This window comes from Centroberyx gerrardi, chromosome 10, assembly GCF_048128805.1.
Source record: "Centroberyx gerrardi isolate f3 chromosome 10, fCenGer3.hap1.cur.20231027, whole genome shotgun sequence".
Lineage (NCBI taxonomy): Eukaryota > Metazoa > Chordata > Actinopteri > Beryciformes > Berycidae > Centroberyx > Centroberyx gerrardi.
In genome coordinates, this window is record NC_136006.1 from 16,667,417 (window position 1) to 16,790,178 (window position 122,762).

Sequence of the window (122,762 nt, forward strand, 5' to 3'; positions counted from 1 at the left end):
GCTGAAGCAGTGTATTTGAGAGGATGCTGCATCCGAGCCGGCAAAGGCGGTATGCTCTCGTCGTTGTTGGGCTGGGAAAGCTCTACATCCCATTTCCTCCATCCCATAATCGTGTTTCACATAGTGCAAAGCCAGAAGCCCACACAGACGGTGAACTGAGACAACTGAGCACGGCTAATCACACATAAATATCAAATGCACTCTAACTTTCAAGTGCACTCCGAACACATGTGCACGCGCGCGTGTGCATGAGCATATGTGTGACCTTTTTGATGAGTTAAGCGGTAGCACTATCCATCTGCGTATAGCCCATAGTTGTCAGTATTTGCTATAGGCGTCCGATAGATACATTAGAAGCATAATGTGAAGCTGATGTAGGAAGATACAGTTAGGAGAGGACAGTAAGTGACACAGCTTCAGCATGGGCAGATCTAACTGTAGTAACGAGTCAGAGGTTAAAGTCACACATCGGCCAGTGGGCGTCAACTATATGAAATGCATGAAATATTGGCGTGACTGAATTGCAAAGAGCGAGACTATAGAAACTTGCCTTTTAAGTGTATGCGTGTGTGTTTGCGGGCGCGACTCGGTGTATGTGGGGAGAAAGAGAGAAAATGATGTATGTAAAATGTATTGTTTGATGGTATGATAGAAATAATAAATTCAAATTTTAAGTTTATTTCAACTTTAATCAACATTTAGCCTACATTAGCACTACTTTAACTCGGTTAATGAAATTATGAAATTATTATAATGTTTATTAAGTGTTTACATACATATATATTCTATTACTAGTCCTACTACTACTACTACTACTAATAATAATAATAATGATGATGATGAGAATAATAATACTGCGATATTTTCGTTAGTTATCCGTTTGTAAATAGTCTCTAGCCTATCAGCGTGACCTCATAGCACAGATTATTGGGTTACACCTAAGCATTATCTTATCATGACCATGTATGATATTTTATCCATAAAGTATTTTATTCAGATTATCTCTGTTGCCATTTCTCTACATCTCTCCCTCTACAGCAGTCTCCCATTGAACCGTGTCTCATACAGCCTTCCTCCGTACACGCTCCAGTGTTTGGTGGTGGGAAAAATCTTTGAGCGTGCGGTTCAGGCTCTTAGCTGTCTGCGGCGGTGCCAGACAAAATTTCCATTTTAAAATCAGGTTTTATTTCATTCACAACCGTCTCCCCCCGTGTGTACGCAATATAATGCTACAGCACGCATGTAAAAACAAATTAAAATGCAAGCAATATTTTTTGTCTCGCGTTTGGTTCACACACGAAGTAATGCCAGCGTTAGCCACCACAATACACGGCAATTTGATAGCTCAACAGTTGTACAAAAAAAGATCTGAAGCCCTTTGTATGGAAGCGGTCAGCACTAACTGGGTGAGGGATATATAATTGGCAACATTATAACCAATGGCAATGTACTCCTAGTATACGTTTATACATGTTTCTAGCAAGCCTGTCTTTCATACTTTGTTGAGAAAGTCATGCTACTGTCCCGGTTTCATTCACAGTAACGCAGTTTACTTTGTCTTACTAACTTCAGTCTGTTCTGACTGTTTGTAGTCACAGTACGTTAGCTAAACCCAATAAAGTCTAACAAATCGACATCAGTTTCTTATACAGTATGTTCCGCAACACTGCAGCTTCTCTGTTCTCTAGCTGTGGGGGATCCAGACTGCTGTAAACGCCAGTGTGTTTTGGGCTACAGGACAACTACGTGGCACTAGCACCTCTTCTTAAAAGGCACGAGCACTAAACCGTTGGTGTTTGCTTCACGCTAGGTTTATGCTACGCTGCGGTTGACTGTAGATGATGAGGACCGTTGTTCTGCTGTCACTGTTGCTGTTGAACGTCCACCACGTCCTCTCCGCACCCAAAGGCGTCTCTGCCAGTCTAAAGGCCAAGTGGACCATGACGCCTTTCCTCCTAGAGACAAGGTACCCTATACTCTCACTGCTGCCTCTGCCTGTGTGTAACAGTACAAGCGTTAATTGGCACCCACACCAAATTGCCACAACTGCATCATTCTGATTGTTTCAACCAGATGGATCTTGTGTCTTGTTAGTCCTCAGTCTCTCACGTTGTAGAGGCTGAGAACAAATGGAGGTCCAGAAAAGATGGACATCCAGTTGTGCTGTCACTATCATTTGCCATTTACTGTGTGGCTGGAAATAACAGTAATTTGTGTCATGATGATATGTTTTTCTGTTGGAAATATGGTATCTTTTTGTAATCCTCACCTATGTGCCTGTAAGCTGTGTGATACTCAAACACCTATCCCAGAGAAGTGCCTGCATGCAGGTTCAGATTAGGAATATGCTGTCCTGTGCAGCTAATAGGCAGTTTAAAAAGTCCTCTGGTGCCCATTATCTATCCATGCCCAGTAACTGCATGAAGTTCTACTTTATCGGTTACAAGCAGCCGGACATACCCTGTATGGATTGCCAAGTTTTTGTTTTCTATTTTTTTGTCCTGACCAATTAATAATGTTTTAATGTGTTGCATTAAAACATTATTCACACATATCATCTAACACCAAGAAGTGCATAAGCTAAGGTCCACAGCTGAAATTATGAAACCCAGGTAGTAGAAAATTGGACAAAATTATTATCAGAATAAATCAATGCTGTCAGTAGCTTTAAAGGTTAGGCAGTCCACTGAGTCAGAATAGAGTTACTAATACAGTGATTACTGACTAGTACATATAATATTGTGATTTGATTTTTACAGCGTCCTTATCTTCCATCTTTTATTCACCTTTTTTTATTTTAATTTATCCTGTGCAGTGAATTTATTGGAGAGGACGGGAATGAGAAGTTCTGGCAGTTTGTTGACACTGTGAAAGAGCTGACTGTATACAAGAGTGGAGGTATGTTGGTTTGTAAATAAGACATTTATTTAAATTATGGAGGTGTAATTGCTGTGCAATAGTAGATTTTAAATCAGTTTACACAACGAAAAGTGTGTTTCACTTCTACAATGCCTAAATATTACAAAATGTGGATGTATCTCACAGAGTCTGTGCGCTCCTACTACAACTTGATCCTCAAGAAGGCGGGACAGTTCCTCACAGATCTTCAGGTCAATCTCCTCAGATTTGCTCTGTCCTTGCGGTCCTACTCACCAGCTGTCTTTGCATCCCAGCAGGTATGTATGAAGTTCCCCATTATGACCCCTTCACACACAACCAGGGAATATTACGGTACGCAGATCTAGGTCCATCCCTTGTCGGAAGCCATTGACACTCTGCCTTGTACACAGGAATGAACCTATTGTCACTTTATAACGTCATTAAAAGCAGATGCGTTTACATCCTGTGTTCAATATGGTGGACGACATGATGCTCCAGACACAGAGCGACACAGCGTTTGACCCGGCTCTCCACCCTGATCTTGATCCAGGGTGTTTTGCAGGGTCAACTTACCTGGGTGGATCCTTCCACACTGACAGTCGACAGGCATATTTCGCAGGTTACTTGTCCAGTGTGAAAGGAGTATTGAGAAGAAATCAATGAGAAATCTAACAGTAGGTTCATGTTAAAGAGTTAAAGGATTTATGCCGCCCTTCGTAAGTTTACCATATGCCATTTTGTGGATGCTTTTATCCGAATTTCCTCACATTGTCAGTCTTGGCAGCCCTAGTGGGAACAAAAGCACCTGATCCTGGCGGTGTTAGTGCCATGGTCCAGCCACTGTGCTACAGAACATTCTTTTCCCTCCTGCTCTTAACAGATAGCCAGCGATGAACCACCGCCTGAGGCTTGCCCTGCCTTTGTCTCTGTCCATGGTCAACATAGCTGCAGCACCAAGGACATCAAAAAACTCCTGAAGGCAGCTGCAGGCAGGTAACCCAAAATGGCACTGCCATCTCATCTGAGGATAAACTGATTCAGTAGAGCAAAACCAGTTGAAAGTATACAAACTAATTCTGTTGCTGGTACCATTAATTGATTGACTATATTGACAACCCTTATTGACTGCCTTTTGCCCGCAGTGGACATAGAAATGTTGTTGATACAAATAGGTTTGTTTTTCACATTCCTTTTAACAGCCTTTCCAAATGTTTGCAGGCCAAAACCGTATTTATACAAGAATGATCACAGATACCCGGGGCTGAATAAAACAGATGTGCCAGTTGTGATCCTCTATGCTGAGATTGGAACCAAAAAGTTCACCTCCTTTCACAAGGTGCTGTCAGAGAAGGCTGCTGAGGGCACGCTTGTATATGTGCTGCGTCATTTTGTGGCGGTGAGTAGCGATGCTTTTGTGAAGTGATATTCCACTGACAAAATGCTCTCTTGTGTAGGATATGGTTTGTCTACCTCTCAATAAATTGGGTATCTCCTACTGTTCATATCTTTTGTTTTTCACACAGAAGCGCCCTGTTCAGATTTAAGTACTACTGCTTTCATATTGGAGCGTAGCAATTGACACATTTTTGTCAGGGCTTTTCCTTTCCTCCTCCCTCCCTTTAATCTTACGGTGTCTCAGATCATCAGGGGTTGGAAAACAAGGTATCTTAATAAAGCTTGTGTGCACATTTGGATTTGCTGGTATAAATTATTGATACAGGTTAAAGTTGACAGAATTAAGTGAAAAATCTGTGCATTTTGTGATTTTGGTGACATGGTATCAACTGAGCTTTACTTGGATAATGGAAGTGTTGCAGTGATGCCATTATTCCTCTTAGTGCAATACTGGCAAAAGCAGAGGTTGTCAGAATGGTGGACCAAATGGATTGCATTAGCGACCAGCGTTCAAGAGAAGAAAAAAGATTCCTGTGGAAAAGTCAGCATCTGATTGAGTAACAGATGCCTTGACTCAGTTTGCAGAAGTAACAGGCTCTTTTCAGAGATGTGCCATGAAGAAAAGCAGAGCGTAGGTGTGAAAGGCTTCTGATTGTGTCTATGAAACGCCGAGGCAGTGCTTTGAATCTGGGGGACATTAGTGTCAAGGTTGAATGTCAGCAAATTTGCTGCCACGTGTTGCTATCCACATGCCTTTTCTCCCACTGGCATAATGTTTTGGAAGTTCTTAACTTTCCTAGGCCACATTGCCTCTTCATTTGAATTTTAATTTAATTAGTTTCCAGGATGTGATGGATAGTATTCTCTAATTAATATGTTGCTGTGAAATTAGTTTTGATGAAATGATATCGTACAAGCTGCCTGCTGCACATAGTAGCCCAAATGATCTGTGATCTGCTTCATGCTTTCAGTTGTGTGAATTCTCATGCAAGAATATTCACTAAATATGAAAAATCCTTTCTGGTAGACGGGCAACTTGCGCATGACAGTGGGGAGTGAAAATAATGAACATGAGGTAGAAAGCATCTCCCTTGGGATGGATATACAATGCAAAGTTGATGGTTGTTATCACACTTCATTTGACAATGATGTACTATAAATGCAGAACACATCCTACACAGGTTACCTTTAAAATCACTCTTGTGCTTTTTACTGCTATAGGATCCAAAGCCTCAAAAGATGCTTTTATCTGGATACGGTGTTGAGTTGGCTATAAAAAGCACAGAGTACAAAGCTGTGGATGACACCAAAGTAAAAGGTCAGTCGGTGGCTAATTATATATTCTGTACTTTATCTCTGCTGTGTCTAAGACAATAAAAATAAAACACTACCCTTTATTCTGTAGATTCAAAGATGGCTGCCAACACTGAGGATGATGATAATGACGAAGTGCAAGGATTCCTTTTTGGAACATTAAAGTAAGTCGCTAAACTGTAACAGGTTTATCCCCATAAAGATTTTTTGTTTTAAACTCTAGCATTTATTGTTGCTGCAGCTGGAGACACTGTGCTCCGGTTGTGCTTTGTGTGACTGGGATAAACGGATATGTCGATTGTCATTGCCATCATGTAGTTATACTGTATCTTCCTCTTTTCCTTCTTCCTCTCTTGAGGAAATCTCACCCTGAACTCCAGGAGCAGCTTGGGGAGCTCCGCAAGCATCTGTTGGAGAGCACCAATGACATGGCCCCTCTGAAAGTGTGGGAACTGCAAGGTATTGATCTCCAGTTTAACAATGTGTTACCTACTGGGTAGAATTAGTTTTGTAAATAACAAAACATGTAAATCAATACAATAATTTGCTGTTTGAATGTACTTTAGTATCAGTGAATGAAATGAATGTTGTTCATATTTGAGCTTAGTACAACAGTTATACCATGTGTAGCTGAAGATGCTTTGCTGTTGTATTGGTCCAGCTGCTGCCAGCCATATATTAACTACTTTTAGTGTGAAATCGAGTGTAAATGAATAGTTTTAAGGTTTCTACTAACAATTAATCATTTTAATACAGCTGGTAATGTTATCGTCTCAAAGTCAAGTTCATGTAATCTCCTTTGATTTCCTCGTATAGATTTCTTTTCGTCTAGACACTTTGTGCATTTGTAGATCTATAAATGTTAATGATTTCATTACCTTCTCCACAGATCTCAGTTTCCAAGCAGCTGCTAGAATCATGTCTGTGCCAAAGCACGATGCTCTGAAGCTCATGCGAGATCTTAGTCAGAACTTTCCCAGCAAAGCCAGGTAAGAAAGCTGTATCATGAAGAGAAGAAAAATTCATCTCATTTCAAGTTTCTGGCTGAGTGGCTAAAAACATTTGGCCCCAAAAGCTTCAGCGAGGCAAGCCAAAACTCATTAAACACTCAGACACAAAGGAAGTATGAAACTCAAAAAATAATATTGCATTGTTCTTTCTTATATGTAAGTCCAGGCATATCCGCTCTTATCCAAGTGCACCTGAAATGCACTATTTACAAACCCATTTGTTTGAGCAGAGGCATTGTTTTTCTGCAGACACCTATTAGTGCCACAATAAATACATATTTCAGTGCATAGATTTAATCAACTCTTTTGATGTTTGCTTGTTTTTGGCCCAGACATCGTATAACAACAACCAAAAGTGCTGAGTAAGAGTTGGAGTGAGTGTTTACAGGGAGCCGACTGCACACGTACCATCTTGAGGGCCCACAGATTTTTGGAGATTAAAACCGGGGTTTTACTGCTGGCCGGGGATGTGGAAAAAGCTGATGGTGACTGTACATGTTTTACTGTTCCCACAGATCACTGACAAGAGTGGCCGTAAAACAGGAAATGAGAAAAGAAATTGAGGAGAACCAAAAGGTGTGATATCATAAGCAGCATCCTATAAGATAGTGCAAGAAGTGGTCCACTTTGTTTGATAGCATCCCTCGCTATTGCACAAGTGTTATTTTAGAGAACGAGTTTCTAATCTGTATCTGAAATAAATACTATAACCATAATCACATAAGCCATGACATTTTATTCTTACCTTTCTGCTTTAGTCTCTGTACATATCTTCTATACTTTCTGCTGTAGTCTCTGTACATATCTTTTCTACCTTCTGCTGTAGTCTCTGTACATATCTTTTCTACCTTCTGCTGTAGTCTCTGTACATATCTTATTGTAAGATCAGATCAGATTTTTGGCATTGGACTAACAACCCCAAGCTTTTTCTTTCAGCGACTCAGCGAGACCATAGGAGTTCACCCAGGAGATGAAGGGCTCTTCATCAACGGGCTGCACATTGATCTGGACATTCACAACCCTTTCAGGTAGGAGCCCAGCAGGAGGGAGCGGCGGTCTGCCTGCTCGCTCCCTGGGAAGCCTCGGACCTGCCCGTGGCTCAATGATCCTGCTGCAACATGATCAGAGTTCTCTGCAGCACATAGCCACTGCCCCTGCTAGCGTGGATGAAAACTAACCTGGGATTTTGATTTGACAGCATTTTGGACATCATCAGAGGAGAGGCCAGGGTCTTGGAGGGTCTTCATAACCTCGGCATAAAAGGAGAACATCAGGGCAAGCTGCTGAGGCTACCCGTGAACCTTGTGGAAGACAGCTATGCCTTAGATATCAGACATCCAGCCATAATGGTGAGAGACTCTGCCAAGTCCTGTCCAGTAGAGCAGATGCATTATTCTCCTGGCCCAGATCAGCATTGCAGGTGTTTTGTTTTGAGTACTCGCACCGGGGTGTAGATTAGTGGATCAGTCATCAGGCTATTGCAACAGTCCCGAGTCTGCCAGAAACCTCAATTATAAACTGGGAAGTTAGCCAAGGAAAGCTATCAAATTAAAAACTTGCAAACTTTCATTTTGGCCATTTTAATATTCAAGATACTCTGAAAAAATGCCAAACAAATGAAGATGATATATTAAGTCTGGAATGATGTACACATTCAACCAAGAGTGCGGTCTGTCATTTCAACCTGTGTCTCCCCTTTGAGAGACTGTGTGTATGTGTTTTTATGTGTGTGTGTGATAGAGCGAGAGAGAGAGAGAGAGAGAGAGAGAGAGAGTGAGCAAGAATAAAAGAGAGAATGATTAGTGTGCCAGAGATACAGACTTTTATATTGTAGGGAGGTTTCAGAGCTACTGAAAGAAAGAGCACTGTTAGTGCCAGTTTGGCCAGCAGTGGATAATTTAGCTACTGTTGCTCTGGCCCACTATCTTTCAAAGCTGAATCTCATAGCTTTCTCTGATGTCCAAGAGCAGGACTGTAACATTTGTCCATCATACCCAGGTTATTTCTGTCCACCACACTGTAACTGCACTGTATGTGCAATAACATTGGCTATGTTTACGTGCATGGAATCACCCGGCTGTTGGGTTAAGATGTTTACATTATTTATTTATTTATTTTGCACACATTAAAACAGAATGCATGAAAAAAATGTAATAGAAAAGAAATATAATTGTGCAGGTGAGGTGAGAAATGCACTCAGGGTTTATAGAGACCTCACCTATATAGCAATAAGATTATACAGTTTACCAAGGAAAAAAACAAACAAGCATGCACCTTTGATACCTTGCAATTGAATATCCCTGTTTTCATGAATAAACCAATTAACAGCATGGAAGTATAAAAAGTTGTAGCTGCCAGCTATCCCTGCCCTCTTTACTGAGTAATAGTAGGCTACTAATAATACGTGGGAAAGAAACGATAATCCAAATAATAATTCTTGACGCTCCTGACAAATAATCTGATGTTACTGGCAATTATGCTTTTCACTGCAATGAATCGTGTATATCAAGAACGCCAGGCTATAATTGCTGCTAGAAATGCACTCACTCCCTGATGACACCATGGAACACCCAACAATTAAGGATGAAAGTTTGAAGTTAGGACTGGTGGGATCGGTTGGTTATGCTAGAGGTTACAGATTTTCCGGGTTATTCTAACCAAGTTATGACATTTACTTGTGTTGACCCAAAATCAAGTTATTTGAGTCACTGGGTTAAGAATGGACGTCTCTGCATGTAAACGAAGCCACTGAATGAAGCAAGATTGATTACCTGTTAGAAGTTGGATGCAAAGATGAAAGTTGCCAGTATGGAAAGTATGGAAACCCTTAGTGACTTGTCTAATGTCTTAACTATGGAGTATTGTCAAAATACAGGGAACATCAACATACAGTCCCACCAGGTTTCTTCATTTACGTTTTTGTACAAGTGTGGGGGCAGAATGTCAGGCTTGTGTCAACGGTATTGGTGTTGATGTGTTATTTGGTTACGCTGTACATTCTTGTGAGGTCAGTCATCTTCATAAAAATGTACAGAATATGCTGATTCTCAGTGAAAGTACCCTTAAATCTTCCTAAAATGTTAATTCTACCGCAAAGTAGGGTAGCTGGGTGGCATAGTGATTAGGGGTTGAAGGCCCTGTGCCAGCAAGCATCCATCCGACTGAAGTGTCCTTGAGCAAGATACTGAATCCCTCCCTATTTTTAGGGCCGCTGTTCTGTGGCCGACCCTGTGCTCCGACCTCGCCGAGGTGGGCAAGCGAAAAGAGCATTTCCCTATGAGGATCAATGGAGTATCACATTTTTCTCAAGCTTTCTTCTCGTCTTCTTGTATTTTCCAGTGGATGAATGACATTGAGAGTGACCTGATGTACCGCAGCTGGCCAACAGGTGTACAGGAGCTCCTCAGAGCCACGTTTCCCGGAGTCATCCGGCAGATCCGACGCAATTTCTTCAACTTGGTGAGTCCAGAAGTGGCGAGGAGAAGTGGTGGTGAAGGGAATGGACACAGTTGCACAATGAGAGAAATTATTGTGTTTGGGGTAAAGGGGGAAGGATGCATTTTTTTCATTCCATCCTGTTGAATCTACACTAAAACATTATGATAATGATGGTTAGAGTTGGTCTGTTTATTCAGTTGTAGTTCCATTGTTACTTTGACTTGTGTTACTGAACTTTACTGAACTCTTTGCTACCAGACTTGGGTTAAATAGTTTTTGTCAGATTTGTGGGATATGCTGCATCAGGACATTTCGGAAAGTACCAGGTAGTCAGGCACTCAGTCAGTTCACTCACAGAAAAGCATGCTAAATTAACTTTTGAATACTTTACATTTCCAGTCACTGTCTTAACTGTCTCACTGCACTCACTGTGTTATATCTGGTAAACTCCACCTCATCTGGAACTTATGTAGGATAAGTATTTGCAGTATGCTGTATGACCCAGGTTTGTTGACCACCTCTTTGTCGTTAGGTGCTGTTCCTAGATCCAGAACAGGAAGACAGTAGTGAACTGGTGAAACTTGCAGAGCTTTTCTACAAGCACAAGATTCCTCTGAGGTCGGTACTGTTAGCTCAAACAGCTACACACCTGTATATATGGCACACCCTCGACACTTATAATCTTTACCAGATAGTGATTCTCATTTCACCTGCAAATTGAATACTTGTGTTTTCCCACCTTCTGTAGAATTGGATTTGTGTTTGTTGTCAACACTGAAGATGAGATTGATGGCTTCTCTGATGCCGGAGTTGGATTTTACCGACTGTTGAATTACATTGCAGACGAGTACGATTTATCTCAGGCTCTCATGTCTATGGTCTCAGTAAGTATCACGCATGTAAATCATATTTTTTTAGCAAGCACTTCTCGCAGAACAATTTAAGCATAATCCTTGCCATCTCATATCTCTTAGAGCTTCAGAAGTCATTTGTTTTATTGTGCCTCGTGTTGACCCACGGTCTGAGACATTATTGGACTAGACGAGCGAGGATTTTGCCTCAGGCACCGGCTCTTTTAAACAGGGGTGGAGGCTATCGACAGTGGCAGGGATCTAAAAGAGAGTCATGGTCAAATCTGATGTACCTTTTCACCCTCTTGCAGATGTACAACAAAGTAGACATCGGGGAGTCATTGTCTGTCGATACAGTCTCTGCTTACCTGAAGAGGAAATTCCCTAAAGCCAATGCTGAAAGGATTCTAGGAGTAGATTCTGAGTATGATGACAAAAGAAAGGTAAGGAAATAAAGTAATTTTCTCTGTTTCCTTTAGGTTTGTTGGAAATAGGAAGATTTACAATGCACAAGAAGTAGCAGCCAGTGACCCAATCTGCGTTTTGTTTGCTCCAGGCCGGTGCCCAGTTCTACAAGAAGACCGGCTTGGGTGCCCTTCCTCTGGCTCTGTTCAACGGAGTCCCTCTCAGCCCCGAGGAGATGGAGCCTGAAGAGCTGGAGACCGTCATCCTGCAGCGCATCATGGACACCACCAGTGTCTTCCAGAGAGCTGTCTTTATGGTATGACATGTCAGTATAGAAACCAACGTGCTCTTCATATTCAACCCATTAAACGGTTTTCTGGATGAATAAAAGAAAACAAAACATAGCTGAAGTACTGCATCACTGACCATTCATCCAGGCCTATAGTGTGCAGTATTTCTACATACTAGCAGATTATAGTTTAGATTAATGTTCTTGGTTGAAAAGAATTAAAGAAACATAGCTACAGTATCCATGGCTATGCAGCTACAGTGTATACATATATATGATTAGACTACATTAGATGATTAGATGAAACTTAAATGATCACTGTGGGGAAATTGGGTTATTACAGCAGCAGAGTATAGGATATAGATGAGAATAGAGCAAATACTGAGTATTGAAGATAATGCACCAAATAATTTAAACAAATGCATGTTAAAATATAAGTATAAATGCAGGATCGTCTTTGCCAGATTTACTGTTTTGGGTTTTGATAGGGGCAGGTTTGGTTACTAGCAATCAATAATTAATAATCGTGAAATTATTAATATTCATAAAATTATTGACGGAGTCAATATTAACGGGGCACCACCCTGGAATCAGGGACCAATATCCGAACCTTCAATATAGTCTCAAAATGCCTGTTCACCCCCGAATGACAGTGTTTAAGTACCACTGTACATTTATGAGTGAACAGTGAAGGGTGAATTCGTACACAGGCCCTCACAACCAGCCGTTATTACAACACATATGCACAAGGAATCACAGACAACTTCTCTTTAAAAGTATAATGGAGTTTATTTAACTTTAGCAATATCAATCAATAATCAATAACACTGCAGTTAATCAACAACTATTATACAACTATAACTATAGGTCTAACTAGCAAGCATAAAGGCACAAACAGCATATGGCACGTATGGATGCGTGCGTATGTGTGTGTGTGTGTGTGTGTGTGTGTATGTGTGTGAGAGAGGGAGAGAGAGAGAAGGCAAGATGGTGGACGTGACCACGTGAGTGGAACGTCTCGCGAGAGTTCAAGATGGCGGCTGTGACCGCGTAGTTTGAACAAAGGGGGTTTGGAACCAAGATGGAGTTGGAGTTAGGCAGCTAAACCAACACCATCTAATTCTTAGGTAGCAATGAATGTGTAATGAGATGTGGGTGTGTGTATGTTAGTAAGAGAGAGAGAGGGAGAATAAGGGGGGAAGCACTCAGGGTAAACCTAGAGATTCTACTCGCCGTCTAGAGACACAACAATAGCCTTTTACCACACAGGAACTCAGGGTACGACTTGGAAATAGTATGCCGGGTTACTGGTCTTTGAACTGGTAAAATGCAGTATATTGGCTCTATACGGTGGCTACTAACATGGATGCAAGCTCAGCGGCATGCAATTGAACACAAATCAGCTTTACATTAACACAATCAAATTAAGCAGCAAGCATAATGATTGAGGTATCTTCATACAGCATAATGGACTCGGCGGTCCGATGCGCTTCCCAATACGCACAATTACAGCTTCTGATCAGTCAAGCTTATTTAACACACCTATTCTAGTCTCTGCCCAGAACCAAAGCCTCTTACTTGGGAATCACTCTCGAGTGATTGGTGTGTGTTTGAGTCCGTCTTATCGATCCGATGGGGTTTTCCCAGGCAGGTCTGCGGGACCGTTATCTCTCCGTGCACGGAACAATGGCCAGCTGGCTTTCCTCGTAGGCAGCGAAAGATGTCAGCCAGGAGTTGACCTGATTGAAGAAACGTATCCTTACGTTGTCTTCTTGGAGGGAAGGAGTGTCCTTAGCTGTATTCTCTTCCAGTCCACTTCTGCAGGTCTGCTACACGGCAGTGCGTGTAAGGAGTTAGAATGTCGGCTGCACAGACGACTAGTCTAATCCTTCTGGATCCAACAGTGTTACAGCTAACACTAAACAGTCTGGTCTCGTCCCGCGAGTTGAAGACTGCGCCTCGGGTAAACAAAAGAACAGTTCGAACGTTTCAGGTACCACCTTGTTAGTCGACGGGGTCGCAAGAAGGGGCGAGGAGGAAAGGTATCTCTGGAATTTATACTCTTGGTGACGTCATGGGGACATCCCGGGGCTCGTCCGAGTCTCGTCCAATGAGAGGCCAGAGGTTGGGTTTCAGCCAGTTCGCACCTAGGTGTGAACTTCAGGGCCTGTTGGAATTTTTGGCGCTGCTTTCCTTTGTTTAAGGTCCCAGCCCAGCGGGTGGGCAAGAGTTCAGGTTTTTGATTCCCTTGCTAGGCCGGTGTTTTAGGCTTTTAATCTTACATGTAGGCCTTTCCTTTGTTTGACCACATGGCTTGGCCCAACAACTGGTTAGCAGATATTTGCAGTTTACAGATACAGGGGGTACAAAATGTACATTTGTGGCTTTGCACATTATTAGATCTGCAGAGCTGTTTGCATTAGCTGTTGACACTATCAGGTATAGAACATACTGTATGTACAGAAAATCTGGTATGTACATGGACGCTCACAGTGAGGTCACTCTTGTCTCATGCCTAGGGTCAGCTGACTGAGGGGACAGATGTGGTAGACTATCTAATGGAGCAAGCCAATGTGGTTCCCAGGATGAACCCTCTCATTCTCAACACCGACCGAAAATACCTGGACTTCACTTCCTCTCCAGGTGACTCATGCTTCATGCTTCTCGTCTTAAACCTTCCGATACACTGATTCACTGCCTTGATGCGTGTCCTTTCTAACTTATCTGTTTCTTTTTACTTTGCAGTTGTAGATGATTGGGAGGACACAACTATGTTTTCGTACCTGGACTCCAGGGACAAGACTGCTGTGATGGCTAAGAGAATGAAATACTTCACAAAAAATGGTGAGAAGTCGCTTATCATTTCACACCTTGCTTTCCCGGTTGAGGCTGTTTCAGATCGATTGCCGCCCTCCTAGTGTCAGTACCGCAGTGACTGTGGTTGAATGTGCTTCAACAAGAGTGTAAATAACTTGTTCCAGAATTTGTACCTCAGCTTAAGTAGGACAGCCACAGTGTATTTGCTTGTCGAACATCTGTAAAGTGAGCAGTATCAAAACACAAATGAATCCTACGCTGCTTTATTGAAGTGGATCTATGAAAGTGTGAAATTGCCCTTTGGTGAGGCAGACAGACTGTGCCTCCAGCAAGATAATTGCTGGGTTTGCTGATTGGCTTTAGGCCAACAGTCTAAACGGTCGTCAGAGCCAGCGTTTCACTGCCCAGACCGAGAGTGTAGCTGTCTTAGTGAGGCAGAGGAGGCTGACTGCCTTCCTCCCAGCCTTATTGACTAGCTGACTGACTCACTGCCTGCCTTACTGACTGACTGACTGACTCGGGGAATAAAGCCATGACAGGTGGCACAATTCTCCACTAATATACTGAGCTTTCCGCCAGGATAGCTCTCACTCTCTCTCTCTCTCTCTCTCTCTCTCTCTCTCTCTCTCTCTGTCTCTCTCTTTGTCTCTCTCTTGTCTCTTGCTCTCTCCATCTCTCGCTCTCTCCATCTCTCTCTCTCTCCTCTCTCCTCTCATACACATAAGCACACACTGAAACTATTTCATTTTCCTTCTCACTGCCATCTCACTGACAGTGTATGGCCAGGGTGCAAACGTTTTTAAAGGATTAGCAACTCTCTCTAAAAGCAACCTAAGCATTAAGGTTGAGATTGAGGGAGCAAATTGTTTAAAATACCTTTGCCTTCTACTAGTGCTCTCATTAGTTAGCAAGGCTGGGAATTCATATGAGTAGGAATCGGCAAGACTGCAAGGCAGCAGCCTTGTCCTCACACTCATTAGATATTTTATAGTGTATTTTAACACAATGTATTTTGACATGATATCTCAACTGACATGCTATGTGATATGTATTTGTGTGTAATTGTTGTTTTACTTTAGATGAGGACGGGATGAGTAGTGTGACCATGTGGATAGTTGGAGATTTTGAGAAGGCCTCAGGAAGAAAACTGTTACTCAGTGCTCTGAAACATGCGGTGAGTCTCTGCCACTTTCTGTCCACTCCACTTCTCGTTATCCTAATGAACTGCATTATCAATCACACCTCACATTCTATAAGGGAATGGTTTGCAAGGCAGACTACATATTCACACATATGCATTTATAAGTATTGTTGTTTATTATGCATTAGATACAAGTATTGATCTTGATTTAATCAGATTAATCTAGAATCTGTGGCCTGACACTCAACACCAATGCAAATTAAGCCTTTTATGTAGTCTAGGCGTTGTGTACCGCTGGACTTTAATTATAGGCTGCCAAGGTGAGTCTAAGAAGGAATAAAAATGTTGAATTCATCGGGGACATATTTCACCTTGGCCTGTCTTTCCCACTCATGCTGCAGTTGTTGTTCCCAGAGAAACAGCCACATAAATAAAGGAGAGTTATATATATTGAATCTATACCTCACATACCTGCAGATTAGACCAAAAGGGTTGAGAGTGTTTTGTTACTGATTTTCTCACTTTACTTTATTTGTTTATTTGACAGGGACAGCGCACAGTATAACATACTGCACCAAAGTATAGCTAGAGGCTAATTTGCATTTGTAGTCCCTGGGCAGGAGCCATCAGCACATTAAAATACAATACAGGACAGTTATGGGTAAATTCATCTTCTCTCAGAATATATCTTCTGCTGTCTGTTCTTACAAGGATCGTCTGAACAGATGTCTCTACAAAAAAATATTCAGTGTTGACATGCTATAGATGAATTAGGTGTAATACAGCAAGCAAGCATTCTCTATTTGTCAGGAAGAAAAGATTCCTCACTGCTAGAATAGATGGAATAGGAGAAACCTTGACTGTTACATTAGGGCAATTAACAGTCTCTCCTCCCAACTCTCTTTCTCATCGACACCTGCAGTCTGTGGAAATATATGTGTGTTTTTTGTGTGAATTATATCAGTGCTGTGTGTGTGTGTATGTATTTGTGTTTGTGCGCGCACACGGGGTGTGCATTTGCAGAAGGCTAGCCCTGGAGTCCGTGTGGGGGTGATAGATAACCCCAGCGGTAAGTCCAGCGAGGATAACACTGTGCACTACAGGGCCATCTGGGCCGCCCTCCTCACCCAGAAGAATAAGGCTGCAGCAGACTTTGTCCAAAAACTCCTGAAAGAGGAGAGCATGCAGCTCCTCCAACAAGGCACCAAGATGAAGAACCTATTGCTGCAGGTAAGGGATGGAAAAAAGTTTTTTAATTCCATACATTAATCTGATTCCAAAGTTTATATTTGCCTTTGTTTTATATTTCAGACATATGGTAGCCTTTAGGTTCTGTCATGTATTTTTTTAACATGCTATAAACCACTTGCAAAGACTTGTCTGCTACTGCTCTCCTGATGTAAGTGCACAGCCAGGGAAAATGGTGATTGATGAGCACATCTTCTCATTCCTCTCTTGAACATCACCTAACAGAATACATTTAGAGCACGCCTGATGCTCCACAGCCTGTGGATGCCAAGGCAAGCAGCCTACTCACTGTCAGTTCCACTTGATCTGTCAGAGGGGCCAGCGCAAGGCGGGCTCCACGTGCTGAATCTTTAAATAAAAAGTGTTGGTGGATACCTGGTCCCCGGGGAAGACCTGATGAATAGCCAAGCTCCCGCTCACTGTTCATGGTTGTGTGATTCACTTGTGTCCAGCCAAGCCTGACCATCACTCTCCTGCTCTCAGCAGTCTACAGCCCCTGGTATCCTCATCTGCACACGCTTGATTCTCCAAGCTGTAGTGTGGTATCCACCCACACAACAGTGTGCATAAGAAAAAAAAATCCCAGGCACTGATCAGCAAATCAGCTGACAGGAGAGCCCCATCTCTCCCCTCATTAGTAACAGGAAATAGACAATGATCCACCAGGCATAGGTCATATAATGCAGGTTGCATCTGGGACTAACCATGACAAACTGGCCTTCAATTATTCCACTCTTAAACAGTGGGGAGAGATTGGGCTGGAAATAGCAATGGAAAGATAGGTAGGAGGTGGCTGTGTGAGTTGGGACCCAGAGTCAAGGGATATGAGTTTATTATTGGCTGCCAGACAGACTTGCTGACTGAGTTGTGCTGACATTATTGGTATTTCACCTGTTCTCCTGAGGAGAGAAATGTTGGAGAAACTAATAACCTGACTCCACAAACCCTCCACACTCCCACGCCTGATTTGTTATAGACAAAAATGGCCAATGTTTAATTAAGGGTTTGTTAGATTAATTACAAATTGATTAATCTCATTTTCACACATGTGCATTTCTGACAGCTTGGTCCTTTAGCTGAAATATTTATGTTTGAAAACTGCAGTGATTGCTCTGATGCAGGGCTTCAATGATTTTATGAATAACTGAGTAATATTTCTCCTCACATACATCATACTTTATGTCAATGCGTCACTCAGATTTTGTTTTGGACAGGCTGGAATGGGAGAAACGTCCTTGAGCTAGTCTATTGGATCATATATCACACAGTCTTCAGACATGTGTGAGCAGACAATACAATCAATATATCCAGCATCCTAAACAAACATTTGTTATTCTGCCATAGGGCATGGACGAAGATGCCTTTGAAAAGAAGTACAACACGCTGGAGGTGGATTTCATCCGCAGTCAGCAGCTGTTCTGTCGAGATGTCCTGAAACTGAGTCCTGGACAGAGGACAGTGGTCAGCAACGGCAGGGTGAGTGGACTCCAGCTCTCCTGCTCTAACAGCTCCAACAGAGCTGACTTAGTAGCTGAGCTACTGCAACATAATGATCTGTGGATTACCGCATAAATAACAGAACTGGGAGTAGAGCACATTATGGTGTCAGAGAGGTAAAGCATTGGTTAAATGCTGTTGGCATTGTTTGCTACAGTGGTGTAACTCAATAGGTTCCTCTAAGCTGCTGCACTTAGGAGTATTTTCCTTCTAGTGTTTTCAGAGCGCTCCCTCAGAACTGTCAAGTCAGCATGACGTCTGTGTCTCAAAGGTCACAGGTGGCACAGATTACACTCCGTTTGTGTGTGTGGGTGTGTGTGCGTGTGCATGTATGTGTGTTTGTGTGTGTGTATGTGTGCATTAATGTGTTAACCTTTCTTTAGGCATGCTCTGGGCGTGTGTGCGCGCGCGCGCGCGTGTGTGTGTGTGTGTGTGTGTGTGTGTGTGTGTGTGCACGTGCATCAGTGTGCTAACCTTTCTTTATGCATGCCCTGGGCGTGTGTGTGTCTATGCAATGAGTGTGTGTGCGTGCCTGTTATTGTGCAGAGCTGATGACTGATGTCTCAGCAGCAGTGATGCTGACAGCCACGGATGAAGAGGCCAGCCCCTGAGATGGCAGTAACAATTAATATCATTTTACATTCCCCTGCTGCAGTGGCAGGCAGGGCTCTACTCCCAAAATAGAAAGGGGGAAAGAAAAGGCAGCATCACTGAAAACTGTGACTCTAAGTGGATGAAGCGCTGTGCTACATTCACATTAGGTTTAACACCTCCTTCACAAGTAGTAAATAATACATGTTGGGAAAAGAATCAGAAACCTCTTGTTCTGACTATATTATCTTCTCCATGTTAGATCCTCGGGCCGTTTGAGGAGCAGGAAGAATTCACTGTGGAGGATTTCCATTTGTTGGAGAAGATTACACTGAGCACCTCAGCGGAGAAAGTCAAAGCCAAAGTTAAACAGATGGGGATAAAAGCAAAGCAGTATGTTTTATTTTTCTTCTGCCATGTTGTTTGAAACAGATTGTCTGTCTCTTCATCCTTCCTTTTTACCGTCTGTGATGGACATGTGAGCGTTTCATCATTAGATGATAGTAGCGATAGATGTTATCATGTGAAATACCCCTTACCTTTTAACTCCAAAGCACTTCTCATATAAGCTAGAGTCTGATGGGATCTGATCCTCTTTCTCTCTCTCTATCCTTCTCTTGCTTCAAAAAATCTTCAATATAAATGCTATATCAAAACTAAGTGCTCTGTAGTGCACCAGATTGAAAGTAGCCTTCTCACTGATTTATAAGACCACCTCCTGAAACAGCTTGAGATCACATTGTGTGGGCTCTGTTTGACAGCCCTCCTAACAAGTATCATTAACATGTGATGGACTGACCTTGCTACACCCCTTTGCCCCCAGAGCCAGTGACTTAGTCATGAAGGTTGATGCCCTCCTCACTGCAGCCCCCAAAGGAGAGGCCAGGAGGGATGTCCACTTTATCAGAGACAGCCACAGGTGGGCAATGGCGTTTCACTGTTTACTATCCTATCCGCCCTGCAGTCTCACTGGGAAGTTTTCATTCTCCTTTTGTTGTAATGGATCTGAAAATTGCTACGTCCATCATTTGAAGCAGTGCAGAGAGCGAATCTTTTGATTTGCAGTTCTGCTGAATAAGGGCTGTGTAACCCTGTGTTGCTGAAACCGCTTTGCTTGGTGTGCTGTTCTCCTCCTCAGCGTGCTCCATCTCTCCCCACGTGAAAACGAGGTGTTCTATGATGTGGTGGCCATAGTTGACCCCCTCACTAGGGAGGCGCAGAAGATGTCATCTCTCCTGATTGTAAGCCATGTTGTTTTCACCTCTGTTCTCCATTGATTCCTCACTCCGGCAAGGACACTCTAAAATCGCTTTCACTGAAAGGAAGGATACAGAAACACAAAGCTTGGGAATGTGCAAAAGTTCAGATAGACGTTTTTTTTTTTTTTCATGTCCAGGTATCGATGTGATGACCTAATGTCTCCCGTTCATACTCACTTTTGTGCACTTTGTTTATTCTGAAAGGTACCTACCTCACCTCGCTAGCGTTTATAGATTAGTTCGTAAAATCAATCTGAACAAGAAAGGAAGAAAAATTGCTTTACTTTGATGTGTAGGGAAGGGTTATGCAGTCTTTGTGGGCTAAAATGAGGCATGTTATATGTACTGTATATTGATTGTCTGACCAGATAGGGTTATTTAGAAAAATTTTCCTCTCTTGGAAGATGATGTTTCACTGACAGAATCGCACTGGGTCCCTGAACAATTGCAGCAGCTTGCTGGAGGCTAACTGTGCAGATGCAACTCTTATTTGACTGAGGTGAATACCAAAAGATGACTCACCTTGCTTTCACAGACAGCCAGTCAGACAGCCATCTTTAGCAGCCATTTTTTTGCGGTGTATATTTTCCAGTAGTGTACTGCATTATGCAATAGAGATCATAACGGCACTATATCAACATCACGACTGGTTGTTGTGGCTTTTGAAGGCAGCTCCAAGTGTGCCCATTACCACCACTATTGGCTCATTATTTCTTTATTGACCACTACCGTATGACAGTGATGTTATGTATGAACGAATGTGTTTTGTCTATGGAGAACCTACTAAATGTCAGTACAGTACGTGACGAGAAATGGGCAGTGAAACTCGGGGCTGCCTTCAGTTGTACAGATCAGTGAAAGGCTCATGTATATCTTGTACTATACAGGCCTCTCTGCTGGGCTGGCTCTGTTTTGCTCTTAACACTAACTGGGTTTCTCCTTCTGCACCTTCTGCAGGTGCTCAGTCAAGTGGTCAATCTGAAACTGCAGGTGTTTATGAACTGCAGGGCCAAGCTGTCCGAGATGCCCCTCAAGAGGTAAGCTCCAGCTCCAACAGTAATTAAACTTCCTGTTCAGCTTGTATGTGTGTCCTCTGACCGCCGCAGACTTAGCATCCCTCCCTCCCTTTTTCCCTCTGTAAGATTATACCGCACAGATGCAATCTGCTTAATAACACCACCTTATTGCTTTGGGCCTCCCCTTGCATCTGTGGGCAAATTGCTTACAGCTTGCACTGTTGAGGTTCAAGCCATACAGTAAAAAAACAAAAAAAAACAAATGAAAGGTTGAAATTGTTCATTAACATTCAGAAGGACCACTGGGTGAATTTTAGTCATTATGTAATTTGGGAGTGTTGGAGTTTCTTCACCTCTGTATTCCAAAAAAGATGCATCATGTAATTAATTATGTCCCACCGTGGATAGAGTCATCTTTACTGGTAGTATCCTTAAATGGTTCAACAGTATTTTTTCCAATGAAGGCTGAATGGCAGACATTTTCCAGGCAGTTCACCTTCACTTTAAAGGGCCATTAAGTAATCTATGAACTTCATTGACCTCTATCAGTGATCAGTAGGAATTGCAACATCATCAATAGAACTTATCTCCTCCTACAAGTCTCTGGCACCACCCCCAGTCCCGTCACCCTTCCTGTCCCGTTGAGTGACGGTGGCCTGTGATTGACACAAACAATAAAGACTCAGTAAGCAAGGTGATTAGAGCAGAGATCCAACAAAACATTTAGTAATATATCACAATGCAAAATACTGTAATATTAATACTGCCTCATCGCTTGTTTTTTAGCTTGAGATGGCTTATTACCCTTCTTAGCTGAAATGTCTTGCACTGCCAGTTGCTCACTTGTAGCTCCATCCTCCATTGGTGAGCAGTTGAAAATTCGAGTAGGTGGGAGGTGGAGATTGAAAGTGTTTTGAAATGGCTGGGGAGTTTTTGTTCCACAACAGAGTACAGCCAGAAAGTGAGTTTTGAAAGCCAGAAATCTCAGCACCTGGCCAAATAATTGTTGAGTCATTGGTATTGATCACCAACCCTGGTATTGATCAACAACGCTATCAAACCCCTGCAGATATATTATGGTCATTTTGTGCTATGGGGCATTAAAAATACTTATTGCCCCTGCAAACTGCAGGAAGTCAATGTACCATATTGCAAGTAGAAAAATGGGACCATGGAGGTTTGTCTGCATTTTTTGGATCTCGTCCTAAAGATCCTAATCATGAGGGGATGAGTTGGAGGGCCATCTAATTTCAAACAGCAGATGAGTTGTGTAAACACAAGCTCACTCCTCCCCAGCTTCATCTCCCCTGTAGAGCCACAGGCTTAGCAATCCTACAGCTCACATCTGGAGATACTGCTGTCAGTGGGCACACATGAATCCTGCTTTCTGTCAGTGGGATCATTTCATTCATTGGTATACTTCCCATTAGTGGGGATGGTGGTGAGACAGCAAGAGGGAGACCAGTGGGCTGCTCATCTTCTATTTCTTACTTTTCCTTCTGTGGAGAATTGGTCACCCCACAAATTGGGACCAATCCAATAAAGAGAGAGTGTTTCCTCTAGTGACTGGGTTATGCCTCAGTAATTTAATCCTTTTCCCCCCTCCCCAACTTCACATGCAGTGGTAGCAGCTCCCTTCTCACCCTGGAGTCAACAGCCCCTCTCTAACTGCTCTGTTCTGCTCTGCAGGAAGACAGGCTGCTGTGGCTGAAATTAACGTTTGAAAAATCTTCCCGTTTAAAAATGTGATGATGTACCTCTGAGGATAGAAAGATGGCATTCCAAGTAAAAAGAAATGGTTATTGGTAATGTTGATCGTCTGGCATGTTATCTCCACTCATTATGACTCCTCAGTGTCAGAGGGCATACGGAAGAAAAAGCAATTAGCATAAAGATTAGCCCGGAGCTAGCCTCTGCGACAGCTCTGAGTAATAATGGAGAAAGGGGAACATTTCTGGTGCACAGACTACTGCAGAAATTTCTGTTATTGGCTGAGCAGAAACACTGGCAGTAATGGTATTAGATTCCTCACTTTGAAGAGATTGTATATCCCCAGCTGTCACAACAGAACTCATCTCTCCTGTCCTAGAAAGGAGACTATTGCACAACGTGTCATCATTTTAGCGCTTGGCGATGAGGAGAGTGCTTTTGTTGGATGGAATTGCTGTCTCAGTAGGGTGGCATAAAAATTTCCAGCATTTGAGGGCTATCTATCCTTAAGCTTCTACAAAGTATATTCTATAGTACCGCCTTAATCCATATTGTAAAATATTGTTTCATTTTGCAGTTAATGGACCAGTGCATTATCTCTCTGTGTCTCTTTGCAGCTTCTACCGCTTTGTCTTGGAGTCTGATGTGAATTTCTTGGCCAACAATACGGTGTCTGCGGGACCAGTGGCCCGCTTCACGGAGCTTCCCGAGTCTCCCCTCCTCACCCTGAACATGATCACCCCAGAGAGCTGGATGGTGGAGGCCGTGCGCAGCCCCCATGACTTGGATAACATCCACCTGCAGGCGGTACTGAATACTACTCTTCAGTAACTAGCCAGCATTCTTGTTATCCTGTCCCCTTAGGGTAGGGCAGAGGCGCTCTTTAATAGTCTTCCCCCATTGGTTTGTGTCCTGTGTAACCTGTGGTTTCACTCCAGGTGAGCGGAGTGGTGACAGCAGAGTATGAGCTGGAGCACCTGTTGCTGGAGGGCCACTGCTTTGACCTGTCAACCGGCCAGCCCCCCCGAGGGCTGCAGTTTACCCTCGGCATGAGTCGGGACCCCCTCATCCATGACACTATCGTCATGGCTAACCTGGTCAGCAGCCCTCTGTACTCCATACTAGAATTACCAAGACTGTTTTTGTTAGATTGATGACATGCACACTGTAGTAGTTAATTGTGGCAGTGCATTAATTTGCTGAATAGAGGCTGTTTGGTGCTAGGATTGAATGTGAGGATTGTGTTCCTAAGCGTTCAGTCTCATTTTGTTTTAACCACAACAGGGATACTTCCAGTTGAAAGCCAATCCTGGTGCCTGGATCCTGAAGTTACGTAAAGGGAGGTCAGAGGATATCTATCAGATTCTTGCGTGAGTATTCCCCAGTGCCTACAGATGATTTTTTAAAATGTAGATTTTAGGACTCTTGTGTTTTCCTGTTAATTGACTCATGGTTTTCCCGTCATATCTCTGAAAGATACGAGACCCAAAAAGTTAGGTAATGATGCTAATTAGGCGGCTCCATCAGTAGCTCAGCATCAGGGTTGTTTCAGCTACCTCTCCATTTCATACTGGTAGGTATGAAACCCATCACTATGGTAACACGGAGAGCTGCTGACACTGTAGCAGCTCAAGGTTTTGATGAGTGCAGGGAGTTGTGCTCTGCACAGACCAGGAGAGAGACAGAGGTAGGAGGAAAGAGGTGCTATTACAGAGAAGACAGAGTGGAGGGATGATTCAGCTGGTCACCTGCCATGCCATCCGCCCCAAACCGGGGGATATCAGCAGCACAATATCTGTTTTAGCTGTTAGGCTGGCGTAGGTGTCAAAGGCTGCATATACTAGACAGGGTGCGTTGGCGTCCTCTAATTTCCTCGGACGAATGGAAACATTATTTTCTTTATAGTTTGTGTTATGCATTTCCTATGAAATGCAAATTTTCATGCCTGTTCTGTTTTTTGCCTGTTCGCTTTGATTAAAATACACTTTATTGCACTTATTTAATCTGAATCAAATCAGGATACTTATCTATAGAAAGCCCTCATAACTTATGTCTTATATTGCACAACAGAGAACCTTAATTCCCTCACTATCAAGTGGCGATAATGGCTCGAATCGCAATCATGTTTGTGAGTCTGTGAGGACAGCTGCAGTACAATATAGTGGATGTCCCTCCAATCACAGATATTGCCCTCTCTGGCCATCCTCACGTAAGATTTAGGACACATACAGCCCTGGGTTCCTCTGAAATCATATCAGACAACCAAGATTTATTCCCCAATCCTCCAGGTGAAGCTAAGAGGTGATGTCATTTTTCACCTTGGCAGTGTCATTATTCTTGCGGTTAGCGGCACTCTGCTCCGGTTAGGTGGCCGATCAGAGCCGAGTGGGAGTGTCTGTGCTCTCCAGTCCCGTAGCCCGCGTCCCCCTCCTGCACCCCGGGCTGCCACTGCGCCTTGCCCTGACAGCGATGAATGAGATGGCCGGCTCTCCTCTCCTCAGAGCGGCGATACAAATTGATCTCTGGCGCTTTCTAACCACAGCCCTAAAGGCTGAGGCGCACGGGCGACAGCAGCGGGGGCAAAACACAAGCAGCACTGCGCAAGGGGGAAAAGTGCACTTTGTGCCCAATGAGGAGGGGCATTTATCATAGTGATAAGGTTAATTTTCTGCCTTTAGTAAGCACTGAGGTCACGATGGCTTGCCGCGTATGATGGCCTATTGCTCATCTCTGGCTCAAGTTTACTCTATGGTGTTTCACCATCAGACCCCGGGTATCCTGCCTGCCAACACACATTCTCCACTGAGCAGATCAGGCCTAAAACAATTACAGTGAAAGGCCAGTGTGATGCAATCGATACTGTACGGACTCTCTCATTAAATGTACCAGTAGATACAGCATGGCTGGGAAGTAGTGATGGATAAAATGATGGGAAGGTGATTCTCAATGATGATGGAGGGTAATGAATATGGTCAGAGTGTGACCCTGGCAGCTGTCCCAGAATCCACTTTTGAGTGCGTCTTTCTGCCAGTGGTCTTTCCGCTAGCTGCTGTTTTCTTCTTCATGAGAGCAGCCTGTATCTTTTCTTCTTTACACACTGTCGCCATGACTAAAGGGCATGGGAACGAACTTTAATCAGTGTCACAAAAATAGTTATTCACTTATATGGTGGAGGAAAGTGTTCTGTTAGAATGCAAATTAAAGTCAGCTTGATTTGTTGAGTAGTCAAGAAAATGCTTATATCAAGGAGGATTGTGGGAAGTACAATAAAAATTAACATGCATATTGGTTTTTCTGCAATCACTGGACCTTTTACAAGCAGCAAAAGTGCATCCATTTGTTAGTTTTGACTTCTACACATTTTGTAGATCTCATTTAGATACAAATAGTGTCACACCCTGCTCTAAGGAGTAACTAGAAAAATGTATTTGGTTGTAATTCCATATCAGAAAAGTATTAATAAGGTTTCTTCAACGGATTATTCAGGTTATTTTCAACCTGGGTCTTATTTTCCTAGCTTTTGCCACCACAACAATTGATTGTGTTAAAAATTTCATCGATTGATTGAACACAATCAATCATCATGATGGCAAAAACTAGAAAAATAAGGCTGCGGTTCAAAATAACTGTTATTATCCATTAAGAACTTTTTTTTAATTCTCTGCACAGACATAGCTCTGAATAAGATATGATTAGTATATAAGTTCAAATTATTACATTGAGTAGAAAACACTAGAAACATGTAGCGTACTCAATATAGCCAAAGGAGTCGAAAGCTGAACAGCTTTAATTAACATAGCTCAGGTTTAGGGGTTAAATTGAATTGTGTTCAATGTTTTTTAAGGCAATGAGTTTGTGTGTCACCTGTCAGGCTTAACAGTCTCAAAATGTGGCTTAGCCTGTGTTAGACTAACTAGCTGCAGAGTCAGTGTCCATATTCCATTACAATGGATGTTCCCCCTCAGTGAGAGAAATTGCTTTCTCAAACTTCATCCACTTTTTCAGGCATGATGGGACGGATTCACCTTCAGACGCCGGTGACATCATAGTTGTGCTTAACAGTTTTCACAGTAAGATCATCAAAGTCAGAGTGAGTATTTGTTGTTTTTTTTAGATTAGATACTTCGTAGCACAAGACATTGTTCACCTTAAAATGCCATACACCTTTCTTATGATGTGCTCAGGTCACAAATTGGGGATGTTACAAGGGTCTTTCACAGTTTGCTTGTCCAGTGTAAAATCAGTTAGCAAATCACTGTTTAATTATGTCTCTTTTCTCATTATAGGTGCAGAAAAAAGCAGAAAAAATCAATGAAGATCTTTTAAGTGAAGCAACTGAAAGTAAAGGCCTATGGGACTCCATAGCAAGGTGTGTAGTTTATCCTTGCATACAGCTGAAAGTTGGTTAGTTTTACTAGTTCTGAAGCCCTCACTCAGTTGATTGGCAGTATCTACTGTGAGCGCATTGATTGGTGGGTGTGCTGATCTGCCTTCTATTGTCAATTATATGTTGCGGTTTCAGGAGAGTTCATTCTTCCCCTGGATCCAGACTGCAATATTACGCTGTAAGAGCTAGTCTTGCAAAAAATATGTGCTTCTGTAGGTATGTGTGTATGTGTGTGTGCATTTGTGTGTGTTTCCCCCAGCATATCCTAACTGTGTGATCTGTCTCCTCACTTAATGCTTGCTGTGTGAAGTGTTTGGAGCACTTTTGAAAAAAGGTAGGCAGTGTTGCTGCAAGCCATTTAACACCTAAAACTTCTTTATCATATTCATTAGCATGCAGTGTTTATTGGTTGCTTTCAACTGCTGTTCTAATATTATCACTTTTATGATGAATCACATTTGCCCTGATTTGATTATTTTATCACTGTAACATGGTATTTGAATACTGTAGAACCATGTGAAATATGTGTATGACATTGATATTTTCCCCTTTTTTTTCTTTTTTTAAGTTTTTTTTTTCACAGATCACAGGCAGAACAGTTAAGAATAAATAACACTAATAACACTTCATATATAGAACTCCACATCTAACCCTCACACATAAACCCTATATACGTATCCATGCATAAGGACATGGAATACACATACAGTACATATACATACTTATATACATACATGCATACACACAAAATTAACTCCCAAAATGTACACCTACTCTTAAAAAAGATAGGCTTGAAAGTAAAGATGTGTTTATATCTATTCATTTGTGAAATCAGAATGCTTTAAAGGATTCAGTGTAAAGAGCAGTACTGAAGGCATTTATTGATTTAACACCTCTGAGGAATTAGCTAGATAGTTGGGTAGACCCATGCATCAGTAAGCCTGAGTTCATCTAAGTGACACACTTGTTGCTAATTCTCTCATCTGTCTGGGGAGCTTTATCTCTATGGACATGAGCTAAAAAAAAATGTTGCTTTCTTGCTTTCCTTCTTTCTTTCTTTCTTTCTTTCTTTTTTTCTTTATCTCAAGTCTTGCAATCATTGCAATCATTTTCCATCACACCAGTTTATTCTGACAAAATCTCAGCAAATGTTTCACTATAGAGCTACTTGTGTCTTACTTGCCTGGGTATGCGTCTCTTCAATACAGTCCTATAGGACACTGAAAAAAATCACCCAAACACATATTGATGCTCACTCTGTAATGAGATGCATTTCCATGACCTGACAAGTTTCACAATTGTTTTGCACTACTGTACACTGCGGTGCATGTAGACAGGCAGCAGCAGCCAAAATTTGTATCTCCTGAAAAAAAAAAGTTTCCTCTGGTGGTCTGTTCTCCGTCTTATTCTTGGTGTGTGTTGTTGTTTTGCCACTGCACAAGGAAATTACTGTGGGCTGAAATGCACCTATTAAATGACAAGTAGACTAATGTGTAGCCTGACAGCTTCCTTGTAGAATCACTGGATGCCTGTGGTTTGAGATAATAAGATCACAAACATTTGTGATCTCCTTTCATTATGAGGCAACTAGGTAGGCTACTTTCATTCTTTGTAATCCTGTGAAATCTTTTGGTGCTAAAGCAATGGTGAAGGTATTATCAAAACTGACTTTAGATAGTTTCCATTTATATCTTTTAAGCGAAATGTATCATTACAGACTGAGCAAATGTTGAAAAAGACACGCTTTGGGTGCTTTTGGGTTTGATTTTTGGTGTGTCCATTGGCAGGCAAGTAGCTCTATAGTGAAGCAAAAATAGGGTCCAGGTTGAAAATGGCTGGATTTATGCTTTAAATATTTATATTTCTATCTATCTATCTGTCTATCTATATCTGTCTGTCTATCTGTTTGCCTCTCTGCACATACACAAAAACATGCATGAATGGATGCTTCAGTAGAAAGAAAGATAAACTTGCAAAGATCCATATAGGCTTAAGACTCCAGGCAAATGTCTTGATGTGTTTCTATTTGGATGATCTCCATACAGCAGAAAGAGGATGAGGCTGCTGAAGCTACAGAGTGCGAGGAAAGCCATAAGTAGAGTTCGGTCCAGCTCCGGCGTTAGTGCTGGCTGCTGCTCAGGCTTCAGCCAGAGCTCTGCGGATCCTTCCAGAGGTCCGGATTATCTGGTGCGAGTCAGCCAAACGGGCTCTCACCTGACTAGCTAAAGCTGCTTATCTGGGGGTCCCGCTGTAGCGCTGGAGGGCCTTCATAATGGCTGGCTTAGCCACGACAGGCAATAGGCATCCCCTAGACCACAGCGGTGCGGTGACACCCCAAAAGCCGGCTCACTCAACCAGAAAGAGCGGTACATTGGTTTGAGGAGGAGATACGGTGGAGTGCAGGGAGAGAGCTGCACTGCAGGTGTGGAGAAGGATAGGGAACAATTGACAAGAAAGGTACAAACTCATGCAGCCTCTTGGCCTGGGACAGAACATTGAGTTTGTGTAAAGTCAAGTGTGGCGAGACAGAGAAAAGTCAGACTATTGTGTGTGTGTGTGTGTGTGTGTGTGTGTGTGTGTGTGTGTTGGAGTTGGTGATAGAGGACATGGAGAGGCAAACAGCGTGCTCCCTCCCCACCCCCTCTCTCACTCAGTAGTCTTTTCCTGGAGCCTCTGGCCCAGGCTGTGGTCGTGATTGAGTGTGGAAGAGACACTCTCCCCTCATCAGCAGTCTGTTAAAGACAAGGACACACAGTTTGACTGCAGACAACCCTGCCCTCCAGCACAAGTCCTGATTTCTGTCCACCAAATGTGCCTTGCATCATGATCCATTGTGCTTTAACAGCGGTTAGGGTATGTTTGTGTGCTCAAAAGTTTAGAAAGTGTCCTTTGGATTTTTCCATTATCTGAGCTTAAATCAGTCTGGTGTCTCAGTGTGAATCCATTTTATTGGAGGGATAGGACAAAGAGATTGTTAACTTGCATTTTGAAATTTTGAATCAAATAGTAAAATGGAGTGGAAAACTGAATGGGAAAGGTAATGGACTGACTAGGATCTGGATGTGTCTTTTCTGTCTGTACTGTATAGCATTGGCAATTCATATCCTTTGTCATAATGCTTAAACTCACCAGTGCATCTGTGTTAGCTGTTTAATGACTAGATACAAATTTATGCTTTTAGATTCTTTAGCTTGTATTATCAGCTCTCCATTATGCTATGCAAGCATTAGGACCTGTTTAGATTTTGCAGCTGCCTTCTCTGTGTCTGTGCTCTAATGAGTTGATTACTTCAGCTCTCTGGAGAAGAGCCAGCAGGAGAACAGCACTTTCTGCTGTAAAATACTCAATCTTAGTCCGCCAGAGCATTGTCACCCTCTTTGTAGTTCTTTCATTAAAAAAGCACCTCATTTTCCTGAAATATAATGCATGGTTTGTTTGTTTGAAAATGTATTTCTGTCGGCTGTTAAAGTGTTACAGTGTTTTTGCTCCTGGCTCTACAAAAAGCATGGTGGCTATTGGCTTCGTTGTGATCTGCTTTTCGCTATATATGAAAAGTAAGCATCAATCAGAAGACAACAGGCTTATGTATAATGTGACCCTTTATAGCATCACAGGTGGTGGCTCCAGGTCAGATGATGGAGAGAAGAAGAAAGAGGATGTTCTGAACATCTTTTCTGTGGCTTCAGGCCATCTATACGAGCGCTTTCTGAGGTGGGTCACTTTCAGTTCACACACACACACAGTCGCACACACTCACTTTCCAGGCCCCACACACAACTTTCCTTTTTAGCCCTGTTCCTTTGAGACTCACCCCTCACTCTTTCTATCTCTGTCTCTCTGTTCCAGAATAATGATGCTGTCCGTCCTTCGGCATACCAAAACCCCTGTCAAGTTCTGGTTCCTCAAGAATTACCTCTCCCCCTCCTTCAAGGTACCTGCCTCGCTTCGCGACTCCACGCAAACTTTCTGCCTCCCTGCCTGGTCACAAAAACTTTATCCCAGTTCCACAGTGACCCCTGGGAGGCCTACATTTATTTGTACTGAGCAAAGAAAGGATCTGTGGGTTGCCTCATTCTTTGTGATGGTCTGTGTTTTATCTCCCTGTTTTCCTATAGGGATGAATCTATATGCAACGATTTCTGTGACTCGTCTTAAATTGCAAAAATAGCCAAAATGGCCCGGGGTGTTTCTTGGATGTATAGTTCTTGGGTCAAACCAAAACTGTAAAAAAGAGACTTGCTGCTGCATTGGATATTTTACCTCTGGTGTGTTGTTTTTGGTGTGGTTAGGAGACCATCCCTCACATGGCAGAGTCCTACGGCTTCCAATATGAACTAGTGCAGTACAAGTGGCCCCGCTGGCTGCACCAGCAGACTGAGAAGCAGCGCATCATCTGGGGCTACAAGATCCTCTTCCTGGATGTCCTCTTCCCCTTGGCTGTGGACAAGATCATCTTTGTAGACGCTGACCAGGTAATTGTCCAGCTGTAGCTGTAGGGCAGTGATCTGTGTGCGAGTGTGGGGCTGAAAAGACACTTTTATATCAGTCCCAGCAACAGAGTGAAGATTGGATGATTTATCCTCGCCATCTCAGGTGAGGACTGAAGAGTGCTGAAGTGTTGACAGTCCTCTCCGTCGTACTTCATCGTATCCTTCCTCCTCCTTCGCAGATAGTGCGGGCTGATCTAAAGGAGCTGAGGGATTTGAACCTGGAGGGCGCCCCTTACGGCTACACCCCGTTTTGCGATAGCCGCAGAGAGATGGATGGCTACCGCTTCTGGAGGAGCGGCTACTGGGCCTCTCATCTGGGACACAGGAAGTACCACATCAGGTACACACCTATACTTAAATGTGAAATGACTTAACAGCAGCACAAACTATTCTGTCTGCCCAATAAGGACTTCTGACATTTTACCTATACAAGCACAAACAGCTATTGTACATGCAGGACTATTTTTTTAGGTTACAAATGTACAATAACAGTATAATCCTCTTCCTTCTACCTTTCACTGTTATTGTAGTTATTTTTGTGGAAAATGAAGGTTACCCCTTTTTTTCTCTCAAAGATAGTTGGCAGAATAAATCCATATATTTCAAAATATTAACATTCAAAACATTTTGCTTCTGACAGCCAGTGATTCCTTTTAGGCTATTCACACTGTTTATTCAGCCGGAGGCATTCATGACTTATTCTCTGTACTTCACATAGCAGAATAAAAGAGCTGTGAATAAAGAAAAGTCAAAGAGAGACTACACTGCTTAGGTGGTAGATACCCACTGAAAAAAGCTTTTCATACATTGCACACAATCATGAAAATAGATCTTTCCCTGTTGCCTGTAAGTCATTACCTGTTTTTGGCTTGGATTCAGAGAATTATCTGGAGGAATTATTCATTACTCTATGTGGGACCTGCTGTTTTAAGCCCCACATACTGTACGACAGAGGAAGAAGAAAAATATGAAAATACTTATTGTATTTTTATCTCCCTCTATTTTTATATGTGATATTGTCTATAACCATGGTGCAAATTAAATTGGGAAAGGACTAAGTGTGAAACAAAAAGTGCAGGGCTCCTTGCTGGGCGTGTGGCACTGAGTTCTGGCTCTTTGGATGGGGCTTAATCAGCTGGCAGCTAGTAGCTCTGCTGAGCAGAGGAAGCTGCCCAGCTAGCAGAGCTTTCCACTGCAGCAGCGGCTGAGCGGGAGGGAAAAAAGGGCCGTCAGGAAGCTACAATGATTTTATTGGAAGCCAGTGTGCTGCCTAGCTCCACGGGGCAGGACAGAAGCAGCAAGGGTGAGAGATGATCCGCACCATCGAGCTCAGGGAAAACATAAGGCAGCGAATATCCTCTGGCATGACTCACACCTAATAAGTGATGTAAAGTTTCTATACTGCACCTTTGGGTGTATTAATATGTGAAAGCGCCCGGGGCATTTTTATCTTTGTTAAGTCACTCTAGCAAGAGCGTTCCTGTGGATTTTCCTCTTCAGGAAGTGGTTTCAGCATTTTTTCACACTTGCTTTCTCTCCTTGTTCCCCCCTTCTCTCTCTCTATCACTTCTTCCATTCTCCAACCAGTGCTTTATATGTAGTCGATTTAAAGAAGTTCCGTAAGATTGCAGCTGGGGACAGGTTACGTGGCCAGTACCAAGCCTTGAGCCAAGACCCCAACAGTCTGTCTAACCTGGACCAGGTAACTCAAAGATAATTTCATGGTCTGATGCAGTTATTTCTTCTAGCACCTACTATAGTTGCCTAATGTGTCAAGATTAGAATGTGCCCTTAAATTAACACACTTTTTGTTCTGTGATCTTTGTAGGACCTTCCTAACAACATGATCCACCAGGTGGCCATCAAGTCTCTGCCCCAGGAATGGCTGTGGTGTGAGACGTGGTGCGACGACTCCTCCAAAGTCACAGCCAAGACCATAGACCTGGTGAGCCCCACACAACCTAGATCTGACTCTGAGGCACCAGATGCTAATGAGCAGCCGGAGGAGGCTAAATGGCATACCAGGAAAAAGCTACATAATACTCTTAGCTAAATTGCACATGTAACAAATGTATTCTTCTGTTCTTTCGCTCACGCAGTCAAAGCCAGAAGAAGCCCATTTATATTCTCACCGTGAATCCCTCTTTCGCTCAGGTTGAAATTTCAGGCTGATAAGGGGAATCATTTTTGTAGATGACCACCTCTAGTGCAGCTTTGATGGTTACAGTAGTGAAGTGCAGCAGCTACAGCACTAAAACCAAAGCATTATTCCCAGCCACTGATGTCCATGAGTCACTCAGCATTTAGGAGAGAACTGGGGAGCAATCCTGCAGTCTCTTAAACTAATTCAGAGAATTATTGGACAGGCTCCACTGGACTGAAATAAGAACAATTTCCTCATAGTGGTATGGGACACCGCTCGGCAATTCAGACACATGAGACACAGACTAATGTCCTTTTAACAGAAGAGGAAATCAAATCAGGTTTAAATCTCTGCCACACACAGTGCTGGGAGTGACGATGCGGCTTGCTGGGAGGAAGTCACATTGGTGGCATGAGTGATGTGTTTTGTCTGCTTATCTGCTACAGTGCAATAACCCAAAGACCAAGGAGCCCAAGCTAACAGCAGCGGCAAGGATTGTGCCTGAGTGGGTCGAGTATGACAGCGAGATCAAACAGTTACTGACACACATCCAGGAGCAGGAAGACGCAGCACCACAAAGACACACTCCTGCGCCCTCACAACAAAAACAAGGTTAACAAAAAAATATATATATACTATTTTCTGCGTCTATGTCTGCCCATTTTTATAGGACAGAGAAGTCAAACTAGCTGTCACTATAATGTCTTATATTGTATAACAGACCTTTTTCTTGGACAAAATTTGTGTCATGCACTGTCCCTGACCACCGCATTAATTTTCTAACAATTCTCCTCCTCTGCTGCACTCTAGACAACCAGCGTGATGAACTTTAACGTCTGCCAGCACCATGCTGAAGAGGAAAGAGGCAGCCTTTTGCACCCAGTCCTCCTGTGAAGCTTGAAGATATACATTTCCAACAAAACCTAGCCATGGAGTGTTACGTCTGTAACCTGGGAAAGATGAACAGAAATATTTTTCAAAGATGTCATACCTTTTTCTACGGTCAATACAATATGTGTCTTACAAAATCAACAGGTGATGTAACTGTTAACCGCCAACTGTTAACTCGTGGTATGCTGTCAACACTACAGTCAGACCTTGGAGTATGAAGTAAACACAGGGAGACTTCAGGATGATACTGGTTATAAGTATTAGATGTGTGTTTGAAGACAAATGGCATAGATTGCACTGATACTGTATGCAAAGAATCGACTTCATAAGGCACATCCCTAAGAATCTAATCATGCAGTTTTAACCTTGATTATAGTGGTTTGCATGGTTATTTTTTTTAAATCTAAAACTCACTTTCACAAAGCTTATGCATTATGTATTCTTAATTGTCATCGTTAATGACTCTAAATCTATGGCCACGCCTTTGACTGAAATGCCCACACCAAAGTTAGTGATGGATTTTGGGTTATTTACCTACAGTAACTGTGATGTTTATTTCACTACCTGCTGCAAAGTTGTTATATAGAAACAGTAGCTAGCACCAAACATGATGTACAGACAGACGTCCACAGTACAGCCTGGAAAAGTGCTGCACTAACCATCTGTATCTCTCCTTGCCAAGTCATGTGATGCTATATTAGATATAATGGTATGTAGGCCGATCAGGCTAACCTTTATTATCGCCAAGTCATGGATCAAACGATCCTCATTTGCACACTAAAGGTCATGGTTATAGGTAAAATATAGGATTTTAAGTTATTACAGTATGTTTACAACGTCTGTATATACAGCGTGTATGTCAGTATGTGTCCAATTTTTAGACTGAATTTTTCAATACCTTAAATTACAGAATAAAACAATATTTTTGTCTCAGGAACAGAATAGGTGTCGCTGCTCGACTGAAACCAACAGTACTTTTGTCTCTGTCTTAACAGTCTCTCACTCCGGTGTGTCAAATGGAAATGTTTACATTGCTGTAATTGTCATTTCAGGTGTGAAAAATTAAATCTATCTTTGTTACAAAACCCAGTCATTACAAAAGTGGTTTCTGGAATTTTTTTGTCCCTAGTGCGGTCAGTGGATGTGCGATTTATGGTGTGAAAGGCACAAGTCTCAAATAGAAGGAATTTCTTAGACTCATTTGTTCCACACCATGAGCAAGGTAAAACCTGCTTAGTATTTTTCTCTTGTTATGGCAGACATTTTACTCGCTTACCATTACTAAGCACATTTAGGTTTACATCAACATGTTATCAAAGCTTCTACATTGGACCAGTTGTCTGACATGTATGCAGTGTGGGAAACATCACACTCATATGGAGCTTACCACTTCACACTGAAACAAATACTGTCAAATTATCTACACTGCACACTCCGGACAAATGCTGACAGCTAGACAATTCAGAAGAAACTCACTGTTTTGAGTTTTGGTTTGGGAGAGAGAAATAAAGAGGGAAGGACTCTCTCAATCCTGGGTTTCAGTCTTCTTTTGTAGCTTTAATTAACTCCTGAAGTTAACTTTGGAAAAAATAATTTGTAGCTTCAGTCCAGTTCAGTAACTCCTGGTGCAGATGAACTAGTTCAAAAGTTCAAATACATAGTGGAACTACTCTCTAACCTTACATGTACAGTGATACTCCAAAAGGGAAGGCGAACTCCTCAGTTCAAATTAATAAGCATAAATAGATCTTTATTTACAGTTCAGAAAAACTCCATTCATATAAAAATAGTACTGTACCTATGTACACATTAATCTTAAGAATGGATGTGAATTTCAGAGTGTCCAATACACCGATAGGGTGTAAGTGTCACTTTGGAATTAACCCTTTACTCTTGATTGGAATCTCTACAGATAAGAGCTGCTTCAGACATGGCAGACAGTTGTTAGCATAGCAACAGACTTTCCCCAAATGGAATCCAAAGTTGTATCATTCAACAACAATGACACATCTTTAATATGATCTGGATTAAGGTCACCATTTCCTCCAACACATTTTCGTGAGTCTCTATTGGTATGAACCGGCATTCTTTGGACCAGTGTTTTCCCTTTAAATAGGGAGGAAAATACAAAAATCAGCTCCAGCTGTGCTGGATGCGAGCTTCCTCAGTTGAAGTTGAATTTAAAGTTGAAGGGTCCGGAGCCAAAGGGGTTGAAACCCTGGAAGCCTTGGAAGCCTCCCTGGAAGTTATGATGATGGTGGCCTCCCTGCTGGCTCTCTGGGTCCATGGGGTCTTCACCGTGGTCAAACTTTGTTCTCATCTCTAGAAACACACAGGCCCACACATCAATATTGAACAACTGCACATACAGTATTAGAATTAGAAATATACAATTATAATAACGTGACTAGCAGTAACACTAGCAGAGTTTAAGCACAAAAAAAGAAACCCCACAGATAAACCTGCTAATTATGTAGCAGCCTAACAGAGTCCAACAATGCTGTCAAGGTAAAATATGTGTGAATGGGAGATACAGAAAATATGCAAGTTGATACTGATAAGTCATTCAGACATTAACTTGATATTGCCTAATTAGGGGAGTAATTGTAATGATGTGCCCTAATACTACAAAAAAGAAAACAAAACAAAACCAATGATCCCTAATCTATCTGAACTGTGTGATCAGTGCTCTGGTGTGGAAATCCAAGACCGCTAAAATCTAATCAACTGATCCGTAGCCCAAGGGCTAGCTGTCCACCAAATTTCATCCATATCTGTTTGTTACCTCCGCCAAGGAGGTTATGTTTTCGGTGCCGTTTGTTTGTTTGTTTGTCTGTTTGTCTGTTAGCAGGATTACGGAAAAACTACTGGCCCGATTTTCATGAAACTTCGTGGAAGGGTGTAGCATGGGCCAAGGAAGAACCCATTACATTTTGGAGCGGATCCGGATCCGACTCACAAACAAGCATTAATAGCATGAACCTTGGCGGAAGTCTGCGCTCTCCGAGTGCCCTTCTAGTTACTTTTTGAGATATCTTGCCAACAAAACAACCTCCATCCAACTTTGTTTGCAAAAGTAAAAAATACCTTCTGGCAAGCAGTGGAGAGGAAATATCATGAAATATGTTAGCAGAAACCAACACAAAGAACATTATTAGAGTTCTACTGTATTTCTCCAATGGGTACGGTAAAGTGTTATGAATGCCTCATATTCTAGAGGAGCCGTTGGTGGGTGTGGCTGCGTAGCTCAAGGGGAAGAGCATCACACTAACACTGCCAGAGTTTTAACTTCTTCTTACCTGGGTCAGTGAGAACCTCTTTGGCCTGAGCGATGTCTATGAACTTCTTCTCAGCCTTTTTCTTATCCTCTGGGTCCTGGAAGTTGTCCGGGTGCCACTGCTGTGCCAGTTTCCTGTAGGCCTTGATAATCTCCTTTTTCTGGGCGGACCTGCGACAGTAAGAGCAGCATCATCAGTGCATCTACTGAGAATCTAGAAACACACAAATAACCTTTTCCTTCTTTTCAACATAAGCTGGACCTGTCAAAACTGGACCAAGTGTCAGGGTTCCCACTGTGGCCCTGATGTAATATTCCATGACTTTTCATTATTGAGTCAGTTATTCCTTCTTGGCTCGATCATGTTGTTTTTCAGCTCAGAACGGTTCAAAAGGGGATAAACAGTCTGGTTTCCACTGCACTTGGGCTTCCTGTGGAGTGGCCACACAATATATAAAAACATCTGAAAACAACGGTCTAAAGTAACGACATTGTAAAATACATTCCTGTAGTGAGTGACCCGCTTGTAAAATGCCCTGATATTCCCTGACTTCCCCAGTGAATTTATCAAAAACCCTGACCTTCCCTGTCTGGACTACACCTCTAAAAATTCCACAGTATTCCTGAAATTCCCACCTCTTCACTCCGAGAATCTTGTAGTAGTCCCTCTTCTGAGACTGTTTGAGGAGCCGCTGAGCTTTCTCCAGGCCTTCTTTGACCTGACGGTCATTCTCACTGTGTTGACCCGCAGTCTCGTAGTCCTTAATAGCTGGAAAAAAACATAAGAATGCAGGATATGATCAATATTGCTCATTCATTCACGGCAACTAATGGGGCAGCAGCATAGTGTGATGATGCCGGGAAAGGCCACTTATTTCGGCAAGCATCCACCCTGCTTAAGTGTCTTAGAGCAAGGCACTGAATCACTTTTTCAAACCTCCACTGCTTTAACAAACATTATGACCCACAAAACCTTGCTTGACTAACTAATGTTCTTTGCAATGACAGCTGGTAATCGCTCACATCCCATAAAAATGACTGCACAATCCTGCAGTGTAGTCATGTAGTAAACCACTTTATTCATTTAGCAAGCCCCATCACCTTCAGTTTGAGGTGCAGCCGCTCCAGGCTGTGTTTGTGTGTGCATGTTTGTGGTGCTTTGAGGCTTGTTTACCCTGTGAGGTGTACTGAGGGGTGTGTGTGTGTGTGTGTGTTTGTGTGTAATGAGCGTGTGTGCCGAGTGTGAGGCCCATGGGTTCTGACAGTTTAAAAGCCTGCGTGAGGGCTGACGCTCCCACCTGCTGGTGTGTTCATTCCTAAGCAGATAAAGTGTGTTAATGGCAATCTACACCTCCTCTGCCCAGCCAACCTCCCCTGTGGCTGCAGAGCTGATGGAGAGCAGTCTTGGTGTGGGGTTTTGTTACTCAGGGGCCGGCTTGCCTGTGATGATGTTTGGTGAAAAACAAAAACAAAAAAAAAAAAAAACAGGCTGGGCACTCAGTTTTTCCTCTTATGTTTTCAAAAATAAAAGCTAAAACCATATCGGCTGAATCTTTTGAACATTTAACAAAACTCCTTTGTGTGTAAAATACTATACTATAGGCCAACACTATAAACAGAATGATAACACCCTGACTGCTCTAACAACTAGACATGGAGGTTTAATCCGACTGCACTTCTTTCTTCAATTTGTAATGGAAGTGTTTTGAGTTGTAATGCACTGAGCAACTGGAAGGGAAATCAAATGCTAAATGACAGGAGCTTGAATGCTAAGGGAGTAAATGTCACAGTCTAGCAGTGCAGAGCCAGAGTTTTAGATGATTAGTGATGAGTAAGATCATCCGTTTTTTCTCTCCTCTTATAAGAACCAGTGTTGTGACATTGTGTTGGCACTCTGTGCTCAGACACACTGATGAGGTGTGGATGGCTTCCGTCACATTTCTAACAGATTTGACAGATAAACATAAGATGTAGGCAGGGGTTTCAACAAAAATATCTACTGGTTGTTTGCACAGAGTGGTGGCAGACAACCAGCTGACGGGCAAGGATGATGTTTGGGAGAGAGAGGAGGGATCTTCGACTAAGTAATGGATTTTATTACTCCTCAAGATTTCACCATCTCCTGTCATTGGACTTTCAGCAATTTGACAATAGATAGGGGAGACTGTTTCAGGTACAAAAAACATCATAGAGATAGTGAAAGCAGGGTGTGTGTGTGTCTGTGTTTTGGCACCGCCACCTAAGAATGGCGTTGGGCTTGATAAATGAGCAACTGTGCATAATTTCAGCCCGCAAGGCAGGGCAGCTGTAGATCTTGCAAGCTGTGCGTATTTCAAAACACACTGCGCTCCACGCCTAGTTGTAATGATACTGGATCACGTAGGGGTTTTAACGGATGTATGATTTTTGTAGGCAAAAGACATAGGAGCCATGTGCAATAACCAAATTAGATATGGAAAACCTATGTTTGCTTAAATTTCATTCACATTCAAACTGAATGGTGATGTACAAAAAGCCTGTGTGAAATGAGACTTGGATTGATTGGATGTGATCATGCCCCTTTCAAATGCCTGCATGCTTCCTACAGAGCAGTTGCTCTGATGGTAAAACAGCGCACTCTACATTCATCTGACTGAACAACAACCAAAGCAGCTGGTTGACTGGATCTCAGTCCAAAGCAGGGATCACACTTAATCTGTAATGCATTTATTTTGCTACAAACTACGTATGTGCAGAGTTCTACGCAAGGATCCCATGGGTCAGGCTCCTACAATGAAACTGATTAGCTGTGATTCTTGATTGTAGTATTAAAACATACATTTTAGTTGCAGTTTCAGTTACTTTATTTCAATTTTCTCATCACAAAACTAAACTGAGAGGTGGTAAAAAACGGAGGAACACGCAACTTGAGAAATCACATGTATAGGTGTTAGTAAATTCATATACTTTAGGAGCAACTTTTGTTCAAAACACAGAAAAAAACATTTGTTTTAATTTACACATACATAACTACAACAAATCCAACACCTGTATCGTAATTCAATGCACCTGCAACAGAAAGATGCAGCTGTAATGCATTTTCTCATTTGAAATGAAGGAACTTCCACTGGAGAGTAATGCATTCAACGGCTTAAGTGTGAGCCTGGCTTGAGATGAGTCCATTAAGTTGAAAAATAAACAATATAATAGATCTGAACTGCCAACAACTGCATCTGCCAGGACTCATCCATGCCACCAGGTGAGCGCTTACCTTCCTCATACTGCTCCTCTAGGACGTAGGCCTCAGCTCTGTCCTTCAGCGCGTTGACGTTCTCCGGCTCTGACTGGAGCACCTCACTGCACACTGAGATAGCTCTGCTCGCCTGCTGGCCCTGGTCATCACACACACACACACACACACACACATTACAGACGCTTGCTTGACCACTCAATACCTTTGAATTAATATTAATAACCAGACCGCTCGACACAAACCCAATGCTTAGAAATATAATGTGATTTTCTAAAGGCACACAGCAGCAGTGAAGAGTCTTACCTGCGACAGCGCGTGGCAGATGCGCTCCTTGGCATGGAGGGAGTAATGGTGAACGTTGGGCTCGGTCTTCATCACCGCCTCGTACTTGCTCACTGCGTCCTCGTACCTAAAAAGAGCAGGAGACAGGTAGGTGTTTTAACGATGCTGACACTGGGAAAACAGTAGGATGCGACATGGATCACTGCACCCACAAACATTATGCCACTCCTTTACCGTCTCCGTTTCAGACTTGTGAAAATGATATAATGTGATGTGTGCCAAATACGATGTGACATCCTTTCAAGTTGAGAGGAGAATTGCATGTCTGTTTGTAAGACCAGCAGGTGAGGATGCCTGTGGGTAAGGGGGCCGTCATTCTAGGTTGCTGCTGATGCAATCCCTGCTGTTCAGGCTATATTACAGGGATACACAATTGCATTGCATGAATACTCACACCCACACACACACACAAACACACCTCTGCTCTTGGATGAGTTCCTCTGCAGACTGGATCTGTTTGTTGAGCTTCTTCACCTGCTTGTAATGACTGTAACACTGCTTGTGATCAGGATCCAGCTTCAGGCACTCGCGCACCTCACTGAGATCAGAGATGAGGAGGATAAAACAGGTAAGGGTGATTAAAAGAGTCACGTCTTTTCTGTGACATTACATGATGTACAATATGTGACATGCTACCCACATATATGTCAGACAGAAAAAAATGCTAGAAAAATGGATGCATCAATATCACTTTTTCACTCTTGCTAGCACTACAGAGTACTACAATTTGAAAATCAGCTGACACAGAGTACAGATTCAATCCATTAGTTTTACTAACAACATAACTTTAGACCATTAATGTCACTAGACAAAAATTATTGAGATGTACTCCATTAGAGAGAGCTAATATCTTCTATGTGTGGGGGAAAAATTAGCAAATTTGCTGTATTTTCTGGGTAAAAGATTTTAGTAATTAGGACATTTTCTCATAGTGACACCCTATTTTAGTCTGGTTCTTGGCACAATGAGCATCCTCTAGTACAGCAGCCTAGTGTGTACCCAAAGTTGGTCTTACTTGAGGGACATCTCATGGTCTCCGAGGTTATAGTAGATGCTACTGAGTTTGTAGAAGGCCTGGGTATTGTCGCTCTTCAGCTTGGAGGTGGCTTTAAGGTCACTGATAGCCTTCCCCATCTCTCCCATCTGAATGAAACACTCTGCTCGCAGCTCACGAGAGGTCACATCCCAAACGCAAGTCTGGAACAGGCGGACATTACATGTCAAATGCAGTGTAATACTAATGGTCCGGTGATTACATTTACAAACTGTTGTGTGGATGTTAGGCCCTCTGAAAGAAAGTTCATAAGGTGCTGATCACTGGCACAAAAATCTCACATGAAAGAAGAAAAAAGCATTGCACACTCTAGCCCTACATGCATAAAAGTTTTTCCTGACAAAATTTCAGCATAAAGCCTTCTTCTTTGTCTTAACATCATCCTTGCAGGAAAACTAGGCAATGCTTACAAGGTGTGTTCCTTACCTCAATGATGGTGTCGAGCTGGGCGGCAGCTGTCATGTAATCCCTGCTGTTGAAGTTGCTGTGTGCCTGAACCACCAGCCGCTGAATTTCATCTGACTTGGTCAGCTGACTCTGGGCTTCCTTCTCTTCTTTGTCGCTGGGGTTGGACTTGAGCTGGAACACAGCGAGGCAAGGCATTACATCGAGTACTTCCAGCGGTGATTAAAGCGGTTTAGCCACAAACTGAATGGAATGGAACTGAAATTCCTCTATCTGATGAAGACGGGGGGGATTAAGGAGGGAAGAGGAAGAGCTAGAGAAAAAAAAAAAGGTTGAAGCCAGGGAAGAGTAAGGAACACAAGGAGACATAGATGGTAGAGCAGAGTGTGCTCAATATGCTTAGGAAATTTTGATTCTGTCCAATTCCAATATAGGCAAGCTCTTATATTTGAAAAGATACTTGTGCCAACTTTGACTTTTAAAAGCATTGCCAATCACAGCAGTACTTACTTACCATTCCCTAAACCCATTACACTATAATCATCCTCATCACAGAGGTCATCATCTTCACGAGAGCAATCTCAGCTAATGGCACATCCTTTACAAATAGACCTGGCTGTCCCGTAAGTGTTTCCTGCTAGCTCAGCCTTAGGAAGAGAGTAATGCATAAATGTGATGCATTACACCATGCCAGTGTTCTGGACTGCTGAAGCAGCAGGTCAGCATGCACCTCAGGCCAGACCCATTGAGATCCTACCAGCAAAATATGATCCACATAAAACTGCACAAGTCCAGATGCCTATTGGCCTCTGCTGGGAATATGGCTCCTTGCAGTCTTGAAGCAGGAGGCATGACAGTTGATTTCAATTATAAAACTTTCTACACCTTGGGCGCTCTCAGAAATTGACTTTTTTTTCTAACCTGTATTAAAAGAAAATCTCACCAATAATACAGCTTAGTGGCCAGACATTTTCCCCCAGCTTAGCCACCTGAAGTTTCACATTACAGTCTACTAAAAAAGGAACACAAGGCTAACTGCTGTGCTTCAATCTAGACATAACTGTGTTAATCAAAAGCTGGTGGGTTCTCTGTGTATTCATTAAAATACAATGAAAAGGCAAAGGGACAAACTATGAGGACAGGCTTAGGGGGCTGAAGCCCTGCCACATGCCCTTGGCACAATGTGATGATATCTGACATTCATATCCTATCACCATGTACAAGAGGAATTACCAAGTCATGATAACCTCACCTGAGAATACAGCAGCTTTAAATGGAATTTAAGAATTAAAGGATCTGCAACAAGGGCATTTATCTCTTCTGGCAGTGTTATGAAACCTCAGTGTAAAATGGTAATTCTAATGGAAAACGTATTAGTGAGTTTCACTCTTGATCCTTAACGAGCACCTGCAAATGATCCCTGAAGACCCAAATGAGAGTTGGCCGCCAATTTAATTATCATCAACCATCTTTGTAATATGGCTTATAAATGCAGGGTTTTCCTTGTTTTTAAGCTCCTAGGTGGCCTGCTGAAATGTTCTACTTGCAATGTTTTTTACTTGCTTGATGCTTGGGTTCGAAGAGCTTTGTTTTTCCCTAAACATGTTGTATGCTCTTCATCCCACCCCACCAATAACAAAACAAGTCCCCCCCATGTTGTCAATATTATCAACTAGGTCTGCCTGAAATCTAGGAAATCCATGGCCTGTTATTATACATTGCGATAAAATAAATAAATGTGCATCGTGCATAGAAAACCACAATTGTCCTTCTTCCAATCAATTAGGTGGTTGATGAATGAAAAGCTTATGATTGTCCAGGTGCAACAGTCTTCTTTTTGAATTTTATTTTGTGCCAAAAACATAAGGATAAACAATAACGCCTAGTTCTCATGCTTCATTGTAGCGTTAAAACATAAAATCTCAGTACTATACCAAGCTACAGATCAACACTGACACCTCCTGGTGAACTTCCTCAATTAAAGAGACACCTCCTACTCAGTCACATTCCCATGGAGTTCAAACTGGATATTACTGTACTTACCACCTTCTTAAAGTCGCTCTCTGCCTCATCCAGCCTGCCCTGCTTCAGAAGGAGGTTTCCTCTCTGAAGCCTTGCCTGTTGAGAGAGGAAGCGAGAATTTGTTGTGTTGAAAGCTGTAAATATAATCTAGACTTTGTCAACACAGCTGACATAACTGACCAGTTTCCCAACATAGTCATGCCTGGACCTGGCAATATCTGGCTTGAGTTGCCAAGAAGTTGTGGTATAAAATGTGCACATATACTGTAGCAACTTCTTCTCACTATTTGTGTAAACCTGTGTTTCTTACACTATGGGTCAGACCCAGAATGTTTCAGGTGGATTTCAACATGACAGAGTACAACGGTTTCAATGAGCCTGGGTGCCAGGGTAAGAGTGGATTTCTCAAATTTGGGCCCAGGACTGAAAAGTTTTAAGATCAGCTGATGTTCACAGTGGGACTCACAGATGTGAAGTCTGGCTTGAGCTCTATGACTCTGCTCAGATCTGGCAGTGCAGACTTCGACTTCCCCATGGCTAGGTAAACTGTAGCTCTCCTGTAGTACGCCATGTAGTTCTTGGGATCGCCATCTGGATATGAACAAACAAAACCATTAAGATGAATACTGTGAGTTATATTTCCTAATCGCCAGAGGTAAATCTTTTTAAACAGTCTGATTATTTCTGTCACTTACCCACAGCAGCATGGAAGTGAGAGAGGGCATCAGCTAGCTGGCCAGCAGCAAGCAGTTTCTTCCCCATCTCCAGGTGACTCTCCACACTCCCATCCCTGCCACATGTCACTCCTGAGAAACATTCACAATACTGACATGTCACTAACATATATAATAAACATAATACTGACATCCTCCAAGGTTTTGAGCATATAGTACAGGCTATTCAGCTACACTATTGTCATTTTAAGTAGTAAACGTTAGTGACTCGCTACAGAAGTGAGGTGAAATCAGGTGACATTTGCATATTCATAAAAGTAACATTTACATCATAACCAGGAAGCCCAAGTACTGCTCTCTGACATGAAGCAATGCAATTTTATCAGCTTCACCGGCTGTGCTTACAGCAAGCAAGAGTTGCAATGTACAAACTAAGTTAACTAGCTAATAAAAACTACCTCTAGCATGGGGAGGCAAACCTCATTAGCTGGCTAGCAGCTAACCGTTAAGTTGATCTGATAACGTCCCACAAACTACTATTTTCAAGCTAGGAAGCCAGCTAGCTAACGTTAATCTTTTCGGTTTCGGTAACTTAGCTAATGTTAGCGATATACTCTACTTTGTGCAGCCTGTATGGCTTGTCTGAACAATGGTCAAAGCTCAAAATAATATTATATAACGCTAGTTTGAGATGGAATAGTCAGTTTCTTACCTTCATATCTCAGGTCAATCAAAACAAGAACAAATGGCATGTAAGTCAAGACTTTGTGCGCTACATGGTTGATGGAAACCATGGTTAGATCAATGTCTGGATCAAACAAGCCCTGCAGTTTCTTGCAACAAACTCTAGCTAATGTAATTTTAACTACGCATTAATTCTTGACAGTCCCATGTGGTGACAGCTATTCAATGTAACTTGGCATCACTTCTCATTTCCCAGTCAGAGCAGAGCAAGTAAGTCAAGTCGACCGGTCGTGGGTGGCAGTGATTGGCTGAATTGTTGGGTAACTCCGCCCACCTCGACTGGTTCAACAGAGAGGAGCCACGGCAGCACAAAGTCAGCGTGTCCTATTGAAGATATTTGTGTGTGTGTGTGTGTGTGTGTGTGTGTGTGTGTATGTGTGTGAGGAGACTATTCAACACGTGTTTTATGATTGTAATATTCTTATTGCTTTCTGGAGGGATTTCAGTGTACATATTTTTTTAAACATCTCAGTGTTTGCTTTGAAAGACATAGGCCAACTTGCTAGTAGGAAGGTGATGATAAAGCTGCTGAGGTAGTTATACATTTTCTTATTATATAAAATTGTTTTAAATCTACATCTAAAGGCCAATTTCTAAACTGAAGTTAAACAACTTACTAAACTCACTAAAAAACAGATACTGTTAGACTACTATAACAAAATATTGCTCAGAACCCCTTAAAACCGTCCTTTTTTTTAATATAGTTTTGCCTTTACTTATTTTTATTTCTAATGATATTTTTAATAGTGGTAGTAGGCTAGCAGTGGTAGTCTTTTTCTTGTATTTGTATGTTCTGTTTTAAATGTTCTCTGTTCTCTGTATCCTCTAAAACAATATTGACAAATTGTTCTTTTGATGCTTTAATTAAAAAAAAAAAAAAAAAGTCAGCTTGTGTCAGAGGGTGCAGTGATTTCCAAATCATCTCATGTAAGGACCCCAATAGATACACATCAGAGCAGTGGTTCCCAAGCTGGACTCCAGGGACCACCAGCGGCCCCTGAGGGAGTTTCAGGGGCTCCTCAGCAAAATGAGGAATAGTTTGATTTCACTAGCCTATTATTTCACTCCCTGGAATCTCGCACAATGGGAGAATGTATAAGGACGACTGACTCATACAGTACAGACAGTTATATAATTCTGTGCCAAGTCATATCTTTCAACATAAATCTCCTCAGATGGTGATCCATGGGACAAAGTCTAATCAAATGACGTTCTGTGGTCTAATGAAAACCTGTTAGAGGGACACGATATTCAAACGTTTGAGATTCCCTGCATTAGACCACATACCCCTATTTGATAAGATCTTGTTCCATGAAACCCCATGACAGTATTTGTGTTGTTAGATATGACTTGGTACTCAATTATTATACTGTTGGTAGGGATGTAACACTGGGTACAGTGAAACCAATGAACAAAATAGTCATCAAATAAAATGACAGTGAAAATAAACTATTCTTTATTTTGTCGGGGACCCCTGGGAACCCCTCAAGGATTCCTGGTCCCCAGTGGAAACCATTCTACTGTACAGTGTAGGCTACTCTTGCTTTGTGGGCTTGCAAAGATGCTGCCACAAAAATACTAATATAGCAGATTCAAGGACAGATGGTGAAGAGAAGACGCTTGGCACAGAACAGTTTTGGTCTCATTACCGTGACTTGACAAATAGATATTACACACAAAAGGAAGGTTATTTTGCAATGGCTCATTGTCATTGTTATCAAGCAATATCAAAATTGTGTTTTATTTCAAATGTTCAAAACACACTTCATACATAATTGGCATAATTACTTGAAAGTTCTAGGCAGAGATTAAAAAAGACTTTACCCAATAGAAGCAGATCTACTGTTCCATCAGTTATTCACAGGTAAAAGAGTGGCTTTTAAAAAGTATTCAAGTACTTAGTTTCTTTTGTCTTTGGAAATCTGTCTCCCAAAAGCGAATAAACAAATCATACATTTTGGTGTTGTCCTTAAATTATTTGATGGATTTTTATCAAATATGGGGATGATCTCTTTTGATTTGTATCAACAGAGCTAGTATCAACTATGAGAGATTCAGCCCAGAAAGCCTGTGTTTTACGGTAAATGAGACATCTCATTGTACATGCACTATATGTCTAAGAATAAAACTTGTTCAGAACTAGGAGTACGGATTTTGAAAAGCACTCTAAAAATAATGCCACCCAAATTTCTGCTGAAGCACAGTAACACAGTAATTAGTTGTTTTCCAGCTTTGGATATAGGTCACACATAAGCATTAGTAGACGTCTTGCTGCTCCTGCTGATCCCAGACACACTGCTGGCTCCGCTGCCGCTGCTGCTCCGGGACTTTCTGCTCTCTGTACTCTCTGTGCGAGCTGAAGACATGTAGGTCTGTTTGGCTGGAACAGCTGCGTAGGCGTCAGGCAGCCGGTAGACAGGGACTCCTTTTCTCTTTGAGCTGTGAGGTTGAATATGAGACATATATTATGTTTTGGGTGTTGTTGCATTCTCTGGGTAAATAATAGAAAACTGGGATAATCCTATAGAACAACAAATCACAGCAGTACCTTGAATGGCACCCTTCCTTCCCTGCAAAGCTGCTGTAAATAAGACCTCCAACAACAAGAAGGGTGGAGCCGCCCCAGCCAATAAACACACCAACACCTATTTCAAACCTGAGAATGAATACAAGAGTAATACATAAGTGCATTGTGTTTGCATCATAGAAATGCATGACACACTTTGATGCATGAAACAGTTTGTTGTACACTTCACTCATGACACTTTTTTTTTGACACAACAAATTTTACGTACTTTTGAGCTCTGAAGTTAGGGTCTTGAAATTCCGCTCTGACTTTGTTTCCATAGTAGGAGAAAGCAATCATAGAACACAGCCCTAAGGCAACAGGCACATGTTTATTTTAAGTATCATCTTAAATAAACACTGCAATGTGATTTTCTTTTTAAATAGCTCATGGTGAAAAGCTTTACCTGAGATAAGGTAGTTCATCCCTCCAGCAAAAGTTACTCTTGCATTAGCAATCTCTGATCCTCCAACCTTAGTGCACTTCATCCCCACTAAGACTAGAATTGATCCAAAGAAACCCAGGATAATAGAGGTGATGATGAGAGCACGGCACATGTGAATGTCCCCTGTTCAAGAGCGACAACAACAAGAAAAAGAAATGCTCAGCGCTTAAAGTTACCCACAAGATGTCAAGAACTACGATTGCTTTTGCCGCATGGTGACATTTTCACTTACAGTTCAGTGCAAGCATTGATGGAATCCCCTTGCAGTCGGACACTCCTGTTGAATCCGATATACAATCCTTCCACAGGTTGGAGAAGTAGTTTGAAGTGGTCAGAACGATGCTGTCCACTTCAGACCAGGTCCAGATCTCTGTGGGCATGGTGGAACAGACCAGGATCCACCCGGACACACAGACGACAAAGCAGCCGATCTCCATGTACATCACCACAGTCCTGTAATTCATGCCTGCCTCGCTGTCGAGCCGCTAGACACAGAGAGAGAAGACAAAGCAGAGCAACGGCACAAGTGCAACCGGTGCTTCCTTCTCAAGCCAAAACTGTGGAAACCTGAGAGGAGAGAGAGAGAGAGAGATGGCTCACAGCTCTGTTCACCCACTGTCCCACCTCAGACACTGCAACACACTCACACTCACACCCACACCCACGCCTACACACACACACACCACACAAACACGTGCACACATAGGGCAGGAGACAGAATCCGGTTTGTGTACATCATCACAACTTTTGCTTTGGACTGTGACTCTGTGCTTTTGTTGTGTGAAGGTCACTCTCAGCACATGTTTGTTATTGGTACGATACCCAAGAACCTACCAGCATGAATTTAGTTTTGTGTACCATTTTCCTCTTGGTCCATTGATGATATATTGGCATAGCTCTTGGCCTCTTATTTCAGATGGTGTGTTAAAACACACCATCTGGTGTGTTGAAGCATTTATTTTCATGGTTATGTTTGAGGTTTGAAATGAGGATTGATGAATGCAAAAACGCTTAAGATAGTTCTGAGTGTTATCATCAAGTAATATACTACATAATATGGAAAGAAACTCATGATGGTCATTGTATGTACAAAGTTATATTTATTAATTATATTAATTCACAGATATTCCAGTGACAGCCTTCAAAAACTATACATGTTCATGATAAATCATAATTACTGTATACAGAAAGGTAGCAAATGAAAAGTAAACAAAATATGTCTGATATATGACCTTCTACTTTACCAAAGCGAAAATGACAAGAGCATGAAAACATCAAATAATTTACAGTTGTACATGAGATGCATTGAAGAGACAGCTAAAGGTATGAAAAAAAAACCCTATTGTCCCCATTTTCCACCACACACTCATCCTATCTATGAGCTATGTCAATCACTGATTTATTAGATTTCTACTACACAAATGCATCTCTTTCTGACATTTTCTCTGGTGTTGTCTGTGAGAGCTTTGAGATCTTGGAGCTGTTGGACCGTCCTGAGCCCATGTAAGACCCGTACTGTTTGGACGGTCTGTAGTATCCGGTGTACAGGGTTCTTCCAGCGGAGCGAGGGTCCATGTACGTTCGTGTTCCATAGGCGTACACCACTCTGCTGCAAGACAAGAAGATAGCCAAAGTTAATAATGCAATATGACCACTGCAGCCACAGGGAAAAGGGTGCAGATGGATGATTTATTACCTTTGAGGCAAGATTACTCTGTAGACTGTCACAGCGTAAAGCACGGCCCCCAAAAGGATGAAAAAACATCCCACCAGTCCCAGAAATATGGGAGTTCCTATGTCATACCTGGAATTAGGACAAAAGTAAGTAAAATTTGATTTATCTGACAAATGTGTACATGATCATAGTTAATGCCTACATAAAGTTGTAATGCCTATGGATATTGCCTTTTTATACTATATAAGGCAAATGTCCTGCTGTATGTACTGAATGAGAAGCTGCTTCCAATTATTTGTTTTTTGTTTCAAATTTGGAAAAATAAACAAAAACTTGAAAATACATATTAAAAGTAAGTAAAATCAACCCAATTTTGTCCTGATGCATTATACGTACAGTAAAGGTGTAGTTTTTGTTCCATATTGTACTGTGGCATCAATAGAGCTTTACAATGCAGTAAATATAGTCAAGTGAAGTGGGGATTTTTTTAGTTTTTCCATAATAGTGATACAGATCGATGACAATAAAAACATGCTGTACCGTAAGACTCCTGGTTGTAAACTGGCAGCAAAGGTTGTCCTGGCGACCCTGTTGATGTATAAGCAGTAGGCAGCAATGTCTGACAAACCTGTGTGAAGAGGTTTCTGTGATACCAAGACACGGTGAGGGCAAAACATTTCTGTGATTTACAGAGACTAGCACCGCATGTGTTCTGTACTCACCTCCAACAAAATGAAACACGGCTCCGACGAGGAGCAGTTTGTCCTTGGTTTTATCCGCTCCGCCAATATAAGTGCACTCCATCCCAACGAAGCAGAATGTTGCACCAAAGAACCCAAGAGTTAACCCGCACATTAGCAGGCCTCGCACTCCCTGGACATACGCTGTGAGAAACAGAAACAAAGTAGAGTTCATATCATGTTAACTAAGCTGATATGTGGTAGCAAATGCCCAAGAAAAGATTCAGTTGAAGAAATTCCACTTCTAGGACAGATTTTCTCTAAATTTGAATGAGATGTGAGAATGACAGTGAACTCTACATGCTATTTGGTGGATACTTTTATACAAAGGCCCTTATAGTACCCATGAGTACACACACTTTAAGCAACTGAACACCTAACCCTAGCCATGCCATGCTCTACTGCTCTCTATCCAGTATCTATATTCATGCAAAGTGTAAGATTAACAGAGGCAGAATTTGCACAACATCATTCCTGAGGTGTATCAGACTTACGGGTGACAGTCCAGAGCACTGGGAAGTCTCTACAGTTGGTTACTGCTGTGGAGTCGGTGAAGCAGTCCTTCCACAGGTTGGACCAGTACCATGCCACCTTGATGATGAAGGAACCTCCTTGTCCTCCTAATTGGGTGATCCTCCAGAAGTCCATGGCCATGGTGCAGAGGATAAACAGCCATCCCAGTGTGGAGATCAGGAAGCCAAACACTTGGATCAGACGTTTCCTCATTTTTTAAATCAGTAGATGAAGACAGAGGAGACCGGCTAATGTGGTTCCTACTGAGCAGGACAGGCGGCACACACTCACACTTGACTTCTGCCCAGTGGCAAGCGGGACGATGACGCCTCTTGTTTCATTTCAGTGGGTGGCAATGGGTCTGTCAGGAGGACAGGAGGACATGTGTGTGTTTGCGCCTTGTGCCATTAGTGTTGATGTGGGCTGTGTGTCACCGTGGAAGATGTTTACTGTAAACTGTGTGAGTGTGGCGCCCACTTAAGATATCCTGCACCACTGCTAGCTGCCTTTTCCTTGAAATGATTGTTTGCACCCATTTTCCATTACGCAGCAACAAACACATTTAATATGTAATTACACCTTCAATTTTTTCATCATTTGTTGTTGTTGTTTTTTTTTCTTTATTTTTACTATTTTTCACACTTTAGAATAATAGTAAAGACATCAAAACTATGAAATAACACAAATAGAATTATGCAGTGACCAAAAAAGTGTTAAATAAATCAAAACTATCTTATATTTTAGATTCTTTAAAGTAGCCATCCTTTGCCTTTATGGAAAAGCAAAGACTTTGGAAAGAAATTCATACATAGGCATCAACTTCACTATTTATATTTGTCTAAAAAAACAAATTTCAAGCATTTAAGCATAAGCCTTTAGATCAAAACATAATACATTCAATCAGGTGTGCCCAAACTTTTGACTGGTAGTGTACACCAACATATCATTGGGCTAAAATCCCGCAAAAGTTGAATGAGGCTGAGTCCCACAGTATTTCACCACAAGAGAATATAATACAAACAATATAATACAAACTGCTGCCCTCTCCCGACCCGCCAGAGGAACACACTGTCCTCTCTTCACCCGCTGGATATTAACAGGAAAATGACGTCATCTTCAGACAAAATAATGGCACATGAAATAGAATCTGCTGCAAGTTAATGCTTGCCATTTTATTTCTATTCACACACTTAACAACTATTTCTAAAAGGCACCAAAGGCTGCTCATCATTCACTATACACACATTTCCCACATTACCTACAGAGAGGTAGACAATGAAATGATACAAGTACAGCGCCTTTTTTGACCTTCGTTGAGTTTGCATATTGCAGAATCATAGTTAATGGTTATGTCATGGAAAACAAGATCATCTGTGTTAGACATCGTTTTAAATACTGTCATTACAGATTAACAGCATCGGCTGGCGGCTTGGAGTTAAAGATACAAACAACAAAGCAAATGTCTTACCAAATATTACACACTTTATTGCCATACACAACTATAAAAAAAATGCCTTTGATTGTTTTTAGATGTTTCACATTAATTGAGCACATTTTTGTTTACCTATAAGACATGTATAATCCTAACATTCAATGTACAGTAATATCTAGGATTGTCAAATACGGAAGATGGTTGACACATTTAGAAAAATACCCCATATAAATAAAAAAAAAATGCCCCCAGTATCCCAAGATCAGACAGTAAACCGCAGGAATAAACATATAAAATGTTTTAAATCTAGTTGCTGGTGAGCACAATCCTGTCACGTTGTTAGATAGAAACCACAAGTTTCATACAGGATATCCTTTGCACATACATGTTTAAGACGTATCAGCGTCTCTAACAGAAAGCGTTTTATGTTCCTTCACACATATGCATTCTTATCAAAGTGTTGCATTCTGGAGGAGCTGCTGTACTCTGGAGGAGGCCTCTGGTTTATAGACTTGGCATGCCCTCTTGGGTGGAAAGAGATATGAGAATGGGAGGCAGCACCTTTGTAGATATAGCCTGCCTGACTATGGCTGTGAGGAGACAGAATATAGATCCATCTTCACAAATCAAAAGCCTACACGAATCAACAAAACTGATACATAATTTTCAATGTTGGCCTATTTAGAATAATTCCTATCTATTGTATAATGTGATAGTTCCACACCACAGAAATATGGCACAACACACACATCGCTCAAATATAGTTGCAGTAGGGAGGTTTGATTTGTGATGTATGACTCATACAAACCTTTTGGTAAAACTATCTGCAATGGAGAAGCAGAGCATGCCGCCTCCCAGAATGCAGAGGATGGAACCTGCCCAGCCGATAAACAGAGCGGCTCCCAGCTCGTACCTGCAGACAACACAACAAGTCAATTAATACCAACATTACTTCATCCGGTGAGTCATGTTGAGACAGTCTGGCTCTACAGGTCAAACACGTTTCTCACTTCTGTGCCACAAACATGGGGTCGAAAAACTCTGTTGTTATCCGGTGTGCATAGAGGGAGCATGCGGAAAGTGAGCAGAGGCCTAAGTGGAAGAAGAAAAAGACCCTCACATTAGATCAGTAGAAAATGCTATTACGCTGATGACTGATGAGCGTTACACTATACGTACCACTAAGAATGAAAGTCACACCAGCGAAGCAGGCAATCCTGGCTTTGTTTTTGTCAGTTCCTCCAATTTTGGTGCATTTCATCCCGACAAGGGAAAATATAGCACCAAAGAAACCCAGACAGACAGCTGCAATCATCAATCCTCTGCAAGCCTGGATGTAACCTGCAAGAACAAAATGCAGAGGTCAACTTATAGGCAGTGAAAAATGTGCTAGGTACCTGCAGTCTGTGATTTTGCATTTCCCGTACTCTCACAATCTTCACATCCTTGTCATTTGCACAGGGTCAATAACTCTGCAGGTGACAAATTTACACTTAAGCACCAAGGACAATTTGTCAGCAGTAACCATAATTGTTTTCAAGTTCTTCATGGTATGGTGGTGACAGTGTTGGCATGAAAAATGTGATTTAAAGGCAAATATTACCTTGGTGGTTAACCCCTGAAACTAGTCAACCATGGTAGAAACAGCCTGCGGCTCCCAGTAAATCTCATTTATAGCCTTCAAGTCCCGAGAACTAAGGCTAAACATTGACATATTTGGAGGTAAATGAATTGTCCCTGGGAGAGCGCTTGCATCAAGCTTTAACATATCTATTAGCCACAGCAAGTCCTGACCAGTAATGAGCTTCAAGTTTAATTCTCTAACAAAAAGTTTAGAGAGGGAAAGGTAAAGATTGTCCAACTCTCATTAGGGACTAGGACACTGAGGATGAACCAATGCTAATCTACACCATATCTATGTGGTAACGCTTCATATAGTGTCGCTGTCAAAATGTTTTTTAGGAAAAGAAAAACAGCCTTGTTTTCAGCTCAACCACCATGCATTTTGAGTTATCAAATGGGGATTTGAAAGGGTTTCATAAGCCCAAGGGTGGTAGAATTTTCTCAACCCACAGAAAAACTAAAAAACATGAAAATCACCAAGAAGAGAGTTAGAGGGTTTTCAGTGATATATATACAGTGATATATATCTATGGTCTACACATAAAAAGTAGCCAGGATGACTTTAGTACGGTTTACAACAAGTCAATTCTGACATTAGTCATGTGCTCTTGAATTGTGACTCATTCTACACAAAAGAAAGACCAAAAAAAATCAACATGGTTGAACAAATGATTAAGCTCAACCTTTTAACAAAGCTATTTTTTTTTTCAAAGTCAACTAGAAAGATTTAGGTGCAGTCAAAGTTAGAAAAACAGTTTCCAGGCATTTTTGAAAACAAGGAAAAAAAACAAACATGCTGACCATCCAATGCCAGCATCGAGGGAAAGTCTTTGCAGTTGGTTACTCCTGTTGAATCAGTGGCACAGGCCTTCCACAAATTGGACCATATGGTGGCTGTGGTGATGACCGTCCCATCAAGTGAAGACACCTTCCAGTAGTCCGTCGGCAAGGTGGAAGATACAAGCACCCAACCCGAAATGGTCAAAATAAAGGCCAAGATCTCTGTAACCATGTTACTCATGTTGCACAGAAGACTCTTCTACACCACTGTGGCTGCTGTCTAAGGTGTTGGGGACCTCAAACGCCTCAATAATGAATGGTTCCCTGGCCAGACAGGCTTGTTGGAAAGGTATCCCAGCTCCACACTGGTAAGTTAAATGGATAGGCTGGGATTGATAGTTAATGTGTTGTGGACTGTTATATTCCGTGGGGAGGGGTTTGGCCCAAAATGGTCTATATCGCTTCCTCCACCCCTTCACCCAATACACGTCACTGTGACTCACTATGACAGGTGACAGGGACTGCAGCGGGCAGGGGGGATCAGAAGTCACGGATGTAGAAAGTGTCATGATGACATCACTTATGAGGTTTTCGAATAAGTGGAAGCAACTGTATGCACATGTGTGTGTCTCTGTGTGTTGCTGTGTGTGTGTGTGTGTGTGTGTATGTGTGTGTGTATGTGCACATGTGATTCATGTTTCTGTGTTTATGTGTGAATCTAGAAAATTCAGATGGGCGGCCACACATACAGAACAAAGACGTTCAAGAGAGGATGCATGTGTTTAGGAGAAGACAACTTCCTCACTGGGACTGTCACCTATGATTAACACACAACAAGAGTGTGTGTGACCTGGAACCTCCTTACAGACCTAAAATAGCCTGATACAGATAACTTATTAACAGCATGTCACTCAAACCTGTCTGATGTCTCAGTAACAAGCAGGGACATGAGGACATTTTCTGCCACATTGTTGAGAAATGTGTTAATAAAGTTAGAGATGGAGAACCATTTTCATTACGTCACAGACCGATATTATCAGAAGGAAGCAAACAAGATAGGAAACACACCCAAGACAGGGAAATCATTAAATCATTATAAATTGAGTTAGAGCCCCATCTTGTGGTTGTACGTAACTATGAACTGTCACAGTAATGCAACCGTTAGATGGAGCTGATAATCTCAAAGCAGTACTCTATTGCACACTTTTTACATAATTGGGTTGAATAAAATACTAACTGTAAACCAATTAACTCATGAAAAAGGGGCATTTCATGGGGAATTTCTAGATAAATATAATGTTCTTGTCACAATGAGTTTGGTATGGTAATCAAAGCAATACCTAATGTCAACAACAACAAAAATGCTTTAGTGAGATCTGTTTTCAAAAAAAAAAAAAAAAAAAAAAGAGCAGGAGGCAAGTCAAGGCAACTACCAATTGTACACAACCAATCAACTGATAAAATATACTGAGTTAACCAATGGGTCAATCATGGGTAAAGACAGTTACACTGGGAATTAGTTACATACAATAACTTCTGCATATCTAATGTTTTTATTAATGAAAATGACAATAATGAAAATATCACTTATACTTTCATTAAAACACATCAAATACAGCTGAAATGCAGATTTTAACAAGGGTTTCACAAAATGTCCTGATTTGCTTTAGCCATGGAGTAACTTCTCCTCTACTTGGCCTAGCCAGGACGTTTTGTGACTCAGACAGACTCAGTTTGATATTTCCTTCAAAGGATTACACATTTGCCACAGCTAACATCTGTACCATCACCTGGAACACAAACAAATATCATCAAATGTTCTGATTTTTTGTCAGTGTGAAGCTATATGTTATGGTTCCACCAAATTTAAAACAATATTGTGAAACCAAATAGTGAGAAGAATCTGTTGTCAAGCTACAGTCATTTTTGATATATATTCATAGGTGAATGATGAAAAGAAGAACAACTCTTGGCGTTACTTCTTGACAAGTGATTATAAACCTTATCTGACGAAAACAAAGAAAGCCATCTAAAAAATATGAAAGGCACCTATTGTCTACTTGTAAAACGATGATTAAATTATTTGCTTTACCAACACGCGTGTGAGGAATGGACTTCCATAAAATAACTTATAAGATTCTACATAGTTTAGAGCCCATGTCTTTTGGAGAGGAACATTAAATATCAACCAGCACTAGTGACAATATGCTCGAGTAGGGAAACTAATTTTGGATACTTTCTATATGATGTTGATGAAATCAACAAATTTAACAGTAAGAGATAATGATAATAATATGAAAGTAGATATAGCTTTAACGGAAGAGTATTTTCCAAAATTAGATATCCACTATTTGAAAAAGTGAGAGTCTTATGAAATCAGAGATTGCACAAAATGAAAACAAATCAGGATATTTTTAAAAGAGGTAGATAGCCCAAGTCCTTCGCTGACAAAACAATAACACATTGACAGACTGTGTACTCTATATTTTAGAGATATTTAATGATGAACCTCAGGTAAAGATTCTTTTCCAAAATAGATCTTCCAATCTTCAAATCTTGGTAGCTAAGTATTTATCATGAAAGTTGTTTACATCACAGTTTCAGTAGGCCTAACACTAGTGTGACAACATACAGAGTTTGTGCGTGCTAAAAATGAGCTTACTTGAATAACTTACCTTCTAGCTTGAGGATAGTATAATGTGGTCTGCAGTGCAGGGCTCCAATGGCATTCCCAGCACAGTTGTTCCACAGACCCTGCAGCACCCATGTTGCTGTGATGACTGAAGAAGCCCTGCTGGTGGCCCTCCACTCGTTGGACACCGTGGCACCGATGGTGGCACCCAGCCCCGCCAGGCCACCGAGGAACGCCAGGATCTGCACGCCTGACATTTGGTGGTTCCAAATATTTTATACTCTTTCAGTCTTTCTTTCTTCAAGAAAATGAAAAGAAATAAAATTGCCCCAGGCCTAGCAAATTACACTGTGGACATGTGTTTCACTGAGATGATTTACATAAGGGACATCTTGCCTTGTTCTGTTTAGTGGCAGGGGATGGACAGAGGTGTCCTGAAGTGAAATAGTAAAGGAAGCCTGAGCTGACAGTTAGTTATTAAATTGGAGCAAGCAGCTTTTGAAAGGGTCCTTTCAGCTTATTTTGTCTTTTGCGCACTCCAGTTTTAGTCTGAAAGTAAGGTCAAGTATCATATTAACATAAAAAATAATAAAGGAGTAATCAGTAATCCTAAAGACAAGAAGCAATGTGACAAAGTCCAGTTACTGGTTCAACTATTTCTGCCACAATATTTAGGAAGTGGGAATGACAAATAGTTGCCAGTTGACCATTAAAATAACTGTGCTATGTATGTTGTTTGTCATATGTTCATTGTTCTCTGGAGTGTAGGTCTATTTTCATCTACAATAAGACAGAAATACATATTTAGACTTAATAAGGCTATTAATGAACAGAGATGGTGACATCAACAGTGTTCTTACTTAACCTTAAAAATCGAACTAATTAAATAAAAAATATGGCAGAACATTTCATGTTTTAGATCATTTGTCAAATGTGCAGATTTAGATCTGCGACTCCACAGTTATAACAACAGTTATAACCTATTCATATGCCATTCATGACACAGTTTGATAAAATTGCTCCATATATTTGAATAGCCTGGAAAGGATCACATAAGCTGAAATAATTGGCATTGTTCGAAATTAGGTAGGCCTAAGTCTACATTTCTATCGCACAAAAACACATGAAATTCATCACATGTAAACACTTGAAGCAGAGGTTCCCAAAACACATCAGGCCACCCCCATTTGCCAACACTGCGTCCCAAATACTCCCATCTGAGGTTTTTGCTGTTGCATTTGATACAGAACAACTGTTTATACTGTGGGTGGTAAAATAACAGTGGGGAGAGCTAAGCACCAGTCACTCCTAAATAATTCTCTCACTGCCCTGTCTTAAAATAAAATGATTATGAAATTAAACTATTCCTCATTCTGCTGGGGGAAACCCTGGGACCCTTTCAAGGACCCCACTTTGGGAATCACTGAGTAAAGCATTGCTTCCTTGAACTTCTGACCCAACTTAGATTTTTTGACTTAATTGTTCCTTGTGGAGGACAGATGGATTCTCCCCTCCCCTGCAATATCCACGGGTCCTTTAGAGGGTTCGAGGGGTCCCCAGCAAATATGAATTCATTCACAATGAGAGAATGCATCAGGATGACTATTTTGTCCATAGATTTCACTGTACCCACTAAGGTTGGTGTCATTCATGAACTGAATTGAGAATGCATGGTAAATTCCAGTTCAGTTCCTGGAGTTGGAATCGGAATTGGAATGTCACCCAGCTGTAAGGAAACAGAATTGGAATTGAATTAGAATTTCCATGAAATTTCACTTGTAAGAAAGGTTGTTTTGACTTGCTAAACATTATAAATCAAACATTATGAATCAAATAAAAGACAGTTAAACAAATCAAATACATTCAATCATAATGTATGTATTACGATTATGTTATGGTGTTATGATGGTCAATACTGATATTCAGTATTGATAATGTATAACACTATGTGTAGTCTCAGATATGTGGTAAGAAAAAAAACATGGAATTTCACTGAACTAAATTTAACTTCCTGAAATACAAATTCAATTTCAATTCTGTTTCCTGTAGTTTTTTTTTTTCTATCCTCAAATTCCAATTCCAATTCGAATTCCAATTTCTCAGTTGAACTGGAATAGATGTTTTCATTCATGGATTGACCCCAATCCTGGTCCCCACTGGTACTTCCCCACCTATAATAAAGACTTTTATGCATTTCCATGCAAAACCACAACCAACAACAATAACCTGCTCAGATGGGACAAAATCAAACGGTCGGGGTCTGTTGCATGTGTTTTTGGGGATCCTTGATATGAAAAAGTTTGGGAAGTGATGGAGACTCGTGTCAGCCAATCCCCAGGCTGGAGGCGGGGCATGCAGCACTCAGCTGACAGCCAAGCCGGCTGAGAGCGCCCTGTGTAGTAATCCTCTTCTGAATGTCGCTAGGTGTGATATTGAAAGACTCTGTAGTTTACAGCAAATGTTCCCTCAGTGTTGCCTCTTCTGAGTCTTTATCGATATCCCTCCGCCACATAGCCTGCAGAGGTCGTTTCCAGGTTGTTTTCAGTGTTAGGGGCATGGAACCTCTGCGGAAACAGGCGAGGGATAATCCGTCGGCTACAGCTAATCTTCTCTCCAAGATTTTCTTCTGGTAAGAAAACCAGCCTGCAGTGACAGCCGTGTTTGACATTAATTGAATGGAAAGTTCTCCTGTGTGACAGTTTGTGGCCATTCAAGACAGGCTACAGTATCCCTGAATGCTGAATGTGATAGCAGGTGTCGAGCATCCATGCATAAACCACACTGTGCTCACATGGAGGAGAGAACAAGGCGCAGCTAAACCCTCTTTGGAAAGACGTTTTAGCATCTAGTCTCATATCTCTGCAAATCAAAACATGCAGAGCACTCACTTACAAAATCTGTCAGTCTTTTTTTTTTTTTTTTTTTTTTTGGCAATTTACAAGTCGCCTATTCAAAACATATGGGATACCTAGCTTGTCATTCGGTAAAATTCTGAAAAATAAACCCTACATTTTCCTTCTGACTTTTTCAGTAAGTTGTGAAGTTTCTATAAGTTATGAATTATCATTTGGTTAATTTTTGCGTTATTAACTGGCAGGAAAAGACAAAGCAGTCCTTTCATCTCATTGAATTGCTTTGCATGAGGTGTTTGAAATCTCATGTGTGTGCAAAAGATAACCATTGGTAGCAGAGTGAACCATTACTAAACCTTCTTCTCCTTTGTATTATAAATGAAGTAGGAGAGTATGAGACACTCTGCCCAAAGAGTTCTAGCTTCAAACAGTGTTACAGGTTCAAATTTCCTTCCTGAAACTACAGAGAAGTGGATGACTACAAGCCTTTAAACCTTGGTAACCCTAAAATCCCCTTTGTAAACCTTTTCCCCCTTACTCTAGAACTAGTAGCAGAAGTGGTGGTGGTGTGATTCTAGAGTAGAGAATTATGAAAGCTTTGATTGTCGTGGCTTATTGAATTTCACCTACTTAAAGGTAAATCAGTTTGATTAGGCCTAAATATTTTCAACTGAACACACTTGTCCTTTGTTTGTAGTTGGCTGAATCCGTTGTTCAGAATCGGCTACAAGAAGAAGTTAGAAGAAGATGACATGTATAAAGTTCTCCCGGAGGATGGATCTGAAAGGCTGGGGGAGGAACTGCAGTGGTAGGAAATGATTGATGTCTTTATTAATTGCCTTAAACATTACTTATGAATGTTTACAGACCATGTAATAGACATTTTGGTGGTGGTATAAAAGAAAGCCCTGAGGTCTGTGACATGCTCCATGGTCGTGGGCCTTCTCTAAATCCACAAAAACACATGTAAACAGGATTAGCAAACTCCCATGACTCGTTGTTTATTTGGGAGAGAGTCAAAAGCTGGTCCACTGTTCTGTGACCAGGAGGAAATCTGCATCGTTCCTCCTGAATCCAAATTTTAACCAAAGGCTGGAGTCTCCTTTCCAGCACCTTGTCTTTCCCAGGAAGGCTGAGCAGTGTAACGCTTTGATAATTGGAATTCTTTGATACACACTCTGCGGTCTTCTTTTTTTGAAGATGGGGACTACCACCCTTGTTTGCCAGTCCAAAGGCACTGTTCCCAAAATCCATGCATCATTGAAGAGACGTGTCATCCACAACACCCCAACAATATCCAGAGCCTTTAGCATTTCAGGACGTACACCCTGGTGCCACCCCTAGCAGCCTCTTCATGATATTGGTTTTGAACAGGGTCCATTCTGATTCAGTGTACCCAGCATCCCCTGGGATACAGGAGACGCTCTTTCAGAGGTGAGAGCTAAAGTCATTCTGGACAGAGTCTTTCACCAGGCATTCCCAGCACACCCTCACTACATGTTTGGGTTAACCAGGTGTGACCAGGAGCCTCCCCCTCCATTTGATCCAACTCACCACCAGATGGTGATCAGTTGATAACTCGGCTCCTCTCTTTACCCGAGGGGCATTCAATGTCAATCCACCTGAAAAAACAGGGTTTTGATACCCACCGTTTCGGATCTTGCTGATGCTGCACCAAAAGTTACACACACACATTTTTTATAAAAATGTTTATATGTTGCATAGATATTAATCAATTAATTTGGGCTATGGTCGGCCATTTCTGATGGTTCCTTTAACCTTCATCTAAGCAATACATTAGAAATATGTGATTGGATTGCCCTAAAATTGAACTTTAAACTTTACATGGTAATTAGTAATGAGGTAGAATTTTTGTAATGGATTATTTTGCTTAAAAATATACAAAAGCAAATTATTTGTTGCTTTCTTGTAACTTTGTTTTCAACTCTACAGTAATGTATTGGTTTCTTGAGAATCACCAATAGTGCATGATTGAGTGTGATATTGCTTACTAATAGAATACTGAATGGGGATAATCATTGCCCTTCTTTTCACTGTGTGCTTTTCAAAGGTATTGGGACCAGGAGGTTCAGAGGGCAGCAAAAGATCTGCGCACACCCAAACTTTCCAAAGTTCTTATTCAGTGCTATTGGAGGTCATACTCCGTCATTGGAATATACACCTTTATGGAGGTACAGTACAGCGCCACAAGAAAACCATTCACCTACTAGGGAGCAATGCTGTATTCAGGATTAAGTTTTGCTTTAATGCAGCACATCCACATATCTGCTTTACATTCCATTTTCCATCAGGAAGCTATCAAAGTCATTCAGCCAATGCTGCTTGGAAAGCTGCTTGAGTACTTTGAGAGCTATGACCGCAACAACAAGGCTGCAGTCTATGAGGCCTACGGCTACGCTGCAGGCATCTCCCTGTCAACCATCGGCCTGGCTGTCCTTCACCATCTCTATTTCTACCACGTCCAAAGAGCAGGCATGAAGATTCGCGTGGCCATGTGCCACATGATCTATCGCAAGGTCAGTCAGTATGAGTCATCTTCTATATATAAATAAACACAAGTTGTTGAGCATGGTGATCTGGGTCTGCCAGGTTAACTTGATTTAACACCTTTGCTCTGCAAAGGCTCTCTGTCTTAACAGCACAGCATTGACAAAAACTACCACAGGACAAATTGTGAACCTGTTATCCAATGATGTCAACAAATTTGATGAGGTGATGATCAGAAAGTAGCAATATACCATATAAATGTATATTTTATATGTGATTTGTTCATTACATGATGCAAGTCGTACCTCAGCAATACACTGCACCTCTTACTATTTTTCTTACAGGTAACCTTATATTTGCACTTCTTGTGGGTTGGTCCTCTACAAGCAGCAGCTGTGACATTATTGTTGTTGTATGTGATTGGCCCATCATGCCTTGCGGGAATGGCTGTCCTTGTCATCCTGATGCCAGTCCAGACTATGTTTGGACACTTGTTCTCCACTCTCAGGTGCATAGTCATACACCAGGTTTATCAAATACGGGTAAAAGCTGTTTCCATTTATGAAATGTTTCTGTCCTGTGTTGCATTGGTGCCATTGTTGTGAATTCTCTCTACCATTTTAGGGCCGGAACAGCAGCATTAACAGATGACAGAATACGCACAATGAATGAAGTCATCTCTGGAATCCGTATTATAAAGATGTACGGGTGGGAGAGGCCCTTCTCTGCACTGGTGGATGACATCAGAAGGTAGACCAAGTTTTGTGTAGATTTCAGCAATTCCTCTTCATATCTACTTAATGTAAACTCTGGTGAGTGTGTATCACCATCATTATATGTGAATTATCATGTTAGAGTAATATTTTAATATTTTAATTCTATTGAATTGAAACTGTATGAACTTAATTATTTTATGATGACAATGGCAAAATAGTACAGTGTTTTCCTGCAAATTCTTAGGTGTGGTAGTGCCAGGCTGTGAAAGATGAGGAAAGCTTTTATGAGGTGCAGAAAAAACACAATAACCACTTAATGTTATCAGTTTGATGAATGTATTTGTGGTGCGCTTCCACAAATGAGTTTGACTACTTACGGGAAACTGCATTTACTGTCAACATGTGATATCATTTTACAGAATGGAGATCTCCAAGATCATGAAGAGCTCTTACCTGCGTGGACTGAACATGGCATTTTTCTTTGTGGCCGGCAAGATCATCATCTTCATCACCCTCTGTGTCTACGTACTGACGGGGAACAGGTTGTCTGCAAGCAGAGTGTTTGTGGCTGTTTCCCTCTATGGTGCAGTCAGACTCACCATCACCCTCTTCTTTCCCTCTGCCATAGAGAAAGTCTCTGAGACTCACATCAGCATCCGCAGGATTAAAGTAAATACACAACAGACAGAAGCCATGTTCTACATCAGTGGTTCTCAACGTGGGGTCTGGGGACCACCAGGGGTCCTTGAGGGGGTTCCAGGGGGTCCCCAGCAAATTGATGAATTGCTAAACTTCAGCATTATTTAATTTACAAGAAGTTAACACAATTAGAGAATGTAGAAGAATGACTGTTTTGATCATAGTTTCACTCTTATCTCTCTACCTACAATACAGATAGTCATGGAATTCTGGACAAAATCATATCTAACAATAAAAACATTCTCAGATTTGGGTTTGAGAGACACACTCTCATCAAATGGCCCAAATGTGGACTAAATTAGGGGTCCTTGATATGAAAAAGGTTGAGAACCACTGTTCTACATGACCAGCTTGTGTTGATTCCACCGATGCTGTCTATGGATATTTAAAGTGTGAATGTGATTATTCTTCTCAGAATTTTCTCCTTCTGGATGAAGTTGCTCCTCAACATCTAGGGCTTCCTGTAGCAGAGAAGAAGGAATGTATGGTGAAGATTCAGGATTTAATATGCTACTGGGATAAGGTGAGGATTATTATATACAGTATATGATTCATTTATTTATCATTTTATCTTAAATGTAGATCCAGACCATTTCAACATAACTGAAGTTTAAGTTTATTTACTATATGGAGGTGTGTCCGGTCATGCGCTGTTTATTTTTCTTACAGGTCCTAGATGCTCCAACTCTACAGAAAGTATCTTTCACGGTGAGGTCAGAGCAGCTGCTGGCAGTCATTGGACCCGTTGGAGCTGGGAAGGTCAGGTCTAATGTTGATGGTACATTAAGTAACTCATGCATGACTATTAGCAATATGTTTTAGACACATTGTATTACCACCATTTATACTGGGGTAGGACATGGATTCCGTGCTGAAGCTAGTGTCATTGCCCTGTACTAATAGCTGCAAGTTAATGAGCTTGTTTGTAGCTAGCAGAGTCTATTGTTCTCCATTCTTTTTGTTTAATGGAAATGCCAGTAAAGAAAGTTTCCCCTGTGTATTTGTGACGTGAAGAAAAATAGCAGCCACATTCAGAATGTCAAGATGTCTCTTGAAGTCTTCATTTTTGTTGTGTGTGTGTGTGTGTGTCAGTCCTCTCTCCTCAGTGCCATCCTAGGAGAGCTGAGCCAGGAAAGGGGTGTGGTCAAGGTCAAAGGAGAGCTGACCTACACCTCTCAGCAGCCCTGGATTTTACCTGGTACGATCCGAAGCAACATCCTTTTTGGCAAAGAGCTCAACCCACAGAAGTATGATAGAGTTCTGAGAGCCTGCGCCCTCAAGAGAGTGAGAATCACATCGAGTCATATGTTCCTAATTATTACATGCCCTGTTGTGTACTGTCTTCAGAGTATGTAGTCCAGCTTTCAGCAAAGTTTTAGGACGTCTAGCTGGTAGTGTACAAGAAGGTAGTGTATAGTGTGTAAATGTGAATGACTCCCTGTGGTAAGTGTTGCAGTGGGCTCCTGTTTAGGACATGGATCTCCTGCCAGACGGCGACTTGGCGGTGATCGGGGACAGAGGGGCCAACCTCAGTGGAGGACAGAAGGCAAGGGTCAGCTTAGCCAGGTGTGCAGAATACATGTACAAGAATGCCATTTCTCTTTGGTGGCAGTGATAGTAATAACCTCAATGTTATGATGTGATTTGTGTCAATTTGTGTTTATTAGAGCAGTGTATCAGGATGCAGATATCTACTTGCTGGATGACCCACTCAGCGCTGTGGATACCGAGGTGGGCAGGCACCTGTTTGAAGAGTAAGTCTAGTTGTGATTTAGTTACTTTCTGTTAACCTCCTCCCCATTATTTTCCATTGAGAAGGTTCAGTGGAAAGCAGCTGTCAGTTAACCAGCTGTTTATTAATATGTTGCTTGCCATTTCTAGGTGCTCATATAATGTCTGCTTTCCTCAGGTGCATTTGTGGACTATTGAAGAAGAAGCCTCGTATCTTGGTTACCCACCAACTACAGTATCTGAAGGCTGCAGATCAAATTGTTGTCTTGAAGGAGGTGAGTATTTGTGTGTGTGTATTTGTGTGTCAGGGTCTCCTGGTGAAGAAAAGGGCTTAGGTGATAATACGCACAGCATTGTATTGCAGCATAAGCTGGTACAAAATGTGTTACTGTTTCTGGTGTAACTACCGCCAGGAACTTTGATTAATACATTGTATAGCTGTTAAAATATTATGGTTTGTATCTTCCACAATACATTGTATAGTGTATAATACTGCGACCTCATCATATAGTACCTGCTACTGCCTTGTAAGGTTGAGCAATATTGAAGAAGTATAATTCCATTCCGTTGCTCAGCTCAGTAACATTTTCATGTTTTTTTTTGGAGTACAGTACCTAAAGGCCATATTACAGAAAGTGTAATTAAAAATGCCCTGTTTCTTTATGTATCCTCTTTCAACGCACACATATGTACACATGACTGTGACTGTTCAAGTACAAGATCTGACATTTACAGCGCACCTGGAGCAGAAAGGGTTGGATCAGATTGAACTGACAATGCAAGTAACAATGCTGGCCATGGTGTTTAACATGGAGAGGACGGGGAGATAAACTTAATGTCAGGGCTTACATACTCGTCTGTGGATGCCCAAACTTGGAACAACACTTGTTGATAAAAACACGCACTCAAGTGGCTATCCTGTGGTATAGTGTGCCATGCCGTGTGGTGGATGAGTTGAGGTACCCCCCCCCCCCCCCCCCCCATATGTGAAGCGCTTTGAGTGCCTTGAAAAGCGCTATATAAATGTAATCAATTATTATTATTACTATTATTATTATTATCCTATGACTCAGAAAACACACTTGAGAATTTTTGTGTGAAGGAGGAGTGGAGTTGAAGAGTGGGAGTTGAAAGGAACAGATTGATAGTCGCAGTTGGCAGTGGTAAGACTTTGGTTGCTGAAATATCTTTATTTGTGTCACTTTGTCTTAGGCGATGGGGATTAACAGCTAAGTGGCCACCTGCAAATTCAGGAATTTCCCTGACTGTGTGTGTGCGCTCGAGTGTGTGTTTGTATAGTTATGTCTCCTCTCTCATTGTCAGGGTCAGATGGTGGCGCGGGGAACCTACAGTGAGCTGCAGGGCTGTGGAGTAGACTTCACCTCCCTGCTGAAGGAGGAGGACGACCAGGAGGAGGAGAGGCAGGGCATGACCCCCGTCCCCGGCCGTCTCTCCCGCTCCCGCCACACCCTCTCCGAAGGCTCCATGCCCTCCCTCTCCTCCTCTCTGTACTCTTTAATGGAGGGAGCAGAGCAGTGTCCGGTGGTAGGTGTATTTGAAACATTCCCACTTAACTAAAATAAACATTCTTGTACTTGTAAAGGTGTTCATCAAGTTTTAAGCTACGTCCTACGTCCATGGCAGTGTCATTGTAGGAAAGGGCTTGTTGTGCGTTTTTCCAGCCACCAGAGGGCAGCAGGTACTCGCCTCTTCCCCTCTGCTTACTACAACCTGATGTGAAGCGTTACTGGATGGCTTGCATTGACTCTAATGTGTGTTTGTAGGCAGTACAGCCCATGGAGGAGGAAAGCCGCTCAGAAGGAACCATCGGCCTGCGTCTGTATGTGAAATACTTCAGAGCAGGAGCTAACTTCCTTGTCCTCTTGATCCTCATCCTACTCAATATCCTAGCTCATGTGAGTTCAATTTCTCCTCCACATTGTTATGCTTTATTGGCTAGCCAAACCTTGTTTTTATTATTTATGTTTTGTTTGACCAGTTTTAGGAAAATCCACAATACAAATTATCTTCAGTGACCTTTTGACAATTAAAATGATTTAATCCGTTTTCTCTGTTTTTGTATAGATTTCATATATTGTGCAGGACTGGTGGCTCGCTTACTGGTGAGATGTTTTTTATACTATGGCATGTTTTCTAAGCTGAACTGTCAGAAATTTTCTCAGAATGGGCTTAATTGATGGTTTTATAGTAGAGGACTGAACCAAACTGATGATGTTTTTGTTGGCATCTGTTGCTTGTTGAAACTGTCCTTGTGCTTCAGGTTAGTATGAAAGTGTTTTGTATAGCGCCTCCATCTTGCAGCTTTCTTTCTTTGATGGCTGTTTATTTGTCCTTGTGGCTTTTGATTCCTTTGTGGCTGACTTGCAGGGCCTCTGAACAGGAGCGCGTCAATGCGACAGAGCACCTCAATGGCAGCTCCCCTCAGCAGCTGGACCTTGACCTGTACCTAGGTGTTTACGCAGGTGAAGCTCACTGAGTGCACATCGCTTTTTGTGTACCGTTGAGGCTCTGAATACGCCAGCCATTCACTGAACACATCCACAGTTCTTTGGCTGTGGCCCAAGGCCTTCAAGGCCCAGTGTCTGTACATGGGCCTCAGCTGTACAGCGAGATAGCGTTGCTTTTCTTGTTTTCTGCTGTTGGATTGCTCTGATTGTCTCCCCGTGACTCCTAACCTCTTCACTCTTCCAGGGTCTGTATTCACAGTGATAGATCAACGCTAAAGAAAAAATTAACCATTGAGGACGAAATTGTAGTGGAATATATGTGTTCTTTTTTTTCTATTATACGTTTAACAATTGTACCTTAAGTGCACAGCTGACCTTCTTGGAACAGACACAGGGAAAGCATTGTCTCCCGCTGATGGATCTGTACCCTGTGTCTTCGTCAGGTTTAACAGCCGCTTCGGTAGTGTTTGGCTTCCTGCGCAGCTTGGTCTTCTTTAACGTCCTGGTGAGCTCAGCCCAGACCCTGCACAACACCATGTTCAACGCCATCCTCCGGACCCCGGTGCGCTTTTTCGATATCAATCCTATCGGTAAGGGGCCCACCTCCACATCCAATTCCTATAAAAAAAATAAATGTATCCTCAGTGTAAATGTGCAACTTAATGACACGATTGATCACGCTATGAGACATTCAGTTCCATGTATCTGTGTTTTGATTCAATGGGACCTGCTGTAGTAGGTATTGTTGTAACATCTCACCACTAGAGAGCAGACTGTTACTTAGGTATGTCATATTTTGCCCCACTTCACACACATCCTTACGCCTGTCCCCAAACTCCACAGTTTGCCATTGCACTCCAAGCAGGTGTAATACAACATAATACAAACAAATACTTTAAATTTAAAAATTTGAAATTTTTATAGCAAATTAGATATTTTTTCTATTCAAATATTGCAGTATTTAATATAAGATGTCTTAGATGGATTTTATATTTAGATGTCTTATTTCAAAAATGTTTTTTTTATTGGTTTGTAAATGTAATTATTAATTCAAATGTGCTACATAATAGAAATGATTTTAATGGCTGTAACTTGAAGCGTACAATTGTAAAAGGGGTGTACTGTTTGTTTGCCACCGCCACAGAGTATATTGGATTGAAAAGCAGGCTGTGTATGAACTGGCATCATTAAAACCGCTGCTGGGAATTAGAGCCTGTGCACCCAAGAGGCCAGTTGAGTCAAAAAGCATGTGAAATGACTTAATATTTAGCTGTAATGTCTTGTAAAAATGCGTGAAGACGGTGTTATCTATTTACCGTGAGCCAGAACAAAAAAAGCAAACAATGATATTGAAAGAATACTGTTTGCACTAGATCTTAGACAATGTTGTGTTTGGAATACAAAGCTGAGTAAATACAGGCATATTTGTCTTGTGCGCTGTATCAGAAATCTTTGATTATTTCATTAGCTTTGTTGCCTGTAGCTGCTGGGTCAATGGAGTGGGCAGATGGACATGATCTTAAAACTGAGCAAACACTGCAAATAAGTCTGGCTTCACTGAGGGAGAGCTGTTAGCTTATCTTCAGGAGTGTTTCACCATACCATTTTAAATAGGCACCAGTTAAACAGAGTACATATTTGAAGAATTTTTAAATCACTTGCAAGATTTTTTTCTTGAGATGAAAAAATACTTACCATGCACCATTTTCTTTCATTTTCACATAATTTTTTTCTATAAATTATTATAGCTTTTTTATTAGGTGAGATGATGTCACTAGCATCTGTCATTCACATCCAAAGTCAACTGTCAAGTGGCCCACTTTGATAACTTTAATTTTTCTAGAGCATTGTTCACCTGTCAGCGGATAATTACTCAGCCTAATCTCTTCATAGTGACATGCATGTATAACACAATCAGCCCGGGTGGGAATTCTCAACATGAAGGAAACTTGTATCTGTATAATGAGTCATAATAAGCTGCTAACACAAGTCTAAATATGATTTGAGGGTGTTCAGTAGCTTGTGGTTTCTACTGACATTAGAAGTGGGTGTAGCGACAAAGCTTTCTTTTGCAAAGCTGTGTTTGGAGCAAACACCACAGGTCTTAATCTTTGGGTTTTGTTTTTACTGCTGCTCTTGTGTTGCGTATTGGCCTACCTGACGGCTTATCTGGGTGTGCCGTCCTTGGTAATCTACACACAGGAGAAGAACAAACACTTTGAATAATGTAATAATCTGTTTAATAGCGCAGTAAAGGAGAGGCTTAACAGACACTGCTATCTGATTGCTGTTGTGCTGCTATCAGTAACCATTGTATGACCAGTCCAGTTATTACAGCTTGGCCTCCAGGCTGGCAAACAACACTGTGTGTCTGACTGGATTTATAGACAACTGTCTAAGAGACTGTGCGTCTTTGCCCTTTGTCCAGTCAACAGTAGATTATGCATGAACATGACCTTTTTTTTAATCTATAATATAGAATGGAAAAGTTCTGTCTTACTTGTATTGTTTTTGATAGGTTCTCACATATAGTTTTTCTTCTCCCACTCTGTGTTTTTCAACTGAATCAGTCACTTGAATGAAACCGAACAGAATAGACCAGGACAAAGACAGCAGTTGTCAACATTGATGATGTCAGTTCTGGTGTTTTTCTCTTGTTCCTACTCCTTTCTTTCTTATTGTTTAGCCTCTGTCTGAGGGATTTTTTTTTTTTCACTGTACAATAACTGCCACTTCCGTGTGTTGCTGCCGTAAGTGTGAGTAATGCATTTGTAATTGTGTGTCTGTGTGTTGTTAAGGATTTGACAACTGTTTACATGTGTAAGTGATAGGTGTGCTGCTGCTGAACAGGCCTTGTGTTTGATAGCTGTTGGCTCCCGTTCTTCCTCAAAGTTAAAGGTTACCATTTCAAGCGTCACTGCACAAAGGTCTTATTTGTTATTCTGTGAATGTGGTTTATAACAATGGAGCACAGCAGTGGCGAATTATGATTGATGGAGAGGTATTGTAGCTCTCCTGTATCAGACACTGAATGCCTTTGCGCCATTTGAATCTAAAACTTTTGTCTGCTATCTTTTGCACTGTGTAAAGGAAGTTGATATGTAAGTTGGTGGTTTTGGTGATTACAAACATTTGCATTTTGGAATAATACCATTGGTGATATGTTTTAAGCCAGCTAGATGATGTTGATAACAACAGTTATTTCATCTTCCATCAGATGAATTTATATATTGTAAATATTATATTGTCATTATGTTCAAGTTGTTAAATTTTAGGAATATGAACAGCCTTATTACGACTGTTCATCCAAAATGTGATCCAGTTAGAGCAGCACAGACAGCACTGGATGTGTTGAGCTGATGTTGATCCCTGTAATTTAGTGTCATTGAGTGGGCTAATCCCCTCAGAGACTGCAGGCCAGGGCTTCAGCTCATCAGCACAGTCAAGGAGTGGAGTCTCAGTCAACACACACACACACACACACGTGCGCATTCACACATACACCTCTAACTTCCCTTTCACATCGGCATAGTGGGCCATCGCGGTGCTAGGTGTCACTCAGTTGCTGTTGATGCAGGGAACATTAGATCGTCTGTAGTCAATAATGTCAGATTCTAATTGTGTCTACAGAGGCAATGTTTTTAATGTCTATATTTCAGCTCTGGGATGCAAGAGTGTTAAGAGCGGAGTGGTGGAAGTACTGCAGAGAGGATGATGATATCGAAGTGTGTAAATTGAATGTGGAGATGGAGCCGTGTGTGTGTGTGCAGTATGGCTGATAGGGCTCCCCCTCGCTCGGCACTTCCACTATTTAATTGCATGAAAGGGAAGGAGAGGAGATTGCAGGAGCCTGGCGGTGTGAGCGGAGAGAATGGATTTAGAATGTATTAGTATTGGCAGCAAGGCGCCGGCGGTGGGAGGCTGCCCCAGGCCCCTGGGCCCTTCATGGAAGTGCAGGTGAGCTGTGCCACCTCCAGCCTTGGCAGCCCCCTCCCCAATATTCCTCCATTATCGCTCTTGCCTCACTGAAAGGCCCCACCAACTGTAGTGGGGCCCACACATGGAGTGGCTCAGAGTCGTCCCCTTATCTTGATGTTTACAGGGAACAGCGATTTGCCACACGCCCTGCTCCAGCCGGACCCCACTGTTCCACTTCTTTAACTGTGATTGGGGGCCCTGCTCACCTAATATCTCCACCTAAGGGGCCACCTTGGTTGGGAGGGCTTGATATTTCCTCAGCCTGAAAAAGTGGTGCAAATCACCCCTGGAGTCTTAAACCATGAGAAATTGTTTGATACTAATGCAGCTGATATCCTGAAACGTCTATACCCCTCTCTACACAATAGGTGATATTGTTGACAACCACCCGTAGTGATTGAAGCCATTGTCCCACGCCGATCTTACCTCATAGGCATTTCCATGCAGTGAATGTCTTTGTGTAACTGCATCACTGTAATGTATCCCCTCTATAGTCTAGCGAAAGATGGAGATGGGTCTTTACTTCATCCCTGCTGAAACTCTGTTAACTGAGCCGCTTGTCAAACAGCTGATAGTTGACTGATGTTCTCTGTTCTAACACCCTCTAACCATGGTATGATGTAACCAGGAGAAACCTATCCTTTTCTTATTGGCATTGTTTGTCAGATACGCATGAATTTGGGTCATCTATGGCTTAGACAGTAAAATTACATAAAATATTATTGGATCTTCCACAAACACAGTTTGACAAGTGCCCCCCCCCCCCCCGTTTCCAGACTAAAGCAGGGAGATTCTAGTGAAAATAACACCAGTATAGTAGCAGCACTACCCCCTTGCATGAACCCTCCCCTCAGGATGTCTGCATGCTAAAGGGGCACTCACACTGTGAATAAGATTAGTCTGCCTCCAAGTGTACAACATGCTTACGCCACTTGACTTTGAATCAGTCCTGATTTGGAGCATTGCTGGGTTGTTGCGGGGAATAATGCTCTGGCTGGGTTTATGCAATGGCTGTTATGGGGAGCCCGGCCTCGTCTGCATGCATGTTTTTAGGCGGGAGCGGCATTTTGGATAAAGCTGTAAGCTGCTTACGGCCGTGGAGAGAGGTGATTACAGGGCCCACCTCCATAGGACTCACTGGGAGCCGGGGAGGCAACTTTTAGGTCAGCGCTGCCCTGACTCCACCACGCCTCCAGAATGCCATAGTGCCACATTCTGCCAACGTACCGCCCAGCCATTCCTTCTCTCTGTCCCTCTCCAAGGCCCACCCTGCTTCCTGGCCTGTTCTGTGGGTCGAGATAAACTCATCTGCATGCTTGGAGTTGGTTTCACTGTATCAGGGGTTGAACCCTAAATGTGTGACAGCTGCTTTGTTTACATAGATAGTACACAGACAGATAGTATTGTTTGCTTAGTGATGCGTCACAGTGACAGATAGTGGGTTGTTTAAGTATGAAACATTATGACCATTGTGGAGGGCCTTTAGACGGGGAAAAAACATTGCAAACTACACATCCACAGCTTGTTAGTGTGTTTTAACCTGAGCCCAGCTCTGGTAGTGGTGATGCTGGCTCTGGTCTCCGCTGGTTTTTGTCTGCCTCTAAGAGTCTGAAGCCTTCCTTGAGGCCTAGAGATAGAGAAAGCCTTTCTGTCTTGCCTGCCTTTAGGTGCTGCGGTGTGGGGATTGGCTATCACTGACCCTGCAGTAAACAGTGTGTGAAAGCAGCTGGAGTGTAATCTTATGTGCTGTGGGATCAGAATAGAGGAGCAAAGTTTCTAAAGGAGCAACAATAAAGGGCTGCTAGAGCACCTGCAGAGCCCCGGCCCAAATAATGAACACCTGAGCAGATTGGAGGCAACTCAATTAACGTCACTGACACTGCCAGTCAGGACAGAAAGGCAGGTACGCAGCTTCTGTTGCTCCTTTGTTCGCAAACAAAAGGTTCCCTCACGTATTCAGCCTAGAGTAGGGCAGTCTTTATGAAATGCAAGACAAATAATGATTCATTGTTTAATCTAGATAGGCCTCTCTGTTTTTCCATCTGATATCGCATTCAACATATATGTTCTGTGCTATTAATATTGAGAAGATTCCTGTAACAGTTACTCAATAGTCTGGTGAGACTATAGAGGGAAATAATAAAAAAAATCTCATATTATCTGCGGCCAGATTAGCTAATGGATTAAACATATCTGTATTTGGCTTAGTTTTGTTCTTCCAAATTCCAGCTAGGGCTATTTTAGGTGAGCTGTATGTATCAGTAGATTTGCATAAGATTTGCATCAGTACAAATTATGAATGAGATATGGCTCAAAGTATTTTTTCCTCTTTTCCCATTCAATTACTTCTTATGTCTGGAAAAATCACACTAAACCATTACATTACACCATTTTTTCCCCACATTTTCTCTATGCGGACAAATCGCACGCTTAATGACTTTAAAACCAATACAAAACATTTTTAAAAAAATCTGCTGCAAAGGATCATTGCTCCATACACATATCTAATCTAATCCAATCTAATCTAATCTGTTCTCTTCTGTTGTGTTGTTCCCCAGGAAGAATCCTCAACAGGTTTTCTAAGGACATTGGTCACCTGGACTCTCTTCTCCCATGGACGTTTGTGGACTTTATCCAGGTGAGTCTCACCTCGGCAGGTTTGGTCGCTGCCGCTGCAGCATGGGGAGGCCATTTCATGCCTGGCTAAGCCTGCTTTGTGGTCCGGGTCCCCTAATCTGGAAACAATTACTGTAGGATTACCCGCCAGCGCGGCCCAGCGCCTGCACAGATTTAATAAAAGTGTCTGCACATAGGCTGAGGGCGTGGCTCCCTCAGTGTGGCACAACAGAGGCGGCATCTCCAGAGAATGTGTACGGAGACTAAGCAAGTGATTGGGAGAGAGAAAGGTACCAAAGAGGAAATAATGGCCACAGGAAGATGGGTCCGATGTAGAGGGAAACAGTGGGGGAGCAGGAAAAGGATGACAAGGATGATCTGTTGAGTGGCAAAGAGAAGAAGTGTGAGCAGCAGGCGGGCGGTGGAGTGGAGAGAGAGGTGCTGGAAGCACGGTGGAGGGGGAAGGGGACAGGTCAGTTGAAACACATCCAGAGGGGGACTTGCCCCTCACAGCGCCATTCACCTAACGCTCTACAGTATTACAGGCCCGGTAGCCAAGGGCCACCCTGACGCAAAGCCAGGTTAGGTTACCAAATGCCACCATGCCACCGCGACAGCCATCTCCCACGAAAGCCCGCGGAGATGAGCCAGCTCATGCACCTAGCGCCACAAAGAAGGGAATGTTCGCTGCACAATTCGAGGTAGAGGAGCAGGCGTGGCTCCTTGGTTAGGGCCAAAGAATAGAACAAAGGCGCGCTGAAAACGAATCCCCCCTCCACAATGCCTGAGTGATGTTTGTGGCAGATACCCATCTCACAGGAGACAAAAGCCATCTTAAATGCTGAAAGCACAAAAGATCATACCCACAAAAGCTTTTTGTCTGCTATAGTTCCCCTCATTTTGATAATAAGGTGAATAATGGCCAGAGTAAAATAATAACGTTGTGGAAGGCCCATAAGTCCAACTGAAAACCAGTGAAAGCAGACTAGGTCATGACAGAAAACAGGCTTGTGTTGCACATTCATACTCACTGTAATATATACATGGCTTATCCAGTCCATCATATTTCAATAATTACCAGTGTTTTTATCATAAAATACAACATCTTTGTTGATATGCAATAATATATAACTATAGTAGCACATGTTGCTGTGTTGCAGTGAAAAAGAACATGCAGGTAACTTGAGCAATTCTTGAACAAACTGTGCCAAAATAAGATTAGACATAATATGTGCACATTGTTTATGCTGTTCTTTTGCTGCAATAGAAAATGGGAGGTGATTGTGAGCAGGGACAAAGGTGGCATCATTTCGACAAAGTACTTTTGTTTGTGCCTCTTTCTGCTCTTGTTTGCAGGTGTCTTTCATGGAGCAGTCTTTAATGCTTTCAGGAAGGAAGATTTTCACTCTTTTTATCAAAGTATTAGCCAGACAGAAAAGCTGCTGATCCTGACCATTGTTGCTCATTCGCGGAGGGACATTTCCCCACAGTCATTGTTTAAATGGTTGTCAGGGGGGAATAAAGTGAAACTTCATAAACAATGCCCTAACTGGTTTATCTCTCTCTATGGGGAGAGGCCGCTTCTGTGTGGGGATTTGCATCAGAGCCAAGCCCTTTATGGTGGAGTAAGCACTTCACAGCTCCTCAGCACTCCCCCCATACCGGCCTAACAAGGGGATTCCCTCTAGCTGGGGGAACCTGGGTACATCCCAAAGCCCTGTTTTTCCACAGGTCTCATTTAGTAGTAATTTAGTATATTGAAAAAGGTGCTCTTTCTCTTCCCTCTTTATGGTTGGGGGGACAAAGACAGAAATGTCAATTAAAAACACCTCAGGCTTTGGGGACGGTCGGCTTTTGTGTGGACTTGACCTTTAAATCCTGGGTTGCCTCTATTTTCACAGAGGGGCCAGAGGAGGAGGGCAAGACAATAAGGGGTGAGCGCTGGGGCCTTTCAGCGCAGGATTTCTTGTGAAGCCTCTTGACCAAGTCACACCACTAACTGTGGGGTCCGTGGCTGCATTCATTGGTCTTCTTAACCGTCCACTCAAATTGAGTTTGTCAGCATGATTATGCTCAGATACCAGCTACAGCTGTACAATGACTAGTATTAACATTTTAGTGATTGTATCAGGGTCTAGTTTGAGTACTGAAATTAATCTGACTGTGACTTTCATTTGAGTGGGACTTACCCTGGTCTCACCAGTGTTAGTGCCTTATAAGCATGCACAAACGTTGGCTCTGTGTCATCATAAATTACAGCAGTAAACCCTACGGTTGTCTGGAGAAGGAGGAGATGGTATGTGTGTGTGTGTGTGCACATGCATGTGTGTGTGTTTAGTAGTTATACTGGAGACAAACCTAGCGCAGAAGCACTGAAGACACACAGAGCAAAGATGGCTATTGTTTAAAAACACTGGCGGGTGGACCGTTGTGAGTCTGTATATTGTGGCACATTGTGTGTCAGGCCTCTTCTGTGGCTTTGTGGGATATGAGAACTGCTGACGTAACCGCGAGTGCTGTAGGATGGGATTTCACCGGCTTTCTCTGGTTCTTTACCAAGCCGGTGACAGAGGGAGGGAAGAATGCACTGGCTCCAGGCATTACACATACCAGGTTAGCCCGAGAAACACAGGAGATGGTACCGGTATGGAAATATATATGCCATAAATCCCCATTGACCATTGTTATATGACAGTGCCATTGTCTTCTTGCACAAGGTGGAAAAACACAAGAGTGACACAGAAAGGTGAGAGGCCGAAAGATGAACTAGCCGACATTTTTTATTTACCTGTTCGCCATGGTTTGCCAAAATATAGTGCAAAATAAACTTCAAAAAAACAAAAATAAAAAAGAATCTAAACTCTGTATATATGTGTGTGTGTGTGTTCATGGTGGGTGTTGACTGTTATCTCTCAGCAGTACCACACATGGTCATTTGATGGCGAGCATCGGCCGGCAAAAGCTTCCAGTGAGTGTATGTGTGGTCTCCCATGATGCTGTGGTCTGGCTCCTCACCTGTTCTGACTCAGCCATACAGGACAGGCTCTCGGGTTTATTGAGCCTGGGAACTCACATAACCTCGCTCTAATCTAGAGACTCACCACATGTCAATATGATGATGAAAATGAATTCTGTGCTTCGTGTGAGTGACTTTTCTATTTGTGAGCTGTTGTTTTTTGTTTTTTTTTATTATGTTGTTTGTGTTGTTTTTGAGAGAAAGGGAGAGGGGAAGGAGGGATGATTTCATGCATGTATATGAGGGCATGCAGAGTGCTAGGCAGTTGCAATTTGCTGGACACAAGTGATTTATAGGAGAGAGAGAGAGAGAGAGAGAGAGAGAGACTGCATTTCAAAGCCTTTCTCTTATTTCCAAAATGGGGGTGGAAATCAGCAGCTTGACTGAGCCCAAATAAGTGACTTCTTTTACCTTTTCACAGCACACAAAGGCCTAATCCTGGGACTACTTGAGCCACCAATGTAGACAGCGACTGAGACCACCACAGTATGTGTCAGACCCTCCTCACCACACACAAAACACATTGACTGCAGCTTTATGAAGTGAAAATGGCCCAGAAAGGGAAAATGTGAAGGAGGTGTCCACAGTCATTTCTCCCAAAGAAAGGCCACAGCATCTGGGCATTTAATGCTAAAATAAAGCCCAAAGGCAGAGCAGAATGGATTGGGTCACTCCTATTGTTCCAAAGCCCAAGTGGAACGGCCCTGTTTTGTTTCAGTACCACTGACCCCTACAACTTATTGTGCCGCTCTGTCAGAGAAAGTGTGGAGTGAAAAAATTCCAGCGATGACAGAGGGCTTCTTTGGAGGAATTTTCTTTTCCCTGCTCTGCCTTCGTTTCCCGTTTTGTTTGCGCTTTTTTCCCAGTGGCAGCCTCTCTCAGAAATATTGCACACTGTCAGTAAATAAAGGGAGGATGAAAAAGCGGTTGTAAAGAAGCGTACTGATTCCTTGTGTCCGGAGGGATGTTTAATTAAAGGGGAAGTGTTTATTTTCCGCTGTGGAACAACAGTTGCTATCTGCGCTGAACACAAATATAGCAATTAACTTCAATTTTCTACATTTATTTGGACATCAAAGGCCTGATAGGATCATTTAGAAAATAAAGCAATTAGGGTCAGCAGAGATCTGAATGGTCTTTGGACACAGCAGTGTGCCCAGTTTGCTTGAATGGCTGAATCGCATGCGTGCAGGAGCTTTCTTTTCTTGCTAAAGAGCAATTAGTGGTAATTCTTTATTTAAACTGTTTGTATACAAAAGCTTTTATCCACTTTTATGTGCAGCGGGCTGTGGCTCAGGGAGTTTTCTGTTCCTGTGTGGTTTCGTATGAGATATGGATGTGGTCTGAGGGGTGGTGCAGGGTGAGGTGTGGGGTGTATGCGGGGGGGGGATAGATCACTACTTATCGGAGTCATCTGTGTGTAGTGTGGGTGTGGGCCACGGTGTTCTCCGATGCTGACATGATAAGCGCCAGACCACGCAAATGGATCACATCAAACAGGGCCTTGGCGACAGTGGGCCCTGGGGAGCAGGAGGAGGCAAGACTCCTATCTAATGGTTCCTGTTCCTGCTCCATCCCCTCAGATGACCCCACTGTCAGATATGCCGGCCTGACCCGGCCCTCCGTGGCCCCGACTGAGATGGGGCCAATTGGGAATAAAATGAACCAACCAACGTACGTCAACGAGCAATGTCGCTATGTCACCAATAAGCAACAGCAGACTGAAAGAAATGCAGTGTATATAATAATACATTTTGTTCAGTTAATATTTGAGCCCCACTAGGGAAGGTTGGATAACATGTAGGAGTAATAGCCTGCGTGCCACCATCTCACTTTGCAGTCTGGTAGCCTTCCATCAAGGCTAAGATTGAAACTTATGTACTGTGAAATTCTTGGGATCAGTTGTGCTCAGTAGCTTCCACTCACTGCTTGATTGTGTGGGCTCCACTGCAGCGATGGTGAGACTAGTAATACCCTCTTATCTGAACTGTAAATGGAATTGAGTGGCTTTTCATCATAAAACTACATTGAAAGTGATCATGCTTAAATGTGCGCTTAAGCGGCTGATAACATCCGTAATTAAGGTGCTAAATTAAATTTTCATCTCTCTGGGCTAGTCTGAGACCATTGAAGGTAACAGTATGATCCTAATCTCCCCCTCTTAGGAGTCATCTCTTAGGTTGTCTCTAATTTCAGGGTGTGAGGTTTCAATTTTATCATCTATCAATCGAATATGAAATATGTAACACAGTATACCTTTCAGTTAAAAAAATGGTCTCACATACACATCTGCCTTATCAGGTGGCCAGTTAAAGAAGTTCAACTAAATTAAGTGATTTCTTTCCTCATTTTTTTCACTCATTCTCATATTTTTTTAATTACACCACCAACATATAGGCTACTATAATAGCATTTGATATTGTAAAGTCAAGCATATCCACTTTAAAATGGGATGCAATGCCATCAGTAATTATGTGATACCTTTGCAGACACCTTTCCAGTTTCTGATCACAGTGCAGGTGCGAGTGTTTTGGTGCTGTCAGACTCCAATCCTGTTCAGGCATCAGATTGCATGTGGCCAGTGGTCTAGATGTGTCAGCTAGCCATTAACACGGGTGATGAGTCACTGTGTTGTTGAGGGCTGTGTGGTTTGAGTGTGATGTATCAGACACCCACAGTGTGGTTCCCAGAGCCCTCTGCCAGTCACTGTGACCATGCCTGTTGGCTGGCTGCTCTGCCAGGGAGGCTTATAGGCCAGAAGTGTTGAAGGGAAAGCCCATGGGAGCCGGGGATACGAGCCGCAGTGGCCAAGTGGTAAATTCTCACCTGCTACTAAGTGAGAATTAGCGCTGTGATCGTTTTCCTTTCACACTGTGAGTCACACAACCTCTGTCCCACAACCTGCTGTTACCTTACTGTATGTCAGTGATGATCTCGCACAAATACAACAGAAAGAGTTTCTCATGTCCGGCCTTAAGAAATAGGCCTCGCTGCCCCGGTGGTAGCCCACACAGGAGCAGTGGCGCTTTTGACTCAGCTGCTCTTTGGTTGATGTTGTCCTCGCGTCTCTCCCTCTGTTTTGTGTCCCAGGTGTTCCTCCAAGTCCTCGGAGTGGTCGCAGTAGCAGCGGCTGCCATCCCCTGGATCCTTATTCCTGTGGTCCCTCTGCTCATTGCCTTCCTGTTCCTGCGATGCTACTTCCTGCAGACCTCCAGGGACATCAAGCGCCTAGAGTCTACCAGTAGGTTTTTTCAGGGACATGTCCATTTGTGGTCGGAGACAAAGGCAGACCACAGGAATGCTAATAGACCATTGAAGGAAGCCATGGTCATTAGCATAAAGGCTAAAGGTGATGGTGGCCCATGGCTTGGCCACACGCAGTTTCCTCAAGTGAAGGGAGTTCATGACATCACATACAATGGGAAAAATGCCAAGTGGGCATGACTAGGCCATTGCAGGCCTTAGTTCATCTATTTTATTCTGGGCTGAGAGCCCAAATGCACATTGGACGGCAGGTTCCATCATCTTAAAGAACAAAACTTCTATTAAAAGGCTCCTAGGAAACATTCAGGTTTTGTCTTTGGTTTTGTAAACCGAACAAATCCAAACAAAAGACCTCTCAATAGCAGTGCTTTCCTTAATTGAAATTAGTTGGCATCAGGGACATATTTAATGTTTGTATGATGCATTATTCATAGGAACTTGGCTACGTATCACCAAATCACTCTTTTCCTGCCAACACCTTATGATGCAAGTAGACAGTAGATGGAATACTGTGGGACCTTTCAAATCTGAGAAATAGAGGTTGAAATAGTGAATATCTGGTTGATTAAAGTATATTGAAATACTGAGGCAGGTCATGATAGAAATATGAAACATGAAAGCAAACATATTCCTAAACCCTCTGTATTGTCCAATTGGTGGTTGAAAAATATAGTCATATAAAATACTGAATGCTTTTTGAAGAACAGCTTGATTCAGATGCAAAGTGCTGTTTGTATGGTCTGTATATTTCTTGTAGCTCGGAGTCCTGTCTTCTCCCACCTTTCCTGCTCTCTCCAAGGCCTGTGGACCATCCGTGCCTTCAAAGTTCAGCAGAGGTTCCAGCAAATGTTTGATGCATACCAAGATCTCCACACAGGTTAGAAGAAATTATATTTCATCTAAAAGGGTCAAAGATTCAGGGTCATGACTTTGACATTCGCATCCAAAGCCATTCACTGAAACGCTACTTTTGTTGCCTTTTATAATAACTGCAATGACTGTGCTGTAGTCACTGCCAATGAAACGTTATTATCTCAGCTGTCCGGTTATGTTGTTTGTCGACAGCGGCCTGGTTCTTATTCCTGACCACTTCTCGCTGGCTTGCTGTGCGCCTTGATGGAATCTGTTCAGTATTTGTCACCATTACTGCCTTTGGCTGCCTTTACCTCAGGGATGGTACTGTATGGGCTCATGACAAAAGATGTACACGTATGCAACACACTATTGACCTCTGACATGACATTTTTGAACCCATGACAATAAACCCATGAATGTGTATAACTATGTTTACCTCTTTCCCGCTATCACAGGCCTGGAGTCGGGTGCTGTGGGTCTTGCTCTATCCTATGCTGTGACACTCATAGGCATGTTCCAGTGGGGCGTCAGGCAGAGCGCGGAGGTGGAGAACATGGTGAGAACAAACACATATATTCAGACTGTCATGGAAGTTAGATATATCAGTTAGTAATGCTTGTGTGTAGGGATGAGACGATATGCTTATCTCACCATACGATTTGATACGTGGTTCACGATTCGATACAACTATTATACGATGTAATAAATAAAAGTTCAATGACAACAAAGTCTGACAGTGCAGAATTATGTTTATTTCTGAGCCACAAATCTTTCTGTGCAATGGCACTGGCTTGCTAGAATGTAAACAACAATTTAAAAATGTCATTGCAAAGTGTAAATAATATAATTTGGATGGAGAGCTTGTGAAATTATGATGGGCAAGCCGTCTCATTTGTGACTACTACAGCAGAATTAAATGGAGCTAATATCGCAATTTATTTTTCTGCCCCATGATATGTATTGTCACATTTTTGTATTGCCTTATATTGAATTTCGATATATTGTCCCATCCCCACTTGTGTGTAGTTATTGGTACTGTGGACACTTAACACACCAGTTTACATGTGGTTGGACATCACCTCCCCCTTTCAAATTTCTTCTTGGAAAATGGTTAATCTCGAAAAGTGATTTAGGATTAGACAGCTTGGTCATGTGATGCCAGAGCTGGGAGATCTGATCAATAATATCAAGTGGGTAAAACATACCAGTGCATATGCATTGTATTCCCAGTTCTGGTTTTCCATGACCTGTTCATCATATTCTCACCCGCTTTCTCCCTCCACCATTAATCTCAATCCTAATCCAATTAAGGTTCATATTAGAAGCAGGGGAATTGTGGAGGGGGACACACTGCTGTATCTGATTCAGTGGACCAAGTTCATAATGGTGTGTCAGATAAGAGAAGTGCTTCAGCCCCCGAGGGAGAACACCTCTTGTCACAACATCACCATGTCATGTATTCCAAAAAGAACCCTTTCCCTGCATATCTGTTGTTTCAGGAGCTTTGTTAAATTTGAACATGAATGATTTGGCCTTTAAAGAAAATGAGATTCACATCATGGCTGCTATTGACCAATGTCATTTCTGTCCCTAAAACATGGATTTTGACTCCTTTAATTTGACTAAACAAGGCCTTGGAGATCACTGCAGAGCCTCTTGATGTGTAATTGGATCCTTAAGTGTGCACCTGGTCCAATGGCAGGTATAAGGTGTTACTCCTTAATTTAGCCCTAACCCTAAACCTACGGTATCTAGTAGAAAGTCACAGCAGTACAGGTACATTAGGTAGAAAGCATTTTGAAATACGTTATTCAGTTGGAAGTACTATTGTAAAGTTTTACATGAGTAGAGACAACAGTACTTTCATAGGGAGTTACTCAAATAAAGGTAAGAGAAAAAAAATGCTGGACTGTTTAGTTATTTTTAAGATGCTGTGCATGTAGCAAAATAACCTCAAGCTAACCCTTCACCCCAAATATTAATTCATGGATTTGTTGTGATGAGATCCTTGCAAATAATCAGATATTAGTTCTGATCCGAACCTGTTAATCGACACTAATGATTATCAGCAATGTTAGCTGCGGGAAATAACTGCAGGAACCAGATGGACTGTGAATGGTTGATGCCGTTGTACTCACATACTCTTATTTTAGTAAACGTTTTAAAAGTTACTGAAGTAAAAGTACAGGCTGTGATCAAAAGAGCAGCATTCATCAAAAAATCTATGCCTTTACAGTATTTGTAACCAATTATTGCCCTCCTCTGCTTGTCAGGCATGTTACACTAAGTTGTTTTTAATTTTTGTAGATGACATCAGTGGAGAGAGTGGTGGAGTACACCGAGCTGGAGAGTGAAGCACCCTGGGAGACGGACAAAAAGCCTCCGCACGATTGGCCAAAGAATGGCTCCATCACCTTTGACCGAGTCAACTTCTCTTACGCTGCCAATGGGCCTTTGGTCCTGAAGAACCTGACTGCTGTCTTCACACCCAGAGAAAAGGTTCTAGTCCTTATTCCCAGCTATGCGTGTTTACTGGTGTGCACAGCCCATGACTTGGGTTGATATGCAGCTTGTGTAGAAGGTGTGATGCTGTTCTTTCTTATGTGGCATTATTTCCAAATCAATTATTAAAGGGACACCATATTGTGCTGCCGAATCTCCAGGACTATACCATTTGTGATTCATGGAATACATATCATGTAATTAAGACTGTTCAAGTGGATCCATTTGTTCCCATTTGCATTTTGAGTTACCTGGCGGTGACAACTGTTTATTCACTATAAGAGAGAGGAGAGGCAGAGGGAGAGGGGAGAGGAAAGAGAGAGGGAGGCAGGCAGAGGGAGATGGTTGAGGATGATTGAAATTGTGTTTAATGCAGGGGGTGTATTTTGCATGGCTACGGTTGGCCAGGGCGGCTGATTTCACAATGGATGGGTTGATAAGTGGAGAGGCCCCGGCTCTGACAGCCCATGGGAGGGATCTCCGCCGCATGCCATGGGGGTGAAAGGCTTTGTGCATCCTGACAGTCCCCCTGAGACCCTTTCACAGGGAAACCTGCACCTACCACTTACAAGACTGTTCTTACTCCATCCCTCACCACAATCACATTCATAATCATACAAAAAACACACCGTCACCCCGCCACAACACCACAGACCTACACTTAGCCCAGAGAGAAATGGCTTGGTAGGAACACATAACCTAACCCCGAGACTTTCAAAACCAAGATGAATGATGCTCCCTGCTCTTGCATTTCAATATAGATAAACAGCGATTGCACAATATGGTTTCCTGATTGAATTTAGACACTCCTCTGTATTCTTTGTCTGAATTGAGAGGGCAAGGCGATATATCCGATCAGCTTTTCCCCTTCTTATCTTTTTACCAGTCCTGATGCAGGCATAGGAAAGTGTAATTGATCCATGCTGAACAATGTTGATAGCTCAAGCAGACACTGCTTCAAATGCATACATTATGATAGTATCTATTTCTGATATGTAAACCTTAGAGGAGTGCTTTTTTTAATGTCACTGGGATCGTTGGCAGTCTTGTTAACAACTGATATGGCGGTATGGATTTTCTCTTGATGAGAGAGAAAGAACGTGTCTTCATTGCCAGGTAAACTAGAGCAAGGCAAAGGCATCATCTCAAGAAAATGAAAGACTTGGTTTCTGTGATGTGATTCCAGTCAAGCTTTTTTGTTGTGTAGTTTTCGTTGAGGAGACCTTGCACAAGATTTGTGAAAGGATGTTATGCAATATCGGCAGTTGTACCAGAGAAGGTAGAGTTAGGGGTCCCAGCTGGACTGGTGACTATGTCGATTTGTCGAAATGCACTATTTTTGTGGTAACCCATTTAGGGGCCGATATACAAAGGTAGCAGGGTGCACATCAGGCAAAATAGGACAAAACACAGTGGAAGGACCTTGGGCATAGTAAATTCAGGAAAGGGGTGGGAGCCTTAGGGTCAATCAGTGACATCAGATTGTAAAAATGAAAAGTAAAAAGTGAAACCAATGAATTAACGTGTATATTGGTGTTTAAAATGTGACTTGATCTTAATAGTTTTGCACATAATGTTTTCCAACGTACAGCATTTGGCATATGCAACAATGTGTGAAATTTTATGAAATTTTCATAAAATATAACACAATGTATGTCTTGAATGGTCAACATGGCGGCAAAAAGTCCAAGACAAAATAATACAGTTGAAATATTAAGTGTCCAGTATGACATCAAGGCAGGTTCACCTGATGGAGCTTTTCTTGTCAAATATTTAAGTCAATAATCTTGATTAATTACACATTCAGGATACTAGAATATCTGCTTGGTTTTGAAAGGCTCCAAATAAATGTTAAACAAATGCTGACACATGGTTTCAAAATTTTGTGGAGATGAATCATTATAGCGGCTTTATAATAGATGCTTGGTTGTCGAATGTTATCTATCAATTTCTATTTCTGTTGCTTACATGCTACAACCAAGGCGGTTCCATCGCAGTTAGCCTTAATAAAACACTCCGTCAGTGACATGGCACTTCAACAGTAAACACCACTATAGTTAAGAGCTGTAAGGGGCAGGTTGATTTTTTGTCTTTTTTTTGTGAATATGTCATAGACCGTGGAATTTGGTAAAACACACATAAAAATAAATCCCATCTCTCCACTATAGGTTGGCATCGTTGGACGAACTGGTGCTGGTAAAAGCTCCCTCATCTCTGCCTTGTTCCGGCTGGCAGAGCCGGAGGGCAGAATAACAATTGATGGTTTTCTGACTTCTGAGATTGGTCTGCACACCCTGCGCCAGAAAATGTCCATCATCCCACAGGTATCCTTTTTGATTTCCAACTTATATACTGTAGTCCCAGCTGTTGTGTCTTAGCATGTGAAACTGTATACGGTAACCAAAGGCTAGAGCCGGATGAAATGAGATAAAAAAAAGCCAGAAAATATGAGATATCACAGATGACTTTCAGTATGATGGTATGCTATACTGTATACTGTGCTGCACTGTTTGTCTTTCCAGAACTGGTTGACTTCTGCTTTGACATCTTCTGTAAGGTTCTGTATTTCTGCCATTCCCCAATCACGCTGCACAGTCACCGTCAGATGAACACTGGTAACAGAAACCTTCACGCTCTGGCCTTCTTTTTTATACGCCTGTCTTTTTAAAAGCTAAAACGAGTGAGGAGAATTACAGTCGTCACTCAGGGGATTTCTGAAAGTGAGACAAACGGATGCCTTGAGACAGTTTAACTTTATTTCCGCTTGTTGAAACTGATACGGCATTAAGAAAATGCCAGCCTGCGGGTGAGTGTCAGCAGAGTGGAGGGAGGGGAGAAGACTCCCACGGCCTGTACTGTGAAGAGAGCAGTTCCCCATCCCTGACAGAGGATTAGCCCTCTACCCCCCAAACATGGGAAAGCTGCTTAGGAGAAGTCTCCCCCATCCTCACAGTTAGAGTCCCCTTGTACACCGTCACTTAGCCCAAGTCTCAAACATTTTGTAGGGTGCAGCCAAGATGCCCAAAAACAGTTTCATTAATGCTTTTCTATGGATTTGATAGGTTTCTGGCATTGCTACCACTTCAGATAAAGTTTTACTCCTATTCCAACCAAGTTTGAGATGGATGTGATGTATGTTTGATGTGATTTTGTTTACTCTTTCTTTCTCTGCTAGGGGGAGAGAGCTGCATGAAGTGGCAGGTTAGAAGTTAGTGCAACTTTAACCGCTCGAGCATCTGTATCACACACTGGATGGTGTTCAGATGATATGAAGTATTACCAATATTACGAAGAGTAGATTTTCTCTCTGCTATGCTCTTTTAAAAACTTGTAGAAAGAGAGAGGTCTCCATTGGATTTACAAATATACATCTGAAAGCCTTTTTTATTCTCTTGCTATATGTCAGAGATAAAGTGATATTCAGTCGGCCTTTCAAATGGAAAATATCTCGATATAAAATGCTTGTTGCCTTACCTTGTGATGTGGAATCTCCAGATTCTGATATGTATTCTATACATTGCCAGTGAGGAGTTTCATTATTTGCCTCCCACAGATTTGATTATGATAAACTTTTATTAGCATGTGGCATTAAAAAAGGATCCATTTCAGATTCTATTGAATTCTCAGGAATGACTTAGTAAAAAATGAATTCTGTGGCAAACAGAGGGCTTAGAATTGTTGGAGCACATAATCGGTCTATGGAAAGCTGTGCTTGAAAGCAGTTTTTCCAACCCAACATTGAATCCTCAATTAAAGTGTGTCACAAAACTAGTTTGAATTGGGACTTCAGCTGGCTTAATGACAAGGCGGTCTTCTGGTGACAGAGGGAAAAGCTCATTGGAAGTAAAGAGGTGGAACATTTTCTAAGGCGTAGGAAACGGGGATGAAGTCCTGGAAGCTTAATTTTTTCTGTCGGAATCGGTTGGAAATTGAACAGTTAGTCCTGAGTTTTAGGACTCAAACGGAAGGTCTGTTGAGACATGATTTTGTGTTTGAGGCGTGTGTTTGTGTACACTGTATGAATGTGTGTGCTTGTACACGTGAGTGCATACTGTAATTTTGCACTGTGTTGCTGTCACAGCACTGGCTCTGCTGCTGATCTGCAAGAAAGCAACGATCAGGGTATGGATAGTGAGTCATTATACACTATATATATACACATTTCTCTAACCTAAACAAAGGACACCCAGCCTTTTACAGTCATTGTATATTTTTACTCTTGCTCCTGGTCTAATCTTGCAGTTGCCAGGTGAACATTTCTTATCTTGATTTGAGGTCAGATTAATATCTTGAATAAGCTTGATTTATCACATCGCCTTGACTGTATTGAGGATACAATGGATCCCTGACAGTTGTGGATGAGGACAGTTGCTTGCTGCCCTGCTTTATCTCTATTGCTCATATAGGCCCATTCACACTCGTTAATGTTTTTTCAAATGGTCATTATGCCCATTTAAGTGTCATAAATTCAGCGTTATGTTCCAGAAGAAAGCCCTGCTGTATTTGCTCATTGATAAAACAATGAGGAAATGATGCTATGAAAACCTTATCTGCAGTTATATTGTACCAAGAGGGGTAAGACTGTCTGTTTACGACCAGCTAGGAGAGTCCCGGTAAGTGTTCAGTAAATCACTTAAACGTCGGAACAGGGTTTATGAATAAATATCTGACCTGACACAAGGAGATGTGGGCTTGCTTCTGTTTATCAGGTTTACCGCAAACAGAGCGGCATGCTGGAACAGTGCCTGTGGACTGGCAGACTGTTCCCACTGCACTGTAATAAAGAGCTTTATTTACTCTCTTAAAGACGGCTGTGTGGCTGAACCTTGATACAGGTGTGTGGCTCACCATAAATACATATCTTGGGAATCTTAGCTGCCTGAGATCTGAGACTGTCCTTTCATGAAGGTAGTCAACTGATGTGATAACCCCTCTTGACAGATGCTTGTGTATTTGACTGAGTAAAGCTGTGACTTTTGGCAGACATTTTAGGATGATTTTTTAATGCTAACCCATATGTGCTTTATATGGTAACAGTGACCGGGTGGCACTTTTTCGTGTTACATTATATATTCTGGTACCAAGTTCCGACAACCTCTGTACAGTTATTCTCAACCAACACCAGAGCACAAGTTCTGGTTTTCCAAGTAAAAAGATCAACTTATTGAAGCATAGTGGGCCGGGGCATTGAATGGGGCTCCTGAGTGTAGCAAGCCCTTTGTGAACATCTTTCCCTCACACATAGCCTAGCGGCGCTCTATAAAGCCTGTCTTAACCCTTTCACACATCTTCCCCCTCGTCATTATCTTAACTGGCCACGGCCTTCTCTTTCTATATCCATCTATCCCCAGGACCCAGTTCTCTTCACGGGCACCATGAGGAAGAATCTGGACCCTTTCAGGCAGCACACAGACGAGGACCTGTGGAATGCACTCCAAGAGGTACTCCAGCGTGGCTCTGAATGATTCCCCCTCGCCGGCCCAGGGGGGGATCCCTCTGTCCCCCTGCACAATGCTGCCATTCAGCCTCCCTGCTCGCCACAAGTCATGGGGGGAAATCCCATTAGGGCCGTGGGGCCCAGCTCAATGTGCGGCTTGTAACTGGGAACCATTGAAAGTGCTGGGGGAGATGTGTTTGGGCAGTCAGGCCAACCGGGATGAAGGCTCCCCCCACAGTGAAGGGCTCCAGCTCCTGGTCCTGCCTCTGAATGGGTTTGGTGGCCTGGATTAAAGCTAGAGGCTGGCCACAAGAGAGCACTGGCCAAGGTCATCAGTGGACCTGGCCTGCATTGTGCCAGGCGGTTAATGGGTGTGTTTGGATGGCTCTTTAAAGACATCCCCACAGGAAGCCTTTATGCAGGAGTAATGAAGGGTTGGGGCTCTGCTCTCCCTCTCTGCAGGTGCAGCTGAAGGCCGTGGTGGAGGAGCTGCCCAATAAGTTGGAGACGGTGCTGGCTGAGTCGGGCTCAAACTTCAGCGTGGGCCAGAGGCAACTGGTGTGTCTGGCCAGGGCCATCCTCCGGAAAAACCGGATCCTTATCATCGACGAGGCCACAGCCAATGTGGACCCAAGGTCAGGGGACACTTGAGTCTACAAGTAAAATGTTTGATGTCCATTCCATATCTAACTTGTTGCCTGTAAATTAGTGTTGCACCAAATGGGATTGTTTGCTAATCACCAATATTTTAACAAGAAGAACATTCAATATTGGTCCAATACCAATGTATTAGTGTACAATTAGTGTACAGACTTATCTTTGAACAACTGAGCAAATAAATAAATACGTTGACCTGATAAGTGAAATGAAATCCTGCACCAATAGACTTAATCCTGCACCGATCAACATCATCTAATAATCAGAGTGAACATCTTGCCAATACCCTTCAGTGGCTGATTGATCAGAGCATCCCTACTATAAACTGCCAATAAGTACAAAAACAAATGCATTTACACTATACGCTTATACAATTATTCTGACTTTTGTAAAACACGACTTTTATTACAATCGGTGTGGAATCAAATCAGATATGACGCACTGCAAAAAAAAAAGTCAAAATAAACTGAATCCATCTTTGTGAAATCAAGGTCTTCTGGTATCCTTTACTACAACTGTTTCTACAGCTGCACATACCTTGCTGAGGATTAGCCATTGTTTTGTGTCGAGTAAAATCCCTGCCCAAGGGTCTATAGGAAGAGAGTTTTGTTTCGGCTGAGGTGTTGTGTTCCCCTGCTTCTTTAGAACTGACGGCCTCATCCAGCAGACTATCCGGGACAAGTTTCAAGAATGTACAGTCCTCACCATCGCTCACAGGCTCAACACTATCATTGACTGTGACAGAATACTGGTAAGTAAGGGCACAGTGGATTTCTATTGTTTTCCAAGCGCTTCAGTCAGAACGTTAATATAAATAAACTTTAAAGGAGAGTCTGTTCTTCTTCAATAATACATTTGTGGGAAAGCAGATAAGAAAGACAGACAGGAGAGGTGAGGAGAGACAGATGCAAACAAACAAAACAAAACGGCTCGCAGTTCCATCTTTGCAGTCTCAACATGGTATGAGGCCTAGCACAGATAATGTAGGAGGAGAAGAGTTGTAATAGCTTTTTATAAGAGATGGAAAAACCCTTTCTATGTTTCCCATCAGCTATGATAAATTTAGCTGCCACATTGTGTATTGAATGCGAGATACACATATGAAGTAGCCAGCACAATGTATTGTATTCAATGTAACTACTGTATAGTCCTGAACATGTAAATACCCAAGGTTCAGAGCTGACAAACACCTCTTCCTTTCATTGTGAAAGGCCTACTACATAACCTTTATGGAGTTTTAATTCACTGGTTTCTATTTTGTGGCAGCTGGGCTGGTTTCTCCCTCACGACATTCCCTCTCGCTCAGCCTGTGCCCCATGCCACTTGATCTTTGGCCTCTCCCTGCTACTGCCTGCAGAGGTGCCAATTAGTGCCATTTGTGGCAGCATTTGTTTGCCGTCTATGAGGACGGGGCATGACCCAGTGACCGCTCGGTCACTGAGAGGGCCGAGGAGAAAAGCCAAATATCACACAGCGGGGACCGTTTCACACCTACCCTTGTGTTAAATGCCCCCAGATTGTTGTGCCGTCCGGGAGAACCGAACTGGGACCCGCCTGAATTGCCTTGTCCAAATCTTAAGCCGTGCTATATTTTGAGGCTGAATGTTTTCTAAGATAGAAACTCCATGGCCGAGTATCCCGCTACCAAACTGTCGATTATGACAGCAGCTGCAGAATTCTTCTTTTCATGCTCACCACTCACCAAAATTGGGCTTAAGTTGTTACAAAGCACTCGTTACCATTGTAAGGGGATCTTTCTTGTTTAAATTTGTCTGTAATATAATTGTAGTCCTTTCTGTACTCCTTGAATTGGCACTATTCTTTGTGTGGTTTACATGGCATGTGATGACAGAGAAATGATGGTAATTTTCTAGAGAGTGTAGAAGGTGTGATTGTTGGCTTTGACTGAGGACCACCCTTGAGCCGCTGAAATGCCTGGGTAAACACATGGATAAATGACTGATCTTCAGTCTGTCAGTGTCAGCGTACTAGACTTTCACACAGCTAACAGGCCATGCTCATCGTCCGCGGACCTGTCGAGCAGAAGTCGGCATGAGTCACATAAAATGGATGGTTCCGAGACGCAGAGAACTACTGTTTCCCCTTTCACCTCTTGCTGTCTGCGTGCATTGCTCAGCAGCGAAACAGCTGAAATGTTAGTTTTCAAGAAGTAAAGTATACAGGTGGTGACGCACACACCCAGCTCTGTGTGTGTGTGATTGCAGGTCCTGGACGCCGGCAGGATCCAGGAGTATGATGAGCCATATGTGCTGCTCCAGAACCAGGATGGACTCTTCTACCAGATGGTCCGACAGACAGGCAGAGCTGAGGCCGCCTCCCTGCTCCACACAGCCAAACAGGTAACCACACCCTCCTTTGTCCCGGGACTGTGCTGTCACTGAACATAGTCCAACCTTGGCACACTAATCCCAGACTCTCCCTTTAACTGCAGACTTCATTGCTCACCTCCAAAATATAAATACAGTTAAGCAACAGAAGATGTGCGTATCCCTGACAATGCAAAGACGCTTGATTACCATTTTAATTTAAAGTGCCTACTTGGAGCATTGCGACACCATAACATTAATTTCAAGAGAGAAATTGCCCCTTTGTAGATTTACATCCCCTGATCTTATCGAAGAAGCTCTCCATATAATCTTTTTTTTCCAAAATGTAATTTTGAGATCATTTTAGAGATGATTCTAGAAAAGCAGCTTTCTTTCCACTATATCTATTTTGAAATATTGGGTTTAACTTCATCGTGATTCGGGATAAACTTTCTATGGGGATTACTGTAATAGAGAATGTCCATATTTTTTCCCTGTGAAATTCATTTGTGATGTATTTCCCCTTCAGACACTGAACAGATAAGAGCCGGCTATTCATTGTTCAATTCCATTTTATGTGCATCTGTCTGGGACTACAGATACCATATTGCAACTTCAAACAGGTCTTTGTGAAATAAGAAAAAGTAGGCATCATTTCATTTTCTCTCTGTCCCTCGCACAAATTTATCAGCAAAACTGTATCTACTCAGCCAGAGAGTGAAATGAGTAAAATACTGATTTCAAAGACTCAGCACACTGTGGTATTATTTGGTATCGTCTTACCCGGCACACTGGCGGATTGGTAGTGACATTGTTCAAGCCCTTACGTTTCCTTTCTTTATTGTAGGATGCTCTCCTAGATCAGATTACTGCAACATCCATAACTGTCTAGCACCACTTATTAAATACTGAGATGGTCCACGGGCTGAGTGTGAAGTTTCTATAGTTGTCAGTCAAGGTTTAAATACATTAAATAATCTGATACCAAACCTCTAGCTCCTTTGTCCATGCTGAATGAGAATCCCAGAGTAGGCAGCATATCTGATGCTGGAGCTAACCTGTTTTCACCTGTTTTCCCCCTTTTTCATGAACTTTGTGCTATTGAAATAGTTGGTTTGTCATAGCCTCTTTGTATGAGGAAAAAACAAGCGTTGTATGGGCGTTTTGAACAAACATTGATATCTTCCGAGCCAATTTGCAAATTGTGTCGCACTGCTCAGGTTAGAAGCCACTGTTAGAGAAAATGAAGTCTGTAGATAATTTTAGTGATTATCTCAGATACATTTTCCCCTGAATTTCACAGTTGTTTCAAGACTAAATAAGCCACTTTTGCATGCTCCAGCGGGTGACAAATCCCTCCACCCAGCTCGGGATCTGTCATAAATCAGACCTTAACAGATCTTAGCTCAGATTGGACTGTGCGTTTGTATTCTGTGACACCGCTTCCCTGATACCCTTCCAGGTTTACATGAACAAAAGCCGAGTGACAGACGTGCAGTGTGCCAAGGACAGCTGTGTCATCTTTGAGACGTCTCTCTGACAGTTTGGAGAGTCGCTGTGACCCTTGTGCTTTGCCATCACTGACCAAATCCCTAACCATCAGAGGTGACCAAATACACTCGGTCCTTTATATTAAAATGTCTTTAGATTCCCAGTAGGCTTACCGTAGTATGTGCTACATTTGATTGGCACAGCCCTTTGGTCTCTAACAGAAAAGAGGCGAGTGTCTGAGGCAGGCTGTGCCTTTATTGGCAGCGTATTACTGTATGGCTGTTTATTGATTACACCCCGCTATGTTTATGTATGTGTGTTCTGGCCTCTTGGGTAGATTCAATCCTGCACTGATGCTCGAAAGAGTTGAGATATTGGATGTGTTTATCCTGGTGCGATAAATTATCGGTGGCTTAAATTATTCAAGTTAAGACAAACATTATTTTGTAGGACTGAGAGTCTGTTTGCGTTATTTGGAATATGCTTGAAGACAAGGAGAACCTGAGAGAAGACACAGATGTTTTCAGTAATTATTGTGCCTTAATCAGAGTATCGATCCTTTGTAATTGCACTGTATTAATTGATTGGTCTCCTTGCACTTGACTATAATGGCTATATTGCTACCTCGATTCTTAGTCAGTAAATGACAGTAACAAAGGTCAAATGTAAAGCATCATGTTCTGGCAATTATATTAAGACCAAAGAGCGTGTGATAGAGTATGTTAATTTAATGTCTGAAGAGCTTTCTTAATTCACAAAAAATCCAGTGTAATATCAACTTTCCTTCCCCATTCTGGTGATTTCAGCAACATTTGCTGCTGTGCTTTTGAAAACCTAGTGCTGTTTATTTTGGCAATGAGAATATGGAATTTACCACTTGCTTCATGGCAGAAGTATCAGTATTTATAGCTTTCAAATTTACAGAGTTCTCTGTATCTTGTATGGTTTTTTAACAGTAGTTGAGTTTTATTGAAGGTGAAATAGTCAGTCTACTATTTCAGTGTTTCAGACTGTCATTATTGTTTTAGCTTTTAATAAGCCATGCAGACCATCAAGACACAATTTGAATGTAATTCGATGAATAAAACAATATTACTGGAATATTTTACTAATGTCTTCATTTTGCTTATACAGCATTGCTCATATTACACTGATTCACTAACCATTTCCTCCTGCTGTTGCTCATATCCAGTCGTTTGAATGTTGTGTTTTGCCTCAGGTCAGCGGTCACCACAGTCTTAACCATGATGCTACAAATTGGTAAGTGGTTAAGGAAAAAATCCCAATGATTACTATGTGGAGTCAAGTGATTTTTAAATTCTGTTTCACGGTTACCATGTGTTTCATTTTTGGTAACTATTTACTCCTCATTATTTTAATGTTTTAGAAGTACAATATGAGGATTAAGTCCTAATTAAAATGTAATGTTCTCATCACCAGCTCAATTAGAAAAAGAGCTGCTTCACTCCCCTTCCAACCGACAACAATCAGAGCCAATGATCCCACATTCAGAGATGGCTGTCAGTAAACACTTAGCTTGGTATAAATGGCAGTATTTAACCACGGCCCAGATTTGGGTCGTGAACTGGGGGCCATCAGTTCCTTTTAAAGCTGAGTGATTTACACAATTCATTAAAGCCAGTGAATCTTCAGCCAGCGTCATATTAAATGGTTACTTACTCTCAAATAGCCCCTTGGGAGTTGAATTGTTGGGTTGCGAATAGATTAAAGTTTACATTGAAAAGAGAAATTGAATTCAGAGGTAATCAATAGCATAATGGGCCAGTGAGAGGAGCCTGCTGCCTGAAATGAAATTACCATATTTTTAATCTTAATTTTCCACTCTGTTTATCTGACAGTGTGGATGTGCAATCCAAACAGATAATGAGAGAGTGGGATATTGACAGTGGGGTCCTCTGGAGTGCTTGTTTCAGTGATTAAACGCTGTGATCTGTGATTACTTTGTGTCGGGTGTCAGGCTGGCGGCCAGGGCCCGGGGAGACGCAGGCACATAGCAGCTGGAGCATCATGGGTCTCCGAGGTGCTAATGCACCTGACACAGCATTGACAGCATTCTAAACCCTATCAGGGACTGCACCACACGGCAGCCGCCACAATAGCAATACTCATGGCACTATCTACATCAGAGTCAGCATATATCCTCTCTGCTCTCCCCTCGATAACAGCCAACACAAGAATGGCGACAACAAAGTTTGCACAATAAGTATTATTAACCTGATACCTTCCTACGCCTCTCATAATAGGGCCATTTTAAGACATATCTGAATAGGTGTGCAAATAGCAACGGCGTCAACATAGTGCTGATGTAGCTTTAATAAATAGATGTCTGAGCAATAGAAAGAGAAACCTGGCTGGCCACACAATGAAGTATAATCCCAAAGAAATAAAATACAAAATAAGAGTCAGCACAATGAGGAAGCAGTGAATGAAATGATGGATGAATTCAAACTATGGCAGTTAGCCCATCCACACTTTAAGAGACAAGTGATACGTCGGTGCTGATTTGAGGATGCGATACATATTCTATTCAGTTAAAGGTGTATTATTGTCAATTGAGAGAAGCATAATGTAACAAGTATCTATAGCAACTGAAAGTGCTGTAAATTGTTAAAGGTTGTTTTGTTATGGGCTAATAAAGAAGTAGTCACACGGCCATTTTGGGTTGAAGAGACAATGTTTTTTTTTTAAACTTTTTGTCGTGCAAGCATTTTCTTTTGTGACGGATACTGCTGTTTGACAAATGGAAACAAATTGCATGGTGCAGGCATCTGAATGGCAGGGAGTTGGGGAGTGTCAAACTCGGTGCTGAAAGACGATGGAGCGAGAGCCTCAGGTTTTTGTGGGCGACTCAGACCTGACTGATCCCAGCATAAAGTACTTGTTGAAGAGAAGGAGAAAAGGAGAACAGGATTTCGACAGGCTGCAGTGAAATTAGGAGAATTGACTATGGCGGCTTTGTTCCTGGCTGGTGACATGGGGTGGGGGAGATGGGGAGACTTGAGCGATTCCCCAGAGACTGTGCGCTCAGCCTTTCTAAAGTGACTGCAAACTGAATATCTGACAAGTTCCCAAGGCCTGACATGACTCTGTGTAGAGCTAAGAAAAACAAACAACAAATAGCACCTTTTAAGATACATGGGGTGACACTGGATGTAGTGTGATAGAAAATGGCTTTTTATCTTGTTAAAAATAGAGTTTTTTTCCCCCCTCAATTCGGAATATGTTGATGCTATATTTTCTAGATTGTTGCAACAACCTAGTTAGACCTAGTTTTTCCTGTGACAGACTTTGTGCAAGTAGAAAAATGAGAACTACCAAATGTTGATTTCCAACTTCCTAGATGATTTAGAACTAGCAATCTGTCTTTGATCCTGTATGTCTCGTCGCAAACAGCAACATTGACTGCAAGTAGTTCCTCCCAGCTTACACACATGTGAGGTTTAATCAGCCATACTGTATCATGCTGCCTCAGCAGTTTAGTGGCCACCCAAACTGACCTTACAGGCTGGACTACTAATACTGCAACAAACAGTAATTATAGGTCCCAGATGTAATTGATGATTATGCATCGCAAAGTCTCCAGGCTATGGTATGTTTTAAACTATGTGGAGTGTGAGTAATATTCCACCCCTAGTACAGAATTATATTTCATCAACAAAGCCCCTTAACTTAGTTTCAACATATTTTTTTGGAGGATAGGTAATGAAAATAATGGCTAATTTATCATATCATACATTTGTTTCATTCAAGTTATAAGCATCTTACCCTCTTATTTAGTGAAAAAAAAAAAAATAATAACATGAAGGCACTCCGGGAAAACAAACGGTCTTAGGGAGGCATGAAGTTTTACCTGTCCCTGCTGCTTTGAACTGGCTAATGTGGCTCTTTGAAAGGCCACCAAATAGGAAACCCCTTTGCATGCTTTAGCCTTAAATCCTGGGCATGCTCTGTCACCTTAGAAAAATGCCGTTTGATTCTTCAACTGCGAGAGAAAGGAGCAAAGTGGAGGGCTAGACAATAGCAGAGGGCTTATCTCATCAGTAAATAAGGCTTATTGCTTAAAGCTATAAAAGGAAATGCTTATTGGTGATGTCATCCCTTTGTGGAAGATTGATGAAGCTTGAGGCAGGGGCCATGGTCTCTCTGTGTGTGTATGTATGTGTGTGTGTGTGTGTGTGTGTGTGTGTGTGTGTGTAGGAATGGTGGGGGACATGTGTGGCAAACTCGAGAGTTTATAACTTTTCCCTGTAGCTTGATATAATTTAAAATGTATGACATATATTTTAACTGCTGCTGCACTAAAATTGCAGTCTTTGGTGGTAAACTAACCCAAATGTACTTCAAAGTTCCATCTGGCCAGGGGGCTTTTATCCTCGGCCATGAGAGTGGTTGATGTTCTGTGCATGTAAACGTGCAGCTTTGGGTAAAGGTGGGGACAGCTTGTGTCCCCCATTATTGTCTGGTTGCATTTACGTGAGTCCAAGGGCCCACTGTGTCTTTTAGGGTTACTTTCTCATCATTTTTCCTAATGTAGAGACCCACAGGGTTGGTGGCAAGCTCACAATGCGGCCGTTGTATGGTTACTGTCAGCTCTCTCAAATAAGGCTTCCTGTTCATTAGACTTCTTTTCACCTCCGCACAATGCGCCGGCTTTGCAGCAATAGTGAGTCGACGCCCATCTCTTCAATGCCATGTGAATAGTTCTAAATAGTGTTTATGCAAGCCATTGTTGCCTATTGTGTGTCCAGTCTTAATGCACAGTGATTTGCCTGCTTTTGTAGCCTGGGATACATTATCTTGCCTATGTGGCTTCAGATGCATGCCTGGCCTTTCAGCCAGTAAACAGTCTAAAAGTTAACTCCCCATGGACAATGCTGGAGATGCCTGATAAAGTGGGACAGAGTATACTAACTAACTGGCCCATTTCATGTTGCTCTACAATTACTCAAATGGCTTCCTCTCCTCCGTATACATGACTGTTTCAAACTTCTTCTTATTCCCTCTTTTCAGAGAGCAACTGTCACTTCTCTGTTTTAACTTTGAGGACATAGAGTAATCTAGTGCAGTTTTTTGCAAAGGAAATAGAGGATTATATGAATGGCAATTCTAATTAAAGGAAAGTTTGGGAAAGAGAGAATTAAACATAACTTCAAAGTTGATTGTAAGTCAACTCCTGTGAATATAACTGTTTTTTTCCCCCACTGAATATACAGTAAGGTTGATGCTGTTGCTTTCAAAGATTAGACTGACACTATCTGTTGAACATCTGGTGAAGAATGTTTATTCAGTGGGTAGATGTATTTAAACCCTGTGTCTTTATTCTTCAAACCGTCAGTGTGAAAATGAAAGGGTAATACAGATAGACAGCCAGGTGGATAATCTGACACACATCACCGTCAAAGAATAAAAACTTTTAAATCTTTAAGATAATGTCAAAATGATATGTCTTGTAATGGAAATTTTATGTCTCATGACTCCCATCAGTTACTTTAATATGAATTTATGTTGTTATACTTTGTTTGTGTCATAACTTCATTGAATAAGTTGATTAGTAAAAAAGATAAGAAGCAAAGCCATACAACTTTTGCTTCTGTGCACATTAATCTTGCTTTGTATTAGTATCCCCCTCTGTTCTTGCCGGTTATGTTTGACACAATAGACTATAGTATATACTTCCTATTCTTGGCTAACATTGGTTAGTAAGCTGCTCAACTGTTCAGTTATCTAAAGGTTGTTGCCAGGGCACTTTGGAGATATTATTTCTTAAGTTGAGTCAATTCTGATTTAAAGATAAGCTTGTGCGTGTTCCTCTAGAAAAAGTTGGCAACAGTGTAAATGTTTTGATAAAGAACAAAAAAACTTTTGAAAAATGAGAGAGCAGGACTGGGCAGCATATCACAGTCTTTATCTGTTTGTAACATTGTTCCAGAGAGCATATACATCACCTCCAGAGTGTAACTGATAGGCCTAACCATTCACTCCTCGGATAGATGCACAAAAGCAGAAGATATCTGCGGCACAGATTACATTATACTCAGTTCAAAAGCATTCACAGTCAAGTATGCAGAACTCGACTGCGCTGAAAAAAAAGATGCTTTTAATGCCGGCCAATGATTACAGGTGAGAGATGTAACTGATAGTCGGTCCATTATTGTTCGGAGATTTGGTGTGTTTGACCCCCTAAAGCATTCTGCTGCCAAGGGAATTTATAACAAGCCTGGGACCCTGAGGAAAGGAATGTTATGATTGCTCTCACTGACACTGATACAACAATGTCACGTTACACAACTATATCGCCGGTTCCTAACTACAGCAGACGGGGGAAGGTGTGCTGGCGGTGTGACGGAGCGGTCTCTCGCTACAGGAACACTTAGCACAGCCTCAGCAGCAGGGACTTCATTAACCTGTCAGAGTGAGGCTGGATGTTGTTTTGTTTTTGATTGCCACAACCTGTCATGCCCATGGTGTTGCTATTTCATTTGACCTCCATTAGCCCACCAGGTGTGTTTCAGATTTTATTTAATGAACTGTAGTCGTATGGTAATTCATTGCCTGCAACAATACTCCTTGAAGCGGACTTTTTTTTTAAACCAAAGTAGTGGTGTTGACTTGCATTGCTCCTGGCTGATATTTTCATTAAGGGCCTTCTTATCAAATAATGAAATAAAGAATCTGCCCAATGCTATTACCTCCCACAAATCAAAAGGTTTCCACTGTAATGTCTTGCCTCCCATGCCAGTTAATTAGCTAGCGTTGCACTACATACTAATGCTACTTTCATGAGAATAATCTGAGACAATGAACCTGTCTCTTTTGTGTCCTTCTGCAAACCCTCTTAATTAATATCAGCAAATACAAACCAAAGTTAATTGAAATTTGAACGTCACATCTTCATAGTTTACAATAATACAATCACTAGTGTTTTGTTACTGTTGTGGAATTACTGTAATAGCTGGTATCATATCTCTATTTAGCATTTCATTGATCATTTTCAGGGATGCAGCAGAAATATAAAAGAAAGAAATGTCTTAACCATGAGTAAACAGAGGAGGCAATGTATGCAACCCCAACATTGATTTAGACCGAGGTATTAATATTCACACTCCTCCAGATAATCATAGCAAGGTTTACATGATTTGTTTTCATTGATTAAGTGACATTTCCCCAGCTCCTCACATCATGGTTATTAATATAGTTTGCATTGATATTATTTCTGCATTAACAACAATTTCACCAAGTGAGAGAGATTACAGGACTGGTGCGAAAGAGTACCATCTCTGTGGCAGATAGCTTTAATCAGAGCCCCTTTTGATACAAAATCTTTACAACTTTAATCAATCTTTATGGACAAGCTTTTCAGCCCGTATGCAAGTTTGAATAGCATAGTTTTAAAGAGGCTGCACCCTGCTGTCAGATATTTGATAAGTTTTGCAAATTGCAAATCATTCCAGGAATATGAATTAGGCTTCGCATCCCGAGTGGTCAGACCGCTCACTTTATTCAGCTGGTTTACATGCATTCTGTGTATTGTCTACTTAGTACCAGCTAATGTAATAGGGCCAACAATTCCCAACTAGCGTGGGATTGTAGTAAGACCCACAACAAAGCACATCCTGGCACACTACTATTCCGGCAGGATTTTTTTGTTATCATACTTCTTTTGTCATATTGGCCCATGAACAGAAATAGCTAAACAAAATAAATAAATAGATAAACAGTGGGTTGTCTTTATAGCCTTTATGCCGTAATATTTCTGAGCCAAGAACATTTCTAAAGTTAACATTATTTATGTTCCGGTAGCGTTGGTCACAGTCTGTCATACATTATTTGCATCTACATGTCCGATTAACAATTATGACATATTCCTAAGATCAGGCTCCTAGCACTCTAACCACCCACCATGGCAATTAACTGTCTACTAAGCTAACAAGCGTAACACACATGCCTGATGCAAGCCAGTAGAATATCAAGCTATGTATCCCCATTTACCCTGTAGTGCCACTGTCAAGACGCTTTCCATGTACAGGCTAACTCGTTTCTAATGCTGTTGAAGTTGCCCCTCTGGACTTCTCTTCTTCCCTGCCACTTCCTAAAGAGGTTTACTCTCACCAGTACAGATACTGGCTTTAACAGAGTATAACTGGCCTTTGAAATCCACAAGAGATAGAGAGAACAATTCTCCATGCGAGGGACTAGTGAGATTTGGCTTGTCAGAGGGAAAGTGGCTTCAGACATGTTCAGTGGAACCACGGCTTTTCTTAGTGTCTTAAGGACTATTAGTTGTGTAGTGAATTTCACAAGGTTATCAGCAGTGATAGCCTCCGCTGTGTAAAGCTGACATGTTCAAGAAATCGCACTGACCTTCACTCCGCTCAGGCCTGTTATCGCTGGCTAGGCAAGAATATGGCAGGAAAAAATAACTTGAAAATGCCTGAATACCTGCAAAGATAGATCCACAGATAGTCCGGCTAAAGCCAAGCAAAGAGATGCTGTACATAAAATTCTCTCATTCTTAATGTGAGCCAGTGTAGAGGACAACTGGATTTAATAGAGGACAAAGAGGCCACTTGTTACAGTTTACACTTTATTTCATCACAGTGGTTTTGTTACCATAGAGCACAGAGAGGATTAAATAATTCAAGTACAAATCCATATTATGGGTTTGTCCAGGTAAGGGTGCTTTACTATCTTTGACATTTCTGGAAATATAGATCCACAGTGAATGTGCCAGGTGAGATGTCATTTGACTGTTGCTATGGGTTAAAGGGTTTTATCCAAAACAGCATCTAAAAGTAGAGGGGTTAGTGGTAAATCCAGACAGTTTTCACAGGACGATTGCCAAAAAAAACTAAACTATCCGTTCTACTCATTTCTAAAAAAGCATTGATCATTGGGGCATAGCCAATATGGAGGTTAATCCATTCTAGTGTCTATACTATGGGATGCTTATGGAAGCACATTTGCTTAGGGCAGTCATGCAAATTATTACTTACTGCCCTGTAAGCTGATAACACAAATTAGATACCCATTAAAGTCGAACAATGTATATAGAATGAGCAAAGATTGCAAGTGATACCTGAAGGGATGCCTAAGTCGTATGGCACTAAAATATGCCTCATGCTTGCAAACTTCAAAAGTGGAGAGATGTTTATCCTTGGGATTGGAAGATGCATAATAGTAATCTCATATGCACAGAGGCAGCTGCCAGGTGGAGGATAGCACACTGCATGTTTATGAATAGAAATCATTACAGGGACTGGGGAGCATACCGGCATGGACCAGTGACACAGAACTTTTTTATCATCTACCCAGTGCACACTACAGCACTTAAAAGTTCGTGTACCTAAACGCTTAGCGCGGCATAGTTTAGCTGTGGTCATTTTGCGCTGTACGCGATCGGTGAGTCGTATTTTTGTTTCAGTCCTGCTGGTCGCTTGTTGAATAGATACAGGTGTTAAGCAGCGTTTGTTAAAGTCCCTCTAACTTTAAGTCCTGACCTGAATGTGGGCTGGAGGGGCGAACAATAAGGCTGTTAATACGATCCTGCCACCTGAGGGGCCTGTGAAATCAGTGCACTGAGAAACATGCCAGCTCTAACAGCAGCGCCACAACTCCACTGGGCCTCTACCTGCACCAGCCTCTGCTCCTATCAGATGAGCCACTTTAATTAACGTGCCAAACTCCTCTCTGAGGGCGGACGCAAATGTTCAGCCGCTTTTAAGAGGTGGAAGCGCCGTTCTGTTTGTGGTGGGTTAGACAGGAAGTGCTTCAGGCCTGTTTGGGAAAACCCTGGCAAATACTACCTTTGACTTGCCTGTTGTTGTCTTTGAGCCCCTTTCCCTTTCTGCTCTGCTGGCTGGGTGATAGTTAGGGATTCATCTTAAAGCCTCCCCTTTGTCTGACAGACCGTGGAGTCAGCAGTTATTCTTCAACTGACGACTTTCAATGCTTGGCGGTGAAAGTGATGAAGCTGAAACACAAAGGCAAATTAAGGGTACAAAAACACTCGCCATTGTCCCATTGTTGAGGGTCACAAATCGTCAAGTAAAAGCAACACAGCGTGGTTGAAATGTATTCGCCTCCATCCCTTTCCCCCTCCCTCCCTACCCCTCTCTTTATATTCATTAGATTCATTATAGGCCACAAAGGATTGCCAACAAAACAGCTTGTGATTTTAGTTGAATTCATCCCCCTCTGAGGCCTGCAGGGAAATTAAAGTAGGTGACTATCACTGGAGGGGGAGCAGGCTTGACACATCTGAAGCTTTCAGTGATGCTAATAGCCAAGCGTATCCAAAATACACAGGAGCTGACCCCAAACAGATTGTGGGGGTTTAAAATCATTAGTTTGCAAATGAAGCAAAAAGTACATTGGTTCTATGGTAGAGTCAGCCCACTCTGAACCTTTGATTAGTGTTTGTCAACTCCCCTTTCTCTTCATACTCCCCCGCCCACTTGCAATCCAGAAATTAATAAAGGAGACATAGCGACACTTTGGAGGGAAACGCTTGCATCTCCAGCACCTGTTAAACAAATGCACTTAAGGCAGGAATCAAATTGCAGGCAGGTTTAAATTGGTGTAAAATCTTCATTTAGATGATGTCCCCAGGGCCTGCTTATTACTTGAGATTTATATAGCATTAGTTCTGCCTCGCAAATGTGGTGCACCATTCCACCTCAGTGAAATATGAAGAGGTTTGATAAAAAGCTACAACAGATTCTCTCATTAAAAAAACCTAAACCTTTTAAAGATTCATTAATTGAACTTGTGGCATGCAGCTCTGACATGCACAGACTTCTGTGCTTGTGCCCTTGAGCGCTGTATGCTATACAGTGTAAGATGTTGCTGTGGCTCATCTGGATAGGTTACTGAGAAGAAGTGCGCTGACAACAAACTACACTATCTGCAGTGCTGAACACATCTCATGTACCGCACATGTTCATTTCGTAGCGGCCGCCGCTTCTCGAGTAAGGTGTACATGAGGAATACTGCGAGGCTCCTTGCACCTGTTGTTTTTTTAGTCCGAATTTGAAGTTGGTTACACCGGAACATTTGCAATAAAATGTCATGTTGCCGGGAGCGGCACAAATCAGGGTGCAGGCTGTAAGGAAAACACCACAAAGGCATTCCAGTTGTAGGAGTCCCCCTATTGAGTGTGTGTGTTTCAGTCACCAATCTGTTTTGTTCGCGATCCTTTTCAATTTGTTTACATTTGGCCCCTGCTGGAGAGGGACAGTCTATTGATTTATTGTCCCCCGCTTCCTGAGAGTGGCGTTAAGAGTGCACAAGGCCCCCCGTCTTCAGGCCCTGCTCTCGCATTGTGTCGCCCGGTTGCCGGCCTCTGTTACAGAGATAGGCCGGGGAAAGGCCCTGCCCAAGCATCACAAGGACCTCACAAGAAAGAAACCCCGAGCCCCGAGCCGCACAAGGCCTGAGAGACAGCAGCGCAGCACAATGTAGCTTCATCTGAATAGCAGACTCCATGGGACCTTTGCCTCCCACAGAATACGATTTCCTTGACTCGGGTTTCATTTATGTGCCTTTTACAATGCGAATGTAATTGTGGCAGATCTGTTTTGTGGATGCTAATTTTATTATAGTAATTATAATAAAATAATATTATATTATTATAATACAATTGTGTCTTTGTGAAATCAAAATTGTTCTTTAAAAATCTTGAGCATAATTAGAAAAAATAAATATCTATATATGTATTTTCTCAGGTGGAGGCAATGTTTTTTAATGTTGTATTTTGCTTCCTCCATCAGGGTGGTTTGTATTCATGTTCAGTGACATCTCCTTTAGCAGATTGATATTTTCTCTGAAAAGCATCTGTCTGAAATTCTAAAGAACAATTTATATGAGTGAAAAGAATCATTTCAGATGAAAGTTAAAATGCTATTGTAAAACGGCCTTTTCACTCCTCTTGCTTGAAGATAAACAATTTCCCATGAATATATGGCTGGGCCCCCTATCTCTCACAAAAATCAGAATGTGTCCCATACTGAGCCTATTGTAGTCTATTAAAAGAAATCCTTCCCTGTGGCAACCATTTTGCAGGTTTCAAGTAGATAAATGCCTTCCAAGAGGGATAAGAATGCATTTCTACAAAACTGCATTAAAGAGTAATGTTTGTCAACTACTCCGATAAAAACTTCACAGTCACAATTCTTTTTAGAGGCGGCAAATGCATTGGCAATGTGCAAAGCTGATTGGTCTGGGGAGGCTGCCTACAGGTTAGCAGGCCTCATTTCCAATCTCTGACAGCAATATGTGTCGCCGTGCGCTTCATCCCGATTGCTCATGTTGAACACAAACCATGGTCACTCTATATATGGAAATCTCTGTCTTCGGGGCGAAAAAAAATTAAAAAGGTGAGATTGGCACTTTAACCTCCATGCCCCCCTGAAAATATGTTTTAGTCTGATACATTATACTATTGCGAATTATTTATCAAGAAGATACAAGCTTGATATTTCAAAAAAATAATGAGATGTTGAGGTGGCAGCTGGAATGTTCTGGTCCAGCGAGCAGCATCTATGAATCGGGGGAAATGAAGTAAATATGGCGGGCTGAGACACACCATGCGTAGAATGTGAAAGAGTGGAGTGCGCTGTTTAGGTGGCACTGGCCAAAAAGTTTAGAATCTAATATTGCTTTGTGGTCTTAGTTCAATCTCTTTCTCAGAATAGTGACAACAAATGGAGTTGTATAATGCTATAACAAATAACTATTATATTAATTCACCTGAAATCAAGGTTTAAACATTGTCACTGTAGCACTATTTCAGCTTCAATTGTGCTGATGAGCGTGATGTGTTAAAATCAGAAGCCGTTAGAAATGAAAATTGAACATCTCAGTTCTCCGACAAGACATGAATATAATATAACTCAATTTGTGTTAATCAGACGACTCAAAACATGACCAGAGTCCAGTATAGAGGCTGCAATCTGTCAGACAAAAACAAAACAAGTGTTGTGCTACCTTCAGCTGAAAGAGCCCACCTGTCGACACGCTGCATTCAGAGAACAAGTCATCCAGTTGTTGAAGTCATACAAAGCAAATGAAGAGAAGAAATCCATTCACACACTCTTTGAATACAGTTGGAGTGTGTCTCTCCACAGATGACTGTTATGTGAAAGAACAAAACAGAGAAAGGCTGTGTATTAATTCAGTTCAGACCCTGTCAGTTATTGCTTTCACTCCACTGTTGCAAATGGTGTTTCTTATTAGTCCTTATAATACCTTGCTAAACACATTGCAATCAAGGTAAACCATGACTTGTTTGATTTATGTAAGGCAGTACGCACCAACATGTTTTTCACAGAAACCTCAACACCTACATAACGTCATTTAAAACTAGGACATGTTCGCAGAGGGAGGATATACTCTAAAATATTTTATGAATACTTGCCTTCTTACTGCTATTTATATAGGCTGTAAATAAGATACACAATTCTGCATTATTCTGTGCTATTGTAGAAATTTAAATGTGATAATGTTTACATTTGTATTTGTTTAGTAGTTCCATCCCAGTAGTTTCATCCCTGTTACAATATAAAACAAGCATTCTACTCATCATGCATCAAAACACTAGGCTACTATAAGCTGTGTTTCAACTTGTTGATTGAAAAAAAGTAAATCAAATGACAAGGAAAGAAATTGGTTTATTTCAGAGCCTTTCCCCTCCCCATTCTAAACTCCTTTCTTTGTTTTGATTTATTTCATCCTCTCAGAACATCCCGTTGCTTTTCAGGGCCCCCTTTGTTCTTGGTGAAGGGGTCTTTTATTTGGGAGAAATCTCCCATCTCAGACCAGCGCTTTGCCTTGATGCAGATCTTCATTAATCTCCGGGGCCGCTGTGGGCTCTATGGCAGCCTGCCGTTTTGATGGGAATTGAATTTGATACCGTATTGTGGCTTGTATGGAAGCTAACAATGGCCCGTGTTCCTTCCTGTGTCTGTGCACAATCAGAGAGACCCAATTAAATAATTTGGTACAATAAAGGGGAACAAAAGGATACCCAGGCTTAAAGTGAGGGCTCCAACATTTGCATTCTACCTATTTCTGTATCATGTTAATTAATTCGCTTTGAAACCACTGGGGAAAGCACAATGGAAAACAGTGCAGCTCATTTCAAAGTATGTCGGAGGATGCTTTATATTCAGGTGACATGCTAAATCAACATTTTACAATAGAATATTCACTTGTTTCTCTGGAGCACCAGAAACAGTTAAAAAGTGAATTTGCTTCATTTGAATACTGCTTCTTTTTTCTAGTGAGTTTTCATTTATTCAAAGTGAGCTTTGTACAGGGAACCAAATGTAAAATACAACAGTTGTTTGATGCCAAACCATTTCCGATAATGTGATGTTGTGTTTAATTGTTAATGTCTCATCTTGAACAATGTGAAAGGTTCCTGTCTGGTGGGGTTAAATAATCACACGTTTCAATAGCATAATTTCACTTGCTGTTTCATTGCTGTCTAAAATGACTCTCATGATAACCTGCCCTTAATTAAAGTGTGAATTGTGTCATATACAACTGCCTTTGTTGATGTTAATATGTCATATCCAATGAAGGGTAAATGAATTGTCCATGAGTGGCCCGTGATAAACGGTGATGGGACCCATATGGAGCTGTCAGTGGACCGCTGGTGGGCTCTCCTGGTCCAGCCGCTGTAATTGAAAGAAATGAGCCATGGAGCTGACACATTAGCAGTCTCCCTAGAGATGGAGTGTGCAACACATACACACACACACATGCACACACACAGACATATGCACGCACACTCAGACACACACACACATCCTCACTTCTCTACACATCATCTGTGTGCCTGGTGTACCAACTTTATCTGACTGAAACTATAACCCAGACAATGTCAGTCAGCCTGGCATTGGACAGCGCCCTACTGTAAGTGAGACAGGGTGTAAGATTGGGTAGGTCTCCGTCTGGGTTAAGGGGATAATGAGAAACTGCCCTGCAGTGAGTTAATCAGCTCATCGCTCTCCCCAGCACTGCCATTTATTTGCTGTTTATTCCCCAGCCCAGGCCCCCAGGGGGACGCCTGTCTGTGAGGCAGCACCTGCAGCTTCCCCGACGCTTGATTTAGTGCTGTAAATGCTGCTTGTGGGCCAGATTACGCTGGACAGTGATCAAACCTTATTTGCACTCTGATTAGACAAACTGCTCCCTGCACTGACCAGGCTGAAGCAATTCTCCTTTAGTAATTTTATACTGCTGCCCTGCGTAAAAATGATTAACATGGCCTGGATGAATGTGGCAGCCGTTCACCACAGCAAAATCCCTGCATAGCACTGGCTCAGAAACAGATATCAGTGCTACTGCTATCAGCCCAGTGTGCTCCATTTTGATTGTTAAGGTCATAACTATTGATAGATACATAATATACCTCCAAATGTTGTGGAAGCAAATTCTGCAATATTTTGGCAAATAATACAGTTTGTCTTCTTCAGTCAGAATTATAGATTTGATATTCATATATTCATATGTCGCTGTCAGGTGAAAACCTTGTATCTCTCAAATTCCAACTTTTGAGGAACTAAGAAAAACAGCCTTGTTTTCAGATTGACCACCATTGCATTTTTCAGTTCATCCAGTGGGTTTTGAAAGGGTTTCAGAATGTTCCATGTAGAGACCATGTAGTCCTTCAATTAAAGTTAAAATATGAAAAATCACCACAATTGGAGTTAGGAGGTTTTCACACGACAACAGCGATATACAGTTTGCCTCATAAAAATGACTCCAGAAAGTGGATTGTCAGCTTGGCTCAGTGATGTTGGCCACACCAAAGTTAGAGAGGGGCAGGCTGTTTGTGTTGGGCCGCCTGTTTGTGTGGCCGGCTGATTCAGCAAAACAGTTGCCCCTTTCACCTCCCAAAAGCTGAGACCAACATCTCTCGGACAGTTTGATTTTATCACTCACTTTGCCAGCCAAACGTCCATTTTAGCCTAAAGCAATCAATACATCTCCTGTGTTCCTTTGAATTATTCCCATTGCACCTTGGGTACATGTTATGTCGCTAAGGCAGGGCTACTCTTTATAGTAGCATGTTTCAATACATTTTTCATTATTATTTCCTCTTCTGATATTGGAATAGGCTAATGAAAATAAAAAACAGTCAAGGATTGATACATACAGCTGCAGAGAGATTGCTATATACAGCATGAATCACATCACTCTTAGACATATACACACTCTCATGCACGTGCATATGCTGACACACACACACACACACACTTAAGAGCAAACAATATATAACCTTCATATGTATTGTGTTTAGAGGAAGGTCCCATGTTGCATTCAGAGCAGAAAGCTCTCCAGCAACGTCATTGTACAGCAGATTTCAGTGCTTCAGAGCTACACAAAGCCTGCTCTTTCCACCAAACGATCAGGCCATCTTAAATATTTACACAATGCACCTGAGACTGAATAGGTATATAGTGCACTGGCAAGGTCTCTTTTCTTTCACCTGCCTCAGTGCAGATGCTAGCGAAGTATTAACGAAGCCGTTTTCTGATCTGCTCCCTTTACCTTGATCCTCTCCCAGAATGCCATTCTGCAGAGTCTCTCCATCATTTCTCTAGCATTTACTGTATTACCATAACCCTGATGCAAGGCCCATTTAGAATTGTGCCTGAAAGACCGGCAAGTGTATTAAGGCAAAGGGGCATTATTGTGAGGAAAATGTATAAACAGTTGAAAAGAATGGAGGGCAACGCTCATAATGGAATCTGAAAGCTTTCATTTTTGTTCTCATTGTCTCTCCTTCCTTCTCTAAACAACCTTCCCTTTTCCAGCTATCAGTGCAAAGTTCTTAGAGAGAAAATGAAGTGCATTCATGCCTCCTGAAAGGGGCTTTTAAGGTTGAGTACAGCTCAGACAAAAGGGAAGGTGGGCTAGCGCTGGCCTGAGAATGACTCGATGTTTATAACCTCGCCATGCAGAATTCAAGAACGCTGAGGAATGGATGAATACAAATGAATGAAACTGGCTATAGAGCACATCCAAACCACAATGCTGGGAGACTTATTGGTATTCATCGACAGTTTTTGTGGTGGTTGCTAAAGTGATGTGATGTATTGCAGGTTTTGTGAAATGTTTTCAGATTATTAAATACAAGCCTTCAAAGATACAAAATATTGCTGTTGAATTTCAGTTAGCAAACTGACACTGGCAAAACTGATGCTGTTTTTCCATATTTGTTTTTTTGGAAGAAATTGTCCTTTAGAATAGTATTATTGTATTTTTATTGATTCAGAGTGCTTATAAGATATGCATCTTGAAGATGAATGTACGTTTACGATAAGATACAAAGAGCATTTTTCTTAGCTGTCAGGCCCCCTCCCATTGCTCCCGGCCCCTTTCTCTCTTCATTTTGCCAACTGGTGCTCAAAGCTTCTCCTCCGCTGACCAAGCATCAGCTTCCCTGCTCTGATAAATGGGCTTCTTTGAATTGATGGCAGGCTGGAGGAAAAAGAGATAATCCTAGATAATGTGGACACAGTTTTCATTTCTTGTCACCCAATTAAACTGCAATTATCCCAAGTGCAGGAGAGGAGAAAAGTGGAAAGAATGGCTGAAGAATGGGAGAGCGAGGCTCCCTGGGACACTCTCTACCAGACACATTAGCCCAGATTTGCTCCATTCTGATAAAAGAGACCCATTCCTTGCACTTGGCAGTGCACAGCAAGTGGCAGACCAGCTGCAACCTGGGGTTTAGAATAGAACGCCTGTACAATGTTTGTGCCATGCCTCAAAGTGGCTGGGAAGAAAAAGATCAAAATGTATACAGGTTGTCTCCCTACTAAAGCAGTGTGGCATTTGTATGGCGCTCTGTGTGTCTTTAGCAGAGCTGAGGACATCAAGGTTTTATCCCTTAACAGTCCCTATAGATTTTTTTTTTGTTTGTTTTATGATGCTAATGTCCAAGACGCATTGTCGGGAGGAACAAAAGTGTGTATTTTGTGAAACCTTTGTCATCACTGCTTGCAAGTGACTGATCAATGTAAGAACCGTGGAGCAGACTACACAGGGGTTCGAAAACCTTCACACAATTCCTTAGCATGCCCAAATCTGCTTTGACCCGGAGCTTGTGTGCACCTACTGTTCCTTAAAAGAATCGACCACTGCTTTAAAAAGAGACGCTTCCTCCGTCAATTGTTTGCCTCCAGATGAATCGAGACTGTGTGAAACCCTGCACTGGCACAAAATCTAAGAAGTAAATTAATGTCTTTTGTAATTACTGTTCCTTGTAGTAATTATCACAAGGGACAATTTATGCATTAGCTTATTGATTTGACTTGACCCTTGGCAGAGCTTAATTTGGACAGAGAAGACACTTTTGGCTTGCGCTGTCAAATGCAAACAGCCCTTGGGGCCCTGTTGAAGCTTTGCTCTCTAGGCGTGTCACAGCCATCTTTAGCCAAGGACATCCCATGGGACGATGATCTGACTCTTAGAGGGTCCTGGCCTTTGCTACAGCCAGCTATTTAGGGTGTAGCTCTGCACGGGTATCAACTTTTGCCAAACATAAAAGCTGTGCTGCTGAAAACCAAGAGGAGCGTTCATAATAGTCCTTCGTTAATCTTGACGCACCCGATTAGCGCTTTGAAGTCTTTGATTTGTAAAAGCCCCTGTTCCTTGCTTTACTACCCCTCCCCTTGCAGGCTCTTTAGATAAACATAGGAAATAAACAGATTATTTAAATCATTAGGCAAACATTATCTTAACACACAAACACACGCTGCCTCCTTTGGAATGCTGATAAGTGTAACCCCTCTGCAGTGGCATCTAATGATGTTGTTGTGTGCGCTGTGTGCACAGTATCAGTGTCACGGCAGTAATGTATTGCTGATTATGGAGAGGGGAGAATACTCTGTCAAAATATGATCAATATTTCCCATAAGTGCCTCAGGTGCTGTGCATGAGTAATGGGCTGATTAAGCAACACGAGAGAGGCTAGTGTGAATGCAAGCTCTCCACTGCTGTGTCCATCAAATAATGAGATCACCTGAGACAGCCACTGTCACTGCCCCCCCCCAAACAGGACGTGCTGACAGGACACTTGCCCTCCCATTGATCACATTGTCATTCAAGCCTATGCTTAGGATAAACGCACACACACACACACACGCACGCACACGCACAAATGAAACACACATTCACACACTCGCACGTGCTTCCGATACAACCTGTGAAATGCGGTGCAAATATCACTAGCCTTTTCCCGTGTTATGTGTCTGCTATGATGAACTCTTACTCCGCTTGTTGGAATGGCCACATGTTTTGTCCCTTAGGCATGTCAGACAACACTGCTATAAAGGGTTTACCTAGAGAGATGTGACATTCAGCTGCAACAATGAGCCATCTGCAGGAACTCTGTTATTTTGCTCTTTTGAAAAGTGGGAGTTTTTTTTTTCTCTCTCAATGACATGGTTATTATCTTGGTCACTTAATCTCCTCAAATAAGATTGATTTCCCCTTTCAAGCAGTGTTAGAGTGCCTCTGTCAGAAGGCATCCAGGCCATGGGAACCATGGAGTTCCAATGCATCCTCACAATTTTCCCATTTGATAGAGGTCACAGTCACTCGGGCTGTTTCTTTGACATACTGATGAGTAGACATACAAAGGCTCTTTCATTGTTACAACTGATAGAGAAGAGCATGGGTACATCCACAATACATGACAGGAGGTGATGTTCAGCTGTGCATGTGTGATATAAGTGCAAACACGCAGTCCAAATTGTCAGATGAATATATACTTAGTCTCGCCGGACATGTGGATAATGATACCCAACTGGCAGGAAATATGTAATTTTTTCAAACCTACAGTAGTTTAAAGACCTCTTTCTGCTCTCTTTGTCTTGCATTCTCTCTCTCTAACGTGATTTTAACTACACTAAGAAATAATTAACAAATACAAGTGTGCAATAAAAATGCATGTAAAAGCCTGTTCTGACACCGGGTATTAACATTTTATTTATTGTAACAAATGTACTTAAAGAAGATACTGTATTTTTAAGATTATGACACTTTCATGAGATATTCTCAGGCTGGCAAAAAAAACATGATTGTTTTCATTACAGACTTAATTCAATGATCTGCTATGTTCTTTCTTTTTCTCCAATTTGGTTGTTCAGTTCTTCACTAATTCCCTTCCGCTGCACTGGTAAATTCATTGGACAATGATTTATGAAGAGAAAACCATAAAAGGTCATCTTTAATAGCTGACTTGTGAATACCATGAATAGTGTTGCCTTTTGATCCATTCCTATTTATCTTTCAATTTTCATTTTTGCGCACGTTTATTAAAAATATCCTGAATTTGAATAGGGCCTTTAAGCTTAAGTGTTTTCACCTCTGTCCATTCGATTCAGACGAACGCAAATCCATAGGTTCAGCTCGTTATTTCCTAGCCATAACATCAGGGAACCTTGTAGTGAAAGTCAAAGGTTGTTAACAAGCAGGAAGCACTATACCGTCAACTTTTACACAGATGTACAAGCTGTCTTTGAACTTCTGTAAAATGTTAAAGATGAACAAGGCACCCACTGGGGTTTTTTTTCTCTGAAGGGCGATGGCACACTATGAAGGCCCAAATAGCAAGTCGCTGCGCTGCCACAGGTTCAAGGAGATTGGATCACTTTTTGTTTGCCGAGCGGCCTCAATTCAGCCTCCACATAAAGAGAGAGAGAGACTAGGAGAGGACTGAGAGAGAGCAGTCTTTGTGGGGCTGAAGGAAAGGGCTGGATAAAAATTGCCTGGGTGCATCAGTTTTCTCTGATCCCAACTGGAACCATAAATGTATCTGAGAGATGAGCTATCTATGGCGGGCTGTGCCACAAGCAGGCCTTTTCTTCCCTCTGTCCCTATGATGAGTTAGCAGGACCTGCAGTGATAAAGCTGATAGAGGAGCTGCTATCAGGTGGCAGTCTGGGTAATTACAACTCTCTATTTGGGGCTTTGCAGTGATGCTGTGCCGATAAGGGGAATATAATGAGGAAAAAGGGCCAGCGATAATGTATCCGCTAAATGGTTGAAAATAGTCTATCATGGGAAAAGTCATCTCAGTGCCTGCAGGGAAACAAGTATCTTTGGATTTAAACCACCGGGCTCAGTGACAGAGAATGTGTGGAAGGTTTAAGCTAAACATTTGCCCTGTGGGTGGTAGCAGGAATCAGAGTTCAAAAATCTGACTTTTGACAAAGGGTAAGGAAGGCCGTTTTTTAATGATCCAGGAAGTCGGTTTGACTGCTACTGTTATTTTGTTTGCCCCTCGAGGTTTGGAGATATTTCACAGTGGGAGATTACATATAATACTTTGACAAGCCGTGGTTTAAAGACGAAGGTCTTATCAACCTTGCGGACTCCACATCCTCCTGTATAGCCATTCTCCTTCCATAATGTGCTTTCAAAGTTTGTTGTATCTGCCAATTCAGGTCCTCGAAGATTGAACTGACAATCACTCCCCTTTCCCCCCTCTCTACCATCATGTACGCATGCATGCACACACACGCATCGCACGCGCGCGCGCACACACACACACACACACACACACACACACACACACACACACACACATACACACACACACACACACACACACACACACACACACACACACACACACACACACTCCTCAGGGCCATTCGCTTGTTCCAGTCCCCAGTCTTTAATACACGCTGCAATGTGTTCTATCTTGTATGGCTGTTTTATTGTGAACCAGAGATTCCCTCACTAGGGATCATGACCACTATCAATAGTATTTTCACTAATGTGATTAAGTTAATACTGTGCTCTATGAGAGGATTATTTCTGAATTCCTCTTGATATGCGTAATATTTAGGTTGTGGTTGAGTAAATATTTTGGTTCTTCACCAAAATAATTCCCACTGAGACAAAGACACGAAAGTCTGCCCTAAGGAGCAATAAAGACTGTATAATTAGAATGATTAAAGAACTGCACAACTAATTTGGCACTTATTGAATATATTTTGAGAACACAACATTCAAAATAGGTCACATATTTAAACCACAACAAAATATTAACTTTATTCACATTAATTATGTATTTATTCAGACATTCTATGTGACTCATTTGAAGTGATGCTGAAGTCGGCATTGTTAATTTACCAATCCGATCATTATGTTGCTTTGCACTTAAGCATATTTTCTACGTATTGTAAAAACTATAAGGAAACCTCATTAGACAAAATGACTTCTAATCTAAATGCAACCATCTTTAAATAGTAATCAATTGGATCCCTCACAACACTAAACTGTTTGTCATTGGCACTTTATCAAAGGCTCACTTAAGATAAGATTCTGTAGCTAATGGCATGTGATAGTGACAAATTGACTTTCAATACTGTCTGGCTCTCCAGATCATGCAGAGAACATTTGTCCCCCGGTATATTTAATATGTTTGCTTTATTGGAGAATGCATTTACAGTTCTGAGATTTTGTTTCCTTATTTTGTTTCCTTAATAAACTTTTTTGTCCTATTTTCTTTCTTATATTTTCTTCCTTTTTTTTATCATAAACAATTGCAATTTATTTCAAGCATCGATTAATAAATCTAGGCCACATGATCAAAACAGTTAACTGAAATGGAATTATCTTTCAAACAATATCAGAAACCAATTTATATTTCTCCCTTCTTAGCTTCAGTATTATAATATCAATCATGCTTATAAATTGTTTTTTATCAGAATTAATGGAATATTATTGTGCAGATGTGTACCGCTTATCTATAAGTCCTTAATCGGAAAATCAGCTGTAAAAAGTGGAGCAGTTGGCATGGGCATATGGATTAATGACAGTCATAAAAGCCCAGATGAAAATGAGATGAGTACCTTGACTGCGAGGTTTTCAGCGCCTCTGTCTACAGGCCCGGCCCTGCTGCAGCTGAGCTGAAAGGGAAGGGGAAGATCCACAAGGGGAGGAAGGCAGTGCTGTGATCAGACAAGCAGAAAGAAGCACATCAGGTACACAATCAGCACCCCTCCCTCTCCCTTTCTTCAAACCTCCCAGATAATGAGCAAACTTTCATGTTGCAGTAAATACTCTCCAGTCTGTGGGGTTTGAAGTGGCTGGCGGAAGATGCTGTTGTTTACCCTGCTCACTTGTGTTTTTTTCTGTCAAAGAAAAGACATCTGATAGCAAGAGGTCAACTTGTGTTCTCTTGAAATCAGTTTCTTTCATGTGAAATATTTGATATTCATCCCCAGTCCCAGTTTTGGAGAATGACAGCAAACACTGTAATTATCTTTGAAAGGAAAGAGGAGCTAAAGTACACAACTTACAATGTTCTTTACAGATGAGGGCTTTTTAGGCGAACTGGGATTATCCAGGGATCCTCATCAACTCTCTCTATGTAATTTGTTGTGCTTTCTCCTAGAGTTAGTGGAGTGTTGAGTAGAATAACCAGTTGGCGCTATCTTAAAGATTCTTGCACCTCCAGGGGCTTCCATTTCAGAGTGATGGCTTTAGCACTTTAGAGTGAACTGTGTGCGATCTCTCTGGGTAGGAAAATGTCCCCATGGGCTTGTTGTGCTGCTGTCTGCCTTCTATTTGCATGATATTTTTCTATTCAGTCTTATCATCAGTGTGCTGTGAGGTGGGAGTGCTGGCTCCGTCTCAGAGGCTGGACCCAGGCTTTATCGGCAGGTAATTCTCCCACTCTCACTAACTCATCTTGAATTATTTAAGTGTTATTTCTAGGACCCAGGCAAAGGTAAACACAGGAAAAGGAGGGGAGAAAAAAACACACTGGTGTCATTGATGTTGATTTATCAGATATTAATTAAATGACATGTGTTTTCTCAATCTGCAAAATATTTTGCTGTTTCATTAAATAGATGCAATGAGTCGTTGACATTCTGATTATTAAAAAACACAGGAGATGGCTACCTGTGCTCCCATTAATGCATGCTCAGCTGGGCCTGCTCGTCCTCTGACAGCTTCACATGCATGCCATAAAAAACTCGAGGTCATGCTTTAGCAGCAGGACAGTGTGGATCAGTGTTTCTCCACAATATCAAACGAGCCTAAAACAAAGAATTCCAGGGAGAAATGAGAATTATGAAATCTCAAGACAGGCCGAGGGACGTGAACGACTGCGCGCGCTCACTGGACTGTACAGACCCATACTATCAACTCCCGATAACAACTTTCCTCCGTAACTTATTCATATAATTCATAGCAATTTTGCCCGTTTGTGTCAGAAGAGGCAGATGCTCCTGCAGAGTGAGTGGAGCGCTTCATTGCAGGAATGTTATCGAGGTGAATGACAACCCGACAAAAGGGGCGCACAGTGTTGAGAGATGCGGCGACTCAGTTTAGGCAGCAGGTTGTCTCTCATCTGGTCCTTTTGGCGCGGATCATCTCCACCTTGTCATCAGGTTTCCTGCTTGAGACAAAAGAGCGATCCCTCAGTGAGCTTTTCTCCCGCACAATAAAACAACATCGATCTGGCTCGTTAGCCTTATTAACCGAAATTTAAAAACAATCTCAGGCTCAAATTACAGCAATCAAAAGAGCGCCGTCTCTTCTAAATTGCGCATCAGCATTTGGGATAGGTCAGCGTCATCACTGAACTTCTCCCCTTTCAATAATCTGCCAACACAAGATTTATATGTTACATTATTAAAAGTCATTACCACTCTTTATTACCACACTTTATTGACTGTAATGATTTTTAGCGTAATAATAATAATAATAAATAATTATTATTAATAATAATAATACTAAAAAAATAAACAAGAGAACTATTTGTAATCATTTTTATTATAGCTATATTGGGCAGAGGTTTTGGAAATTGGCATAGGACTAAGTCTTAAAAAAAGAAAGAACAGAAGTAGAGTGAATTGAATTTGACATCCATTTATATCCTAATTTAAACGCTCGACCTATAGCCTAATTCGTCATTGACATTATTGTTTGATACAGCCCCTTTCTCTATTTCTTTTTATATATATATATAATTATGTACAACGGAGAAGGTGCGGGAACAAACCACTTAAACATACAATTTACTCAACAAGTCCTTTAGATAACTGTAATTGCTTAGTTGAATATTCGACAACCTAATTTCAGTTGTCGATTCGCTGCCCTTGGGAAAGTCCTTTGAAGTGAAAGTGAAAAGGGGATTTCAGGAAAATAATTAATTTCACCAAGCGCGATTAGAAACACTTCAACCCTCCTCAACATTTAGGCGTATTTATGACAAATGCACAATATCAGAAAATTAAAGAAGACATTCTTTACCTTCCTGTCGTCTACACTTACTTTGCAGTGCCAGTGCCACCCATGGGGAAGAGAAGAGGCAGAAGACACTGATGAAGATGAAAGATGAGAAAGCTGCGGTGTGGAGTGCTACTAATAGATATACGATTAAGTAAATGAAACTGTGGTAGGTCTAAATAGGGAGGAGAGAGAGAGAGAGTGAGAAAGAGATTATCAGTCATCTATAATGATAAACGTTTTACATGAGAGAGACCACATGCTTTTCCAGTCCAGCATATCTAATATGCGGGCTAATATTGGGCTGTCTGTGTTAAATGCAAGTTGAAACCCAGCTTCGACGACATGCACCTGTCGATTAAAGCCACTGTCACAAAACTGTCACACCTGCATATTCGTCAGAAACAGGCCTATATATGCTGCCATCCTCACTTATTTGACGTAGGCTATAGCATCAATTAGAGACGTTAATGACTTCTGTTAAATAAAATAACTCTTTGTTTAATACCAGGTGATAACCAAGTTAATCATTAGTCATGAAAAAATATGATTCTATTTTTTTTTGTGTGAAACTAATAAGTCCAACCACTGAGGCCACTGAGTTAAAGCACTCCAGCATCAGAGATGGAGATATATAATATGGGATGCGGTTCCCCCTGGATCTCAGGGTGGGATTAGAAGAGCGCTCAGTCGTCTGCGTGTCCAACCCGACTGCGCATGCGTCAGCGGCACTTTCACTACCTGCCACACAATCCTGTATTTCACATGGGGCAACCGGGAGTTATCATCCACTTGCGTAAATGCTGGTGCTGAGTGGTGGTTAACAGTCTCAGGCGACAGGAGGAAAACAAGACCGCTTTTTTCTCTCCCCTTCGCTATAGGCATATCACTGATGGATGCCACCATGAATCAGAAAACATAAGTTCTGCACTCATAAGGACGCTGCCACTTGTATTTTCCTGAAGATAATCAACGGTGGGATGAAGAACTGAAGTCTTAAGTAAGTAGCCTGATCATTAAATGTTGTGAATCTTTAATGATTACCGTGTCAATGAGCTGAATCTTTCAACTTTATGGTGGAGTGCTGCATGGAATTTTGCACTGATTCCGCAAGTTATTTATACTTAATTGCCTGTGCTATATATATTTTTTTCAGCATAACTTTGTGCCAACATGTCTAAACCAATGGATCACGTTAAACGCCCAATGAATGCTTTCATGGTTTGGTCCAGAGCCCAGCGAAGAAAAATGGCTCAGGAGAACCCGAAAATGCACAACTCCGAGATCAGCAAGAGATTGGGAGCGGAGTGGAAACTTCTCACCGAGTCAGAGAAAAGGCCATTCATCGACGAGGCTAAACGACTGAGAGCAATGCACATGAAGGAACACCCAGACTATAAATACAGACCGAGGCGGAAGCCTAAGAC

General features: G+C 41.9%; 7 protein-coding genes across 9 annotated transcripts in view; 3 read left to right on the forward strand and 4 right to left on the reverse strand.

The window, feature by feature from the left end:
• The first annotated feature begins 1,359 nt into the window (after positions 1–1,359).
• Positions 1,360–35,856, forward strand: uggt2 (UDP-glucose glycoprotein glucosyltransferase 2). The gene is made up of 40 exons (XM_071926993.2): positions 1,360–1,406; positions 1,811–1,966; positions 2,816–2,898; positions 3,046–3,176; positions 3,761–3,873; positions 4,099–4,276; positions 5,497–5,593; positions 5,681–5,753; positions 5,948–6,048; positions 6,479–6,578; positions 7,115–7,175; positions 7,536–7,627; positions 7,798–7,948; positions 9,939–10,058; positions 10,570–10,655; positions 10,786–10,921; positions 11,200–11,331; positions 11,445–11,609; positions 14,102–14,225; positions 14,328–14,426; positions 15,479–15,573; positions 16,564–16,770; positions 18,133–18,264; positions 19,139–19,269; positions 19,700–19,795; positions 20,015–20,117; positions 21,093–21,172; positions 23,479–23,668; positions 23,800–23,958; positions 24,146–24,231; positions 26,867–26,951; positions 27,148–27,230; positions 30,855–30,959; positions 31,095–31,179; positions 31,538–31,720; positions 31,918–32,078; positions 33,326–33,440; positions 33,567–33,683; positions 34,328–34,493; positions 34,692–35,856. Exons 2-40 carry the CDS (start codon positions 1,839–1,841, stop codon positions 34,712–34,714), a joined length of 4,572 nt encoding a protein of 1,523 aa, XP_071783094.2. The 5' UTR covers positions 1,360–1,406; positions 1,811–1,838; the 3' UTR covers positions 34,715–35,856.
• A 667-nt stretch (positions 35,857–36,523) lies between these two features.
• dnajc3a (DnaJ (Hsp40) homolog, subfamily C, member 3a) lies at positions 36,524–46,692 on the reverse strand. The gene is made up of 12 exons (XM_071927087.2): positions 46,491–46,692; positions 45,800–45,910; positions 45,571–45,695; positions 45,126–45,200; positions 43,104–43,256; positions 42,639–42,820; positions 42,042–42,161; positions 41,585–41,690; positions 41,300–41,420; positions 38,686–38,818; positions 38,072–38,220; positions 36,524–37,094 (listed from the first exon to the last, which is right to left on the reverse strand). Exons 1-12 carry the CDS (start codon positions 46,570–46,572, stop codon positions 36,937–36,939), a joined length of 1,515 nt encoding a protein of 504 aa, XP_071783188.1. The 5' UTR covers positions 46,573–46,692; the 3' UTR covers positions 36,524–36,936.
• Positions 46,693–47,955: 1,263 nt separating this feature from the next.
• Positions 47,956–50,116, reverse strand: LOC139933077 (claudin-10-like). The gene is made up of 5 exons (XM_071927093.2): positions 49,766–50,116; positions 49,495–49,656; positions 49,318–49,399; positions 49,071–49,178; positions 47,956–48,961 (listed from the first exon to the last, which is right to left on the reverse strand). The coding sequence occupies exons 1-5, from the start codon at positions 49,995–49,997 to the stop codon at positions 48,766–48,768; spliced, it is 780 nt and encodes a 259-aa protein (XP_071783194.1). The 5' UTR covers positions 49,998–50,116; the 3' UTR covers positions 47,956–48,765.
• A 519-nt stretch (positions 50,117–50,635) lies between these two features.
• On the reverse strand, positions 50,636–52,796 carry LOC139933076 (claudin-10-like). Its single transcript, XM_071927092.2, has 5 exons — positions 52,443–52,796; positions 51,931–52,092; positions 51,749–51,836; positions 51,230–51,337; positions 50,636–51,142 (listed from the first exon to the last, which is right to left on the reverse strand). The coding sequence occupies exons 1-5, from the start codon at positions 52,672–52,674 to the stop codon at positions 50,947–50,949; spliced, it is 786 nt and encodes a 261-aa protein (XP_071783193.1). The 5' UTR covers positions 52,675–52,796; the 3' UTR covers positions 50,636–50,946.
• A 1,530-nt stretch (positions 52,797–54,326) lies between these two features.
• Positions 54,327–59,185, reverse strand: LOC139933075 (claudin-10-like). The gene is made up of 5 exons (XM_071927089.2): positions 58,972–59,185; positions 55,073–55,234; positions 54,904–54,985; positions 54,702–54,806; positions 54,327–54,483 (listed from the first exon to the last, which is right to left on the reverse strand). The coding sequence occupies exons 1-5, from the start codon at positions 59,183–59,185 to the stop codon at positions 54,327–54,329; spliced, it is 720 nt and encodes a 239-aa protein (XP_071783190.2).
• Positions 59,186–61,483: 2,298 nt separating this feature from the next.
• LOC139933033 (ATP-binding cassette sub-family C member 4-like) lies at positions 61,484–96,286 on the forward strand. Of its 3 annotated transcripts, none has more exons than XM_071927017.2 (31): positions 61,484–61,557; positions 62,478–62,588; positions 63,852–63,972; positions 64,093–64,317; positions 64,424–64,513; positions 64,633–64,796; positions 64,913–65,038; positions 65,424–65,673; positions 66,119–66,226; positions 66,373–66,462; positions 66,796–66,987; positions 67,175–67,269; positions 67,371–67,457; positions 67,613–67,709; positions 68,758–68,985; positions 69,219–69,350; positions 69,520–69,557; positions 69,823–69,917; positions 70,346–70,492; positions 76,439–76,518; positions 82,603–82,753; positions 83,534–83,653; positions 83,842–83,952; positions 84,087–84,187; positions 85,939–86,130; positions 88,302–88,457; positions 91,485–91,574; positions 92,033–92,205; positions 92,873–92,978; positions 94,453–94,587; positions 96,017–96,286. In XM_071927017.2, exons 1-31 carry the CDS (start codon positions 61,484–61,486, stop codon positions 96,092–96,094), a joined length of 3,963 nt encoding a protein of 1,320 aa, XP_071783118.2. In that variant the 3' UTR covers positions 96,095–96,286. The 3 variants fall into 3 exon arrangements, with proteins under 3 accessions (XP_071783118.2, XP_071783119.2, XP_071783120.2); XM_071927018.2 differs by having other exon boundaries at positions 68,758–68,979; XM_071927019.2 differs by having other exon boundaries at positions 68,758–68,971; positions 69,223–69,350.
• Positions 96,287–122,115: 25,829 nt separating this feature from the next.
• The window catches only part of sox21b (SRY-box transcription factor 21b), a 2,277-nt gene continuing 1,630 nt past the window's right edge, over positions 122,116–122,762 (forward strand). Inside the window, exons 1-2 of the mRNA XM_071926998.2 lie at positions 122,116–122,335; positions 122,492–122,762. The exon at positions 122,492–122,762 is cut by the window's right edge and continues 1,630 nt beyond it. Of these exons, the coding sequence (XP_071783099.1) occupies positions 122,509–122,762 (254 nt within the window). The 5' untranslated portion in view covers positions 122,116–122,335; positions 122,492–122,508. The remainder of the gene's footprint in view (positions 122,336–122,491) is intronic.

Excerpts from the sequence above, each read along its gene's own strand:
- LOC139933076 (XM_071927092.2), bottom strand. The coding sequence starts at position 52,674 with ATGAGGAAACGTCTGATCCAAGTGTTTGGCTTCCTGATCTCCACACTG. Across the intron at positions 52,093-52,442 it reads AGTGCTCTGGACTGTCACCC|CGTATGTCCAGGGAGTGCGA; the intron begins GTAAGTCTGATA and ends TGTTTCTCACAG. Across the intron at positions 51,338-51,748 it reads TTACAACCAGGAGTCTTACG|GTATGACATAGGAACTCCCA; the intron begins GTACAGCATGTT and ends TCCTAATTCCAG.
- LOC139933033 (XM_071927017.2), top strand. The coding sequence starts at position 61,484 with ATGGAACCTCTGCGGAAACAGGCGAGGGATAATCCGTCGGCTACAGCT. Across the intron at positions 76,519-82,602 it reads CGTTTGTGGACTTTATCCAG|GTGTTCCTCCAAGTCCTCGG; the intron begins GTGAGTCTCACC and ends TTTGTGTCCCAG. Across the intron at positions 86,131-88,301 it reads TCTTCACACCCAGAGAAAAG|GTTGGCATCGTTGGACGAAC; the intron begins GTTCTAGTCCTT and ends TCTCCACTATAG.
- LOC139933077 (XM_071927093.2), bottom strand. The coding sequence starts at position 49,997 with ATGAATTACAGGACTGTGGTGATGTACATGGAGATCGGCTGCTTTGTC. Across the intron at positions 49,179-49,317 it reads CCTAACTTCAGAGCTCAAAA|GTTTGAAATAGGTGTTGGTG; the intron begins GTACGTAAAATT and ends ATTCATTCTCAG. Across the intron at positions 48,962-49,070 it reads AAGGAAGGGTGCCATTCAAG|CTCAAAGAGAAAAGGAGTCC; the intron begins GTACTGCTGTGA and ends TCAACCTCACAG.
- LOC139933075 (XM_071927089.2), bottom strand. The coding sequence starts at position 59,185 with ATGTCAGGCGTGCAGATCCTGGCGTTCCTCGGTGGCCTGGCGGGGCTG. Across the intron at positions 55,235-58,971 it reads TACTATCCTCAAGCTAGAAG|GTTACATCCAGGCTTGCAGA; the intron begins GTAAGTTATTCA and ends TTGTTCTTGCAG. Across the intron at positions 54,807-54,903 it reads CCCATGTTTGTGGCACAGAA|GTACGAGCTGGGAGCCGCTC; the intron begins GTGAGAAACGTG and ends TGTTGTCTGCAG.
- dnajc3a (XM_071927087.2), bottom strand. The coding sequence starts at position 46,572 with ATGGTTTCCATCAACCATGTAGCGCACAAAGTCTTGACTTACATGCCA. Across the intron at positions 45,201-45,570 it reads TCAAGCCAGACTTCACATCT|GCAAGGCTTCAGAGAGGAAA; the intron begins GTGAGTCCCACT and ends CTCTCTCAACAG. Across the intron at positions 41,421-41,584 it reads TCTGCCACGCGCTGTCGCAG|GGCCAGCAGGCGAGCAGAGC; the intron begins GTAAGACTCTTC and ends TGTGATGACCAG.
- uggt2 (XM_071926993.2), top strand. The coding sequence starts at position 1,839 with ATGATGAGGACCGTTGTTCTGCTGTCACTGTTGCTGTTGAACGTCCAC. Across the intron at positions 6,579-7,114 it reads AACTTTCCCAGCAAAGCCAG|ATCACTGACAAGAGTGGCCG; the intron begins GTAAGAAAGCTG and ends CTGTTCCCACAG. Across the intron at positions 11,332-11,444 it reads AGTATGATGACAAAAGAAAG|GCCGGTGCCCAGTTCTACAA; the intron begins GTAAGGAAATAA and ends TGTTTGCTCCAG.